General features: G+C 37.5%; 18 protein-coding genes, 1 long non-coding RNA gene, 1 other non-coding gene and 1 pseudogene across 25 annotated transcripts; 8 read left to right on the plus strand and 13 right to left on the minus strand.

The window, feature by feature from the left end:
- Positions 1–5917: 5917 nt before the first annotated feature.
- LOC126630785 (uncharacterized protein At5g39865-like) lies at positions 5918–6804 on the minus strand. The gene has a single exon (XM_050300999.1). It carries the CDS (start codon positions 6777–6779, stop codon positions 6078–6080), a length of 702 nt encoding a protein of 233 aa, XP_050156956.1. The 5' UTR covers positions 6780–6804; the 3' UTR covers positions 5918–6077.
- Positions 6805–8410: 1606 nt separating this feature from the next.
- On the plus strand, positions 8411–10504 carry LOC126633023 (protein VAPYRIN-like). The gene is made up of 2 exons (XM_050303572.1): positions 8411–9443; positions 9781–10504. The coding sequence occupies exons 1-2, from the start codon at positions 8505–8507 to the stop codon at positions 10162–10164; spliced, it is 1323 nt and encodes a 440-aa protein (XP_050159529.1). The 5' UTR covers positions 8411–8504; the 3' UTR covers positions 10165–10504.
- An 18-nt stretch (positions 10505–10522) lies between these two features.
- LOC126633011 (probable methyltransferase PMT23) lies at positions 10523–13607 on the minus strand. Its single transcript, XM_050303561.1, has 8 exons — positions 12964–13607; positions 12523–12672; positions 12169–12439; positions 11971–12081; positions 11628–11799; positions 11254–11490; positions 10959–11153; positions 10523–10831 (listed from the first exon to the last, which is right to left on the minus strand). Exons 1-8 carry the CDS (start codon positions 13429–13431, stop codon positions 10627–10629), a joined length of 1809 nt encoding a protein of 602 aa, XP_050159518.1. The 5' UTR covers positions 13432–13607; the 3' UTR covers positions 10523–10626.
- A 2543-nt stretch (positions 13608–16150) lies between these two features.
- LOC126625374 (eukaryotic translation initiation factor 2 subunit alpha homolog) lies at positions 16151–19109 on the minus strand. The gene is made up of 7 exons (XM_050294478.1): positions 18554–19109; positions 18169–18225; positions 18001–18087; positions 17761–17907; positions 17572–17676; positions 16734–16832; positions 16151–16498 (listed from the first exon to the last, which is right to left on the minus strand). The coding sequence occupies exons 1-7, from the start codon at positions 18935–18937 to the stop codon at positions 16346–16348; spliced, it is 1032 nt and encodes a 343-aa protein (XP_050150435.1). The 5' UTR covers positions 18938–19109; the 3' UTR covers positions 16151–16345.
- A 423-nt stretch (positions 19110–19532) lies between these two features.
- Positions 19533–19614, minus strand: TRNAS-CGA (transfer RNA serine (anticodon CGA)). The gene has a single exon. It is a non-coding gene; the product is annotated as a tRNA-Ser (tRNA).
- Positions 19615–21198: 1584 nt separating this feature from the next.
- LOC126586140 (uncharacterized) lies at positions 21199–25317 on the minus strand. 3 transcript variants are annotated; one of them, XM_050250952.1, is made up of 12 exons: positions 25072–25317; positions 24696–24783; positions 24055–24348; positions 23571–23729; positions 23254–23394; positions 23083–23139; positions 22724–22862; positions 22457–22561; positions 22130–22320; positions 21830–21871; positions 21666–21750; positions 21199–21430 (listed from the first exon to the last, which is right to left on the minus strand). In XM_050250952.1, exons 1-12 carry the CDS (start codon positions 25179–25181, stop codon positions 21414–21416), a joined length of 1428 nt encoding a protein of 475 aa, XP_050106909.1. In that variant the 5' UTR covers positions 25182–25317; the 3' UTR covers positions 21199–21413. The 3 variants fall into 3 exon arrangements, with proteins under 3 accessions (XP_050106909.1, XP_050107003.1, XP_050106828.1); XM_050251046.1 differs by having other exon boundaries at positions 21199–21493; XM_050250871.1 differs by having other exon boundaries at positions 21199–21750.
- A 697-nt stretch (positions 25318–26014) lies between these two features.
- On the plus strand, positions 26015–29125 carry LOC126586474 (40S ribosomal protein S4-like). Its single transcript, XM_050251355.1, has 5 exons — positions 26015–26158; positions 27304–27541; positions 27727–27824; positions 28071–28157; positions 28599–29125. The coding sequence occupies exons 2-5, from the start codon at positions 27485–27487 to the stop codon at positions 29077–29079; spliced, it is 723 nt and encodes a 240-aa protein (XP_050107312.1). The 5' UTR covers positions 26015–26158; positions 27304–27484; the 3' UTR covers positions 29080–29125.
- A 347-nt stretch (positions 29126–29472) lies between these two features.
- On the minus strand, positions 29473–32000 carry LOC126586311 (ferritin-3, chloroplastic-like). Its single transcript, XM_050251159.1, has 8 exons — positions 31532–32000; positions 31045–31128; positions 30904–30964; positions 30684–30771; positions 30287–30348; positions 30031–30096; positions 29863–29926; positions 29473–29728 (listed from the first exon to the last, which is right to left on the minus strand). Exons 1-8 carry the CDS (start codon positions 31885–31887, stop codon positions 29676–29678), a joined length of 834 nt encoding a protein of 277 aa, XP_050107116.1. The 5' UTR covers positions 31888–32000; the 3' UTR covers positions 29473–29675.
- Positions 32001–39669: 7669 nt separating this feature from the next.
- LOC126586394 (LOB domain-containing protein 12-like) lies at positions 39670–40867 on the plus strand. Its single transcript, XM_050251268.1, has 2 exons — positions 39670–39918; positions 40165–40867. The coding sequence occupies exons 1-2, from the start codon at positions 39763–39765 to the stop codon at positions 40513–40515; spliced, it is 507 nt and encodes a 168-aa protein (XP_050107225.1). The 5' UTR covers positions 39670–39762; the 3' UTR covers positions 40516–40867.
- A 10419-nt stretch (positions 40868–51286) lies between these two features.
- LOC126585984 (cytosolic endo-beta-N-acetylglucosaminidase 1-like) lies at positions 51287–56510 on the minus strand. Its single transcript, XM_050250661.1, has 11 exons — positions 55980–56510; positions 55551–55688; positions 55000–55109; positions 54778–54889; positions 54586–54693; positions 54252–54364; positions 53737–53818; positions 53528–53608; positions 52700–52755; positions 52396–52531; positions 51287–52239 (listed from the first exon to the last, which is right to left on the minus strand). The coding sequence occupies exons 1-11, from the start codon at positions 56493–56495 to the stop codon at positions 51493–51495; spliced, it is 2199 nt and encodes a 732-aa protein (XP_050106618.1). The 5' UTR covers positions 56496–56510; the 3' UTR covers positions 51287–51492.
- Positions 56511–57353: 843 nt separating this feature from the next.
- Positions 57354–60787, minus strand: LOC126586044 (DEAD-box ATP-dependent RNA helicase 18-like). Its single transcript, XM_050250779.1, has 11 exons — positions 60467–60787; positions 60116–60352; positions 59723–59980; positions 59541–59620; positions 59322–59427; positions 59105–59218; positions 58925–59023; positions 58736–58825; positions 58305–58411; positions 58089–58232; positions 57354–57973 (listed from the first exon to the last, which is right to left on the minus strand). Exons 1-11 carry the CDS (start codon positions 60734–60736, stop codon positions 57703–57705), a joined length of 1776 nt encoding a protein of 591 aa, XP_050106736.1. The 5' UTR covers positions 60737–60787; the 3' UTR covers positions 57354–57702.
- A 2234-nt stretch (positions 60788–63021) lies between these two features.
- Positions 63022–68221, plus strand: LOC126623644 (uncharacterized). The gene is made up of 11 exons (XM_050292608.1): positions 63022–63323; positions 63906–63948; positions 64136–64189; positions 64780–64843; positions 65409–65465; positions 65650–65756; positions 65853–65891; positions 66568–66656; positions 66774–66852; positions 67479–67526; positions 67676–68221. The coding sequence occupies exons 1-11, from the start codon at positions 63148–63150 to the stop codon at positions 67754–67756; spliced, it is 837 nt and encodes a 278-aa protein (XP_050148565.1). The 5' UTR covers positions 63022–63147; the 3' UTR covers positions 67757–68221.
- A 136-nt stretch (positions 68222–68357) lies between these two features.
- On the plus strand, positions 68358–73949 carry LOC126623631 (protein trichome birefringence-like 33). 2 transcript variants are annotated; one of them, XM_050292598.1, is made up of 6 exons: positions 68358–68625; positions 71110–71321; positions 72544–72721; positions 72820–73019; positions 73114–73272; positions 73405–73949. In XM_050292598.1, the coding sequence occupies exons 1-6, from the start codon at positions 68599–68601 to the stop codon at positions 73742–73744; spliced, it is 1116 nt and encodes a 371-aa protein (XP_050148555.1). In that variant the 5' UTR covers positions 68358–68598; the 3' UTR covers positions 73745–73949. The 2 variants fall into 2 exon arrangements, with proteins under 2 accessions (XP_050148555.1, XP_050148546.1); XM_050292589.1 differs by lacking the exon at positions 68358–68625 and adding an exon at positions 70640–71002.
- LOC126623653 (uncharacterized) lies at positions 69570–70115 on the minus strand. Its single transcript, XR_007623829.1, has 2 exons — positions 70030–70115; positions 69570–69623 (listed from the first exon to the last, which is right to left on the minus strand). It is a non-coding gene; the product is annotated as an uncharacterized LOC126623653 (long non-coding RNA).
- A 1284-nt stretch (positions 73950–75233) lies between the features above and the next one.
- On the plus strand, positions 75234–81959 carry LOC126614852 (protein trichome birefringence-like 33; annotated as a pseudogene).
- A 1852-nt stretch (positions 81960–83811) lies between these two features.
- On the minus strand, positions 83812–90324 carry LOC126624379 (protein ANTAGONIST OF LIKE HETEROCHROMATIN PROTEIN 1-like). 3 transcript variants are annotated; one of them, XM_050293465.1, is made up of 7 exons: positions 89985–90324; positions 89538–89643; positions 88908–88973; positions 87298–87346; positions 86096–86607; positions 85776–86001; positions 85114–85681 (listed from the first exon to the last, which is right to left on the minus strand). In XM_050293465.1, the coding sequence occupies exons 5-7, from the start codon at positions 86603–86605 to the stop codon at positions 85224–85226; spliced, it is 1194 nt and encodes a 397-aa protein (XP_050149422.1). In that variant the 5' UTR covers positions 86606–86607; positions 87298–87346; positions 88908–88973; positions 89538–89643; positions 89985–90324; the 3' UTR covers positions 85114–85223. The 3 variants fall into 3 exon arrangements, 2 of the variants coding, with proteins under 2 accessions (XP_050149489.1, XP_050149422.1); XR_007624129.1 differs by lacking the exons at positions 85114–85681; positions 85776–86001; positions 86096–86607 and adding exons at positions 83812–84568; positions 84666–84988; XM_050293532.1 differs by lacking the exons at positions 85114–85681; positions 85776–86001; positions 86096–86607 and adding exons at positions 83812–84568; positions 84666–85024.
- A 3509-nt stretch (positions 90325–93833) lies between these two features.
- Positions 93834–94777, minus strand: LOC126593761 (abscisic acid receptor PYL4-like). The gene has a single exon (XM_050259908.1). The coding sequence runs from the start codon at positions 94674–94676 to the stop codon at positions 94053–94055; it is 624 nt and encodes a 207-aa protein (XP_050115865.1). The 5' UTR covers positions 94677–94777; the 3' UTR covers positions 93834–94052.
- A 4816-nt stretch (positions 94778–99593) lies between these two features.
- On the minus strand, positions 99594–101951 carry LOC126631370 (dehydration-responsive element-binding protein 2A-like). The gene is made up of 2 exons (XM_050301519.1): positions 101731–101951; positions 99594–101301 (listed from the first exon to the last, which is right to left on the minus strand). The coding sequence occupies exon 2, from the start codon at positions 101278–101280 to the stop codon at positions 100084–100086; it is 1197 nt and encodes a 398-aa protein (XP_050157476.1). The 5' UTR covers positions 101281–101301; positions 101731–101951; the 3' UTR covers positions 99594–100083.
- Positions 101952–105698: 3747 nt separating this feature from the next.
- Positions 105699–109715, plus strand: LOC126585935 (cation/H(+) antiporter 15-like). Its single transcript, XM_050250561.1, has 3 exons — positions 105699–106271; positions 106746–107741; positions 107999–109715. The coding sequence occupies exons 1-3, from the start codon at positions 106044–106046 to the stop codon at positions 109202–109204; spliced, it is 2430 nt and encodes an 809-aa protein (XP_050106518.1). The 5' UTR covers positions 105699–106043; the 3' UTR covers positions 109205–109715.
- A 13043-nt stretch (positions 109716–122758) lies between these two features.
- Positions 122759–124877, plus strand: LOC126581956 (cation/H(+) antiporter 15-like). Its single transcript, XM_050245936.1, has one exon. The coding sequence runs from the start codon at positions 123402–123404 to the stop codon at positions 124575–124577; it is 1176 nt and encodes a 391-aa protein (XP_050101893.1). The 5' UTR covers positions 122759–123401; the 3' UTR covers positions 124578–124877.
- A 2436-nt stretch (positions 124878–127313) lies between these two features.
- Positions 127314–129986, minus strand: LOC126625274 (laccase-12-like). Its single transcript, XM_050294371.1, has 5 exons — positions 129772–129986; positions 129526–129677; positions 129006–129379; positions 127914–128879; positions 127314–127768 (listed from the first exon to the last, which is right to left on the minus strand). Exons 1-5 carry the CDS (start codon positions 129898–129900, stop codon positions 127638–127640), a joined length of 1752 nt encoding a protein of 583 aa, XP_050150328.1. The 5' UTR covers positions 129901–129986; the 3' UTR covers positions 127314–127637.
- Between the last annotated feature and the right edge of the window lie 9258 nt (positions 129987–139244).

Raw genomic sequence — 139244 nt, forward strand, 5'->3', positions numbered from 1 at the left:
AATGAATTATGTTGGAAGAGACCATTACTACAATTGAGTTAAAGTTTGAGGGATCATTGCTCCAATTGAGTTAAAATTAGAGACCATTGCTCTAATTGGGTTAAAATTAAGAGACCATTGCTACATTTTTTTCATTCGGTTTTTCATATTTGCTCTTTAACTCAGCTTCATATGCATGACACGTAACTCATTTTAACGAAAATTCTAACGAAGTTAAAGAAAATGACCATAGCTGTACATTTTGAGAAGTCAAAGAATTTTTAATGAAATAACCATTACTCTAATTGAATTAAAGTTGAGAAACCGTTGTTATAATTTCTTTTGGTGGGAAATTAAACTAGCAAATTTATTTTTTTGGGTAAACAATTAAATTAGCAATTAAGTGTGCGAATGGGTCCCAAGGGGTTGGCAGCAGTGTGTGATGGAGGACTGAGGGCTTGGAAATGGAAAGGTTGAGACTTGGGCGTAAAGCAACGCGCGCGATTGGATTTTAGTCAAACAGCCGGCAAAGACTTTTGGCATAGGAACATGGACAAACAAACAACAACACATCACCAATAATTAAATATATTAAATGAAATTAATAGAGACAATTTTCTTTCCGGTGTAATAGTGACATTGTGACAGTGTCATTTAGTAGTACTATTAATTTGAGAGAACTTCATGTCCTTATTTGAGAGAACTTCATGTCCTTTGGTTAGCTAATATTGACATGTTATCGACTATTGATATGTCGTTTTATATAAATATTAATACTATATGTGCTTTGATTATAGGAAATTTTAACGAAAAACTTCTGGTACTGTGCATTTTAACGAAAAATCACATTTTTATACTAAAAAATCAATTATGGTACTATTCACTTTACGTTTTATTTTGTCCTTATTGTTAAAACTCAAAATTTTCAAACCTTTTTTATTAATTTTCCTTTAATTATATGTGAAATATTCAAAATTAGAAATAGACATGATGTAAAGGAAACGTATTCCTTCTAATTTCACTATTTTGGCAGAATTAGAATGATAAGTTTCTTTAATAAGTAATACATTTTTTACTTTATGTTGTATATAATTTTTCATTTCTTCCTTCAAAAGTTCATCATATCTTAAATATGAGGCTTATTTTTAGCTACGCTCCATAGCACTCGATTTTGATCTCACTTTGCACTATGTAACTCAAAAGTCATAACTTTACTCCCTGTAACTCAAAATTTGTTCCATCTTGTCCCCTTAAACTCTAAAGTCGCCCTCTACAACATATGTGAGATCCATCACCGAATAACATTATGCCTCATGTGCCAATGAATTTGGTTTTAAGAACATTCACTATGCGTTAACATTCAATCATAAAATATTAAGTTTAAGAGAAGAAATTAAAAATTGTATTTTTTTTTAGTTGTGCTTGAGTTGCAGAGATGGAAAATAAAGGAAATAAGGCAATATTGAGCAAACTTCGAGTTTTATAGATTTAAATGACGACTTTTGAGTTTCAGGTGGTAAAATAAAATCAAAATCAAATTTTTGGGGATAAAGTGAAGTGAATTTTAAGTTTCATAAAATAAAATAGCAACTTTTAAATTATTGGAGCAAATAAAGATTATAAGCGTATTCCAGAAAACGTAACCAAGCATAATAAATTATTCATTGTATTTAAATGAGACCATATGATACTATGTAAATTAGTAATACGTTAATACCATGTGTCGATATACCCCACAACCACAAAGTTATTTTGTGACGGAGACAATGTCTTGGTGCCATCTTATTGACTTGGTAAAACACACTTATTTGGATAAGTCATTGAGTCGACAGCACACCTGCCAGGAAATTTACAAAACAATAATTATTTTTAATTAAAGTAAAAAATCCTCTTCACACTTGCCGAAATTAAAAATTAATAAAAAATTTATTGGTTTATAGCATGACGTGGACAATTCTTATAATAATTTTGCTTCAAATATGATCCATCCAATAGGATCCTCTCTGGATTCTTTTGGTGAGGATTCTATAAATTCTTAAATTATGTTCGTTCATCTGATATCGTGCGATCAATTTTTATCCAGTACTATTTGTGTTTAATTTTAAATAAAAATATTTAAAATGATTTCTGACCGTACGATGTACGATGAACGAACACGATTCACAGATTTCCAAAATCCTCACAAAGAGGATCTGGATTCATGATCCATAATTCTCAGTTATTATTCTAAGAATTCATTGTGTTTCAATTTCAAATTATCCTCCCGTCGTTAGAATAGTAATATTGTTCATAACAAGAAGATGAAATATCAAATGATCATGAATCAGCTTTATAATTTATAATTTGTTTTTAGCTAAAACGGGTTCAAAATTGACATAACTCTTATTAGTTCCTGACATAAAAAATCGATAGAAATGGTTCATAAGTTTGATATAACTCCTTACTTTGGTCCTTCCAATGTTAAATGGAAAGCAAGTGGAGGGGTTGACTGGATAAAAATACCCTCACTTTAAGGGATATTTTTAAGAAATGATCAAAATGATTGACAGTGAACAAAATTAGGGACCACCTCCCGTGAAAAATCTATGTTAAATGAAAAAGCAAGTGAAGGGGTTGATTGGATAAAAATACCCTCAATGTAAAGAAGATTTCTACAAAATGACAAAAATGTTTTGCAGTGGACAAAATGAGGAACCATTTCTATCCATTTTTTATCTCAAGTACTAAAGTAACAAGTTATGCGAAACTCAAAAAACAAAAATGGAAAACAAGAAAAAGAAAATGATGATCGTTCATCGTATATCGTGCTATTAAAAATCATTTCAAATTTTAAATTTTAAAATTAAATATAAATAGTACCTAACGAAAATTGATCGCACGATATATAATGAAAGATTACGATCGCGAAATCAATGAGATTCTCAGAAAAATGATCTGGCAAGGATTTTTTGCCAAAGAGAAACACATTTTATTTCTCTATTTTGGTTAATCGGCAGCAAGCAACCCTTGACTTTCAGATTTCTGTACAAATTTCTTAAAATATCCACGAAATTCCTTGTCCATATTCTACATTACTGTTGGCACGTGTATCTGTTTTGGTCCAGGCTTGGATTTTTAAGTGAATAAGCCGCAGAATATTTGACAGTTTATATGTTTTCTCTACAATATATTGAGGAGTGTGAATTGTTTATATTAAAAAAAAAGAAAAAGATTAGAAGAGTGGAAAGATTGGAATTCGATCCTTGTCGAATTCTCTTTGTGAGAATTCTGAAAATTTATAAATTGTGTATGTTTATCGTATATCGTGTAGTTATAAATTATTTTAAATTTTATTATTTAAAATTCAATACGAATAATGTCTAATAAAAACTGATCGTACAATAAATAATAAATTAACAAAATTCACGAATATTTAAATCCACACAAAGAGAATCTGGTGGGAAAGATTGAACCGGAAAGCATGGTGACGTATTTGATGTTGGCCCACCTCAGCTCTTGGAATTGATAGGTTACTCACTGTACCACTTTGCGTGCTCACTTGGTCACCTACGTCACAATCCACAACCAATTTTAAGATTTTGTAGCCACCTAGTTTATTAAGGACCTGGCTTCTTTCCCTTCCCCTTTTCATACATTTCTATTATTTTCTACTTGTGCGGTCACGGTTAAGTTACGTTAATATTTTATATTATTATTAATTTTTATCTTATTATCTTTATAAAAAAATCAATATAAAATGTTGACGTGTTTTAACCGTGACCACAAAAAATAGGAAGAGATGAGAGTGTCTGAGAAGTGGGATGGCAGAGAAGCTGGGTTCGTTTATGAATTGTTGCAATTTAATAATTAATATTTATGTTCAACAACCTTTTTCGATAAGTATTACGTTGGTGACAAATGAAAGGGAAAAATCGACTTTTGCAATTGTAAAGTAATTTCTTAAAACAACAAACGTGAGTAAAGTCAATTGATTTTTGAACTATGTCTCGTTTTTAAGCAACCTTTTTTCATAAGTATTACATGGCTAAAATTATTTATATTGAAATAATTCAGCCTCTTGCACGCAACTTCTTACTACAGTGGTAAAAATGTGTTGAATTTTTGTATAATGCGTAATTTCAAATTCGGTCAATAATTAATTTAATATATAATTTAACAAAATTTAACCTTTGATTAAAAAAAATAATAATAATTCGGCCTCTTCTCTTCCAGAATGTGCAGCCAAGCGGCTCACAAATCCTCGTGCTGCGAAGAATACAAATGGAGAAGGTTCTGGAGTATGTGGTTGTTGTCAAACTGAAATGGGTTTAGTCAATCCTCCAAAGCCTTGACTTAGCCCAAGCTGAGAAAGGATTAAAAAAATGGGCTAAGCCCACATACAATGAATTCATATCATTTAGTTTGGTCAATGGAAAAGGCCCTCTTGTTTCTAGAATTATTTTTTCGACAAACGCTAGGGTCGATGGGTTAGCTTTATGTCGGATCATGATTTGCTATGACAGGAGTAAGACAAATAGAAATAAGTATATCTCAGAAGTTCGGTTATGGACCCAACAACATTGATCGGATTGAGCTAATCAAACGGATCAGCGATGCTACCACACCCTGTTGTGTTCCGGAAAAGGTAGGCGAAGTCATCCAACTTCGTTGAGATCGACCATTCTTGTTCCGTAAGACACGAAAACCTGATTCGATTGAGGATCATATTAGTTTCCACTATTCTTAGAGATTCCTACAATCTAGAGATTGACGTGAGTTGCAAGTAATCACACTCTAACGAGAACACAATATCTACTCCTAGATATCCTATGGAATTCTCCTGTTTAATCCAAATTTTATATCTAAAAAGACTATCTCGACTAGTATAAATACACTTGTATAGGGTTCATGCTTGAATCTCATAAATTGCTTACTAACTTGATCGTCAGAGAGCTTTTGGCCACTACCCGCCCGGCACCAAGGTCAATCCGGATTGTTTGCTTTCTTTTCATGTGCCCTGAGTTGTGTGTCACATCCGCCCACAACTTTACGCAATTTTGATTCCAACAATTGATATAATTTGCATTTTTTTTCTTAGTTTAGAGTGAATAATTATTTGGTATAGCAATATTCAATTTCCACTATCTTCCAAGAAGTATGGAAATTAATTTTTGGAAAAAAACATTATCTGAATGTAAGGTCCCTCGTTCTAGTTTTCTTTTAATAGTAATACTTTTTTTTTTTTTTGGGAAACTAGATAAACAAACCAGGGCACAAAATCAGAAAGGTACAAAGAAAGCCAACAAGGCCAACACACAAACCACAAACACAAACAAGGCAACAAAAGGGGATAAAAGAAAGACACAAGAACCAAGTTCCAATGTCTCCCCTTCCACTACCACAACAAAAAAACATCAAGGGGGACAAGGTAATCCATCTATATTCAGGACATGAACCAAAGAAGTAGTAGTAGCGGAAGCCCAAAGACACATAACACTATTTTGATTTGCACAATCTCTAAATAGGAGTAAAATTTTCTTCTCTCTCTACGTCAATGATAAAAGTTGATAGGTTTTGGAGTGTGTTATTCATACATCATTTTTTACTTCTCACACACAGTATTAATTTGTGATTGTCGGATCGGATGAATTGAAGAAAATCAAATGATATAAATTAACAAGAGGTGAGAGAAGTAAAAAAGTGTGTGAATACCACATCCTTTTAGTTATACATGTGTCAAATTTTTAGTGAACCAGTACCACCACTCAATATTATCATCTGACTCTATCACCTCATGTATTTTTTTACACAATGTTTTATAATTTTGGTATAATAATTGACGATAAAAAGTAAGATGACAAAAAGTCACACTTTTTAAACCGTTTCCTTAGCATTCCTCAATTTTGATATTCCTCAAAACTAACAAAATTCCAACTTAATTAGCTAGATAAAATAAAAATTATAGTTCAATTAATCATCACATTCATATTCCCCCAAATCGAAGCAAATAAACAAACCCAGAAAAAAAAAATAAAAAAATAAAAAAGAAAAAAAGCAAACTGTGTTCTAATTTTTTCTTTTCTTTTCCGAGTTCAACTAATTAATCAAATGGGGTAAAACTAAAGGGTACACTCCCTGTGGAGCCGCCGCACCGGAGCACACGAGGGGCACTTAACCAAACCGTTGATGTTGCATACCGTACAAGGAGTAAATCCAATCTTCTCATGATAGACCTTATGGCTCCCATCACACGTCTGACAGAGAACAAATCTCAGCCCTCCACAGAAATCGCACGCTCTGGGGTCCACCACTGGCAGCCGTTGGATCAACCTCTTCAGTTGCCCGCTCTCGTGGAGCTGTTTGACCTCCTCGACCCCACCAATGAAGAGCCCGCCAATGAAAACCATCGGCAGAGTCAAAGTCTTGTTCCCCGTGATCGCCTGCAGCTCGTCCAGGAACTTCCCGTCCATAGACAGATCTCGCTCGTCGATCGGGACGCGAAATCCGCGGAGGATGGATCGGACGGTTTTACAGTCCTCGAATGTCCTGCGCACGACGCGGAGGCTGGTGTGGTAGATGACCACGCGCTGGTCGGCGTCTGGTGGATTCGCGTTTCGGTGGGCCCACAAGCGAAGGGCTGAGGTGGATATTTTGACCCGGTGCAAAATGGACGCGCTCCGCGGGCTTAGGACCTCGGATGCAGGTTCGGGTTCACAGAGGTTTTGGATGTCTTTGAAAGATGAGCAGGAAAAGCTCCTCTGTGACCGCGCTGGTTTGGTTGTGTGCACCCTGCTTGGTGATTTCAGCCATGGTGACCACATGGAGAGAGAGAGAGAGAGAGAGAGAGAGAGAAGAGTGTTCTAGTGACTAGTGAAACTTTGGTGGGTCTCCAATGGGGGTTATTTATGCAAATCACAATTGTAATTAGGGTGCCCTAATTAGGTATGTGAAGTAAGTATTGGCCCTAGATAAGAACAAAGGATATATTTTGGAATTTCAAAATAATTTTTCTTCAACAAAAATAAATAATTTCAAAGTAGTTTCTGGTCTGGTCAAATTGATATATGTTTACAACTCGGTGCAATGTGTCGGGTGTATCACATAATTGGTCATACAATGTAATACGAGTTGGTTAAAAAAGGGTAATGTAATACAAGTTGGTTAAAAAAGGGTAATGTTAAAGTTACTATATTTATTATTATTTAAACCTTGGATTTTGCTATTGAATATCCCTTAACGTAGAAAAAAGAAATACCACTAGTGTGAAAGATAAAAGAGACGGTAACTTCGTAATTTTAGCGGTGATTCACAAGGGGTGATTGAAAAACCATCACACATTTGGAGATGACATTTTCACATATGTTTGTTTCATTTTCCATCCTTGGCAATGTTTGAAAATAAGGTTCACTAACTTACCTATGTTTTTCCTTATACATTTCCTTATCTGGTATAAGTATGTGCATGTACCCAATAAAACGTTTTGAGCTTTAAATCCACTTGTAATTTTGAGTTATAACGAGTTTGTTTTTCATCTTCACATTGGCTAATTATTAATAATTTAAAGAATTTAATTTAGAACTAAATTCAATTGATGTTGCACATGATTATTTGGTCTAGCAACGTCTGTTTTTCATTTATATATTTGTTTTCGTTTGTTCATGAAAGTTTGTGAAATCACTATAAAAATTTGGTACCAATAGTTCACGGTCTATTAATATCTATCTTTACTAGTAAGTAACAGGTTTTAAATTCGAATCTCATGAATAAAAAATTTGATACAAATTTATTCTCTGCCCCTACCAATAGTGTGAATATATAATTTTATTTAAAAAATATATATCGGTTTAAAAAATGAGACAATTTTGTTAACCAATTAATTCATTTAGGAAAAAAGCTTGAGACGTACTATCAACACCAATCAATCACTTATACAACTTCCATGCGTCCGGTGCAATGTGGTTGAACTTTCACATAAACGGTATGAAATCCAAACAAAATAATTGCGAGTTTTAAAATTCATAATTATGCGTGATTTATATTATTAAAGAGTCACAAAGGTCCCGGTCCATTAAATCTGGATGCAATGAAGTATTTTTACTCACTCGCGCGTGAACATACTGACTCAAAATTTGATTTTATCTATCTTATCTTATGATATCTTCTCATTGAAAATGTTACGATGTCATCTCATTGAAAATGCTACTTCTTCTTTTCCTTTCACATACATTTAGATTAAATTAAATTTTTTTATTTAATTCATTCGATTTGATAGTCGAAAATTAAGATGAATGTGTAAGAAGTATAAATTGATGTGTAGATTGCATTACCTTTTTTTTTCTTCATGTTGTTATCAAATAGGACAGGTGTCAAATGCATAACCTTATTACAGGCTCGGCAGTGGGTTCTGGGCACAACAGATTCTAACTCATCAAACATTTGCGCGCATGAGAGGATAGGACAAAAGTCCCGTGAGTCCCATGACGTGGCTTTTTGGTTGTGGGACCCACAGAATCACGTGATTTCAGCGCTGGTACGCGCCAGCGCAAATGCCAATCTCCTCCTCCTCCCTCCTCCCTCCACCCATAAGCTCCTCCTCTTTCATTCGGATAATCCCACCTTCTCAATCCAGTCCCGTCCAATCCAGTCCAGTCTGTATTCCGATGGATAAAAAACTAGTACAAGTTTCGGAGCAAGAAATTTGTATCGACTTCGCACTCGACTCCAAATGCCGCGCTAACGTGCGCCTTACCTCCCTATGCGCCACCGCCGCCGTAGCCTTCAAGGTCCAAACCTCCTCCCCTCACAGGTTCCTCGTCAAACCGCCCACCGGCTTAATCCCGCCTCTCTCCCACGTCACCTTCCAGGTCATCCTCAAGCCCCAGATCCAGCTCCCGCCCGCCTACCCTCGCTCGCCGTCCGACAAATTCCTTATAAGAACCGCAGAGTTCACCACCGAGTTAACTCACTCCGACTCCATCAACCACTGGTTCTCCAGCTCTTCGTGTCCCCGCGGGTCCACTCACGATATCAAGCTCAAGGTCGCCTTTGTGGGCCCCTTGCTGTTGCGCCACGCCGTCACTTGCGGGGACTACGACGGCGTCAGGAATATAATCAAGCGGCAGAGGACGATTCTCGCCGAGTTGCCGCCGGCGGAAGCTGAGTCGATCCTCCGGATTGCGACCGAGTTGGATAACCCGGAGAACTTGATTAACTTGCTGCTCGAAGGGGGATTGAGGATTGACCCGATCAGCGATCAAGTGCATTACGGAGGAGATTCTAAATGTCCATCCAACGGACGCGATGAGCTAGACGTGGCAGAGGCGTGTGATCGACTGGATGATGTTCTGGGACTGAGGGAATCTGAGCCGTTGGATTCTAAAGACAGGGGAAATGGCAGGTGTGCCGAGGTGAGGAAATCTAGTGCGGACCCCACTACAACTATTGGCCACAGCCGTTCGCGCCATGATTTTGTTCATGACAAAGATGTAAGTTGTTTATTTTTTTCGTTTTAATGTATGTTTGCTAGGTCTTTCCTAGTGTTACGACTTACCACTACAATAACACGACACAAACATGCACAAAAATTAAGTGTTATGATCAAGCTTTATTGTGTCTAGTTTCTAAAACACCGGTATCGTTGGAAATATCGATATGCAAATTTGTAAAAATATAAATAGATATCTCGATATCGATATTGGTTTCTTAGAAATTTAACAGATACATCAAAAATATCGAAAAAGTCTATTGGTTTTAGCCAAAATTTAAAAGTTTTTCGGATATTATATAAGGTTAGATCTTTGATTATACTTTTTGGATATGTAGAAACTAGAAATGGGAGAACTAATGTTGATGGCAGCGAGAAGAGGTGATTTGAAGAATGTTGAATTGTTGTTACAAAATGGCGCGGATATAAACTGCTGTGACCAATATGGCTTGACAGCCCTGCATGCCGCGGCCATCAAAGGCCACAAGGACGTTGCTCGGGTGCTCATCCGATTTGGGTCGGACTTGGAATCCCAAGACGGTGAAGGGCACGCACCCTTGCACATGGCCGTGGTCGGCGGGAGCTTAGAGACAGTTCAAATCTTGGTTCATGGTGGGGCTAACGTCAATGCCAAGAGCAACGGCGGCGCCACCCCTCTATACATGGCTACTGCTATGGGGTACGATGATATAAGTGAGTTTCTTACCAGCAGAAAACATTAATTTGAACCACATTTACTGATCGCATTGAAGACCTAATACGAGGTGAGTACTCTACCATTCGGAGATAGATATCATAAAACTAGGAAACTTCACTCCTCTGTATTTTTCATTGGAGTGTTGATCCGTACTGTGAATTTGGAGCCAGGGATACTCCACCATCCATTGTCATGATGACATCATTCCTGTCGTTTTTCTTGTTCTGTTTGCAAGATTTCTTGGCTTCCAAGTACTTGGTTTAAGCTTGATTAGGTATAGATGTGCTAATCTGCATTTTATTTGTAATATCTCAAACAGAACAAAAATGAGAGAAGCTTTATCTATATGATCGCGTCGATGCTTATTTTGTGAGTCGAAAACAGAACAAAAATGTCGAAAACTTCCTATTTCTATCTTTCTGTTGGTTAATAACTTGGTATATATAATATAAGATTGTACAGGTGAAATTAAGATGAGCAACTCTGTTCATGATTTACTTGCAGCTCTTGATGGACGCCAGAAACCTTTCTTACCGAAAAGAAACTGATCCCGGTAGAGGGCTGTAGACCAGTGAAGCGACTGCAGAATTGGTCTCAGCTTGTCTATCACTTCCATTGTGTCCTGAACCACTAGATATCCACCGGGCCTTAATATGCGATCCATCTCCACCACGACATCTACAATGTCGCATCTGACAAAATCGAAGACTAATATCAACAAAATTGTCGACTGGTGTGCGAAACTAATACTGACATGCTTTCATTAGATGATCTATAGCAATCAAAAGGTCATAAGCGCAGTGAGAAAACATAATGTACCTGTCTGGAAGTTTTTCGAAGAGGAAACTGGAATGCAGCAGATCATATGTTCTAGGGTAGGTATTCAAAGACTCGCACCAGTCATGGTATATTCCAATCAACCCTCTGTCAAAAATAGCTGGAAGAGTATTTGGCAGATGAATGGGAACGATGTTCATTACCCAGAGTTGTTGATCTGTAAGTGCAGCAGCGAATCTGAAACTCACCACCAGAATCTCAATGGCTAAGCAGTTCGATGACAAAACAAAAATGAAATTATGGAAGTAGCAACAATTCATTTGCTAAATATGTTTACCCTCCAAAACCAGCATTCATATCCATTACATTCCGCACAGTCGACCAATTTATAGCAGCATTTTTCCGATAGGCATCTGAGACAAGCGCAGTCCAGTGAATGGTGTCCTTGTAGAACATTTCCTCCCCTTCCGGGTCACGTATTAGGCTTGGAGGTTTACTGGTAAGTCTGTTTGGCCACGGCAAGGGCCAGCTATAGCGAGGTAGCGGGGCAAGACATGCAGTGAGCGGCGCATACCTGTAACAAAAACACAGACAAAATTAAGACAGTCCAAAGGTACTCTCTGCTTAGACAAGTTTTGTGTTCGTCCAAAGCTTTACACAACCGCTACTGGTAGGTAGCAGCGCTACGAGAGAGGATAACCGGAAAATTACCATGCACCTACTTTCCTCTCTGCAGGACCACAAAGAGGTGGATAGTTTTCTTTACGTTTAAAATATCGGACAAAGGCAATAGGCTTCCGATATATTACAAGCCCGATTCCAGTTGAATCGACAGTCTTAGCAACGACGTCCCAGCACATTGATTTTGTCAGAGCCTCCATTGCTGGAAGAAACATGATCAATATCAAACTTAGATCAGCTCCACGTACATAGTACATTTTATTGCTGAAGTCTAAACTCTAAAGCTTCCATGAAATGCAGTCCAGTCCAGTAAAGAAAACAGAAGTTGACTATAGGGATGAGTGAAAGAGAGAAACAGAGTTGGATTACGAACATTTCCATACACTTGTATCTCTTTCATTGTCGCGATAGACTGGCGTAGCAGACCATACGAAAAACCCCCCAGGCCGAAGAACCCTGTTGAGCTCCAGTAGCGGTTTCCCTCCTGCACTAACCAAAAACCGTCAAAATAACCGTAGAGAACAGGACACAGAATAGTGCATAACACTTCCAAACTCGATAGACAAAGTACCATTTGCATCCCAGTGAACCCGGCACCTTGCACAGTGAATCAAATCAAATGCATTGTCCGGAAATGTCAGCCTTTGCGTTCCAATCACTGAGAGAGTAGCAGGAATTCCCCTTTCCAGAGCAAACTGTATCTGAGCTTCGTGTTCATCTTTCGGGGCAAATGACATGGTAATGACATCTTTATCCAGCAAATAGCCGCCAAAGCTAGCAACACCGCAGCCAACGTCCAAAACAACCCTGACGTGCCTCCCCCATTCAATGACCGGTAAAGTCTAGAACGAAAACAAAGAGAAGCCAATCAACATTTCCAAAAGGAATGTAAACCCGAAAGCTGCCAAGCCGGCCAGCGCTGTACCTTTTCGATGAAATCGGTGTAGTGATCAACTCCATCCTTAAACTGAGTACCGCCTCCGGGGAAAATGAGATAGTCATCGGACTTCTTCACCCAGTTTTGGTCCTTCTTGTACTCGACGAGCTTCGGGTGAGGAACGTTGTCATACCATATCTAGAAACAGAGAACATCACCAATACATTATTGAGTGAATGTAAACAGAATAAGCCAACAAGCACTTCACATTTCCACAAACACTTTCCCAGAAAGGAAAATCATGATTTTTTTGTCTCGGAAAATTAAAGTCAATCCAACAACGAACCGAATCACCCATCTTCTTCATTCAAATCAACAAACCCATTTGAGAAAATCCAACAACAAACCATCACCCACCTTCTTGAAACAAATCAACAAAACCCATATGAGAAAAACCAGAAACAAATCTTACCAAAGTACAAATCTCACCATGTCCCTGCTCTGAGGCCACGGAACCGGCACCTTGTACCCTTTGGGAAGCGGCTCCAGGCACCGCGGCGGCGGCTGGGGGCAATGGCGCTCGCGGTGCTCCATATGCCGCCGCGACTTCAACGCCTTGATCGCCTTGGAATTGTCCAAGCACGGAATGTAATCGACGGCCACCGGACCCGTACAGAGGTTCCAATTGGGAATCCCAGAAACAGGGAAAGTGGGTTCCTCCCAAATGAGTTCGTCCCCTTGGGGCGGCTCTCCGGCTGGGTTGGAGGGCGCGGGAGGTGAGATGGGTTGGGAGGAGGAGGGAGAGGTCTGGAGATCGGAGTACAAGAAGAGAGGGTAAGGGGCGTTGGTGGTGATGTTGGTGAAGAGGAGGACGGTGATGCAGGCGAGTGGGAGTAAGAGTGTGAAAACGAAAGGGAACTTTCGCTCTTTGAAAAAGCTGGGGACTGAGATTCCCATTGTTGTTGGTTGATAGCTCTGTGTGTAGAGAGAGAGAGGAGAGATAGGAGAGAGAGAGAGAGAGAGGGGGAGGTGTATTTATATGGAGTGGGGGAGAAGGAGGTGATCGGGGGATTTGGAGATGGAGAGAGTAGTACGCGGTATTTTTACGAGGATTTTCGAAATGTCGTTACGCGACGGAGACGCTCTCTGTCTCTCTGCAATTATTTTATTTATTTATATTTGGAACACCTCGTACGCAGAATTTAAATATAATAATCATTTTTGTTGTAGAATACTGGTGAGTGGTTTATATTTGGTAAACCCTGCACTTATTTGAAGATGCTTCTTTGAAAACAGTCATAAGTGCGTTGAAATTTCATCAAAAAAGTGCTTTTCAAGAAAGCACTTGAAAACATCTTTGCCAAATATTATTAATAACTTAGGGTTTGTTTGACAAGTGTTTTTAAACGACTTAAAACGCTTTTAGATAAAATATTTTTGAAACGAAAACTTAGTAAAAATACAAGTTAATTTTGAAAAAGCACTTGAAGAACTTCCAGCAAGAAGCATATAATTGGTGCCTTAGCAAGAAGCACATAAAATGTTTTTAGAACCCAAAAATATTTTCTCTAAAAATGTTTTTAACTAGCCCTTAATAGTTAGTGATAGTGCCACATTAGTTTGGATGTTAGTGCTTTGACACTTGTATATATGATGTCATGATTAGTTAGTTAATCAATCATAATAAGAAGTTGATTAATTAGTTTAAAACTAAGCATATTTATGAAAATATATTTAGTTACTAAATAGAGCCCACACACACCGTGGAAAATGGAGAGAGAACGTCGGGGTTTTTGTTTTTTTTTTCTTTCCTGAAAATGCTTATGCAATGACATGTGGGGTTAGGAAATAGCAAAAAAAAAAAAAATGGAACTTTAACGAAAAGCATTTGGTACTGTTCATTTTAACGAAAAATCACATTTTTACACTAAAAAGTCAATCCTGGTACTATTCACTTTACCCTTTATTTTGTCCTTATTATTAAAACTCAAAGTTTTCAAGCCATTTTCATTAGTTTTCCTAAATAAAAAAATCTTTTTGTGCAAAATTACCTTCATGAATAGAAGACAAATCGTCTTTTTACCTTTTTTTTATTGATAAAAAAAGATTCTATTAATACAGTGTTATAGATTTGAAAGCATTTAGCTATTAAAAAAAGATTCTATTAATAGTGTTATAGATTTGAAAACACTTTAAAACATCTTGTTTGTGGCGAAATTTCAATTCAGTCGATGTAGAATTGATTCTCACAAATATTATCCTACAATACCAATTCCAGTCGAAGTGTCAATTCTTTGCGTTTAAAATCTCTTATTTGAATTTTTTTTTTAATTTCCCAATCCATTGATTGTTAAGGAGGAGTTTCTCCTCAAAATACCTCGTATTTATTCACAGAATTTCGTACTTATGATTGAAACCACTCATATTATAAATCACTCTGTAAATATCATATCTGCAAAAAATTAATTAAACTAAGATGGTTTAGTCAACCAAATATAACAAATAGATAGACAGTTCATAATACTTTAACCAAATTCATCATTTTATTTTTATACAGTTCGATAACTAAATAATCTTGACTTTAATTCATTTTTTTGTACATGTAAACTTTGAATAATTATTTATAATTGATTTTTTTGTAAAGTTAAACTTTAAATAGTAATTTATAATATAAATAGTTCAAATCATAAACTCGAAATTCTGTAAATAAACCACAAGATATCTTAAAAAGGAGTCCTTCCTCGATTTTTGAGGAACCAAGTCTTTACATCGATTAAAAAAAGAGAATTGCAGGCAGTTATTTCTATTTTATTTATTTTTGAAGGCTAAAATCATGTACTCATGTGTGTAGCACTATTACAATTCAATAAACTAAAAGTTGCCCTCCCAAAAATTTACGTGATTAGCAATTATCGAATTCGAATCTTTACAGATCAAAAATAAATTTTAAAAAAAAATCATAGTTTTGGTGTTTATACCCACAAAAGTCAATGAAATTGTTTGTAAAACTTTCGGCGATTTGGTTTTGACGACAAATATTTCTTTTGATAGTTTGAAAAAATTGACGAGATACAAGGTCAATGAAATTGTTTGAAAAAAAAACTTTCGGCGATATGGAAATTGGATGACAATTTTTTTTTTCTCAAAACAAAGACTTAACTATTAAATATGATGACCACGGGCACATTATGAATGTGCATCGTCATCGGCTAGAAAATTTGTTTCTCTAAACACATGCCTCTAAGAGAGAGCGAATAGAATTTGTGAGCCATCTAATATCCTCAATAATATTCTTGAGTATCCATGGTATTAAACAACGGAAGAGACTCCTCTCCGGATTCACTTTGTGGGAGGATCCTCACATTTTAACCGTTCATCGTATATCGTATAGACAGTTTTCGTCAGATACTATTTCTATTTAATTTTAAATGAAAAAAATCAAATGATTTCTAACAGCACAATGCACGATGAATGACTAAGATGTGAGGATCAACGATCTTCAAAATGCAAAAAGTCATGTAATTTCTGATAGCACGATGTATTATTTGTTTGCTCACAGGTGATATATCAGAGGACCAACAATCTTCAAAATGCTCAAACGTACAAACAAGGTGAGCAAACAAATATAAGCAGGAGGGGCACAAAACTTTCTCCATTACTGCTTTAGACGCCGAACTAATAACGGTATCATGCATCCTCATTCCTCCACGAAAACTCGGCTCAGTTTGGTAAATTGCCGAAATATCTCGATGATACAATACTTCGAAATTGGTTTTATACAACTGTTAATAAAACAAGAGTGCAAAATAATCAAAAGGGAACTTGCATGATGGAAACGGTGTCAAGCCACTATATCTAATCCACATTTTTTTCAATCTAATATGGCAGGTCCTCCGTCGATGTTAACTTCTCCCATTCCGGTGTCTTCTTCCTCCTCACTACCCTCATCACCGCTAACCTCCTCATTCTCCTGGCGAAGCTTACTCATGTGCTCAGCAAGTAGTTTATCATCCCGTTCACTCACCTACACCAGTACACCATATTAGACCCAGAAATAAATAAGTTTCCACGGCAAGTCAATCGAGATTGCTATGGATAAGAAATAAAATGGTACGATTGTTCAGACAAAAAGCAAGTTCCGGAGGTTCTGAACTAAAATATTTCAAGAAGTCAAATTCCACTGGATATATAAAACAGACGGCAAAACCAAGATTAGTTGTAAAATAGACAAAACATGATGAATAGGGTGGACCACTCACCACTCTGGGTGCTTCCTTCACTGTTAGTTTCCCCTTGTGATGTTCAATTTCTTGTGTGCACGCTACAATTGCATTGGTTAGAACTGATATGCCTTGCTCCTGCCCAACCCAGAACAGAATTTATAAAACTTTTTAGCTAAGTAGCTAGTGACAACTCTACCATCATATTTCACAACTGTCTGCAGGAAGGTCAACAGAAACCATGTGCTACAGTTCCAGCTTCCAAAAGTATATAGTATCGTCAGAAGAGAAGTTGTAACTAATGCTGTATCGATGCAGGATGTGCATAAATTGATAATATAAATCCAGCAATATTTCAGAACCAAAACGCTACGAGGAAACTAAAATAAGTGCTAGAATGGCAAGGTCAAATTATACCATTGCCAAATTTAAAGTTCAAACTGAAGCTACACACTATTATGCATCGGTTGGCCACAAGAAAGATTAAATCGTGGATATATGACACAAATGCAGAAAACAAAAAATATGTAGGAATAGGCTGTGATCCATTAACAGCCATCAGATGATATCTTAACCAACTCAAATTCGAAGGTTCGAGGTACAAAATTTGAAGATCTACTTTTTTACAACAAGAGTGTTCAGGCTCAGAACTTTAATGTTCCTTTTTTGCCAGACAGGGTAACGAACATTTAAACCCTGAATCAAAACACTAGCTTATTCCCAACAGCATGACATACAATGTAGTCTATATAGACATAGCAGACATTATTGGCATGCCACTATACAGCTTCGTGTGGTAATCTAGATTTCTGCATGGTAATTGTTTAATTGTAAAAAGAATTGATCAAATCAAGACCAAATTAGAGTTTGAGCAGACCTTATCAAGAGTCTGTGTGGTAAGAACATAAAGTGGAGGAGCAACCAGTTTAATTTTCACAGGACAGTCATTATTGCCCACAGCTTCCGCTTTCCTCATGGCATCCTGCAGAATACAATGTCTAAAATCAAAATCCCGCCAAAAATAGAAAACACCATGAAAGAAAAATAAGGGGAGGTCACAGAGAACCTTAATGTGAAGAACACCATCAAATTGGAAGCATTTCATTTCAATATCAGCTCGGATCTTCAATGGTTGTGGAGTCATTCTTCTCCTAATATTCTTCACCAGAGATTCTTTAATTTCCTCTGACACAGCAGGAACCACCTTAGTGACCTACAAATTCAGATGCAAGGAAGCATGACACCTCTATATATGCGATATAAACTGGAGAATATGAGGCATAAACCTTAAGCAAAAAGGCATTACCTCTTGTCCATCAGGGCCAACCTCTTTGACCTCACGTGTGAGGGTGCTAAGAACTGAATCAGGATCAGTCACAACTATTTTGAAAGCCTGCAAAAAGTAATAATTTCATGTTTATTACCGAAAATCAACACCACAAACAGACATTGAAACAACGGAAAACATCCTCACCTCAAAAGCATGACCATACTTCCGATATAACGGCCAGCCAATATTGACATACAAGTCCTATAACAAGTAATGTAAAGTAGTAATAAGTTAATATCCTACGAAACACAATGAATAACAAACAATAAAAAGTAATCACTATAGTCAATCAATAACACATTTGATCATACGCCATCGATTTTGCTTAGCACCGAGAAAGTACATAAATTTAAAGGAACTGGATGCAGCTATCATTTACAAAATCCCAATTAACAATAACACAATATACATAGCTTTATAATTCTGCATAAAAAGTCTAACTTTCTTCCCCCGAACATACAATTCTCACAAAATTCTCAGAACCCAAAACATCACAAAACCCCAACAATCGAAATTGAAACAAAATTACCTCCAAATCAATCCCCAAAGTCTCACCCACGTGGCGCATGATGGAGTGGACGAGCTTGCTCTTGTTGTACCTCTCCTCGCAGGCCTGGATATCCTCCTCGGAAACCCTCCGCTTGCTCAAATCAATGTATCCCTTCTCCTTGTCGACCCTGAGGACCATGACGGGCTCGATGCGGCCGACCTTGATGAGGCTGCTGACACTGCGAATCCGGCGGCGGGAGAGCTCAGAGAAGAGAATCATGCCCTCGATGTTGTTGTACTCGAGGAGGGAGACGTAGGCGCCCATGTCGGCGATGTTCTTGACCTGGATCATCACCGCCATGTCCACCTCCGGGTACCGCGCTTCGTACATCCGGCACTCCAAGTTAGGCGCTTGGGAAGCCATGGTTGCTGCTGGTCGGTAGATTTATTCGCCTAGGGTTAGGGCTTAGAGAGAGAGAGAGAGAGAGAGAGAGTTTCTGGTTTGCTTGGCGCGCCGGAAAAAAGAGGGTTAGGGTTTTGACAGCACAGAGAGAGAGAGAGCTTAACTGTGATGGTATGACAGATGGTCTAGCAAACGTTCGTACCGGAAACGCTGTTTTCTGCATCTTTAGTTTATGGTGGGCCGGGTAAAGCCCACATAGATCAAGGCCCAAATATAGAAAGTAAAGAAACAAGAGAGTTTTAACGAAACATTTTCGGTATTGTTCATTTTTACTATTCCTGGTACTATTTACTTACACCTTTATTTGTTTTTTTTCATTAAAATTAAAAATTTTGAGGAATTTTCGTTAGTTTTCCTAAGAAAAAAAGTGTAAAAATGGAAAAGGATAGAAAGTAAAGAAAAAAGAGTTTTAACAAAACACTTCTGATACTGTTCATTTTTACCATTCCTAGTACTATTCACTTACACCTTTATTTGTTCTTTTTCATTAAAACTAAAGTTTTTGAGGATTTTTCGTTAGATTTCCTAAGGAAAAAATGTAAAAATAGAAAAGGAACGTCGACAGCAGGATTCGAACCTGCGCAGGCAAAGCCCAACAGATTTCGAGTCTGTCTCCTTAACCACTCGGACATATCGACCGTACGCTATTGATGCCCCGAAATAAAATTATATGAAGAATTACATTGTATCTCTCTTGCGTCTGCCATTCCAATTTTTTTTTTTTTTTAAGTTTATAACTTTAGAGACATTTTTCTTGACAATTTATGTATGGGATATTTAGCTTATTTCAATTGAAGTTGCATTTTCAAACTTTGGTCTCATTGCTTATTTAGTAATGTTTAGCATAAAAACTTAAATTGCACAAGATTTATATAACTCAAATGTGTTTGAAATATTTTTACATAAAGCACTCATACTCGTAAGCACTTTTTCTAAAAGCGTTGTTATTAGATGCACGTTGGAAATTTCATAAAAAATATTCAAATACTTCTTGGAAAATTGATAGTGTTTCTTGGAGAAGCACTTGCTAGGTGTTATCCAAAAAATTGTCTCTTAGTACTTCTAAAATTTGACACCCAAATGTGTTTTGTAGTGTCTTTAATTATTTATAAATGTTTTTAGCTATTCCAAAAGCAGTTGCCGCCTACTATCTCACCTCTCGTGCATTGTGTGTGTGTGTGTGTGTGTGTGTGTGTGTGTTTTTTTTTTTTAAAGGAGATAATTGGTGGTAAGTCACGATAATCCATCCCTTTCGAGTGCCAGGAAGACTCGCAAAGGCATTTCAGCTTCCCCCTGGCCATAGTCAAGCAAACTCACCAGCTTGGAGTTCAAACCCGGGAACTCTTTGTTTTTTTGTATTTTAGGAGCCGGAATTCACGTCCTTACTACTGGGCCACTTGCTGTTGCTATGTTATTTGCACTAGTTCTTTTTGCGCACGATAATGTGGTAAAACTACTTCAAGCTTCCACAATGTCCAACATTGCGGGAACCTTTTAACATAGAGCTTTTCGTTAAAGTTCCCTTAGTTCTACTTAACTACTAGAACAGTAGGCTTTTGCTATCAGCCGTTTTCACCGGAATTAGCCTCGTAGGGTGGTTGCTGTGACGATCTTTTTACTCACTTCATGTTGCGCACTGGTTCAAGAGCGACGAGAACTCGAACTCAGAGGCTTTGAAGGTAGGTGACATGAGCTTCGATCCTCGGTGCTTCACATTAGAAGCGTTTTTTGGGTTAAGCACTTCTGCTCTTGTTAACAGCAATATTCTTGCAGGTTGCCAAGGAAAGAAGTTGGTTCCTTCACCATTCCAATGGATGAAGACTCAAGTACCTTGTACGAAATGGACTTACCGCAAATGCGGGTTAGGTCAATTAGCGAAGACAATGTGCTCAAAATCTCCTTCTTCGTAGATTAGATTAGTTTTGAGTAGTGTCTTGTAAAATGAAAAATCAAAATGAACTTATAACTAGAAAAGACGGGCTGCCGGTATATACAACGGTCTCACCGTCACCGTGAGAGTGGTGCCTAAGCAGCCGGACATAAGAATTTCTTGAAAACCCAACGTTGCATCTCTTTTTTGCTCGAAAACATCATGTCAAATCCACCTGTCTTTGGCTCAAGTTCTCTAGAATTTTTCAAGCACTGTAAAATGAATGCTTTGCTAATTTTCAATCTTTGACCACAAAATAATTGAAATTTCTCATTTTAGTTGGCATCAAAAGTGCTTTAAGAACAATCACATTCAAGTGATTGAAAACCATTTCATAAGAACAAAACTGAGTACATAGTAAATACATCAGAACAAGACCGTGGATGCCATTCATCCCTACAAGAACACACTAGTTGCAGAAACACAGAAAAGGCTGTTTTGTTAGGAGCGAAACAGCGAGAGGACAACGATACAAAACTCAAAATGGTACCAGCAGCCTCAGATACTTCAAACTGTGAAAACTTCTGTACCAGAACAAAAGACGAGAAGTTTCTGTATTAGCTATCGTGTCAATCCTCAACAGAAGTCTGCTACAAGAAAGAGTTGGCTGTGAATGCAGGCCACCAAAGGCAGTCCCAGCAAGCAAATAGAAAGCACAATTATCCCTTCCTCATTTGAAAAGAAAAAACTACAATTCATCGAGGGTTTTATCACCGTTCCCCAGTGAGAACAACCAACGGAACAGTTGAGATAACTTACTGGCTGGCTTCGCCTCCTTTTCCTCCAATTTTGCATTGCACACTGAGTTATAGTCGTGCTTCAGATGAGGAGCAACTATTCTTTCCTGTAAAACCAGAAATGGTAAAATGAGAATGAGCTGAACGGCCATATCTATACGTGTGAGAGTAAGATAGAAACCGTACCTTGAAAACATCGAGTGGACAGAAATCAGAACCATCACAGCCCTATACACCAAGACAAAAAGTTATCGTGTGAGAATTCAATACAAGAAAACTCAGCAGTAACCATTATAACTGAAACAGCTGATCACTATCGGCCCTAAGAAATAATGGATAAAAATTATACCAATGACAACATATTATGAAATTTATACTAATTGCATTCCTCATGAACTTTTCAAGTACAAAAATAAAACCGAAGTTTGGAATCCAAAACTCTTCAAAATCATAAGAGTTCAAAATAAGTAAAGAACTGGAGCTTACTGGCATTGGAATGGGGTGTTCATTGTGCAGCACTTGCACAAAGTACTTGCTTGAAATGTTGGCTGGACAACTGTACAGAACCAGCATATTATTCCCGCCAAAAGGTGCCACAGTATTGCCCCTCCACTTTCTCTTCTGGGGAGGCTTTGGAGGGAGTTGCAAGGGTTGTTCCTTCTGTGTCCGTTCAAATTCTGAAATATATAAAAAAACAACGCCTACTATGAGAACAGCATATAGAAGATGCCATATACAGTTATTATTTCCACATACGAGCGTACACCCCGATCATCCAAGAAAAATTCAGAATTTGCGGAAGAAATCACTCACCAGTTCCATCAAGAAAAAGTCCAAGCAGGCATGAAAATGGAACTACAGTTTCTGCATGTGCGAACCTTAGCCTTGCCTTTTCATAACTCCCAGGAGCATGTTTTTCTAAAAAACGATAAGGGCAGCGAGAGAGTAAGAACTGAAATATCAGAAGTCGTATAAAACTGAACTTCCATAGTTTACAACTTATAACTACACTACTACCCAAGACGGGTTACAAAGGAGAAAAAGTCATAAATAATCCTTTTATCAAGTTCATATATGTACCTTCTTCAGCCGTAATAGCCTGCTCCATGGACAGCAATACATCTTCAAGCAAGGGAACTCCCATTCTATAGTTTAATGATTTACCATATCCCTTTAATATAAAGGCTTCCAAATCATCTGCCCACTCCAGCAAAGAAACCTAAGAACACAAAACTTTTTCATGTAAATAAACAATAAAAGAACATACATAATATTCGAATGTATGTTTCCTTGTATTAATAGACGTGTCTACAACCTAAAAAGGCCAATCTGATGAAACTTAGTTTCATATACTCCATCAGTCTCAAAATATGAGATTAGAACAAAAAATGCAATAAAAAATTTGGATAACATCTTTCACATAGAAAAATCATATATACCTCGGAAGGGGTGAACAGCGCACAAGCTTGACCAGTTATATTAAACAAGGACGCTTCCTGCCAAATAGAACAAACAAATAATGACCATAAAAATCAATTTCACTTGGAGAATAATTAACCCAGAGAGAAATATGACGTGTTTATGCATGGAAGCAGAAAGAAATAAATCACCTGTTTGCAAAGAAACCAAAGAGAAGTTGTATCCTTCTTTGTAAAATTCAACTTGTAGCGCCTCCTTAATGAAGAAGTAATTTCATCATAGATAGGTTCCTTGAGCTTGTCAACAGAAGGCTCCTGACTTTTCTTATATGCCTGAATACATACTAAGTCTTCGTCAACCAACAAATAAAGCAGAGACAGATGATGCAATAGAAACATGGTTATGGCAATCAGTCTAGTTCCCCCAGTCCCACCAACAATGTAAGTACTTAATTAGTTTGTGTGTGGCATGTTTAAAAATCAAAGAGAAGACCAATACTGCAGAATACCTTGTAGTTTTGGCAACAATCATGAAACCTCAACTTTATATCACTCGCACGACTTTCACTGGACACAGCAAAAGCTCGATGACGCCCAGGTCCAAGATTTCCTTTCCCACTAAACATTCCCATGCCAAATGCCACAGCACTGGCGGATGCCCGAGGGACCTACCACATCATAAGGAAAAAAAAACAGATGCATAAGCTGATAAGTTATTAATGAATTGAGGGGAAAATTTTTTCTATAGCTGCTATCCACAGCCAGAGAGATATGACAACTTTAACCAGCGTTAAGCCTCAACCGATGAAAATAAGTTACTCCAAACATTCCATTAACAAATTTCCAAATATAATAGATGACTATTATGCCATAATAAAGTTACCATCAACCTATAAAACAAGGCTGATCATGGAAATAACACATATAGCGAAAAAATGGTTTAATGCTATTGTATAATAAAAACTACTGGAAAAACCGTACAACAAAGCTTACCTGTGTTGCCTTTATTGTGTAAACATCTGGATGGTAATCCTGATCAAACAGATTTGGGAACCTTTCTCGTGTCCTGATTCCAAAATCATAGAGTTCATCCTCTCCTTGGACAATTAATTCTCCACCTGTCAGTTTTCCTTTCCAAGGAGATTTCCAACCCAAAAACCAACCAGGAAGTTTTTCCAAAGATAGGTTCTGTTCTTCTGCTTCTTTTAGTAGCACCTCCAGACGAGAGGCCAGGATATCCATATCTTTGATACGTTTTTTGGTAGGAGCACGGGTTCCATGCCTTGCCTGATAATATAAGTTTCATCAGGTTCCATAATTGTGGCACTCTCTAAAGTTTATCGATTAAAAGATTAAAAGCAGGAACAAAAATTGACCGCCTCAACCGTAACTTGTGGAAAGCTAGCAGGGTAATCTTAACAAAAGCGCAATGCAACAACAACGCATACATAAAAAAGCGCAATGCATTCGCAGCAAACTTGTTTTCCGTTCGAATCTTCGAATCTAAGTTACTTCTTACAGTAGAACCTAGTAATGCATATTTATCTAACGCTTATAAAGAACCGAAAAATCAAACAGTTGAAACAAAAATAGAAGCTTGGAATTGGGAATCGAAACACGAAAAAGAAATTTACCACAAGATTTAGGTGGATAGGAGTACACCCATCTGGTATCTTAGATGGTACAAATGAGTTGTCCGCAATGTCTTTAACGACACCGTATCTGCAGCAAAAACCCATTAGTTATTTCTCAGAATCGTTCACTATCATCCCTAAGGTTCTTCAAATTACTTGAAAAGATTAATTCTTTGAGTTAAATTAACTAAATAAATAACAAACAAAAAAAAACGCAATTTGATGATATTGAACAATTTAAGAACCAATAATCTAGTTCTAATTTGGCATCAACGACATATCAATTGAGCGTAAAATATGATTAAAACAAAGTAAATTAAAATGTATTTTTAATCAAATTAATGGAAAAGATTTGAATTTGTGAAAGAGGAGAAACCTGGACGCAGTAGAAAGATGTTGGCGAACATCGAAACCTTCTTCTCCGGCATTCGAATGGACGAACACCGATAACAATACCAGCAGAAGCGCCGCCATGGCTCTCCCCATCCTCCCTCTCTCTCTCTCTCTCTCTCTAACACACACACACACACTCTCTCTCTCTCTCTCTCTCACTCTGCGTTAAGAACTGGAAGAAGAAAGGAATAAACCGGAAAGCAAGTCGGCAAATAAATGGAAAAGAAGGAGATGACTCCTTTTTGGCACTTTTATTTGGTCGAAAGTTGCAGGTGGCGTAACTTATCCCATCAGTGAACGCCGCGTGGCAAAAGTTGAATACCGTGGTGGCCGCGGGCTAATGGCCCGCTCAAATCTCTTTCCCCAGATCCAATGATCCGGCTTCGGATTCTTGAAATTTAATCAACGGTTAAAATTATTATTTCTACTAATTAATAAAACAAAATTTGTCAACTAAAAGAGAATTAAAAGATAAATTAATCTTCTATTGCATAAAAGAGAGCAATAATATAATTTTACAGGTTCAATTTTACTTTTTTTATTGAAGCATCAATAATATTAAAATACCTCTAATATTTATAAAAAAAATAAAAAATAAGAAAACCAAAAACAAGAACCTTCCACTTGCCCCTCTCTCTCTCTCTCTCTCTCTCTCTCTCTTTCTTTCCTTTTCATTTTCTAAAAAAATGTATTCATACATACAAAGTGTGTAGGCAAATGCTAGTAACTTTTAAAAGATACCTCTGTTTTTTTTAATCGTTGAATTATATTTCAAGAGCCCGAATTATTTGATCCGGAACCTTGATGGAAGAGATTCGGAGATGATCTCTTTCAATGGGCCGCCGCAACCACGGACTCTTCCCCTGTGGGCCCCAACTATCCTAGCATCCAACATGGGCGGGCCTTGCGTTTTAGGCTTTTAGCCCATCAGTCAAAGCCCACCATGCTCAATTCTGTAATCTGTAGGGTTTTAGTGAGGGCGTCTCTCTCCCTCCCTCCCTCCCTGCAGAACTCCATAGCCGCGGAAGCTCAGATACTTCCTCAAAGTTCAAGCTCACAGTCCCAAAATGGTAATTACACTCCTCACCTTCTGTTCTTCGTTTTTTTTTACTTAATTTTTGCCTTGTAAATTTACTTTTCCTATTTCCAATCGCCATTGAATATTTTCTTTTACTATTATTTTTTGTAGTACGTAGATATTGATTTAAATTTTGGGTCTTTAATATTTTTCCTTATCACTGTAAATTTATTTTCATGGTTTTCATCATTGCCTAAAAATTGAAATATTATTAGTAAAAAACTTTTTTTTAATGATTTTTTGTTGTTGTTGAACTGAATAATTAAGTGTATTATTCTGGTCAATGTGGGGTATATATCCAGAACTTTATAGTGTTGTGCATATAGTTTTGATATGATTATTGTTGGAGCTGATGGAACGCTTGGCTCAAAACCACTGTTCTAAAAATAGGCGTTAGGCGACTGGTCATCGTCCCGATTAATGTCTAGGTATTTGAAAAATTAATAAAGGGCGTCTAGACTAGTTGAGGCGCCCGCCTAGACCGCCTAGACCGCCTAGCCCATCCAGACCCGCTTAGACACCTACCTAGGTTGTGACTCATTTTGATAGAAAATAGATAACTTTCAATTTGCATTTAATTTTTTTCAATAAATTGTAAGAGACTTGTTGAATACTTAAATAGGCACACACTATAAGCTTGTTCCCCATGTTTTCATTATGTTTCAATACTTTATAATACATATGTCATTCTATTTTGTAGTTTATGATGAAATTATATATATTTTAAGTATAAACAGACATTTATTTACACAAAAAATAATGGATTTACTTAAATCCGCCTAGTCTGCCTAGGCGTTAGGCCCTAACCCGCCGCTCAACTAGCGCCTAGTGTCTTTTAGAACCTTGCGCAAAACTGACACTGCGTTCTAAGATTCATATAGCCGACTCTATTTAGTGAGATAATTGCTTTGAAAATACGATTTGCCATTTTAGTTTGAGGATTAGAGGCATGATGATATGAGTAAAGAGAGCTTTCCATCTCTTTTCTCCACATTGCTTTGAAAGTTTGAATCCAAGTGTAAACACACTGTAAACGAACCCAGATGAACTGAAACAAGTTTTACGCTAGCTGACTTAAGTTCTCGATTTCAATTGGATCAATTTGGTGGTTGAGTTTTGTGCTCGCGACTTTTGCAGGCGAGAGGTTTGAAGAAGCATTTGAAGAGGCTCAATGCCCCGAAGCATTGGATGCTCGACAAACTTGGCAAGAGGTTTGAAAATGTGAAGCGGTAAAAATGAGCTTATTCTCGCAACACAGCAAAAACAGATTGAAATATGCTTACTTACCGGGGGGTCATTTCCATCTTGATGCAACGGCATGTTCTGGTTGACGGGAAGGTTAGGACCGACAAAATATATCCTTCCGGTTTCATGGGTATGTTCATCCTATCTTTTAGTTCAAGCAATTCTTAATTTTACTTTCCAGGCTTGTAAATATGGCTAGCTGCATGATGATTGTTTACACTTCCTTTTTCACGGCATCCATTTTTACCCATTAATAAGTTCTGTGAAAGGACAATAGATTTTGTTGTAGAACTTATGTTGCTCCTTGATTTGCAGATGTTATTTCAATCCCCTAAACGAATGAGAATTTCCGGCTCCTTTATGACACAAAGGGTCGGTTCCGTCTCCACTCAAATCAGGGATGAAGAGGCAAAGGTTATTGTTACTTTTCAAAGTACATGACTTAAATTCTTGTCCAAAAAAAATTTACATGACTTGAATAAGTTATAACTACTGCATTTGGATCATGTTTCATCATTCCATATGGATCTTTTCGATCTGCAAAATTCCATAACTTGGATAACACGAAGGGTTAATTCGGTCTTTGCTCAAACTGCATTTCATCTGGTTAACTGATGGGCATTTTCTCTATTCTGATGCCCTGAAAATCTTTCTCTGCGGTTCAAACTTTGCAAAGTACGGTCTGTGCAGTTTGGGCAGAAGAGCATCCCATACATTAACACCTACGACGGGCGAACCATCCGTTACCCTGACCCAAGGTTCTAAAAGTCGTTAGGCGCTAGTCGGACGGCGGGCTGGGGCGGATTTAAGTAAATCTATCATATTTCATGTAAATAAGTGTCTTCTTCTACTTGAAATATATATAATTTCATCATAAACTACAAAATAGAATGCATATATATCATGAAGTATTGGAACTTAATGAAAACATGTGAAATAAGGATATAATGTTTGTTCATTCAAGTATGCAACAAGTCTCTTACAATTTATTAGAAAAAAACAAAATGCAAAATGAAAGTTACATATTTTCTATCTAAGTGAGTTGCAACCTAGACGGGTGCCTAGGCGGGCTAGGCGGATGCCTAGGCGGGTGCCTAGGTGGTCTAGACGTGGGCTGGGGCCTAGGCATTAATCGGGGCGGTGGGTTGGGACCTAGGAGGCGCTAGGCGGGGATTTTTAGAACAGTGCCCTGACCCTCTCATCAAGGCCAACGACACTATCAAGCTCGACCTAGAGACCAACAATATCACCGACTGCATTAAGTTCGATGTTGGCAATGTGGTCATGGTTACCGGTGGAAGGAACAGGGGGCATGTCGGAGTCATCAAGAACAGGGAAAAACACAAGGGATGCTTTGAGACAATCCACGTCCAGGATGCCACCGGCCATGAATTTGCTACTCGATTGGGCAATGTGTTCACCATCGGCAAGGGGGGAAAGGCCGTGGGTGAGTCTTCCCAAGGGAAAGGGTATCAAGCTGACCATCATCGAAGAGGCGAAAAAGAGGCAAGCAGCTCAACAAGCAGCCACGGCCTGATGAACCATGCACTGCCTTCAAATTTTGATTTACTTGTCCGGCTATTGGTTTTGCTTTTGGACCTGGATCTAGTAGTTCTGGACTTCTTCAATGTTCATACGTTTCCTGTTTGTTTTGCTCACTACATGTGAACCTCAAATTTTTGTTATTTAAAGTTATTTGGAATTGGTCAAAGAATACTCTACTTGATACTTCATAACCAAGGCTAAGTTGCTGTTGGAATTTGTCAAAAAATTAGAGCCGGTTGAAAGTTCTTTTAAAACGATTGAAATGTTTTTAAAGAAAATGTTTTTAAGTTTTAAAAGTACTAGAAGTGCACCTTGTAAGATGCACCAGTAATGTGTTTCTTTTAAAAACCACTTTAAGCGTTTTTCTAAGATTTACTTGTATTTTTATTAAGAATTGTTTCAAAAACATTATCGACAAAAATGCTTTTAGTCATTTTAAAAACACTCGAAAAAGTGACATATTTGGAAAAAAAACAAACCTATTTTATCAGAAAATTATGTCAACTTCTAAAAACATTAGGAAAAAAAACAGTGACATATTTGGGTGCCGGTTGCATTAATAGAAAGGATAAGTAGTTCACAAGCTGCATTCAAACTAACTTGACTAACATTTGTCCCAATCTAATCAAAACCCCTATAAACAGCTACAATCAGCGTACCAGACAGCATACGACCACTTTCAAACTGGTTACCGAGAAAGAACAGGGACAAACTCATCATCACGCAGCAACAGCATCCCCGTTGAGCAGCGCCTGGTCGAAGTGCCAGACCCCTGTAACGCACAGCAAAACATAGCGTTAAGAAACAATGCAATCGGATCAAGGAAAGGTTCTTATCATAAGATAGAAAGATATTGGTGTGGGATCAAGTAAAGATGATTCCGAAATTGAATCATGTGGATCTTACCGTGTCCTTTTCCGACTCTCCTTAGTTGAGCAACATATTCAGAGATTTTCTTGATGGCTTCCACCTGCAAAGGTAAAAGTAGAACATCAAAATCATGCTACGAGTATTATCCCTGTAGAAGAACCTTTCCAACTCGGGAGATAAACAAAGGAGGACAGCAAAATTTACCTGCTCGGTCAAATACTCGCTTTCAACAAAATCTGTTAACTGCACATCTTTGTTCTTCTCAGCAACCTGTTAGTCGTAAAGCCAAAGGTAAAAACATGTCTTGTAAGTTAGAACATGGCATAAAAAGATTTACTAATTCATAACACGAATCAAATGACGTTACTGGTGAACGACGATCAAATTAACCATATATAATCAGCTATATCAAATCATCTTAAGCTAATACAACAGCAGAGAATAAGAACAGATGCCTTACACTGTGTAAAAGGAGCAGCTTTTCATTTGTCAGTTTCTCCAAAGATAATGCAAGCTCCATTGCTGCATCAAAAGAAAAGGGACAGAGTTAGAGCTCGATAATTAACAGTCCTATAACTAGTTCAATGACACGAAATCATCTGCATAAACCAGGTCCTCGGGCCTTGCCTTCTCTTGTTTCTCGTTATCAATAACCCCATACATCACATCAAATTTATTGTTAAGAAGGTGATCAATTTTCTTCAAAACTCAATCCCAATGTGCTACGACACAACTAAAGACTAAATATATTCATGTAAATGATTATATAATAGAATGGTGTCCAACAGGCCAAAACATAATTTGTTAAATTAAAAGTTCTGGCCACAGATACACAATTGAGGGCCAATAAAACTAACCATACAAAGCATCTCCTTTCTCTGGATGATCAAACTCAGACAAAGGCATCAGAATAGACTGCAATTTCACTCTTCCACCACGCTTATTCTGAGAAATGCCGACATCAAACAAAAAAACACGATAAGGAATTCAGTTTTACAGAGCGAAACTTAATTTATAGCCTATTGGAGTAACAAAAACACACAAAATTATATACTAGATAAGGGCCAAGACAAACACCTGGTATTCCATAAATTTCTCAGCATGATCCCTTTCTTCCTCACTCGATTCCTTGAAAAAACTGCAATATAACAAAACCATAAATATTGAAATCATTGAATTAAATGCTAAATTTAGTAGTATGGATTTCCAGGAAATTACTTGGCAAGACCCTTGAGAGCAACATTGTCCCGATCGAAATAGGCGTACAAGGCATGGTATACGTACGAGACGTTGTACTCCACACTGTTATTCCACCAAAGAAACAAATCAATCAATCGTTAAGCACAGCAGAGCGTAAACAAATACAACCAAATTTCGACAAAGAACAGTGGGATTCGCAATTGCAATACTTTTAGATATGACATTCGAGACCAAACATACATACACAAATCCAAGAACAATGATTTAGCAATACATCCATACACAAATCCAAGCACGTACAGCTAGAACAACTTCACATTAAACAATTAAAGACACAATATTTCATATGATGAAAGAATGCTTTTGAAAGTTGAAACACACAATCGGATAACTAATCAAGATTTAAACTTTAACACACAGAATTCATTACGATAATCAAATATTACGTAAATAACAATTCTTTCATAGATATATAACATGTGAAGGGAAAAGAAAGAAAACCCACTTGATCTGCTCGTTAATGGCGGCCTCACTTTCGTCAGTGTACTTCTGGCGGGCCAGAGAGAATTGGGGGAGAGTAGGAACGAGATCGAGCTCCTTCTTCACCTCCTCAAACGGCTCGAAAACCACACCGGTAAGCGGCCGGTTAGTCGCATTCTTCGACGCGCAGACGACGACCCCACTTTCATTTTTCGCCGGAGGGAACCGGAGAATCGAAGACAGAGATGTGGAGGAGTTCAGAGGCGAGAACGAGTACGAAATGGACAGCGGTGGCGACGACGGCCCAGAGGAAAACAGAGGACCAAAACTGTCCCCGCGAGCAAGCAAGTGAGAGGAGGCTGCAGAGGCTTTGAGAAGCATGACTCTAGAGAGAGAAACAGAAGCGTTGCTGGAGAGGAGAGAGAGGAAATCAGGGTCAAAGAAGCAGAGAAAAAACCAGAGGAAATGGAGGGTTTGAGTGAGTGTGCGGAGGTGAAGGAGAAGAAGTGGGCTATATGGGTGGCTAAGGATCGTATGAACCGTTGGATCAAACACACGTGGACGGTTGTTATTGATTTGATGGGACGGGCGCGTGGCGGGCTTGTGGCGTGGGTGGACGTGCTGTGGAATCCAAGGAAATACGGAATTTTGGGGCGTGTGTTGAACTTTTTGGGGTCTCTTTTTGTTTTTTGATTTTCGTATGAAGTAAACAGCCAACTTTTTTTTCTGAAACTTTTACTCAAATTTCAATTTTTTTTAAACTTTTTAATTGGAAAATTAAATATTTAAATTAATTTTTTTGGTCAATTTTTCCTTACTATTAGTTTTTCATTCATTTCGTCCAAATTTTTGTTAAATGAAAGTATGTATACAATATATGAGAGTAGTTTCATCATTTCATTCTTTAAAATAATTGAAAATTCTAGATTTCTAAAATAATGACATGTGCAAATCTGTGTGATTATATAGTTTTTGTGTTTGAAGGTTTAGTAAAGTGACACTATTGTTCTCAACGGAGTGTCACGTGATATGCACGTGATAAGAGTTAAAGTTAATTTAGATTAAATCTATGGAAAACTAATAGTAGAGGGGAAATCGACAAAAAAAAAAGTTCAAGTTCTTAATTTTTCAATTAAAAAATTTAAGAAAAAATCAAAAACTAAATGAAAGTTCCAGAGAGAAAATTGACAATTTACTTTTTTTTATATGTTGCCACAAAAAGTTAGAAAGTAGTTTCTTATTAAATTAGAAAGTAAATTTCGAATAGGACTCTTGACAGTGGTATATAAGATAACCATAAAGGAAATACAAAAGTTATCTTTTTCACTCCCATTGAGTAGATTTGAATTTTTAAATTTATCTTTCTCACTACCATTGAGTACATTTGAATTTAAAAAATTTATAGTCAAAAGAAGATTTGAGTATGTCAACTTTCTACATAAAGATATTCCAGAAAATTCTTGCAAGTGACGCCAGACTAGACGGTCATATGCATTGAGCATCCTTACAACATGTTTTGGAGTGGTTAAGAGCTCTTGTACATGATAGACAAGTGAAACCGCCCTCAAAAAAGAAAAAGTGGATTACGAGCTCTTGAGCACCCTTATAAATAGAAGAACAAATACAACTCATGAGCTCGACTCACCTAGTCTTCTTCTTGATAAAAAGGTTAGATTGATTGTTTGCTCAAGATTAGGGGTGCAAGTTGGATTTGAAATTTCAATCTGAACAGAAATTTTTTATTCCATGCCCGAACATTTCTGATTCAAAAAAATGAAGAAATATTTGGGTACCAAATAGATTGTAACTACCCAATTTGAAAAAATTTCAAAGTCTTGCAGAATGTAGGAGATTCAATTTAGGTTTCAAAAATTATGAGATAAAACCGATTTCAAAATTTTCGATAATCTAAAATTCCAAAAGTAAAATTACTATTTGATGCTGAAACTTTGTTGAATCGGCATTGAAACGCTTGTTCCGATCCAATCCAACTGAAAATCACCCCTAATCAAAGATATGGGATAGGAAGGGCCAAATGCGATCCACATGCCAAGATTCTGGTTGTGACGTTTGACAAGCATGTTTTTGTCTTGAAGGTTTTGGGGGGTCACATTTTTTCTTTGTCTAGAAAAGTTGGGCTATTCTTTTTCCATCTGAATTTCTGAAAGGGATATTAGAAGGGGATATTATTAGCCTATTAAACTTGTGTTAAGATACTAATACAAACATCCCCCTCTTCCAAAGCTTCCAAGAGGTTAGGTGACAATTTTTAAAGTTAATTATAAATTATTATACAATAATACAAAATATATTACATGTGATCTACTATTTTAGTATATAGAAGGTTGGGTTTCTATCGTGTTTTCTGAGTTTGAAAACATCGCTTTTTCTAAATTAATATATTAGTTTCAAGTTGAGCCTTATCATTGGGATGGCCCACTATTCTGAGTGGAAGCCAAGAAGCGTACTCATGTTACATTGGCCATTATCATCCATAATTGGGCCTTATCATAGGTCCAATTTTCTACACAATATTAAGGGCCTTAGTCTTACTTGGTCTTACCAGATAAGCACTCCAATTTGTCCAAAGGAAACTTGTTCTTGCAGTTGCAGAACAAATCCAATTTGCCTCATCTTCCCCTAATTAGGTATAGAATTGCCAATTAGGTTAGTTGAACTTCAGACTTTCTATTTACAAATAAGAAGCAATACTACTGGACTGTAATACAGAGAGGGGAGCAAAGAGAACCTTTCGATACAAGCAATGGCGTAGCCTCAACAGCATAACTAGGATGCCAAAGTGAACTAGGTTGGGAACTTGAGGTAGGCTTTTAAGATATAGGTTTGGGCCAAACTGGAACTCCTCCAACTCTCTATGGTATTCCGCCTCCAAGGGAACATCAATTATTTGACCTCAAGCGTGTAATTTTAACCGCTTTAACTACAAGTCTCTTTCGAATATGGGTTGTATGATTCCTATGCTAAGATGTTGCAGAGTGCAAGAGACATTATAAATCCTAAAGAGATATTTGATATTGTTTAGCATTGAGATTACCAATGTTGGGGTTTTGCAGAAAGTGGGAATCATGAACTGATAGAAAACCATGCATGACCACGATGCTCATTTAATGCTGGCATTGGAGGTCTCATGTTTTCCCCTGGGCCGATGTCTGTTTCTTCCCTTATAATTTGTTTGTTTATTTGTACTAATTCTTGGAGATTCGATCATACAAACCAAGAACCATGCATGGTTCTTACCAATTTATTAGAGCTTAGGTATCCGACCCCTCTGTTTTGTAAAAGGATAAGATGTAATTAGTTAAGCATATTGCGTTAAGTTACGAGTGTTTTTACTGAAAGGACTTGGATTGGATGACACGGGTACACTGTCTTAGTGACATCTCATGCCAATAATACAAATGTATGCATTTATCGACGAAAGCTAAAAATTTCTTGTAGTGGTGGTAATCCGAAAAACAACTAAGTAAACTTTATGAAAGTACGGTTTATCCCACTACAATAATGAGGATGATTTCAAAAGACGATGAATCACAATTTCAATGTTACAAAAACATTACATGAGAGGCGGGAGGAGTTTTTAGGTTGGAATGACAAAACCAAAGCATTTTTGGTTATATATATAATATTTGATAGGAAGTAAAGTAGTATGAATGTATGTTTGATATTAAATACATATATTTTATTTGAAGATAACGCGTATATATATAGTCTGCAGCTTAACAAATGAATTACTATTAACGAAAAACATCACCATATACCTGTATTATACAAATTGCTCGCCTCTTTGACAAGAGTGTAACTCTATAAGAGTCACCACAAGAGCCAAAACATTTGGCACAATGAGTGACACATCCCGGCCCTGGCCCCGACCACGCCCTCACAATTTTGTTTTTGGGAACTCACACGAGAACTTCCCAATAGATCACCCATCATGGATTGCTCTCGTGCGAACTCGTTTAACTTCGGAGTTCCGATGGAACTCGAAGCCAGTGAGCTCCCAAAAGGCCTCGTGCTAGGTAGATATGAGAATATACATATAAGGCTTAGAAGATCCACTCCCCTAGGCGACATGGGATGTAACAATCCACCTCCCTTAGGGGCTCAACGTCCTTGTCGGCACACATTCGGCCAGGGATTGGCTTTGATACCAAATTGACACATCCTGGCACGGGCCCCCACCACATCCTGGGCTCGACTCCACCGTAGCACGATATTGTCCGCTTTGGGCCTCGACCATGCCCTCACGGTTTTGTTTCTGGGAACTCACACAAGAACTTCACAATGGGTCACTCATAATGGGATTGCTCTCGTGCGAACTCGCTTAACTTCGGAGTTCTGATGGATCCCGAAGCCAGTGAGCTCCCAAAAGGTATTGTGTTAGGTAGAAATGAGAATATACATATAAGGCTTAGATGATTCACTCCCTTGGACAACGTGAGATGTAATAAAGAGACTAGCTAGACCAGATGGAAACAAAACATTGTAGCATACCAACATGCAACGGAAGGAGGGGGGTTTGATTTTGGAAACATGAAAAGAAGCATGGAATTGTGTGATGAGCTATTAATGCAAGAGACTTTGGGCTTCTTCAAATCATATAAACAAATATCAATACTAATTAAATAATCTATGCAACTTAACTTATGTCAGGGCCTCATTAATTCTTGATAAGCTTGGTTTTTTTTTTTTAAGTTTTTTTTTATTTCTCTCCATTAATTAAAAAACCTTTTTTAATTAAGTTTCTCGTGTACAAGTGCATCTTTCTTTCTTATGAAGGAAAGATCATCTTTAGGGTTTTGACGGTTGAGTGTGATAATTTCCTAGTATATATGCATCGGTTTATACTCGGAAATATTTGGATTTTTGAATAAAAAACTTTTATATCATTAGACTCGATTTTAACAATGCATCTAACCATCAATTGTTTTGATACATATCATACATTAGAGCATGAATGTTCAGAATAACGAGATTTTCGATATTGACAACGCATCTAACTATCAATTGTTTTTATACATGTCATACAGCAGAGCATGAATGTTCAGAATGACGAGAGTTTCCGTCATTAAGCACTTTTTTATCGAAGGATAAGAGAGAGTTTCCGTCTTTAAGCACTTTTTTATTGAAGGCCCCTTGTCCTAGAGTATGACTTTCTTTAAAAAACAAAATAGAAGAGGAGATTTTGTGCTCGTTGATTGTTAGATCATGTCTTCTATGAGTAAGCAGTTTCAAATACTATGATAGTGATTAGTGAATAGTGATGAGTCTAATGACTGATGAACTAATCACGGGTTCGTTCAACGTTCCACATTGCTTAATTTCGACAAATTATAAAACCAATGGTTCTGCATTGCCCAAGTATATCTAAGATTATATCAACTACACAATCTGTATATTATTATTTTTTGGAAATTTTAACAAAACACTCCCGGTACTGTTGACTTTTAACGAAAAACCACATTTATATTTTTCCCTGGTACTATTCACTATACTTTAAAAAAAAAATTCATTAAAAATGAAGTTTTTTTTGAACTTTTCGCTAGTTTTCCTTTATTTTTTTAATCTATATAAATATATGCTCACGAGATACGATGAATCTAAATACTACCTGCTTAAGTTGTTAATTGCTTTTTTTTTTCCTTTAATTCCCTTTCTTTTGTGCAACAATTAAAAAAAATAAAAAATTGAGATCCTCTTCGGATCTACAAGTCCAGAGCCAATGGATCAGAGATCCGAGCCGTTTAAGGAATAGAGAGAGATGTGGACCCTTAATTTGTGTCAGATGGGCTAATGAAATATGTTAATGGTATCCGTAGGTTTAAAATGAATAGCCCGGATCTCTGAGTCTGCCGATTTCGGACACAGAGATCAAAAGAGGACTTCAATTAAAAAAAAAAAGTAGGAATACCAGAGAGTTCTATATTATATGTTATTCAAAGGACTAATTGGAACAAGATATATCATAAGACAAGTTAATTCTAGTTGCACTATGTACTACACTCTGCTTCAAAAAATGGAACATGTTCCAAGTTTTGTTCGTGACTCACATCACATGCATGCATACAATGGATGCACACTAGAGACTCAAATATTGCACACCTAAACTCCTTTGTATCTTATATAAATTTGACTTTAAAAAAAAAACACGATGACATTTTTAGGGTGTTTACAAAACGCGTATTCCGCAATATATTTGCTATAATCATTCTAAATCTTTCTACAAGGAGCAAGTTGGCCATACGTGCAAGTCGATAAAAAATCAAATCAACATTACAACTTACGTACAATTTGGGGTAGCCATTTTTTTTCGGTGCGACAAGAAATACTAAAATTATTTTTGTTGAAAACAACTTACTAGAAGGGGAGTGAAATGTTGAAATATCTGAATAACTCTAAATACAAGTTATTAAAATTTAATCGAGTTAGAATGAGATGAAGAATTAATGATTTTAAAAAATTTGACATGAAAATCGTTTAAAATTTTAGTTCATATGATCATATGACAAATTAAAAAAAAATGTATAGGTTCATATAACATTTTAAAAAATTCTCTTATTTAATCGGTGATAAAGCAATACCCCACTGATGGCCGGTTACACCCAAGAGAAAGCGTGGAGGTGGGCCCCGTAATTAATGCACTCGAACAGAGACCCCGTCTTCGTGATATACAGCAGCTGCTCACTAGCTCTAGGTAATGCAAAAATATACAAGTTTTAAATTACTTATTAGAATATTAATTTGGGTGAAATTATATAAGTACAATTTTTTGGGACCGTTGGTTGATCTAACCAATGATTTGAGTCATAAAATATATTCAGTGAGAGAAAGCATTCACGTGAATGTTTGTGGGTCTAAGTTCTAACAAACATTCACAATTAGCCGTCATCTTGGCTCTCTAGTTTATTAGGGTTTAGTTAAGCAAAACTTACTATACCATATTACAAATTATTTACATGGACTAAAAATAATATTTACTCATATATTAAGTAGGGTAAAAATTAGTTATTAGCCTTCATACCAATTCTACAAGCCTAGCTATTGTAACTTCTTTGATATACAACAACGTTTGGAAATGCTTTTACAATTACTGAGAATGCTTTTGGTGAATTGTTTTTGAATTTAAAAGCACTTCAAGTGTTTTTTGGAAGAAACAATAGATATGTGCTTTTTGGAAGAAACACCATGCATGAAGCACTTCAAGTAGTCTTTTAGGATCCCTCTTGAATTTTTACTATGAATTTGTTTAAAAAATATTTTCACCAAATTTCAGTCATTTTAAAAATAGTTATAAATAAGCCATTAATATTGAACACATTATTCACAAAAATTGAACATAAAACTTGTCATTATTTCAGGTGAAAAAAGTACTATAAACCGGTAATACTAGTGACAACCTAGTTATTAAACCTTATAATCTCCTAATAATTAGCTCAAAAATGTTCATATAGAAGCAAGGAATGTAAACAGATCCTCAGCATAAAACAAATGTTGGAAAGAGTCAAAGAAGAATGTGGAAGCCATACAACTCTTTTCTTTGACATGAAGAACAAGCGGGGGGCGGCGGGCGGCGGCCAACTTCTAAAGAACAAGCGGGGGGCGGCGGCCTACTCCTAACCTTGGATTTTGAGAGCCAAATTATATTAGATGGGGCCATCCAAATACACACACACACTTGAAGTTAGCTAATTTATTTTTCAAAATTTCATTTATATGACTATTTTTAAGTTGGGGTGGTCGAACCCTAAAACCGACAAGCAAAAAATAATTGTAAAATCATAATTATATATTTTTATTATAAGTAATATTATACGCTAATTTATACTAAGAAGAGAAGAATTTGAACGAGGGAGATACAGAGCTTGAAGCCTTGAACCATTGCTAGCAAAGCAAAATGCATTTGTTTGGTTGATAGCATTCTAAAACGTTGTGGCACGGTTTGGACAAAAGAATGCTACACTAAGAAATCAATGATACCCACGTACTCACTTATGTGAGATATTTAGCTATTTAAACTAAATTAATTAACTTATTTTAATTCCAATTAATTAATTATTATCTTTTTCTAAGACAGTGTAGTTTGATCTATATTTCAGACTTAAAGCCCCACACGTTCTCTTCTATCATAAATAGAGACCACCGATCCATTTCATTTCCTCCAAGTTGTAGTTTTCAGTCACACTTTCTTCCTCTTCTTAATTTCCACTACTCTCCAAATCAAAGCATTACGCAATCAACATGGCCGGAACTTCTCCGTGCGCTTCCTGCAAGTTGCTGCGACGCCGATGCGCCAAAGACTGCATTTTTGCTCCTTTCTTTCCTTCAGATGACCCCCACAAGTTTGCCAATGTTCACAAGATCTTTGGTGCCAGCAATGTTAGCAAAATGTTGCAGGTCCTTATTTCTACATATTTTCTCTACTTTTTTTTTTTTTCTCGTTAACGTGTTAGGAGGGTTTCAACCCTCAAAACCTCTTCCAGCAAGAAGAAAAATATTACTAGACAAGCTAGGTTTATGAGGGGTATTGAGAAGAAAAATATCACTATAGATGAAAAATTAGCTGGCCCAAATGCTTTATTTAAAACAGACCATATCATTAAGCGTTGTCGTTTAATTGAATTATTCGTATGTATGTTGCAGGAGCTTCCGGTTCATCAGAGAGCAGATGCAGTGAGCAGTTTAGTGTATGAAGCAAATGCAAGAATGAGGGACCCAGTGTACGGATGCGTTGGGGCCATCTCTTACCTGCAAAACCAAGTCTCCGAGCTACAAATGCAGCTTGCTGTGGCTCAAGCTGAGATCCTTTGCATCAAAATGCAGCATGAGCCCATGGTCCCTCCACAACAGATAATGGACGGGCCAGATGATCAGAAATCGTATTTTCTCCACAACAACAATCTCGCTCAGTACCTCAGTTTTCCCCCTTCCAGCAATGTAATCCATGACTCTCTCAATAGGGAGAACATTTTCGGACACGACATGGTTTCTTAATAAAGTTTGTAATAACATGTATTAGGCTTTTAAATAACTAATTAGTGTGTTCTAAATTTTTCTTCGCTGAGTAGGTCTTCTAATAATGATTTCGCTGATCGTTTGAAATTGTTCCTTTAGAAATTTTCCTGAAAAAACTAATCGTAGATTCTTCTCTCCATCAGAACATTAGGGCCGTTAGACTTAGAGAGGATTGACCTATAGAACAAGGGTAAGATGGCCAGGGTCAACTCTATAGCATGTGATGAAGTGATAAATTAGGATTTTTTATCAGTAACTTACTGAACAAACAGCTTCTATGTATCTATAAAATAGCACATAGATGCACAAGGGTCGGTGGCCAATTTCAACAGTATGGAACATAAATTAGGGTTCTTGCATATTATTACTTTTTTTTTCACCGGAATTATCTTGCTGTGGTTCTTCAAGGACAAAAACTATAAAGTGTCAGCACATCGAACTTAATTTTGAGAGTCTGGACTCTGGAGCAATGGTTTTACCTAATAAGCCAAAGGTTGGAATTTCATGGACCTCGATCCTGTTGCAAGAAAGACAAAACCCAAATTTACTGCTCTTCTTTCCCAAAACCCTAAATTTCAAAAAAGTTTCTACATACGACACAGAATATAAGGAATTTATCTACTATATAATTGATAGTTCAGTCTCATATTTTCTCACATGGTCAGAGATGCCATTTGTGTTTGTTTTTAAGGTAATGAAAAGCACCACTTCAGATAAGTGCTTTTAGAACTAGAAGTGAGAAACTTCACTAAAATTTAACTCTTCAGTGTCTTAAAGTTAATGATAGGCTTGCAGCTGCTGCTTTGCTTCCATTTCCGATTTAATTAGTATCTAATTAAACTAGTAATTTCTAGCCTAATCTTCACAATTAGGAAAAGCAAAAAATTTGGCATGCCGCCACCTGTTGCAGATAATAACTTGTTCTTCTAGCTTGTTCACGTGGGGTGTAGTGTAAGGAAGCGGAGGTTCAGTGCATGAGAAGTATACAGTAGCAGAAATTAATATTAATTTGTTAGGACTAATATAATATGTTTTTCTAGATTCATCTCTCAAATCAATACATTACAAAAAATGATTAAGTGATTTTCGAACATTTCTTTCTTTTTGTATATATTTATAATTTTTTTAAAAGAAAAACTAATGAAAATGGTTTGAAAACTTTGAGTTTTAACAATACAAATAAAATAAATGGTAAAATAAATAGTAGTAGGATTGATTTTTTAATGTAAAACTGTGATTTTTCATTAAAGTAAACAATACTAACAGTTTTTCGTTAAAACTTCATTTTTTTAATTGTTTAATTAAATAAATACAAAAAAAAAATTAAATCAAAACAAACAAGGGTGCAAAAAAGAAAAGAGACAAAAGGCAACAGTTGAAGGCAAAAACAAAAGGCAACAGTTGAAGATTCCTCAGCTTTGTTTAATCTGGAAGCATTAACTTCCCAAGTCAAACTAAAAGGTTTTAATATATTTTTTATAGTTTCATCTTTCATGTCAAATCATTCGTTTTGCGTAGTTCTATGGTGGGTGTTTCTTGCTGTACTTAAGCCATCTCCAACCAACCGAAGGGTTCAGAGGACCAGATGATCGAAAATAGTACAAAAATTATCTCCAACTGAAGGTTAGATTAGAGAGCTCATAGAATCTAAGAGGGCTCCACAGAATCTAAAAGGGCCGGAGGGCTGGTCAGAAAACTGATTAATCCTATCGGTTATAACCGACATGAATTCTTAAAAAAAAATTTGAATCCAACGGCTAGCTGGCGCCAGTAACCGTTGGATTCAATTTTTGTTTTTATTTTTTTTTTAGGTTTTTTGGGCTTTTTTAAAATTAAAAAAAAATTCTCAAAAATCCTATAAATACCTAAACCATTCATTCACCATTCCTCACAAAATTTTCACCATTCCTACACCATTTCAATTCTCATATTTTCCTTCCTCTTTCAAAAATCTATCCTTCAATTTTTTCAATAATTTTCAAATGACCTCGTCTGCAATGAAGGGTAAGGCTTGGACCCGAAAAGAAGATGAAGCTCTTTGTAAGGCTTTTAGATGGGTGTCAGAAGATAGTGTGAGGAGGAATTGTCAAACAAATGACGGTGTTTGGATTCGTGTGTCCAAAAAATACTTAGAGTTCTATGAAGGCACCACTCCAGTGAACATTCAAAACCACGAGAGTTGTTCTTCAAGATGGAAGAAACATCTTCAACCAAGTTTGAACAAATGGCATCAAGCATTGTTAGTAGCCGCAAGTAGACATGAAAGAAACGCTAATTACTACGACGAAGTAAGTGTTTTCACAATTTATTTTAAATATTTAATTATATTACATTTAATTTCATAAATTAATTTCCTTTAATTTTTTTCTAGGTACGCCAAGTGGAGGAATTGTATATGGAGAGCAGCTTGAAACCCTTTCAGTTTCACAGCTGTTGAGAAATTTGTAAAGGGTGGGTGTTATTTGAAGATACAGAGAGCTCCTACGTCGGTGTTTGGAACTGCATCCTTAGCTGTAGATATGGATGAAGATGGATCTCCAACCATTCAACAAATAAGGGTAGAAAACCGTCTTCGGATGAAGGTTCCATACCTAGGACTATGGGATGAAACAAGGCGCCAATGTTGAAGGAAAAAGGCAAGGCAAATGATGATTACGCCGCTTACCATGAAGTGGCGGCCTCATTGCGATTATTGGCGGAGTAAAATGCCCTTGAGGCGGAAGAAAGGAAGTGTAGGCATGAAGAACGGGCCAAACAAATACAAGAGGAGATGGATGATAAGAATATGGAAAGGAACACTTCGAATTACACTCCAATGAGTAAGGCCTATTTTGATAGGAAAAAAAAAAAATTATGAGCCGACGGCAGTTGTTTACCTCTGACTATACTCCTACGATGGCGGATGATGAAGATGATGTTGATTATGGATATTAAATTTAAGTTGTTGTAGTTTTTAAATTTAAGTTAATGTTGTTTTCAAATTTAATTTGTAGTTTTTAAATTTAATTTGTCGTTTTTAAAATTTAGTTGTAGTTTTTAAATTTAAGTTTTTGTAGTTTTTAAATTTAATTTGTCGTTTTTAAATTTTAGTTGTAGTTTTTAAATATAAGTTGTAGTTTTTAAATTTAAGTTGTTGTTGTTTTTAAATTTAAGTTGTTGTAGTTTTTAAATTTAAATAATAAATTATGTTTGGCCCTATGACCCTCGGTTGAAGACGATTTTTTGTGACATGGCTAAAACGAGCCCTCTGGCCCTCGGTTGGAGACGGAGGCAAATATGACCCTGTACTATTTATTAAAATATTAATATCTTGGAGGACCAGAGGGCTAAAATGAACCCTCTGGCCAACCCTCGGTTGGAGATGGCCTTACGTCGTATGGTCTCACCAGTACCACCATAAAATTAACTGGTATTACAAACTTAATTTTGGGTATTAATTGGTTGCTTAATTGTGGGTTTAGTGGACATTTTCATCCTTATTATATGGTTTATTAATGTATATTTAATTTCCATTTGCTTCCATCTTTTGTAATATATATTCTGTTTGTCTTGGTTGAATTAAGGGATTAATCTTTTCCTAATTGGTAATTAGTTAATCTCTTAAAGGGTGATCAAAGAATGATTAGTTTTCCCTTCAAGATTAACACACTGCGAGACTAAAAGTAGCAGATTACTTGTAGATCAATATATAAAGAAAGATGGAAATCATAGTTTAAAAGAAAAACTAACAAAAAGTTTTCAAAAACTTTAGTTTTAATAAAAATGACAAAACAAAAGTGTAAATGAATAGTACTATAAGTGACTTTTCAAGATAAAAATGTTATTTTCGTTAAAAGTGAACAATACCGAAAATATTTTACTAAGATTCTCAAGTTTAAAATGGAAAGCATAGTTCAACACTAAAAGGTGAGGTTATATTAAGTACTAATGATTATCCTGCATAGTTACATAACTATCACATCATGCATGGCCCTTAGCGAATTCATAGTTCGTTTTCTTATTATTAAGAAGACAAAAAACTGTTTTGAAGAATAAAATCCTGAGAACCACCATTATTAAAGCAAGTTCATCTCTAAAAAAATGCGTCATATACAATTAATTTAATCCACTTAGTGAATAATGATAGACCCCAATAAACAGTAATAGGCTAAATACATTTCCACTCCTAACAAAATATAGCCTAGTCAATTTTATTAAAATTTTATTACTTTTTATTATAAAATAATAAAAATTTATTTTATTTTTAATTTCTGACTTTATAAAAAATATTATTAATTTTTGATATATTTATTTATTTATTTATTAAGTTTTTTGGCTGAAAAATCTGGACCATTGGTCTAGAAATTGAACGGTCCTCATTATGCTACATTAGTAGCCATTAATTTTAAATTTCATTTTTTTTACCATTGGAAATCTAACGGCCCAGAAAACTAGCCGTTGGAAATCCAACGGCCTAGAACGAGCCACGTGGCCTCACCATATGAACTGTAAGTGCGCCTGCACATGCGCATATGGGCCCTACTCCATTTTTTCTGTCGGGGACGCGCCCCCACTCGAGCGTGTATCACAAGCGCCTGACACAAAAAAAAATCCAGTGGACTTTGACGTAAGCCTGACGTCAGATGGCTGGGCTGTTGGATTTGTCGATTCTAGGCCAGTCTCTTGCCTGACTTGGGCTGGTTGCCAGCCTATTAGGCTGGGGTGAAGTGATTTGGCTGGGGGCTGACCTGTTTTGGGTGCTGGCTACTGGCTGCCGGGCAATCCACTCCCGGTGGACTTGCTCTTACTAGAGTTGGCTTAGGGAGAACAAAAGGTGCTAGGACCCAAATTTGAAGGACCTCTAAAAAATTTTGCAATCTAATGTATATATGTAATAAAGATCTGGCATTCGTGTCGTGTTTCTCGTGTTCGTGTCATACCCAATAGGTTATATATTGTGTCTATGTAGCAATTGGACATAAACGCTCAACTGTGGCACAATTGGTTCAACTTTCACATGTTTCAGACTTATACATTAATAATTATGAATTTTATTTATTGTGAACTCTCTTTAAAATACTATTCATGAGGGTTTGTATGGTTTTAAAAGTTCAAACAATAATGTACCCATCCTCAAAGCGTAGAGAGTGCGATTACGAGCGTTTACATATTTTTTTCACATTTTTCACACTTGTAAATTAATTATTATAATTTTTTTAATGTGTTGGTATTTTCAAATTATTTGATATTTTTATTTTTAATGTGTTTTATAATTTTTTTAATCTCACTCTTTGCCTATAGTAGACTACAAAAATAAATAAATAAAACTTTAATTTTTAAAATTTATATAGAATATGACACACCCCGACCCAGAGGATCAAGGCGTGCTGGCCGTCACGTGAGCGTGACGTAACCAAAAGTGCGACACGGAAGCAAGATATAACAGAATATGAAGGAATTCAAACCAATCTCTAGTAGAACCACCTACTAGAATAAAAGGATGAGTTATAAGGTAAACACATAAATTCAGAGCATAGGTTTAAGTGCAGTCAAGTAGGACCAAAATAAAAGTACAACACCCGCAAGTGAGTCCTACATGTAGAGCGTCTGTCAGAATGCCGGAAAAAGACCTCGAGAGTCACCAACCGCTAACTAGAACCTGGAGGGGCGCAAAACAAAGATGAGTGGGTCAGTAAAATCAAAGATTTTCCAAAACATTTCATTTAAAACATTTATAACCCCTCACCGTAAAACCTGTATACTTTCCCAGAAAAATAGTATATAAACATATATATACACATATCATCAAAACTCAGCTCATATCCATCAACATAACATCTCAGAAATAATATGCCACGACATGCCAAATATAATCAGAAATGCATCAATATCAATCAGGTGAAATAATAAATCAACCGAAGACCCTACAATGGTCCTGTACGGCTGATTCTAAAGCTCAACATCCCACTCAGCCGGAGTCACCACAGTGACCTATACGGCCCTGCCGGAGTCACCAACTGTGACCTGTACGGCACTACACTGCACATCACTCGAAACTACGTATAGTAGTCTGTACGATGAAAGGTGTATAAATACGCTCTAGTGCTTCTCTCATCAATCATCAGCGCGCATAACTAAGGTCACCCACTAGTCGGAATCACATCTAGTGATCTATACAACTAGCATGTCGGAACCCTCACATGGTCTGTACGACATCCACCTACTTGGATCCAAGACGAGCGTGCGGTGTGGTGAATAATAATATAAGCACTAACACCTAGGGTGCAGGTTATGAGCTTTCAATGCAATTCTCATAAAATAACTCATCTGAATAATATAAAAAACTCACATGTGCGTCCACTGCGTCAATTAACATATATATGCATCCATTATCAAACTAAATATCTCAACATTTGCATGCATGGCAATTTAAATCATAATTTTCATATAAACGCATTTTCTGGGAAAAACAGTTGTATATAGGTAATACGAAAACAAAACTGCCCACTCACTGATAAGTCGATGGGTCGTAACCCCCGTGACGTCCCTGGATGCGCTCGTCCTCGGGATAAGTGTCACCTATATGCGAAACAACTATAAAAGCGTTAATTTAAACACATAACCAACAATTCGAAATAACTTCTCATACGATGCTCAATTTGGCTATATGAATATACCACATCGACCTACTCGACGTCACGGACGTCGAGAAATTTTTAAATAAATTTTTGGAGGCCGCACGCGCCCCCACGCGCCAGGACAGGCACGGGGACACACGCCCCCACGCGCATCATCTTCCCCAGCCAGTCGCCGGACTGGTTTTTTTCTGGTGGCCGGATTCTGGCGAGTTTTAAAACTTCTTGTTCTCCTTCGTTTCTCAACCATTTTCTTCGTATTTTATACCAAAATGAAGCCCCAAACATGTAGAATCACGATACACTATTTTTAAGCTCCAAAAACAACTAAATCTCACCGGAAAAATCCAAGCAAAACCGGCCAAACTCAACCCTCGTGATCCCGACGTCCAAATCCTTTAAACGAAGCACTCCGAGCTTCCTTAGGACCTCACTAAGCTCACTATAAGCTTAGAATTCCCTGAAACACAACATTTCACGTGTGCATGAACAGTGACCAAAAATGGGGGGTTCGGGTTCACGTGAAATCGAAGGTTCCACGTCCTAAAACTAGCACCAATCAACTCAAAACATCACAAAGATGAAGATTCTTACCTTGTTTGCTTCGATCCACTGAGTTTTGGGGGATTTTGGGTGTGGCCGTACGTTTTGGGTGAGAGAGAGTGAGAGAGGGTCGTGAGGGAGGAGAGAGAGAGACACGGGAAAGAGGGGGAGGAAAAGGGAAATGTCCCGATGGTGTGTGTGTGGTCTCCAAACAAACCCAACATCAAACCCTAACCATACAAATTTACAAAACCATTAATTTTAATCCATCCCAATTTAAATATATTTTTCCAAAACTTATATAAAGTTAATCCAAATAACGTCACACACACACATACCTTAATACCCGCTAAGGGTAAATCTGTCATTTCACGTCCTTAATAAGAAAATCCCGGGACGAGCTGTGACAGAATAATAATACCATAATGATTAATAAACAATATAACATATCTACTATATCAATTGTATTTTATAGTAAGTTTTTTTTTAGTAGTTTAAAAAATTAAAATCATCAAAATAACTTTTTTCTAATCGTGTCGAAACAGGTTATCCGCGTGTCATTCTCGTATAAACCTGTTAAGGACCCGTTATTAATGAGTTCTTATCGTGTGACCCGATAACGATCTGATTAGTTATCGTGTGAACCCGAAGCCCGTTATTTTCGTGTCGTGTAAGAAATTGCCAGGTCTAATGTAATAATGTTATATGTTAAAAAAATATTTTTATTAGCACTATAAAATCTCATTGTGCATTCTTTATAAGTGTATTTTTTTTTCTAAATATAAAAGTTTAGAGTGTACAATAAGATACTCTGGAGTGTCAATAACAACACTGAAAAAAATGATTTTTTTTTCCAATTTTATTGTATAATAATGCTATATATTCAAGTGAAGCTTTAAAGTTAAAGTTTTTTTTAAGCTTCTTTTTCCTGTTTGGTTGTTTAATATTGAACTGGTTTTGTCACTTAGTACTACGGTTTAGTCGTATTCCTCATCACTTGTAAGTGAGAGGTCTTAAGTTCAATTATCACCCAATGTGAATTTGAACCACATCATTACTAGCCCATTGTGAGGCTAAGCCTACCCCTCCCTTTAGTGTAGATAATATTGTTTGTTGAAAAAAATATAGTGAACTAGTTTTGATTATTTAGTGAAGATTACGTTTGTAGCTCTTTTTACTTACTATATAATAACATTTCTAAACTAGTTAGTGAGTCCTAAAGTTTGTTTTGACTTAAGTTATTACTTTCTAACATTAATACATTGTCGTACTTTTTTTGAAAAACTATCTTAAAGAGTTAAATTTTGAACATGACTCCCGAAATCTTAGAGAAATGCCTGGTTATTACACTTAACATTAGCAGCTAATAGCTGATAGGAGATTATATTCACACACCCCAAATTACTTCTCTCACACCCTTTTAATTTTTCTAATATTTTGCTATCAAGTGTTAGTGGTATGTAGAAAATATGAAAAAATTAAAAAGGTATGAGAGAAGTAGTTTGACATGTGTGAGAAATAGTTTGACATGTGTGAATATACTCTCTCTCTCTCTCTCTCTCTCTCTCTATATCTCTATATATATATATATATATATATATATAAAGATTGGGGTCTGCAAGCTGTTCACAAGTTCTTGCATAAAGTAAAAATTCCCATCACTTCTGGAGAAGATGTATAATTTGCAATGGCCACTTGCACAGAGATTTCAGCATGAAAACTAGTAGAACTTTGGGGACCAACTTGATCTAGACTTCTAGTACATGAAACATCTAGTGGGGCTAGAGCTTAGTAGAGCCAAATGGCTTTGAAAACAAATAACTAAACACCATATTAATGAAAATTAATTAATTAATATTATGTTTGACAAAACAATGGTATCCCTAATCTGTCCCTCTTATCTTTCAACCTCGATGTTTGCCTCTTCAGTCTTCATGGAGATAACAATATATAGGTAGTGGGGGAGCCTTTCTATATTTCTTTTGACTCTTTGAGGGCTCGAGATTAATATATAATACTTCCAAAACACAGATTAATTGATTGAAAGCCTTATTTATAATCTCGTTATAAAGTTACAAACACTTGGATGCCAAAAATCCCGAAGTGATTAAGATATAGATGTTAAATGTTGATCACAATATGTTTAGTCAAATGATTATATTTTAATTTTGGAAACACAAACAACTCCCTCCTAAGAGCAACTCTAACCCTAAATTGTCCCACCTATTCAGTGATTAAATCCACCAATTCTTCCAAATTTACTCCAACCCATGCCAATTGCCCAACCTATAAGGTGGGCCCATCTCTCACGGACGAATAGTCAGGCGAGAATGGCTTGAGGTTGTTTAACGTTAGTCTGAAGTCACCCACATTATCAATTTTCTTTCTACAAGGTGCACACGCACGTGGGTGTGACTTGTGAGTCGTCTGACAAAATCCAGGCGGCACGCTGTAATAGTCTACAAATTTTGGCCATTGGATTTCCCAAATCCCACGGTCCTTTTTAATCTTGATTTTAAAAATTCAAAATATATATATATATGTAAAAGATATTGTTTTCCACGTGGTACAACTTGGACTCTTGGATTGAAAAAAAAAATCATCCAACAACCCATATTAGTTTTGTTATTAAAAAAATTCGAAAATTATAAACAAATACCAAAAAAAAAATTAAAAGAATATGAACGGTGGCGTGACCGGGACTGAATTGTAATTTCGGATAATAAAACGTGGTATGACATGATTAGCTAAAAGTCTTATTCGAAACTAAACATAATATTAATTTTTTTTAAATAAATTTTTAATGTTAATTGCCCAAACAATTTATTTACGGATGAAAATACACTCCGACAATTACTGTTCACTAAAATAATAATTGCCAATTGCCCAAAGAGCCAGATAATAATCGCCCTAAGACGTGGAGTTGCCCTAATGGTATTTGCAAACCCATCACTATAAAGAAAATTTCAATCATTATAAAGGCATCAGATGTTTTCCACTTTTGTGCAAACCCATCACTATAAAGAAAATTTCAATCATTATTAAAGGCATCAGATGTTTTCCACTTTTGTGCGACACATTTTTCCCACTCTTGCAGTCTTGCTTTCGAGATCGTTCTACATGGCATTAATTGAATACATGAAAATATGCAACTAAAACACTAAGATATATTTTAAACCTATCACGTATTGTTATGTATTTCAACTTAAATACTAAGATATATTCTAAATCTATCACATATTGTTATGTATTTTAATTTGCTAACGTGGGTGCACAAATATTTACATGTTCCCTACCCCAACTTTTCTTTAAAAAGTTATAGTTATTTTCTTTAAGTACATTTTATATTCAGACTCGGATTTGATACTACTGGAGGACACTAAACTGTTTGACAAGAAATGCAGATAACCCCATAGTCAAGTAGGTGGTTTTTACTTTCTAGGTTTATGTCTGTGGTTGGAACTAGGGTTTATAGATGTGAAGAAGATTGAGGAAGCTGAATTAGGGGAAACAAAGTAAGTATATCGGATTTAGGGTTTAAAATTCCTTTAAGTTTGTAACATAACTCGACTGCCAATTCCTCCGTCTCCATGTGAAAAATGTGTTTGCTTATACTTACAGAAAGATCTAATGATTCAGTAATGAGTATTAATTAGTGCAAATCATAATCTAATCAACAACACAGCACTTTAATTACCATATTTGATTAAAGCTAGCAAATGACAGCATCATCGTGTTATCATGCTGACAACATTATTCACCCTAGCTCACTCGATCACTAATTTTGACTAATTCAAACTTACAACTCGTTAGCCAAAGCTGCAGCCTCAAGTAGAAACACCGGCGAGTCTTCTAGTTTCTGGTTACTCCCGTCGGCACCACACACTTGAACGATAAACTTGATGTTAGAAGTGCCAGAAGTGACTGCGAGGTCATCGACGTAAAAAGCTTCCACTCGTGCCGCTCCAAGATACTCATGCACCCTTTCTAGCGCTGCTCCTTGATGGCCAAGTGATCCCTTTGCTAGCTTTTCAACATAAATATTATAATTTGTGTATGGATAATCGTTCCCGTCTTTCAACTTCCAAGTGATTTTAAGACTAACGCTCTTGGAACCCTCAGATCCTGTTGCCCATTTGATATATTCACCTTTGACAAGCCACGAATCAGAAGGCGGAAAATCTGATTTCTGCCCACAAGTCTTAATTGAAATATGACCAAGCACTGCATAGTACTCTGTTGAATTCTGAGTACCTTCCTCTGATATGGACTTCAGTCTCCTTTCGTCAAATTCAGGCTTCGACCTATAGCACAGAACATGTATTTCTGTTAGTCTGTATCCATTCATTCGGATGCTACTCTTCTGCACGACCCATCCAGGGGAAATTCCTGGCGTTTCAGGTTGACGTGTCATTATCACTTTATCAAATTTGCTTGAGAACTGGTTCAGGTTCCAGTTTACAAGAAGCACCGACTTTCTTTCGTTCACGGTAGAAGAAGAGAATACAAGATGCAAGCCTAGACGAGAATTATTCTCCGATTTCACCTGCATTAATTGGAATATGCATAGTTCAAAACTTGTCTGCGAGTGCACTATATGAAAAAAATAAAATAAATAGAAGATTCTAGGCACATGTACAGGTAGTCTAACGACGATTTGGACAACTTTAGTAACTTACAATGCACGGAAGAGATAGCTTACAGAATACGTAAAGTGGAGAGGTAAATCCCCCAAAAGAACATCTCCTTGAAAGAGCCTAGTCGAGAAATTATCAGAGTCTTCAAGGTTTCCTTTAAATGTGATGTTTCCTCCTCCACTATAAGATGCTTCCTTGAAACTATAATTCGCCAACATACGTTTGAATGAAGAAGAATATCAAACATATCCAAAAATGTTCTTAAGTTTTTGCAAAGCTTAGGCACTGATATTCGGAAACCCGGTATAAGATAATGTTTATGCATAAGGTCAAATGTTTAGGGTGTAGGGTTTAGGAACTAAAACTTACTCAACATGGACCTGGATGCCATCTGGGGTTGCATTGTCACTAAACTCAAGGAACGGCTGTGACATATCAATAGGAGTAAATTAGCATGCTTGACCATGTCAAAGATTTGACAACAATGCACTGCACCTGCCCGCTAATAGCAATACGCACAACACACGAAAGGAAAAAAAGCATATTAACATAATTTAAAACCAGTAATGTTTCGCAGATGGCGACTGCAGTAAAGCAACAATCCCTACTATACACCCTGGTGCAAGTTCGATCCCCACTGATCCCCTTTCCCCCTAACATTTAACAATTTAACCCATTAATGCTATCGTTTGTAAAAGAAAAGGGTAATGTTCATGCACAGGATTGAACATTCGAATTTGTTATTATAACATTCCATACCACCGACACTCAAGCTCAATGACGTTAGCTTTGTTTTTCTTCTTATTCCAATTTATTTTGTTGTCAAGAACTAAAACAAGGAAATAATTCAAACATTCCATCCACTAACAAGAAAGAACTGCCTTCGAACAGCTGGAACTTGGAAAAGATAATAAAATTTGATGATTATGGTTGGATTTTATTGTCATGGCGAACTATGAAAATGCTTGTTTGAACTTGGCAGCTTAAGATATTAACCAACAGAAAGAAAAAAAAATCTAGATATTGAACTTAGAAATAGGCTTTGAAACTCTAAAATAAATTGAAAAAGTTCAAACTGCAAATTTGATAGTAATCAATGAAAAGAGTAGGGAAATAAGAAGAAGATGGAAACCAAACTGCAATCTAACAGTATTTGACCAAGGAGCGTCTGATACCACAAGGCTATTTGGTCCATACCTGAAACCCTTGGGAAGAAATGTTACACCAAGAAGCATCGGATACTTGCCCTCCGTCGACAGAAACATGATATCCATAACCCTGAACAGTAATACAGAAAAATAGCGTTTAGGTAACGGGTATATACAGGATATATGAAGTTTATGAACTAGGTCATGCTTCCAACATCCATAAATGGCCCACTGCAGTATCAATACAGTCACGGCGACCTGATCAAAATTTGTATAGAATGGTAGCACTTTCGGATAATTTTGTACCACTCCCCATGATTTTTCCACAAGGGACCACCAACTGCAAAACAAATGAATTTATCAGGAGAAACTTCAGCAAATGTAACATTCATACTATTAAGAACACAACCAGGTCATATTCCGATCTAAATGTGGTTGATTACATAAAGTTCTTTTTTCCAACTAACCACGGAAGGCAGTTCCAAAAATGTTGGCATTCAAGACAATCAAATAGCGTTACATGTAAAAGAAGTGAAGACTACGGTATCATCATGCCAGCTTTTATCAGGAGATACTGCATCCTTTTACTAGCTTTTGTTAAAAGAAGTGAAAATATCATGCCAGCTTTTGTCTGTAAATTAATCTCTATGAACTTATGTAACTGGTACTGGAAATCCGAAATAATAACTAATTAAGTATTACGGACAAGTTCGTATACTAATCAATGGAACTACAAGTTTGTGAAACTTTGCAAATAGGGGCAAGTCAGTTACTGATTCTGAGCAATCTGAAAATTTGGTGGTTGATTAGTCTCATAGATCCATCCGGGAGCAAATATGGCCGTTGATACACCATCCTTCTTCAGCACATCTAGTGCAACACTTGTCTGAAATGCAGAGTTATTAAAAAAACAAAGTTAACTACAAAAAATAGACTCCCAGGAAAACCACCCGAATTCTCCATTACATGGAGTTGTAAAAACATTCATCATAAAGAGTTGCCATGTTGTTCATTTATAATGGCACTTAAAACACTCACTCGGCACAGTGAAACATAATCAACTCCCGGAAAGGTTCTCATAACTCACGATATTAGTGTCTCACTTACATTCCATTGTCCACCACCGAAAGTGCCCCTTCCAAAAACATCAATTCCCATGTAGACATCATACTTTCTGTCACCAGCAACAGCTGCGGAAAGCCTCGGATAGTTTTCCTGCATGCCACATAGGTTTAACTGTGTGAAAGAGTATTTAGAGAACAAAAACAAACTTCCATAAGGAAGAAGTGAAAACCATACCTTCCATGTATAGTTCACGAAAATTCCATCACATATATCGAAGAAAGGTTTATTCTTTTCATTCAGTTGATTTTGCCAGTTAAGTTTACCATCAGTTGTAACACTATCATACCTGCCGAATAGACAATAGTAAGTCAAATATAAACTTTAAACGGCACGCTATATCAAAAGGGGCAAAAAATTAAGTGACGGGAAACATCAGTAATATCTCCAAACACTCACCATATCACCAAAGAACCAGGCACAGAGGAATGCATTGTCTGGGTTAAATGGCTGACAAATGCTTTCAAATTAGGGATTTGGTCCGAGTTCAACTCAACCTCCATATTGATCTGCAAGTAGCAGTTATCATGACAACACAATAAAAAGAGTGCAATAGAATGAATTTCCGCCAAACAAAATAACGGAAGAAAGCATCAGTTTCAAAATTGAAACTTCCCTATTTCTCATGACATCCCCCTTTCCTTGAACTGTCGGAAACTTAAAAAGTCTTCAACTATGAATACTATGGCAGCTTGCTATTTAACTTCTTGAACCAGCAGAACTGGAGCATTCATCTTTTCAAGAAATACAACAAGTTCCCTCCGTGTCATGCAAGTGTGTTACCAAAAAATCGTAAGCCAGATCATATGGCTGATTAACAAAGCTAAAATCTAAAGAGAACTTTAACGGAAAGCTCCCGGTACTGTTCATTTTATCGAAAAACCACATTTTTACATGGAAAAAAAATACAGAAACTTGAAAAAAGCATGCGGTTAGGGTGAACTATATACCAGCCATCCGTCGAAGCCCAAAGCAACGGCAAGCTCTGCCAATAACTCGGCATACATTTCAGCAGACACTTTCGTCGACAGCAATTTGTTGCAAATAAGCTTCCCTTCATCCCATTCTGTGATGAAAGTCCCCAACACCTTATATTCCAATATAAAGAACCAACAAAGTTAGATTCCGAAATTCCTTTCAATCATTTGGAACTAAGAACGGCTCGAAAGAAAAACAAGTCATAATCCACACCCAAAACATAAACAAATCAAAAGTTCCCAGAAAAAAAAAACAAACAAAGGACAACACTTTGTGTGTTTCCAAACTGAAATTCTCAACCCGTCTTGAACTTACAAAAAGTCAACTCATCTCCACATTTATCACCTGAACACACAAATATGTTTCCTTAAGATCCCAAAATCCCGAAAGTTTCAGATTACCTTAACTCCATGTCTGTGAGCAGTATTAGTCCAACACGGAGGCGGAAGAGTGACAAGGCTATGGGAAAAGTAGATGAATATATCGATCAAATACCAATGCCATATCGCATACGCGTTCGGATTGGTCCCTCCCTGGATCCACTTATCATCGCCATAGCCGCCCGCCATGTCATGGCAGACAATCACTCTGGGCCTGTCGGGCAGCGACAGGGAAGGCGACGCGGATTGCAGAGGAACCGTGGATTTGTTAAAAGGGTAGTGAAAGGACTCGAAGTAGGACCTGGACTCGAGGTCTTCGAGAGTTTTGATCGGGTAGGAGATGGGAACGGCGGGTTGGGTCGGGTCGAACGGTGGAGGAGTCGGGCCGGATGATTGGTGGTCCGGGGCGGTGGCGGGCTGGGACATTTTGAAGAAGGGGAAGAAGACTTGGGCTTTGCCGCGGATCAGGCGGAGGAGACTGAGGAGAGAGATTATGGTCTGGCAACTAATATAGGGGCGAAGACGGGGAAGAAGCATGTGCGCAGAGAGAGAGAGAGACTGACCGACTGAGGTCGTTGCTGACGTTGCAGTGGTTCTGGTTTGTAATTGGTGGGAAATTGGGAATGTTTGAAAACAACAAAAGACGGACTTCAAGTTGAGGAGAGATTTTTCATTCTAACGGGACACACAACTGCTATTCCATGTGTTGTAATAGTAGTGAAAAATTTTAGAGCCTGTTTGGTATCCTATTTAATTTTTAAGTTATTAAATTTTTAGCACGCATATCATACTATTTGTATAATGACACGTGATATATCATCCAGTGTACTGGTCACATTGAAAAATTTCTTCTGTACCTGGTCAGGCAACGATCATAAATGCCAAGACTTTTTTGTTTGTCAACGTCAACAATACAAGAGGAAAACCTTGGTTACGCCCTACCAGGTCGGCTGACTACAACGTCATCTGTTTGACACCTCTTACACAAGTACCAAGACTTTTTGTATATAGTTCTTGTTTGATCTCACGCGGCTTCCACGTGATGTGATATTTGTTCTAGTCAGACATGCCATCAAAATTTTATTGCCGTACAGTGAGCTTGTGACTAGTAGTTAAACATAATTAACCTTGCGTTCGAGTTTTTTTATTTGAGTTCCCCTCTCAGCATCGAATGTAAAGATAAAAAACTTAGCATCCTGTTGGAACCAAATTCGCCACAGATCCCTAACTCTCAAGCAAAAAATTAAGTGACTTTGGAACATGGCTAGAAGATGAGGTGTCCACACACAGACTTGTTCTCTTCGACTGAGAGCCACAAGAAAGTAAGAAACTATTGATAGAAATGTTTACCACTCTTTGGATCGAGTGGTCATTACTGTTCAATGTGCCATGTAATTCAATACCAAACTGTAATCAAAGTCGCTTTGATTTTCTTCCGTCTGGTACAATTATCTGTTTCTGCAATCTCTATCGTACGAGCTTAACACGGTTACAAAGAGTGTAAATCAAATAAAACGAGTAAAAGGGACCCTATATCGAAAACTAGCAGGAGCAAACTTTCACCTCCAAAAGTGTCTCCCAACAAATTTTGCTGCATCTGTAAGTTTTGTCTTTTGAACAAGCTTGAGGATGCCCTGGGTGCTTTGCTTGATCCAAATATGATCCGCATCCGGCTTGAAGGGCTCTAGACTTCCAATCTTCCATATGTCTGGATGCTTGAAAACATATCTGTATATATATGCCTTCAAATCAAGTCTTCTGTTCCTGTTAACTTTGCAAATTCACTTTCGTCGATGGCCCCCTTTTTGAGCTTCTTTAGCAAGCGGTATTCTCTTGCCAACTCATCTTCATCTTCAGCTGTCTGGATAGCACGCCTCTGCTTACCCGTTTTCTTCCTCATTGCAGCATCTGAAGCATTTTGGATCTTTTTGGTTTTTTGAGGTTTCGGTTCTTGCTGTTTTGCTTCTTTCTTTGATTGTAGATTCCTCTTTCTTTGCTTCTCACGAGATTTATCCCTAAATAATAAACTTTTTCGTTTAGCAACGGTAGCTAGCTAGGAATGAAATTTTATACCCCACTACAACCACAGAACAGACTCATAACACGTCAGAAATTAAAGGGAGTTCTTACTTAAATTTGATCTCCTCCAAGTTGATGTCTTCAACAGGGATGAAACCCTCTGTGGAAAGCGAGTGGTGCTTTACCTCAGGCATTGCAGGGAGCTGCAGTAGTCCGAATCCCATGCCCAATTTCCCGACTTCAAGTTCTTTCCACCTGCATTAATTAAAAGCGTAAATTAGAGATTTTTTTTCTTCGCCCGAATTAATAGGAGGTCCTGTTAGACACCTGAAAATGTAAGAGCAGTGATGTTCTTTATATGCACGCATGTAAGAAACAAATGCTCTGAGCCCCTTTTCCATAACATCACGATCCTTTTTTGCGGCTGATCGGATCTGAAACAAGTTTAAAACGACGTCACTTCAACTACTAAAAGCTCTCATCAAAGCAACTAGATAGAACACCGTAAAACTAAGCTCGTATTTACAAGACAGCTGCATGGTGGATAAATTGATTCAATCAATAGCATTGAAATACATGGGCAATGAAGTCAATTTGTTTTACATAAAGTGCTGGCATCATTGGACACATTGTCAATCAATGTCCGCTCAGTAAAAAGAAGCCTGAATACGTTTACAACAGGTATAACGTGGAATAAATTAAGAAGATTACTTTTCCACAATAAGATTTGATAAAGTGCACCATAAAATGACGCCTACCTGAGGAACAACATCAGCAACATCATTAGAGCATTTCCTTTCCTGTAGAGGAACTCTTCTTATCCGTAGGAATTCTACATAAGCTTCCTCCTGCAACAGTGTGACCAAAATAAGCACCTTCAACACCATAAATGAAAGCAACACAGAATAAGAAAAGAAAAATGAGTCAAACAGATTCTATAACTAAACCTTTGGCAATAGAAAAACAATCGCACTTCCTTGTCTACCCATACGAGCTGTTCGGCCAACTCTATGCACAAACACATTTGGATCTTGAGGGGTATCATACTGAAATATCAACAAACAAATGGATTATACTATTTAGCTTTCAAAACTGGTGATGACCATCTACATGCTATTGTAAGCTACCTGCACTATACAGTCAACGCCTGGAATGTCGAGCCCTCGCGCAGCAACATCAGTACACAGAAGGACGCCACTTGAGAGAGATGTAAATGAGGCCAAAGCTTTGTCCCTTGCGGCCTAGAAAGCAGAAAATGTTGAAAAAGCAGAGAACAGTGAGTTCATGAAATACTAACTCAAAGATCGACTGAGTATACTGAATCACTGATCTATAATGTTTTACCTGCTTCATCTTCCCATGTAGAGCAATCAAAGGGAAACCCTTCAAAGGACCAAGCAATGGAAGAACAAGTCCCCAGTAGTCAACACAAGCACAAGTCATGAAGTATCTACAGAAGAAAACACAGAAAAATATGAAAATCACTTTACAATGCAAAACAACCTTCAACTCGATGCTAATTCGACCACATTCACTAAAACATACTAATCTCGTGTTACTTACACTATGGTCTTGTTAGACTTATTCTTAACAAGAAGATCCACAAGCTGTGACGGTTTTTTGTCTCCCTCACACTCCATATACTGTATGAGAGTGCACGGTCAAAGGCGAAAACAATTCAATAACAAAGAAGCTAGACATTATTGACAAATTAGTAATCGTTGATGTTATGTTATAGAGCATACCTCAAGGGCAAGGCCAGAAGGTGTTTTAGAAGAGGCTAATTTTTTCCTTAACGCCGAATCACTCGATTTTGTTTCAGCTCGTACTTCAACCCTCACAGGATTCCTCAGTCCTGCTCTGGCCAGCTCTTCAACTGCCTCAGTTTGGGTAGCTGAAAACAGACCAGTTCTACGAAGCTTCGGTAATCGAGACATAATATCATTTAACTGCTTCTGAAACCCCATATCCAACAGCCTATCGGCCTCATCTAAGATCAAAATCTGCAACAATTATTGACAAATGAGCCTCTATCAGCCTATACAATCGAATTCCACGAAACAAATTTCAATCAAATCCCAAAACATAAAATTTCAATTAAATCCCATCAAATGCAACTCCATTTACAAATGCATTACCTCAAGGTTCCGCAAATCCAAGCCATCAATGCGTTCCATGATGTCGAATAGTCTTCCCGGCGTGCCGATCAACAAGTTGGCTCCTTCCTCCTCGATTTGTTTCACGTCGGATTTCACTTGGCCTCCACCAACCAAAAGGACGCACTTGAAATTCGGCAGCGTCGAAATGAAGGGTTTCGCCACATTGTATATCTGCGAAGACAGCTCCCTAGTCGGAGATATAATCATTCCCATCACCTGCACAAACACAAAATTTTCTTTTTCTCTCCGTTTCTCTTCCATTTTCTCGGCAACCAAACAGTGTCTTGCAAGTAAAAAAGAAAGAAAAATAATTAGTGGTGTGTAGCAGACCTCTTGAGGTTTTGGAGTGGTTGAAACTCGCCGGAGTATCTCCACCATCGGGACCACAAAGGCTAGGGTTTTGCCTGAGCCAGTGGCGGCGTCCACCGCCACGTCCTTGAAGCTGCATAGTAAGGGGATTGTGGCGGCTTGAACGGGAGTGCAGAACTCGAACCCGCCTTGGGATAGGGCTTCGAGAACCGGTTCGGAGATCGGCGGCTTGAGGTCGGAGAAGCGGGTGTCACTCAAGGCGCTGTTGGGGTTGAAAGAGTCGGCGTCCATGGCTTTCTGTTTTTCTTCGCGGTTCGCACAGTTAGGCTTTCCAGCTTCCGCAGCGGCAGTATAAAGTTGGTCCTGTTTTCTGTTAACGACCTGTCGTTTGGGGTTTGTCACGCGCGGTTTAGTTGGTTCGGCCCAGGCTTTGGTTCAAACTAAATTGTCTATTTCTTATTTTATTTCAATACTAACTACATTTTGCACCTTTCAGATTTAAAGTAATTTTAAGATTGGGTCATGATGTTTTAATTTTTTCACATTGTCCCTTATAGTTGGTATATTTACATGTCTAATTATCTATTAAATTGATGAGTTTTCTAGGATATGTGATCCAAATGTGGCTTACATGTCAATTAGTTACGGTTTTCGTGCTCGCCATATCATCAATTTAATGAAGACCTAGATAATTCATTAAACCAATGGTGTAAATTGATACAATTTCAAATCTTGGAGAGTAAGGTGAGAAAATTAAACTTCATGACCCATTTTGAACATCACTCAAGTACATAGGGTGTTACCATTTCCGCCACCACCTTTGTCACACCATCACCATCATCACAAGTCCACAACCACCACCACCATCGTCGCTGCCATTGGGACCACAACCACAACTGTCATTACCACAACCATTGTTGACACCACACCATACCTTTATAATTGTTGATGTCATCTCCATCACCATTGATGGCCTCACCGCCATTACTATTACCACTGCCTCTCTATTATTGTCATCGCCACCACCTATGACTACAACCCCGATCCTTATACCATTGCCACTATCACCACCATCATCATTGCCAACACCGCTGCAATCTCCATCGCTAATGCTACCATCATTGCCACCTTTAAACCCCAACCATTATACCGTTGTTGTTGCCATCATCGCTACCAGTCCTCCCACCGTTGTTGTTGCCACCACCCTTACTATGTTCATTTGGTCAATATATACAATTATATCATATTTATAAACACTTTCACACTACATTTTATACCATAATGTTTTAAAAAATACAATTTATCAAATGTTCAACTACTTTATTTTACTTATAATTATTTTTAAAGACAGAAAAAATAGTTTTTTATTATTTTTATTTTTTTAAAGGACAATTCCAAACTATCTATAAGAGCAAGTCCACCCCAAAGGGGTAGGTCGGCTCACATCCCCCAATATGGCCCGACACTTACAAAAAGTGCTACAGCCCAGCCCAAGCCGTCCCATAATGTGTTGAGCCAAGGCCCTATGTGACGTCATGCTGACGCTAGCGTGATGTCACTGGCCATTTTATTGTTTTTTGCTCCAGGCACGCACGAGTGGCCGCGTGTTCCGAAAGAAAAAACGGACGAGGCCCGCATGTTTAGGCGCGATAGGGGTAAGGGTCCGGATTCCACATGGCTCATTCTGGACCGTTGGATTTCCAACGATAAAAAAAATTTGAAATTCAAATCCAACGCTTAGCCACGTGGTACGATATGGGCTGTTGGATTTGAATTCTTTTTCAAATCCAACGGTCTAGATTAATTATCTTAATAAAAATTTGTTTAAAAATTTAGAATTTTTTTTAAATATTATTTTTTCTATAAATACCTAACCATCATCTTCCACCTTACATCACATTTCAATATTTTCGACACTTTCAACCAAAATAGTACTTTCGGAAAATGACACGTGGCATAATAAGATTGGTTAAAAATCCTACCCAAAATTAAAATTATTTTATTTTATTTTATAAAAAATAAATAATATTTTAAATGAGCTGGATGCCAGCGCATTTTATAAGTGTGGAGATTATTTGTGCCAACGTATTTTTTAAGGATGGAGAAGCATTTGACTAATTTACTGTTCATGAGATATATAATTGTTCACTGAGTAGATTAAGGGGTGGTTTGGGAGTGAGGTGCTTAAAAAAAAAGCACCCATGAAAAAAGCTGTGAAGGTTTTAGGTGTTTGGTAAACTGAAAAAAATGGCTTATTTTGGAAGCTGCTGTGAGAATAAGCTAAAATCAAAGGAAAAAGCTGAAGCTGCTATTTGTAGCTTTGGAAAACTGGCTTTTTTTCAAAGCACACGGAGCTACAATGCTCTTTTAATGAAAAGACCCACTATCAGATTGCTTTTTTTTTCCAAAAGCACTTTTACAAAAAAGTTTACCAAACACTCTGCTGATTTATTTCACAGCCGCTTATTCTCACAGCACAGCCGCTTATTCTCACAACAACTTTTTTTCAAAGCACAGCAATACCAAACCAGCCCTAACTAGGTTGAGTGCAACGCATTTTTTAGGATAGACTAGCTATGCATATTCCAAACCGGACCGTGCGACCCGTGCGTATCGTGTCGTTTGGTTAAACGCAATGCCGTGTGTTTTCAGAACGAGATGATGAGATTTTAAGCGAATTGTTGTGAACTCCGTCGCCGACAATGGAAGTCCGACTCGGTTTTCTGAAATGGGTTGCAGTCATCTTAACGATTCTGGACCGAGTTAACTCGGTCTCCGGTAGCTGCCATTTCAGTTTCGTCGACGATAACAAGCTCTACAACTACACTCTGGACTCTCCCATCCCTTTCTTCCCTCATGGCGTCCAAAGCGAAGATGGGTACTCTCTCTCTCCTCTACTTGATATGGGGTTTTCTTATTTTCACGAATCGTTAATGGTAACTTGTAATTTCTAGTTATTCTCACTGTCAATGATTTTCTTTTCATGATATTAATCTCCAATTTGCTGCAATGGTGGAATATTTACCTCATCTGCATGTATTTTTCTGTGCATGTCTTGCAACTGTTTGATTGCTGTGGATGTTGTTATGAAATTTGTGATTTTTATGTTAGATGCACGAGGTTCTTGGAATTGTGCAAAATAATGTGCTTCTCTCCTGTTAAGCATTTCCGAAACTGGTTTTCATTAAGGCGGCTTAATGCGCTTTTGTTCGAAAGAAATTTGGTTGAGCCACTCTGATTTTGCCTAGTTTGATATTTGGAAGCATCTTAAACTGCAATAGTTATACGGTACATTATGGTTTAAGGGGTTGCAGAGATTTTTCGCACTCTTGAGCTTTGGACAGAGGTTGTATTCTGGCCGATACTCTTATGTATGGCGGCATTCGTGATGTTATTAGTTAATCATCAATTTGGTCAAGCAAAATTCATTTTTCCTTGCTGCTAAACTTCGTTACTACAGGTTCTACAAGGTGTCAGCAAATGAGACCGTGCTCTGGTTTCAGGTTCGCTCCATCAGGTCACACCTTTGTTTTTTAACTGATATTTTGTGCGACGATGATCATGATAAGATCACAATGCAGTTGTTTGTTATTTTCTTTAACCGATATCATGTTAACTTTTACAAGCCTAAGCCTTATTAATGTCGCTAGGTTCATTATTGAGTTTATTTTCTTTGACTGTCTGGAGCAGCTTTGCGATGGAATGATTTTCAATCACGACCCACCTAGATGTGTTGATTGCCGGGTAAATTTGTCAGCTCTATTGCTATTATTTTCTTTATGTTGATGATATAGAAGGCACTGAGACTGTTGCAATTTTGAAATGATTCGCACTTATTTACTTGGTACTTAGTTCCTCCCTATATTTTGATCCGTAAGGGAGCTGCTCCGGGGTTTGCTCTCATTTTCTCTATCTCTGCCTTTGAAGAAAAGAGAGGGTTAGAGAAAGATGGCAATTTGGAAATTGACAGCTAAAGCTGGCACTTACACTGCTAGCTAAACAACTTGAGAGTTATTTCTAAATTTAGAATCTAAAACTAGCAAAATGCTGCGGAAGTTAATAGAATATTGCAACAGCTTTCAAAGGTCCTAATTGTCATTTGCTTCCTTTTACTTTTAACCTTTATTTTGGATTCAATTACTGATAAATCTTTTTAACAATTGACTCGAGTATTACTGTTCACATATAATTCCAGGCTCTTGATCCAGGGTGTAATGGGCAGAGTAGCCTTTTGTTCAAAATTGGATAAGAAAGATAAAGATAGTAATATGTACTTCCTACCCAAATTTCTGTAGAATACCTTATTTATTTGACTATCATATTGAACATTGCAGTATTGTGGGGGTGCATCACGCTGTGGCATGGGTTGTAGTGTGCTTGTGGCAAACAACATAGAAGGTACATATGCTTTGCTTTTTCAGATGATTAATGACGTAGCCCTCCATGTACTTTACTGTATCTATTGCTTGTTGGTAAAGTCGAGAAAAGGAATTCACATTCAATTGCTTAGGTATGAGAGCGGTAGTCGGTGACTCAATCATGTTTGGGAATAAACAAATTAATTTCTTTCAGAAATAAGTTCCTTCTGTTGACTAGCTCTGCAGAAGTAGATCTTTAATTTGGACATGTTCTGGAGCAAATAATGCTTTAAGGATCATGATCTGATGAATGCTCTTGCAAGTTGTATTGTGATACACAGTAGCTATTCATAAATAGTGTAAAAAAATTGTGACAGCTAAACTTTTTCATGACATCGTATGCTCTGTGGCTTCAAACAAAATTCTCTTGATTTCTTGTATAATGTGCTTTGATACATTAGAAATTGGGAGCCTGTGATGCCCTCATTTTAATTTCAAACAAAGCAGGAGACTGTGAGGGCTTTCTCATCTAATTTGGATTGAAAATTGTTCTATTTTGGAAGACTCTGTTTAATCTTCTAAAATGAACCAAGCGGTAACTGCAGGTTACGATGTGTGCACTACCATTGGGCGTGCCTCAAGCATTGACATGAACATAATTGGTGAGATTTCTTTTCCATTTTTTTTCGAATCTCCCCCAGATATAAAATTGTATGATACCTTCAGGTTTTCATTACTATAGCTCGAATATGGCATTGCGCAAATATGTATGGACATGCATGCTTTCTGACCAAATTGATTTGGTTTGTGCATAAAATTTTGGAAATTTATGACTTGTTATGGCAGACAGGAAGAATCCTAACACTGGTGTCATTGTTAAGATGTCTAGTAGTGGCCTAAAGTTCAACTGTTCGCTGTCTGTGTCTGTGATTTGTGATCCCAATAGAGTTCAGGCAAGACCTTATACGAAATTATTTGCATAATTTGAAATGATCTAGAATTCTGCATGCTTGGTTAATGATCCAGTTTCTTATCTTTCTATTTTACAGGGGCCACATTCACTTGAGAAAACTGGGAAATGCGACTATGTGAGTTCTTTCAGTTTCAGAATATCTTTCATTCCTCCTTGCTTAGTGCTTAATCTTATATACTATATGATTATACTTTGATAAAGCTGTCCATGGGAGTAGCGATATTTTGTCCATATTCTGTGAACTGTGCAGTGTACACTATGGAGTATAGACCTTTGGCCCTCTGTCTTCAGCTTTTGTATTGCTAAGCTTCTTGCCTGATTTAATAAGTTCCTTTAGCTTGAATCTTCCCTCGGTAGATCTCCAGCCATATTTATTAATTAAACTAATCTGATTTGAATGGTAGACTTGTGTGGAACTGAAGATGTGCTCAACCTGTTTCATTTTCCTGCTTATCATTAGTGTGCTTTGGTGTTGCCTGAAGATGTGTCCTATTTTATTTTTCTTTCTCAGCTGGTGGCGCTTTATCTTTTAGGCTTTCTTTTTGTGTATATGGTTCAGGTGAAGGAAAGGGTGGTGGTATTGACTATTGAGAAATACAGATAAACTAGCTATGTTTGTCGTTGCTAATGAATGAAATCATAGATTTCAAAATAGGGATGCATGAAGCTTTGAAATGCATGGCACTGGCTCTCTGTTGACAGTTCATTTTGTGACATTGAAATGGATTTTCAGCGAGTGTATGAACAATGTACAAAATATGAGGTTCATAATCTTCTCATCCTTATGACAGGCTACAGTATTGACACATCCTTCTGGCTGTGCCAAGATTGAACACGTGCATGGGAGAGGGTGGGGCTGGCTTGGTACCTTAGGAATCATGTAAGAGTAAAATTTTTTCCTGAACGTTAATACCAATGGGATTTTCTATGTCTACTGTTGAAGTTTTTCTGAGTCATCTTAATTGATTGATAAGTTGATAACTTATCTGGATTTCAGAATCTTATGCCTTTTTGGAGCTTATCTGCTGGTTGGGGCAGGTTATCGATATATCAAACTTGGAGTTCGTGGAATACACGTATGTTCCTCAATTAGATCAGCTTCTTTTTGTTCAAAAAAAAAAAAAAGATCAGCTTCTTGCATACAAACCATTTAGTTATGCTTGAGTTTGTCCATTCATGTGTCTTGAATTTTTTTTATGCATAGCTCCATCTATTTGCTGTGTATCAATTTGAAATGGAATTCAAGTTTTCTTAAATTTATAGAGGAAAAACTAATATATGTCAAGAGTCAGGTAAAATGGTGGTCATGAATTAGGCATAGGAAACTTGGTGATAGATATCAAACAGTGGTTGGTCCATTGAAGGAAATGTTGAAGGGGAGAGAGAACCAAATTGCATGATCATTACGGCAAAAGGGAATTCAAATTTGTAAGAGTCATGAAATAGGGAATCCGCACGTTCCTTTTACCATTATTACTATAAATCCATATGCCATGTTGGGGACAAAACTATTCTTTATTTTTTTTATTTTTTATTTTGGCAGCATACCATTTCGAAATGTGACATGTTAGATCTCATTGCAATGGCGGAAAATATCTTAATTGTTACTAGTATTCTGGAATCTGGGCAAGGTTCCAAAGTGTTCCTTCAGTGTTTACGTGATGGGAATTTAACTATGATTTGGTGCTTCTCCTCTTTACAGATTATACCAAACTTGGACTTTTGGACCAGCTTACCTCAAAGTACACAGGTATTCTGCTTAGGTTTACTGATCTGTCTCTTTCCACCGTACTTCTAGTGACTTGGCACAGATATAAACAATTTTCAATTAGAATGCTTTTTTTTCTTCTTCTTAAGGTGTCAATATATTGTTAATAATACCACCCTTTGTCTTTCCAGAGTTTGTTTGCATTCTTAATGCACAAATTTAGGGGCTCTTCTCATGGTCTTCGAAGCACCTATTCTCCTGTCGACTTTTGAGCATAGAGATATTTGTTTTAGTTCAAGCTGGTGAATTGATTTTGTATCATCTGTGCTCTGCCATCAACATTCAGCAAACAACAGAATGGATCAGTATGCGGCAACAGCCTAGTCAAAACTAGCACTTAAGCTTGGCATGCACCATCATATAAAGGGTGCCTTCTCCGTCTCACGTATGCTTTTCATTTTATTTTCCGTCACGAGTCATATATTTAGTTGCAACGTAAAGGAACCCTCCTTACCAAGTACTAGTTTACGTGTTATTTTCCTTCTACATTGTGTCAGCTGCTGTTTAGGCAATTTTGAATGTATTGGTTTCCACACGAATTTTAATATTTCTCCACATAAATTAAAAATATGAATACGTTAGATGTTTAGTGTCATGCATTATCTTGCATGTTGGAATGTATGGTAGTGTGCTACTATATCTTTGATATGATTTATTGAAGGTTAATATCTTGCATATTTACAGAGGCTGAATTGACGGATTGATTTAGATGTTTGATGAGATGCAGTTACTGAACAGATATATTTTTATGGTAGAACTATGTTATGCATTGATGCTTACTCAACAAAAAGCTATTGGATTTTGGATTAGTAGTATGGTGATATGATAGGACAAAGGCTGTTTGGAGCGTTTCTCACCACAGAAACCCTCATGAATTGAAAATATCAAAGGCTTTACCTGATGTGCCATTATTTCCTTACTGATTCTGATGTGGCTGGCTAACAACATTGTCGAGGTTCTTTGAAAAGCACCAGAAAATGCAACAAGGGTGAAGGTTCTTAACCACAACTCTTTCATACATGAAGTCTGCCTCATTTTGATTTGGCCATTTGCAATGTGCTCTGTGTCTCTTCAGTCTCAGGTATGAATTTATTTGTCAACTTTTGTAATGAAATTTTATGTGTTTGGAAATTTTTTTGTACTTAGGAGGGATGAATCGTATTTTCTTGGTGAAGATTATCGAAATTTATGTACTGTGAACTCTTCCTTTGGTATCTTTCTTCATATTTTGGTGAGGAAGTGAAGGGGGTTCTGGGGGTCAACAGCGAGAAAATTAATTTTTAAAAGCATTTACCGTGTGAGCTTTACAGACATAGAGACAATCAAACTTTCTGTTTTGCGTCGATGCATGCATTTCTCACATTGTATTTTCTGAACTTTATTTATAGAACTTACACTAAAGTTGGATCTAAAACGTCCTTGCGTTGTCCCAATGTCATTAGAGGTCGTGGAACAATAGGAATACATTGACTTACCTGGGTCATAACCGGTGTCTGTGGGTTCTATTCCTTTCTTTGGCATCGGTTAAACCTCTTCTTCCTATGCCTATGGCTTCGGTTCCCCCTTGAGAGAGTCGACAAGGTTACAAGTTATTAGTTAGTCAATAATTGTAATTAATTAATTTTGGCCAAACTATGATTATTTGTTGTGATTAAATGTGAGGTGATCAGCTGAGCTGCTACTTCTTTGTTGTATTATTGAGTACAGAATTAAGAAAGCCAAAGCAGGTGAATGCTAACCACTTTGAGCCTGAAATATTACCCACTTTCCAATCACCCTCCACCTAAAACTAATATTTCATCTCTCTCTCTCTCTCTCTCTCTCTCTCTCTCTCTCTCTCTCAAAGTAGAGAATTTGATAGACACTATTACTTATAATCATGCACCTGTAGTAGTCTCACCCACTCCGCTCCACTTGTATTCTTGGAATTCAGTTTTTCTTTTGGGACCAGAAATGGTATTTGGTTTAATGATTTCCCCATACACAGAAATGCCTGAGATGCAATTTACTATTCATTGGCCTACCTTTGGATATCATATTGGCTTCAATAGTAAGGGAATCAAACCACCACGGCTAGACCTGTAAACGGGTCGGGTTTATTGGGTTTGGGTCGGGTTCAACCCGACCCGTTAAGTTAACGGGTCACCCGAACCCGACCCGTTAAGCTAACGGGTCACCCGTTTCACCCGTTAACACCCGTTAACAATTATTATTATTATTTTTTTTCATAAAGTTTATTTTTTGTTATTAAAACTTTACTAAAATTACTAAAATATCCTCAACTAACGGGTGCTAACGGGTGTTAACGGGTCCTAACGGGTTGACCCAAAGTGACCCGTTATTTAACGGGTTGTTAACGGGTTCACCCGTTAGCGACCCGACCCGTTAAGCATCCACCCAAATACAAATATTAACGGGTCGGGTCGGGTCGGGTTAACGGGTTGGGTCCAAAATGCCAGGCCTAACCACGGCGTTGCTAAGTGACTGGGGATGAATTTTAAACTCTATTTCACTTGGCACGTCTTGGGTTCAATTCCTAGCGCTGGTGAATTATCCAATGGTGATTAGGAGTAGGTTGAAATGCATTTGTGAGTCTTTCCAGCCTCTACAAGAGTGGATTGTCATTGCAAAACCAATAGTTGCTCTCCCTTTTAAAAATTCCTTCAATTTTAGATTTACTCCTCATTTGCTACTTAGCACTATGGTCTAGTAGTATTCCTTTTTACTTGTAAATGAGATGTCTTATGTTTAATTATTAGCAAAGACGAATTTGAATCACATTATTACTAGCTAATTATAAGGCTAAGCCCACCCCTCCTATGTAGAGAATATAATTTGTTCAAGAAAAAAAAAATACTCCTCCTTTTAAATCACTTAATTCATTTTTCTTTTTTTGTAACAACATGATTAAAATTAGTGCATTTTTGCTCATCACCGTAACCACCTCTTTATTTACTAGGTGTCATTTCATTTTCATCTAATTATAGTTAATTTTTTTTTCAAAATTAAAAGGGAGCATTTATTGTGAAATATAACTATGATTAAGTGGAAAAGAAAAACTATGATTAAGTGGAATGACGCATGGTAGGTAATAAGGTGTACGGAGTCGACGTTGGTGCTGAGACTGCCGATTTTTAATATAATATTCCCGACCCAAATGATTCTTATATATTTGTTCTTCTCACGGACGATGAATCTGTATGGAGACCTCCATCTCATAATTTCCAATCCAAACTAAATCACACATCCAAACACAATTATACGATTTCACGAGACTAATGAAGCCACCGCCGTACTCCTCCTCCGCCGCCGTCTTCCGCAAGGCTAGACTCTCTCCCTACCTCTTCACCCTCCTCTCCTTCGTCCTCTTCGTCTCCGTCCTCTACGGCGCGGACCTCACCTGCATTTTCGGCCACCGTCAACTCACCACCAGCTCCGACCCACTCGTTATCAAAACCGTTGAGTCAACCTACCTCATTCCACCGAGTCAATCAATTTCCTATTGCAAAAATTTGAATATTTTTCAATTTACTAAATTGGGTTTTGCGTTTTGGGGCTAGGGAAGAAGAGGGAGAAGCTGCCGTTCGCCGTCGGCAAGACCGACGAAGGGTGCGACGTGTTCAGCGGGAGGTGGGTTTTTGACGAGTCGACTCGGCCGCTTTACGAGGAATCGGAGTGCCCGTACATTCAGCCGCAGCTGACCTGCCAAGAACACGGGCGGCCCGACAAGGACTACCAGAAATGGCGGTGGCAGCCCCACGGCTGCGATCTTCCCAGGTCAGTTGCTCAGTCGCTATAAAAAAAAAACGCGTCAATTCCTCGTTTTAATCGGCGTTGTTTGGGAAAGTTGAGCCGATTTTTTGCTTTCCCTTTTGAGCTTTTACAAAAAGCATCGTACGACCGGAACTCTCCTAGTTCTGTATCCCTACTTACGTATCTCGTCACCGACAAACGAACCGGTTTTGTCCCTTTGTCCTTGTTTGACGAACCGGTTTTCCCGATCGAACCGGCTGGGTTGCTTCCAGCCGGCCGGGTCGACAGTCGTTTATACGCTGCTGTTGTGTTCCCGGAGAAATCGAGATCGCGTACATTCCTTCCATCTGTCGCCCGTTCGAGACAACTAAGGGACGGGGCCCACTGTTCCATAGAACAACGGGGATGAGGTGGGGCCCAAATTGTGTACGGGCTTAGGGAGCACCATAGTATGGGCTATTTAGAACGGCCCGGTAATTATCTAAAAGTGCTTTTAGGTATTAGAAGCATTTTCAAGAGAAGCACGTGACCATACTTTGATTTTTACTAAACATCTCAACGTGTTTATCATAAAATTACTTTTAACATAAGCGCTTATGAACATATGTACTTTTTAGAGATACAATCTCAAACAGGGATTAAGATCCTCTTTTGATCTCAGCCCACGGACCGAGCAATATGGACGTTGGAGAGAGAGAGAGATGTGTTGTTTGAGGTAGGCCAATGAGATGGGATAATGAAGACCAAAAAAATTTAGAGAACTTTAACGAAAAGCTTCCGGTACTGTTCATTTTAACGAAAAACCACATTTTTATACTAAAAAGTCAATTCTGGTACTATTCACTTTACCCTTTATTTTGTACTTATCATTAAAACTCAAAGTTTCCAAACCCTTTTCATTAGTTTTTCTAAAAATTTAAGGTCTGGATTGCTGCAGGCTTTAGAGTTTGAGATCCGGAGAGGATCTCAATCCCTCAAACAGCCCCTAGTTGTACCACAATTGTCCTAACAAATTATAGTATGTTTAATTTATTCATAAACAGCCAAGTTAAAATACATAATTTTACCTTCTAATAATATATACTTCTGCATATTTGTCACTGGTAGTTTTTATTTGGTGTTACAATGTCATTGGTATTAACATTAATTTGATAATCTTATAAAAATCATATATCCTTCGATGATGGATTTTTTCTAATTTACCAATAGAGTAACATGTATAACGTTCTTCTCACAAATTATGCAGCTTCAATGCCACATTGATGCTCGAGACGATACGAGGGAAGCGGATGATGTTCGTTGGAGATTCTCTGAACCGGGGTCAGTATGTTTCCATGATTTGTCTTCTCCACAAGCTCATCCCGGATGATGCCAAATCCATGGAGACCTTCGACTCAGACTCGCGAACTGTTTTCACAGCCAAGGTGACATTTCATTGACGTTTTCACTTTTTCTCATACTTCTCAAATGTACATTGACGTTTTACTGACTCATTTACTATTCTGTGTTCCATAATGTGCAGACATACAATGCCACAATCGAGTTCTATTGGGCGCCGTTTCTGCTTGAATCAAACTCGGATAATGCTATCGTCCATAGGATATCTGACAGGATTGTAAGGAAAGGGTCCATCAATAAGCACGGCAAACATTGGAAGGGCGTTGATTTATTGGTGTTCAATACTTATCTGTGGTGGATGACCGGCGTGGAATTTAAAATAATGTACTTTCTTGCCCCTATCAAATTATAAATTACTTAACTCTCTCTTCCTATATTGCTTAAAAAAATGTCTAATTGCTGAAATTTTAATTTTCAGACTAGGTTCCTTCAATGATGAGGTGAAAGATATTGTGAAGCTGCCAACGACAGAGGCTTATCGTATGGCGATGAAAACTATGTTAAGATGGGTGCGGAAGAACATGGACCCCAAGAAGACAAGGGTCTTTTTCACTAGCATGTCACCTTCTCATGGAAAGTGAGCACAATTCTCTCAACACTATTTATTCAAATCATAAATATAGCATTCAAAATTGTGATGACCCCGATGCGTAATTTGTGCTTGAAGTTTTCACAAGATTAAGGTGGACTGACATTTGATATTTGGCAGTGGTATAGAATGGGGAGGTGAACCAGGAGGTAACTGTTACAACCAGACTACTTTGATTGAGGATCCAAACTACTGGGGTTCAGATTCCCGGAAAAACATAATGGAGGTAATTGGAGATGTATTTAGTAAATCGAAGGTGCCCATTTCTTTTCTCAACATCACGCAACTCTCAAACTATCGCAAGGACGCCCACACATCAATCTACAAGAAGCAGTGGTCCCCTCTGACTCCCGAGCAAATAGCCAACCCTGTTAGCTATGCCGATTGCGTGCATTGGTGTTTGCCTGGCCTTCAAGATACTTGGAACGAGCTTCTGTTCGCCAAACTTTTCTATCCTTGATCATGGTCCAAAGTGGTGAGTTCTCATCCTCTGCCCTTTCAAGATGGTCATTGCATGGTGAGATCTAGCTGGTGGCAAGGAATAAGTGTAAATTAGTTATCCATGAAAAATTTGGCATGGAAGATAGATAGATTGAATCCTGCTTTGAAGTTGAAATGTGAAAAATGAAAATTTTGTTATGAAATTTGAGGTTTGTGAAGGAGAATACTTGAGTATAGTAATTAATTAAAAGTGTTGATGCACAAAACCGGAGGGTCTTGGAACAACGTAAATCCAACCGTGAATCTGCAAGAGAGTAAAGAACACAAGATGTATCGTGGTTCACCTCAATGTTTGGGCTACGTCCACACTGATATTGATTGTATTTCTCTCTAACTGTATGTATGGATTACAAGGGTGAGGGGGAGTTCCCCAGAGAAAGAGAGAGTTTGAGAGTAGGGATTGTGGTGAGGATGAGACCTCTGTTTAGAGGATGTGAGGCTTGAGGATTGTGAGGGTGAGGAGTTTCTTTTATAGAGTAATGACTCATCGCTTATTACATATTTGCCCTCTTCATTTATTACATAATTATATTTGAGTCTCTTAAGTATTTATACGAGGTCTAAATACGAAGGCTCTAAGTATAGTATAAACAAAAAGAAAGTAGAGAATTATCACATTGTTTTCAAGGGCACTCTGTTCGAGTCATGTTTCGTAGACGGCTTTGAAGCCAAATGACATTGTATTTTTTGCAAACCATCAGGTATCACTCACTGATCAACTTCTAAAAACATGTTGGTACTGTTGGCCACATATGCCTCGTACGTTGTCGTTTTTGATAGTCAAACTTGAGACCTTTCTCTAATATATAATCATAGCTTCTAATTTTACAAAGGAAAATAAGGGGATGATTGAGATTTAATTTTTCAAAAGCCACTAAGGGAAAAAGAAGTTATAGCACACAGAGGGGACGTTGGACGTTGAGGGGGAGTGAAAGGTGCAGTCGCATATGACCTCAAATTTGAAGGGGCCTCCAAAATTTTGCCATCTAATATTATGTAATAATGTTTTATATTTAGAAAATGAATCTTTTTAGCATTTTAAAATCTCATTGCATTCCTTATAAGAATAATTTTTTTTCCTTTTTAAATATAAAAAGGTAATGCTAGGAAGATTAAACTAAATGATGTATCACTAATAGGAAATGAACACATATATCAACGCTTAAATAATAATCCAATAATCAATTCATGTCTAATTTACAAAATTTTGTCTACAAATTTAGTCACTCTAGCATTACTCAATATAAAAATTTGGAGTACAATGAGATATTCTAATTGTCAATAATAACACCCAAAAAAACGATGGTTTTTTAATTTTATTATAGAACAATATCACGTATTCAAGTGAAATTATAAAGTTTTGAGTTTTGAAGTTTTTATCCATGTTTCGTTGTTTAAGATTGAACTGCTTTTGATTATTTAATGAAGGTTATGTTTGCAGCTTTTTTATTTATGATTAATGATATTTGTAAACTTGCAATCAGTGAGTGCTAAAGTTTGTTTTAATTTAAGTGATTGTTTTCAAACATCAATACATTGTTCTAGTTTTTTTAAAACTATCTTAAGGAGGGGTCATTTTATAAATTTCGCAAAATGTCCCCGAAATCTCAGAGACGGCCCTGATAGCACAAAGCAACCAATTGGTCTCTGGCCGGCAACAATCTTCTCAAGGGACGGCCAAAACATAGAAGAGAAGGTGTACATTCTGGCTTTGCACCCGCAGCACCTTCAGCCAGTGTTGGTGCCTGCGGCAGCGCCTTGTGAGTTTCAGTTGGAGCTAAGAGTCAAGATGCGGGCGGGTTCATCTGACGAGCCGAGTTGCTAGGGTTGAGACAATGAAGTCGATAACCAGCAAGTGCACAATTTTGTTAAGAGCTCATGAGTAGAACTTAAACCAGCTTGTAAGTGAAGCGTTGCCCAAGAACTCTTATAACACTTTCAGATTCTCCATCTTTCTGATGTTAGACAATTTAGTCCTAACAAATTTGAGGACACCGCAACCCATTATCATTGGAATATGACCACCATCTTCCTTGTCGTACAAGGCATCCACTTTAAATAATTGATTGCTACTGTACTTATCAACTTCCATTCTCTTCACTCACTTATGTACTTCTCGTGTTTTGTTAACTAAGTAATCAAAATTAGAGAACCATTCCAAAGCATTAAAGTGAGGGAGAAGGAACTCGAAGGATAAGGCTGCGAAAATTCCAACTAGTCTCCTATGGGACCAAAATGAGTGGATAACCGTAATTCACTACCAGTTGTCCTCTTTTTTATTAAAAAAAAAAAAGAGAAGGAACTCAAACAGACAAAGTGCGAGTGTACAAAATCAATGCTTTAGAATATGAGTTTTGGTTATACTTTTGGGTGTGGGATTCTCAATCTAGGTTTTTTAGAACAAAAATCTACTGCTTGGATCTTGTTCAAAAATCAAAAGGCAAGGAAATTAAGGAGTACATAAGGAAATTTTACCACACATCAAATACTGTAATATAATGTAGATTGCGTATCATCAAAAGTGGAAACTTATTAGGAAACATCCAATATTATTTCTATATAATCATTATCTTCTTTCTTCATCGACAACCTTAAACCCTTGACATGAAAAATCTTAATATATACAGATTCAAAAAAAGAAAGAAAGAAAAAAAGGTACAGCACCAGAAGCCCATGCATGCAAATAACGAAGCCACCAACTACTGTTGTGCGGAAGTGTCGCCTCTCTCACCACCTCTTCACAGTGTTCGCCTTGCTTCTCTTTTTGCCGTCTTTTTTTTCGGCGAGGATTTGACGTACATTTTTGACGTAGAGCTTCAACTCGGCCCCACTGCTGTCCGAATTATGGGGTTAGAGACGAAGAGGGAGGAGCTGCCGCCGTTCGCCATAGGTAAGAACGAGGAAGGGTGTGGCGTGTTCAGCGGGAGGTGGAATTTTGACGAGTCGACTCGGCCGCTTTACGAGGAATCGGAGTGCCCTTACATTCAGCCGCAGCTGACCTTCCAAGAACACGGGCGGCCCGACAAAGTACCAGAAATGGCGTTGGCAGACCCACGGCTGCGATCTTCCCAGGTCAGTGGCTCAGTCTCTAAAAAAAGTCGTTTTAATCGGCGTTATTTGGGAAAGTTGAGCCGATTTTTCGCTTTCCGTTTTGAGCTTTACAAAAGCATCGTACGACGGGAACTCTCCCAGTTCTCTCGATCCCTACTTACAATCTCGTCACCGAGAAACAAAACGGTTTGAAAGGCCGATTGCAATCTTATACAACATGTTTTTTTTTTTATCCTTCTTTACGATACAAGTACACAGTTCCTGTGTTCTCGATATATTTGCGTCCTAAATTGGGAGAAACAAGGACCTCGAACACTTAATTTTCGTCTCCTAGAACTGAAACAATGACGCATTTTCTTCATCCTTGATGAGCTTTTGTGGTGTAGTGTGGGGATATTAATGAAGGAGCAAGTAATTTGAGCCAAGCTGCACGACCAACATTACAATTTTGTATCGAAAGCTTGTATATACATCTGAGTTGAATGCGAGACATGCTATACTAGTCATTAACCCAATTTTACAATCGATTAAAATCCCAACATTCGAAAAGAACATTGCATTGGATGTAAAACGCGCTAATTCCTCGTTTTCTCCATTTTTTACTAGGAACTTAAGCGAAATCATTCCCACATTTTTTTTCTTCTGTTTATTCAATTAAAAAAAAAATAAATAAATAAAAGTTATAAAATTAAAAATAAGTGTGTAGAAATCAAATCTTATTAGTAGTTACAGAGTCTTATTTTCTTTGTAATATGTAGGCCAACTGCCCAATCCGTTGTGAGCCTATAGAGTTGTAGACCTTACAAAATTCCTCAAGGTGCCCACAAATATTTGGACCCTAATCATATACTTTTGTCACTTAAGAGCTAAAAAACCATAATTTATGTTTCTTGATGTTGGATTATTATTATTTTGTTAACTTGATGTTGGATTATTGATTGTAAAATGTACAATATCCTTGTGGCAACAAATTCCTGCAGCTTCAACGCCACTATGATGCTCGAGACACTACGAGGGAAGAGGATGATGTTCGTCGGAGATTCTCTAAACCGGGGTCAATTTGCTTCCATGATTTGCCTTCTCCACTCATTTATCCCCAGTTATGCTAAATCTATGGAATCCTTCGATTCAGACTCATGAACTGTTTTCACAGCCAAGCTGATCAAGTGTTTCATTATTTTGTTTCATACCAAATGAACAAAGTTGTTCCTGTTTTACTGAATTATTTGTTGAATAATGTAAAATATAACTTATGTTCGAGTGGTTTCACTTTTAATTGCATGTGTTAAAACCGCACACCAACTAGCTAACATGTAGCGAAATTGAGTGATATTAGCTCAGAGTGCCGGAGCCGCAAAACAAGCGCTTTCCACCCACGCAAGGACGTTGTTGGCAGGAACAATATCTGTGCTTGACTCATTAATAGTGGACCGTTGAGCATCTTCTGTGAAATCTTTGACATTATTATTTTCCAAGTTTTGTCAGGAATACAATGCCACAATTGAGTTCCATTGGGCACCATTTCTTCTTGAATCAAACTCAGATGATGCCGTGGTGCATAAGGTATCTGAAAAGATTGTTAGGAAAGGATGCATCAATAAGCATGGAAAACATTGGGAGGGTGTTGACATATTGGTGTTTAACACCTACCTCTGGTGGATGACTGCACTCTTCAAGTTTAAAATCTTGTACACACATCAATATCTCTCCTTAATTTTCACAAATTATGCATATTAATTATTGTTTATGTAGTTTACTTTTTCTTCCTTCATTGCTTAATTATATGTCTAATTGCTTAAGCTTTTAATTTGCAGATTATGGTCCATTGATGATGAGGTGAAAAATGTCGTGGAGATGCCAACCATGGAAGCATATCGTATGGCGATGAAAAGTTTGGAAAGATGGGTGCAGAAGAACATGGATCCCGAGAAGACGAGGGTCTTTTTCACTAGTATGTCACCTGTTCATGGAAAGTGAGTTCATTTCTATCACCATCAATTTACTAATGCATGCGGAATTCTTTTGCCTACAAATAGAATAGGAAATTATTCTGCATTTTTTTTCTTTCTGCACTCTTGTTAAAGTGACATTTGCATAAATTTTTTATACGACTACTAGCAAGGGCGAAGTTAGAAAGCTCAGCGGGAACACTACTAAGTAATGGGGAATGCAACACTATTCTCATTGCATCCAAACAATAGCTTGTACAATGCCAAATTATTTTTTCCAATGTTTTTTATGAGGCATTTTGTGCCGTACTTCGCCGACCCATACCATTATATGCTTAGTGTACATCACCGCTCTTTAGTGCTCTTTTAATTGTGTCTTTAGGTTAATATTATTGGAACTGGATCCTCTCCGGATCCCAATAATCTGAGCCCAAGGATCATTAGATCCGAGTTGTTGAAATTTGATCTAACGGCTACAATTATTATAACTTTTAGAAGGCCCTTGTTTGTAGTCGTTGGATCAAATTTCAACGACCCGGATCATTTGATCCTTATGCTCAGATTATTGGGATCCGGTTCCAATCTTATTATAGGTCAAACAAAGTGTAAAGCCATTATATGAAAAGCCGGGAGCTCAAATTGATGAGATGATTAGAAGCAAGGAGGGTTTATGGACCTTTTACTATTTAAAAAAAAAGTGACAAACTTTAAACTTTATTGAAAAGGTGTTGTTTCACTAAAAACATATATGTTTTTTCCTTGATGGTCTTGGATGAGAATTGTGATAGTTGCGCTGGAGAGATGTCGATGTTGTTTAGCTTTTGTTGAACTCACTTGTTTCCAAAAAATAATTGAAAAGAGATATTTTGAAGGTAGTTTTGACAAATTACTTAGACCAACTCCAATGATGGGCTAAAAGCCAAATTACCCCCCAAACCCAATCCAACCCAAGGGGAAATTTTGGGCTAAGTGCTAAATGCTAAATGCTAAACTAAGACCAGATTCCCCCCAAAATTTAGCCCAGAAATCAGAATTTAAAATTTTCAATATTTATCGGAATTTAAATTTTTTTAGATTAAAATGTTCATAAAATTTTTATTTTTTAATTTAATTTAACAAAAAAAAAAGCCTAAGTTTATTCTTTAATAATTCCGGCTAAAATTTTAGGCAAAAACGGTTGGAGCAGAAAAACTATTTATGGACTAAAAGCTAAATTTTCCAGGCTAAAAATTTTGACTTTTAACACAACCATTAGAGATGGTCTTAATGTAAGTGTATTTTTTAACTGAAAAATGAAGAGGTGGGCCTTCATCAAATTTGGCCCTAACTAGTAGCCCTGACCTTCATGGAACAACCCACTTTCTATCAATAAATAACTTGACACAACGATATCGCTTGTATAAAAAAAAATGTGAAGTGCTGATTTAGTTCATGAATTATCACCTCAGTGAAAATTAGGTCAATGAATTATTTTTTTGGGTAAAATAAGTCCATAAATTCATTAAAAATTTCTAATTTCATCCCTACTATTATATTCAAAGTTATTTTATCCAATTTTTCATCACTTAAGTCACTTGACACACTTTAGAGTGTAATATTATCATTTTCTCGTCTATAAGCCTTTAACATTTCATATAGGTTGAGAATTAACGTGTAATTTACCCTCAAAAGTAAACTTACACTTTTTTTTATATGAAAAACTACCAATTTATCCTCCAAAGTTAACTCCATATACTATTTCTTTATGAAAAACTACAAATCTACCCTCCAATATGTATCACATATAAGTAATGTGACTTAAATTGACAGAAAATTGAATATAGTATCTTCCAATATAATATAGGGATATAATTGACATATTTTTATAATTCAAGGATAGATTTTTCTGAAAAAAATAGTTTAAGGACCTAATTTTCAATTATGCAATAATTCAGGAACAAAATTAGCAGTTCACTTTAAAAAGATAATTTAGACACAACAATAATTAAATGCAAAATTTTCAGTTTTTCCTATAAAACATGTGCATTACTGTATTTGATTTTAGATACGAATTAAAAAGGGAAGAGTGGTTGTCAAGTTAAGTTGCTAAGATATATAAATTATCAGGCATGATGTTTCCTGTCACTTAATTCCTATCAAGATACCTGAGAATTTAAATAAGGGCCTGTTGGGATGTTGGGATTCCAAGGGCTGGTTTGGTATTGCTGTGCTTTAAAAAAAAGCTGCTGTGAGAATAAGCGGCTGTGCTGTGAGAATAAGCGGCTGTGAAATAAATCAGCAGAGTGTTTGGTAAACTTTTTTGTAAAAGTGCTTTTGGAAAAAAAAGCAGTCTGATAGTGGGTCTTTTCATTAAAGGAGCACTGTAGTTCTGTGTGCTTTGAAAAAAAGCCAGTTTTCCAAAGCTACAAATTGCAGCTTCAGCTTTTTCCTTTGATTTCAGCTTATTCTCACAGCAGCTTCCAAAATAAGCCATTTTTTTTAAGTTTACCAAACACCAAAAACACTCCCAGCTTTTTTTCATATGAGTTTTTTTTTAAAATCACCTCAACCCCAAACTGGGGCCAAATCTAGGGATCTAGATAACATTGTAAAGATATAATATACATGCCAAGACTAACAATAGAGAAAGAAAACAACTGAACTTCAAATGTTTCTTTGCATATAGTTGTCTCAAATGCATTCAATCCGATGCTTTCTAACTTCTGAAGCAAATTTAGTCTCGTTGTTAAAACCATATCATTTTCTTTTCAAATTCCCCCGTTCGAATGAAGTCTTAACAGTTTGCAAGAAACTTAACATAAATTAAATGACAGAAACATATTTGCGAGGAGCACAGACTGGGGAGGAGACCGAGGAGGCAGCTGCTACAATCAAACTACTTTGAGTGAAGATCCTAACTACAAGGGTTCAGATTCTACGGATGATATAATGCAGATCATAGGAGAGGTGTTCAATAAATCAAAGGTGCCCATTACCTTTCTCAACATCACCCAACTCTCAAGCTATCGGAAAGATGCACACACATCAATCTACAAGAAGCAGCGGAGCCGGCTGTCCCCAGAACAATTAGCAAACCCTATTAGATATGACTGTGTGCATTGGTGCTTGCCTGGCCTTCAAGATACTTGGAATGAGCTTCTATTTGCCAAACTTTTCTATCCTTTGACTTTGTGAAAAATGCTCATGCGGGTGATATTAGATTATACTTCCGAAAAATAAAGTAAACAATTAAATTGATCAGTTTAACATTTGAGATTATCTTTGACATTCTTTAATTTAACCAATTTCCCATAAAAATATATTTGTGAAGCATTACATATACATAAAGCTGATGACATAATACAAATCGTGCACTCTAATCACCAAAAGTAGTACTCATCAAAATAAAAGATTACAGAGTACTTTGGGACCCGAAATCTTTGCTTAGTGGAAAACACCACATAATTTAAGGGACAGTTTAAACATCACTTGCTTTGATAATGTTCTTGCATAATTAGTGGAAAAGTCTCCAAAAATTGAGGAAGGACAAGCAGAAAGCCATTCATTTATTTATGCACATAAAAATTCGATCTTGTAATTCAGATCATCACTAGCTATGTTATATGCTACTCGGATAAATTTTCTAAACCCTAAGACAAATTTCAGCATAGATATACAAACACACTTTCTTCTGTACCTTTAATAGTGTATATATGTGTATGTTCAATATATAGCTGTTGACTAAAATGGAAATTGAAGACCACCTACAAGCTAGAAAATTATAAAGTTTGTGGTCCGTCGTAAGCTGTTTTTATATTTATCGAAAAGGAACATTTGGATACGAGATCTCTAAACTTCTGAGTTGATATTGTTTACAATTTTTGGAGTGGTCTTACATTGATCATGGAAATTAAACTTGCTATATATATATATAGCGGTCTTTTGGACCTTTAGACAATGGTTGGTTGAAGGAAATTTCAACCAAAATATTAGAGTTTTGGTTGACCGAGTCAAATTAGTCATGGGACACGCACGTACATACGTGATGAGAATTTTTTTAATGTGATTGGAATACAAGTGGTATCTCACGTGTTTTTATATAAGTGGGAAAAATTTTAATATTTAAGTTATTAACTTTTTAACATGCATATCACACAATTTATATAGTGACACGTAGTATATATTATTTTGTATTCTGATTACCCTGAAAAATCTCTCGTAAGTGATGAGGTAATGGGTGGCTTTGATTTTGTAAACAAGATGGAACATTAAATTGCCTCCTTGCCAACTTGCTAATCAACTTGCAGCCAGCTAATGGAGATTATATATCTCTTCCAACACACAACGTATGTAGGGTAGAATTTATATAATAAAAGTGAGGCAAAACTTGCAACTTGCTTTTGTTTCCCAAACCAACTTGATCGTTGTTTAAGTCAAGTTGCAATCCAAATGCACCCAATATTGATTCCTCAACATCGCCAATTACCACTTTAGCACAACATGATACGATATTCAAAAGTCCATGCCTGTGCTTCTATGTAAAAATACAAGATTGAAGACTTTAAAACATAACACGTCAGATTTGAAATGAATTAGTAGTACGTTTTACTTAAAAATAAATAATGCCAACTAGACCCTCAGGGTGCGTTTGTTGCGCTGGACTGTCTCGGACTGGACTAGCTGCCGGGACTAAGCTGGACTGGCTTAGACTGGACTAAGCTGGACTAACTTAGTGAAGCGTTTGGTGCAGTCTCGGACTAAGAAGCAGGATAAGAAAAACAGTACTGTTCACCAGATTTGTGTTTGCTTAGACTAGGACTACAAATTTTTGCCATTGTGTAATAGAGTAATGCTACAAATCTCATGATATGGGTTAATTGGAGCATATTTTTGCCATGTATATTATGAATCTTAAAAAAAATTGACAATTGTTTTGTTTCTATTACCTGCTAATAGAATTGGGTTTAATTTGCAAATGTAGCTTGATTTAAACTCTATCACCCAACAGAAGAAAAATAATAGTGCCCAATACATGCAACTTTAACAAATACAAGTACATAAGATCTCCATAATTTAGAAAATCCTAGTTAACATTAGTTAACATTAGCCAAAATAGATCTCCATAATTTACAAAATGGCTAGTTAACATAAGCCAAAATACTAGTGCAAAGCTAAGTTATAAGTCATAACATAAGATTGTATGATTAATAAAATACATCCATGTTAACGTTATTAAAATACATCCATGTTAACATTAGCTAAAATCCTCATCCGCTTGCGTTGTCGCTTAAAAGCCTTTGGACGAACACTTTCTTGAGTTCCGGTTTGATTGCCCTGAACACTCCCACATTTTTTGGTTTATCCAAAATAAGAGACAATGCATCAATTTGATCCATAGGAGAGAGACCCATTGCTTCAAGTTCATTAGCTATGTCAGTATGATCTGCAGTACCTTGAACTAAAGCTTCAGTTACCATTTGCATCCTCTTCCCACTTTCAACATAAAAATCTTTCAGTCCACTGATAATTGCCTCGGTTCCATCATTTGAACTTCCCACAGCTCTTTTCCTCTTTCTTTGGCTATTTTCAGATGGGGTGCTTTGTTGGCTTTGTTGGTTCATTGAAGAAACAAAATTTTCACCTCCAATATCACTTTCACCAACATGATCATGACTTTGTTCCTCCATCATTTGAGCAGGGGTTTCGGCTACATTACCCGTAGCCCGATCTTTTCCAAATATATATGCAAATCTATCAAACAGTGGAAAAGGTTTGCTTCTCCATCCATCGGCTTCTTTATTTCTCTAAGATTATATCAACATAGCAAAACTAAAATTTAGCATGCGTAACAAATATAGCAGCAAGAATATAACTAATGCATAAATAAAATAGGATATGAACCTGCACATAAGTTTGCCATGCGTCATCACTGTCAACTTCAACGCACTTTTTGACATCATTCCATGCAAATCCACTTGTGTTTATCATGTCAACGACCATACTATATGTTTTTTTCCATTTCTTCAACTTGGATTCAATATGTGGATTTGCCTTTATATTTGAATGAGGACATAAAACATTGACAGCTTTTGCTATTTCAACCAAAGTACCTTGTTTGAAAGCACCGGTGTCACACCGTTGCTTCCGAGCAACAAAATCCTCAAGAACTCCTAGTAATACTTCTTCCTCAAATGCTTCCCATTTACGCCTTCTTCCTTTTGGCTCTTGAGTAGCATTCAAAAAATTTTCGTTATCCATACCTAAACAAAAAATATTTTAATGAAGGAAAATACCATACAAATAATCAATTTGCATAATATCCAATCAACTTACATAATATCCAATCAACTTGCATAACATCCAATTAATTTGCATACCATCCAATCATTGTGCTAATATCTAACAAATGCATGATAAAAAAGGAATACTAAAATAAAATGTTATCATTAACACATATAGCTAGTTCGGTTGCTGGTTCCTAATTGCTCTCCACTCATTATACATTTCCTGAGCCATATCATTCCTCATTGCAGTCCACTGGTCCGATGTTTGAACACTACCAACATATTCACCTTCTTCTGTATTTTGTCCATCTTCTATTATTGGCAAATTCTCCATTGGATCTACAGACATCTCTTGCCTAATAAGATTGTGTAGTAGGCAACAAGCGGTAATTATTCGACCTTGTGTCCTTATCGGATAGAAAGATGGACTCCTTAGTATCGACCACCTTCCTTTTAGCAGGCCAAAACAGCGTTCAATTACATTCCTTGCCTTAGAATGCTTCATGTTAAAATATTCTTCCTTATTAGAAGGTGTTCGTCCCTCCCATTCAGATAAATGATAAGGTATTCCTCTATAGGGTGCAAGGAATCCTTCACCATTTGTATAACCACCATCTACAAGGTAATAACAACCTAATGAAAAAAAAAGAAGACCTTATTAGTGTTTTGTAGTTGACAAACAGAACTAAACCTAACTTACAAAGTTGAGACTAAGTAATAGTCTTACCCGCTGGTACCTTAAAACCATTAGGCCTACTAATTGCATCATGTAGCACTCTAGAGTCTGATGCGGAACCCTCCCACCCCGGAAACACATATATGAACTGCATATCTCCTGAACACACACCTAACACATTAGTTGCGACTCGACCCTTTCTTGTTCGGTATCTTGGTTTGTCAATTTCAGGTACATGCACATCAATGTGTGTTCCATCCAATGCTCCCAAGCAATTCTTAAAAATAAAAAATAAAAAAGTTTTTGTTAATTTATACAAAGGGAATGAAGAGTTAAAGCTTAGGGAAAATGAAAAAAAATTCTCATCATACCTTAAAACATCGCCACCTAGGATCTGTAGAATCAATAGGCACAGGCTGGGGGACTTTTAGTAGGATACCTTGTAATCGCAAAATTCCTTGCAATACGCTATTGAAATACCTACTTATAGTCTCTCCCGACCTATAAAATCTACCGCCAACACTACGATTCTTAGTATGATGTGCTAATATTTGTAAAGTCATACACACCTGTTCCTCTACAGACACCAAACCATCAGTTTTTACCCTCCCATCTTGACGAAGTAAGTCGCATAATATGCCAAAAGTCCTTCTATCCATTCTCAATTCGTTGACACATTCAGTATCAGTATTCCCTATTATACCATTCAGATAACACAAACTAATCTCTCGTCTAATAAGTGAACGGTTAGTCAATGTGGGTCGTTCAACATGTCTCTGTTTGCCACGTAGCATCATCACCACAAGAATCGTACAAATACAAATTGTCTCCAAATAAGACATCTCTAACAATAAGATCAATAAAAGCTTCCTTCGATCCATATCTATCCAAACAAAACAAAAAACAAAAAACAAATTAACTAGATCATTAACCCGAGGCAACAAATATACAGATGGCGTTGAAAAAAAAAAGTTTTCATTAACCCGAGGCAACAAATATACTGGTGGCGTTGAAAAAAAAAAAAGTTTTCATTAACCCGAGGCAACAAATATACAGGTGGCGTTGAAAAAAAAAAAGTTTTCATTAACCCGAGGCAACAAATATACAGGTGGCGTTGAAAAAAAAAAAGTTTTCATTAACCCGAGGCAACAAATATACAGGTGGCGTTGAAAAAAAAAAGTTTTCATTAACCCGAGGCAACAAATATACAGGTGGCGTTGAAAAAAAAAAAAGTTTTCATTAACCCGAGGCAACAAATATACAGGTGGCGTTGAAAAAAAAAAAGTTTTCATTAACCCGAGGCAACAAATATACAGGTGGCGTTGAAAAAAAAAAAAGTGTTCATTAACCCGAGGCAACAAATATACAGGTGGCGTTGAAAAAAAAAAGTTTTCATTAACCCGAGGCAACAAATATACAGGTGGCGTTGAAAAAAAAAAGTTTTCATTAACCCGAGGCATCATATTCAAAATGTTCTACTCTTATACATCTATAAACATGTGTCTAAGAACACTAGTATGAGGATTGCTATCATTGCTAGGCATTGCATGTGAAAAGGGAAATTAAAGGACACCTGTAATGCAGTAGCCTTAGCCTTAGCCTTCCGTTTATGCTCCTCTTCTCTGCAACCAACAACCACAAAAAATTGCAATTCAGCATCAACCCCACACAATACAAAACATTCACATTGTAATATCATGGTTATAAATCAAGTACACACACACTGCATACATACATACACACACTGCATACATACATACACACACTGCATACAGTGCATACACACACTACATACACTACACACACACACTGCATACACTACACATACACCCTGCAAGTACACACACACTGCATACACCCTGCATACATACACACTGCAAACACACTACACACACACATTGCATACATACACACTGCAAACACTACACATATACACACACTACATACACTACACACACTACATACACTACACACACACACTGCATACATACACTGCATACACCCTGCACACACACACTGCAAACACACTACACACACACACTGCATACATACACACTGCAAACATACACTACACACACACCCTGCAAGTACACACACACTGCATACACCCTGCACACACACTGCAAACACACTACACACACACACTGCATACATACACACTGCAAACACTACACATATACACACACTACATACACTACACACACTACATACACTGCATACATACACACTGCATACACCCTGCACACACACACTGCAAACACATTACACACACACACTGCATACATACACACTGCAAACATACACTGCAAACACACTACACACACACACTGCATACATACACACTGCAAACATACACTACACACACACCCTGCAAGTACACACACTGCATACACCCTGCACACACACACTGCAAACACACTACACACACACACTGCATACATACACACTGCAAACACTACACATATACACACACTACATACACTACACACACACACTGCATACATACACACTGCATACACCCTGCACACACACACTGCAAACACATTACACACACACACTGCATACATACACACTGCAAACATACACTGCAAACACACTACACACACACACACTGCATACATACACACTGCAAACATACACTACACACACACCCTGCAAGTACACACACACTGCATACACCCTGCACACACACACTGCAAACACACTACACACACACACTGCATACATACACACTGCAAACACTACACATATACACACACTACATACACTACACACACACACTGCATACATACACACTGCATACACCCTGCACACACACACTGCAAACACACTACACACACACACTGCATACATACACACTGCAAACACAGTACATACATACACACACTACATACACTACACACACACACTACATACACTACACACACACACTGCATACATACACACTGGCAGTGTAACAACTTCTCAGGACCATGACAAAATAAAATGATATAACTACACTACACACACACACTGCATACATACACACTGCATACATACACTCTAGTCAATTTGTTTATGCATAACGCATAGCAAAATGATATAACTACACTTCATCACAAAAAATCAGATAAGCTTCGAACTGCATCAGCAAGCAGATTGATTGAAAACTAAAATCAAATTCATTGAAGGCCCGTGAATTACCTGTTCAAAGAGTCCTTTCGGCAAAAATGTAATGAAGTTGTACTTTGTAGTCGATATAGAATTCCCCTGGAACAATTGAACGCATAATAATTAAAACCGAATACAAACAAAATGAAGTAAGATTTAAAGTGGCAGATAACAGAACATAGATTACATATCCTACACGTTTATACTAATAAACTTGTTGATGGCACATGGTGGAGGTAAAACAAAATCCTGAAAACATCCACTGTGCTAGAAACATATTCTAGATTATGAGAAGGCCATATCCTAATATTCTGTTCTACGATCCAGATGAAAGAAAGGCAGGGCACTCAAGAACTAAAGAGAAATTATTCATTATTTAAGTTGGGTTAGTTCTAAACATTGAAAGGCAGCCAATATTTGAAGAACCTAATAACTTGTACCAATTTATATATACAAAATCGGGGTATATATAAAAATCACTCACAGAATCCAAAGAGTAGTAACATAATTCAATGTAATTCCTCTTGCAAAGACACCAACTTTTCGCAACAATGAGATTAAAAACCAAATCAACCAACTATCAAAATCCAATGAGTGGTAAACAAGCTATACATTATGCAAAATAGGCAATCAAACGGCCAAAAAACAGCCACAAAATCCAACCTTTTTGCACAGCTTAAGACGTTTCCGCCGCAATGCCTCTCCTTGCTTCTGCTCAGCTTCCCTTCTCCTCTTCTTCTTCCTCTTGTGAAACCCAGACACGAAATTGCTTCACAAAATCCAAACAAGCAAAGCATCAAAACCCGAAAAATCAAAAAACCCATTTCAGAAAACGCGAAAAGAAACAAAATTTCAGGGCTTAGATTTCATCACTGAGCAAATTTTGTGATGGCGGTTTTTACTACCTGAGGATTTGAAAGAAAAGTTGAAATATGAAAACCCCAAATTCTAATCTTAATTTGACCTAAAAATCAAAACCCTAATTTGTTCAAGTGCAGAGGTCTATCATTGAAAATTTCTCAAACCCAAAACAACAAAATCAAATGAAGCTCAGTAATACCACGATCTGCAAAACAAATTGACGAAATAAAGCGAAGATGCGAAGTTTACCAGACAAGTCGGAGCAGATGAGGGCGAGCAGATGCAGATGAGGGAAGGCGCAGAGATCAGAATGAGGAAGATGACGATGAGGGAGCAGGGCAAGGACGACGATGAGGGAAGACGCAGCGATGAGGACGAGCGACGTAGGTTCTTGGATGAGTGACTCTCTCGCGGCTTTCTCTCAGGGCTTACGAGTCCTCCCGAAACTGGGGTTCCTCGTTAAGAACGCGTAAGGAGGTGAATAATCCGAGCGAGTCCGACCTAAGGTCATTAAAACTAATCCTGCTACAAACCAAACAAGGGACTATAGTCTAGTCCAGTCCAGTCCTCCCTAGTCCTGTCAAACAAACGGCCCCTCAATCTATAGTAAGACATGTAAAGCAAGTATATTTTTTATTAAAAAAATGACATACATAATGAAATCATATTCGTTAAAAAAAAAAATGAAATCAAATATTTTTTTAATAATCAGTTCATATGTACCTTGAGTAATGTTAGGGTGATCAAATTTGTAGACTACATTTGAAAACTAAATGATGTGTTACCAATAAGAAATAAGTATGTTAATTAACACTTAAGTAAAATTCAATTATCAAATTCTATGTTATTTAGTTTACAAATTTAATTTTTCTAGTATTATCCGTGCACACCTTTAGGGATGTCAGGAGCATAGGATCAGAGGGCACATGCTTCCTCACCTTTTTTGTCTTTTAAAAAATCTCATATTGATTTTCTTAAATAGTTGCAAAATCAACTTTAGTTCTTGAGTGCCCCTCCCCATTTTTTTTCCCTTCTCACTCAATCATGTCTAAAAACCCTATTGCATTTAATATGAATGAGTATTAACTTATAAATACAACAAGTAAAGAAAGAAGGTTTTTTTTATTTTTTATTTTTATCAAGTTTAGGAAGTTAGCTTGATTTATTTTTTATTTTATTTTAAAATACTGTTTTTTTAAGGTGCTATCTTCTTAGTCCAATTTCTAAATTTTCCATTTCCTTTATATATATATATATAAAACTTTTCCATTGTTTTTTTTTTTTATCAATTTAATAAGTAATTGATGCATGTAAATTTTTTTTGGTAGGTAATGCATGTACATATGCACACCATATCTATTTATGGGGTCTGGAGTATGGCATACTTGGGTACTTAAAGTCGTTAGATCCATTACTTTGTCGAGGGATCTAAGTGACGAAGTATGTGTATGGTAGAACAATTACTATTTAAGTATTTTGATAAGAGAAATAACTATAATAAACATATTTTGATATTTCATAGTAGGAAATGATTCATGTTTATTATTTCGTCATTATATTATCATTGTGTTGTCGTTATGTTATTGTTGTGTCATCGATATATGATTAGTATGTCGTTGTTATTGAAAAATAATCATGTAGGCAAACCAAAATGTTGAAATATGTGTATTAAAGTTATTTTGATTTTTTATATGACCACTGGAAATTTTACTATATTACTATTTTTTGAAGTATTGCTTTCTCACATGTATAATATTGTTTGTTAAAAGAATTTCAGGATTGATTTCGTAATATGTACCATATATATAACATGCTAGTATCAATACAATAAAGAGTAGTGTTATACTTACTATTTAGTTGTACTATCACTTGTATCATTTTTCTAATAGAAGTGAATCCCGTCAACTTATATAGGTTCCATCTCTATTTGAGAAATATCACAAATAGTGGTACAACTAGATGGTAAAAATAACATTTTTGATAAAATAATTGATCCTTCGATTCTCCTCTTGCAAGGTCCTACGTACTCACTTTCTGGATTGCACTGTTTCTGCTTATCTATTATGTTCAGTAAGTAAAACTGTAACAAAAATCGTGTTCTTTATAACAATTGGCCATGGCCACCCCCATGCATCAATATTCTTATAGAAGCTACATTGTAATTCATTAACTTAACCTTGTTCTGCTTGTACTCACTGTACTATCTGTCTCTGCACATCGGTGCCAGTGCAATATTGTTGCGAATCTTCACACTTTACAGCAGTTATCTCATCGGCATTGCGGATATATATGAGAAGAAGGATTAGTCAATTTCTTAGCCAACTTTTAATTTTTTTATAATAGTGTACAGTATACTAGCGTACGGAAAGAAACGCAGCTGAATCTCATTAGCTGTATAGAGAGAGAGAGAGAGAGAGAGAGAGTTCATACACTCTTTCTTTTACCAAAAAATCCAAAAATAAATAAATAAATAAATAATCCTTCGGCTGTTTGAAGAGATTTTATTGAATAAACCTGTTTGATGTTTCAAGTGGATTCGAAATAGAGAGATCATATATTAGTTATACATATAATTCAGAAATATGCATACTATATTATTATTATCTGGGATCAATCTGCTATAGTTGTTTCCATTTTATCGGAATTAGCTGAAGAGAGAACATCATTGGAACTAGGGTTAGGTTAGTCCTCAAGTTCCACATTTACCCTATAACATACATTTATAAGACTTCATATATAATACAAAACATACATTTTAAAGACTTCATATATAATACAATATAGAGAAACAGTAAGAGTAAACATTGAAGAAACAAACAATGGACAAAGTCGTAGAAAAGTTCTAATTAATTTTGTTAATATAGTCTTTTAATATAAATAATATTGAGAGATAAGTGAATCTAAAAATTTAAAATCGATAAAAGCTTTTAAATACTTGAGTTACAAACACACATTACTGCTTCAAGGATATATATATGAAGCATTTAAGGGAAGAGATCTTCATTTTTTTTATAAAAATGGGGATTAGTTGTGGGGTCCACACCTCATCGAACTTTAACAATCAGAACCGTTTATTTTTCAAGTTGTACCTCATAGATCATCCTTGCAAAATATTAGCCAAATCGAAAATTTTTAAGACGTCTAATTGGGTTCAAAGAAATGAATGAATACTTTATTATATAAGAAACAATGAAATTTGATCTTGATAATTAAATAGGCAAATGGTTTCGGATTGAATTGAATTTTTGCAAGGATGATCTATGAATCGAGACTTACGAAATAAATAGTTCGGATAGTTAAAATTCGATGTGGAGTGGGCCCCACACTTAATTCTCATTTTTTTTCTTCAAAAAAAATAGGGATCCCTTTGCATAAAGGGTATATATATATAACTTATATTTTTTTTAGTACATTGATATTTTTACACTAATGGGAGGGGGAGTTCGGCTAAGTCACACAATGGGCAGCCTAATTTGGTATCGAATTCGTCATCCACAAGATTCGAACCTAAGACTTCTTACATCCAAGTGAAGAGGAATACCACCAAACTGTAGTACTGAGTGACATATATATAACTTACATAAGCAAACTATTTCTCATTTAAAGAAATGAAAAAACAAAACACAAAGGAAACAAGAGAAATTAGAAGGATGAATGCACCGTGAAATTGGACATAGTTTATGAAATTATAAGATGGTATTTCAAACATAGCAAGCGTTTAAGGGAAGGGATTTCTATTTTTTTTTTTTTTATAAAAATGGGGATTAGTTATGGGGTCCAAACCACATCAAACTTTAACAATCCGAACATTCTATTTTTTAAGTTGCACCACATAGATCATTCTTGCAAAATATTAGCCAAATCAGAAATATTTAAGACAACTAATTGGGTTCAAAAAAATTAACGAATACTTTGTTATATAAGAAACAATGAAATTTTATCTTGATAATTAAATAGGCAAATGATTTCAGATTGAATTGAATTTTTGCAAGGATGATCCATGAATCGAAACTTACAAAATAGATGGTTCAAATTGTTAAAGTTTAATATGGAGTGAGTCCCACACTTATATATCCTTATTTTTTGAAGAAAAAAAAATGAGAATCCCTTTGCATAAAGGGCCTATTCAAACATAATAATGTTATGTAGATCGATTGAACAATCTGAGGTCACATGGTAAAGGAAATTAAAGAGGTAATTTATAAAATGCTTAATATACACAATATCATACAACAACCCTTGACCATTTTTCAACCAGCTGCAGAGATCGAGCCTCAAAGAAAGGAAAAAAAAAGGAATCATGAAACGTGAAAAATTTCATGAGGGTTTCTTGGTGGTGGGCTTATTGGCCATACTCTCCGCGATCTGAGCCAACGACTGCAAGTTGCAACGCACAATTGTGTCCACAAACACGCACGTCTCCTCTTTCGTGTTCCCCGGCGGTACGTCCACCACGTACGACTCGACAACGATGGTCCCCACTCCGTTGGGTGAGTCATGCAGTGTGGTAACGGACCGGTAGTTCGTCAGCCGATGGTCCCCGCCCACCACGCTGAAGCTGATCACGTGCCGCTCGTCGTCCAGAATCTCAAGGCGCTCCGTGCTGGACCCCGCTGGTAGTCCCGACACCACGTGGACCTCCCGGAGAGTGCCCACGTCGCCGTTTCCGTCGATGACGTGGCAGCTCTTGAGGAAGTGCTTGTATGCTTGGGGGTTGTCGAAGCGCCGCACGACGGACCAGACAGTCGGGACGGGTGCCTCGATGGATTGCACGACGGAAGAGCAGCACTGGTTGGGAGCCATCACGAGGGAGTGGTGGCGTGTGAGGTCGAGTGCGGCGACGACTGCCTGGGATTGGAATTGTTTGTGGTGGATTGTGTTTGCGGGGTGGTGATAATTAGGAGGGTTGATTGGTCTTTGAAATTGGATTGGTGAAGGCATTTGCTTTTGGTGTTGTTTTTCTCTCTATGTATTTGTTGACAAGGGCTGGGTTCAAAGTTTAGAAATGATCATTATATATTATGGGCAGAGAGAGAGAGGTGGGGGGGGGGGGGGGAGGGGGGGCACAGAGAGAGAGAGAGAGGGGGTTTTAGTTGTTTAAGCTGGCGATGAGTTCCACTTGGATTATTTTTTGCTGTTTCCTCGGACAAAGAGAGAGATGAGTGAGATAAATTTTTATGAATGCTGCAAACAAGTTACGTTTTGTATTATTTTACATGTTATAATTGTTATGTCTTACTACTTTGATTGATAACATAATTTGTATGTTTTATTACTTCAATCGAAGATATAATTGATATGTTCTACTATTTTTACAGTAGACTAAAAAATAACATATTAACATGGTAATTTGGTTGAAATAATATTAACATGAGTTACACGACACGGTGATGTTATAAATGTATCGAAGAGAGAGAAATATGGATTGGGGTTGGAGGGAGTGATGATGTTGATCACAAACATTACGCCGGCCTCGCAAGTGGATACTCAACTTGCAACTATTTTCTTTGGACTTGGTTTATTTATTTATCCATTTTCTTTATTTCCAACTACAACTTTTGCCACTTGTTTTTATTTTTATGTAACTAATTTCTTGTTCTTTTTCTTTATTCTAAACATTTTTTTAATTGCTTGTTGATTCTGTTAAACTTTATTAGGTGATCCAATTACCCCACCCCCACACAATGGTCTCTTTAATTTAATTTTTATATATGTATACATACACAGGCTCTTTTAGGGAAGAAATCCTTATTTAAAAAAAAAATAGGGATACCCTCTTAACCATTAGATTTGGTTTTAATGAAATTGTGTGATTGAGATTAAATCATAGGCTACAGAATCTTTTCATACAAAAAAATAGAAACACCCTCTTAACCATTACATATATATAACTTTTCTATGTAAAGAAGGGTTTATTAACTCTTCTGAAACGAGTCCCTATCATCCATTAGAAAAGATGATTCAAGCGTATTGTATCGTGCATGCCAAATTTTATATGCTTCCATTTTTTTTTATCTTAGCTATTTCTTCATCCAATGCAATTTAGTCTTTTCAAACAATATTATTAGGAGTCAAACTTAGAAACTTAATTTCTTAAACAAGAAATAGGCCGGACGGTTTTACTAATACTACTAGTCTATAAGTTAAAGTCAAGCGTTGTGCAAACTTACAATACCATAATGCTAATTTTTTTATATTAAAAAGAACAAGAAAGTTCGACAGTAATTTGCTAAGAGAAGTTCTTTCATTTACAAGTACCAAAAAGGAGGAGAAATGGAGAAATAACTGGGTTTAATGATTTGATTTTACCTCTTCAACATCTTGTAAGTTTGAAGTCCCCACTCTCTCTTAGAGTACCTCGTTGCACCTTAATTCGGTTACAAAAGCGAATAAAATTTAACAAAATTGCAAATGTAGCTTGAAGATGGAACGCAACCTCTATGTTTTAGGATTTTTTTGTTATTTAATTCAAGATTTCTTTTTATTGTACATTTTTCCTTCTTAATTATTTTGTCAACCTTAATTTATGTCTCTTTTTATAGATACTACGCTGAACTCATACTTTCGAGTTATATTGTTAAGTGACACATCTACTTTGGTTTAGCAAACAATTTTTGGTTATGTTATAACTTGTAACTCATATGTCAATTAATCGGAGGAAGAAAATATGATTTCGATTATATTAATCAAAACCATTTTTTTTTCTCTAAAGTTGGGGATCAGCAAAACAATTAGGTGGATGAATAGAATTAGCAAAGGAATTGAATTCTAAAACGGTTTTCACCATTTTTTTAAGAAAAATGAGAAGCATTTTCCAACATAATTTTACTTGCAAGTATATAATCCTTATGTAACATTTCTTGTATTATCATAATCGTACTTGTGTGAAGATACTTTTCGAATTATCATCGCCATTATATTGGGTATATGACATGGTTCACCACCTTCACCATACTTATCTATCAGAACCTCCACCAATGAAGGTCCATTTTACTGAATTCAACTATCCACTACTACTCGACATCCGTATTGACCGGCAGCAAATTCATCATCTAAATCCACACAACATTATCCACCAAGAACTTTTAATTTGGTATCAGTACGTAGCATCTGCTGCTTCATCTAGCTACGTATGGAAATGTCCGGTTTACAACTGATAATATAAACTACTATTTTTTTTAGTTTAGTACTAGATTTATCCATGTTTGTAGCTAGATTCATCGTATTTCCTATCAAAAAGTCATAACCTAACTTGGATTGACATGAGAAGTTTTTTGTTAGAAGCTTTTTTATGAAATCACGACCTACTACCTTTTTTATTAAAATTCAAGTGCTCCATTGAGTAGTACTCGTATGTATTTTATGAATAATAATGAAGTGCATTTGTTAGAGAGTATAAATCTTACATTAGGGAAAGGAGGGATCAAGTATTTGCTTATAAGTAATTGGGCTAGTACTCCCCATATTGCAACCATATTGCAACCACCACGGGGTGGCTCAATGGTTGGAGATGAATCACAGGCCGGTATTTCACATGGTACGTCCTGGGTTTGATTCCTGGCTGGTGCTGGTGAATCGCATGATGGTGGTCAGAAGGTGGCTGAAATGTTTCTGTGAGTCTTTCCTGTCCCCCGAATGGTGGATAGCCGTGTCGAAACCACAAGCTGGTCCCTTTTTTAAGAAAAAAAAAAAAAAAAACTCCCCATATTGCCAAATTAGTTTTACGGTAGACCTCAATTTCTCAACCCTCTGCAAAAGAACACAAAAAATATATTCTTAGCATTCAAAATCGCATTTCGTTGTCTGTAAAAAGAGTTTCTTTTTGTTAGTTCTAGACATTCCAAAACTATTTATTTTCAAACATGTTCCTAATCTCTTTCTATAATTATTTGAGGTCTCACCAAACTATAAATTGCCTTTTTTTTTAGTAAATTACGTAATATTATTTTCTTATAAACTAGCAACCAAGATAAATTTATCTCAAATGGTTTAAAATCTGAAACTGCTGCACGCCCACAGAGAGGAACTATTTGGCCTATTATTTTGGTGGCTAGTTGAGTAAATAATCCAGTCCCAAATGCACCATCAACTCAACTAGGTTATATTTTATCACCTGCAGGCTGCTCAAACTTTAATTTCTGCCATCTTCTTCTCACCATCCGAGTAGTTGAGGCTTCTCCGTTTTAATTTACTTTACTACTTTTAGCGTGATTCCATGCTTCTGAACTTTCATTTTTGTCCGTTTTTTTTTTCTTCCTAATTTTCCACCCACTTCCAGCAACTTGATTGTATTCAAATTTTCAAACCCATTCCCCTTCGCATGGCAGATGGTACTATTCTTACAACTTGATTGTTTTTAGTTGTCTTTGAAGAATTCAATAAATAGGACGGGGCTTCAATTGGGGGAAAAATAATTGGCTCCTCGTACGTAAGGGCTCATTTCTCTTTACAAAATAATCACAGTTTGAGGTGTCTGCAAAAACGTTTTCTTTGGTTGATAAGTTGATGTATGATATTGCAATGTTTAAAAATAATGTATGAGATTTTAGTTCAACTCATAGTTGAAATAGTTTTATGTAATTTACCTATTTTTAATGCGTCCATCTTTTCCTCGATAGGATTTGTTGCTCTTATTTTTGGTTATTTTGATTATTCGGGCGTACCCTCCTATTGTTTGTTTTGGGTGTTATGTTCAATTAGTATTTCGTAAAACTTGTAAATAACTTAATGAGTGATGTTATACTTATCATCTATTTGTATTATTATTTGCATCATCTCTTTACACATCAACATATGTGGCTGGTACATGATGGTGTGGGCCCTATTACAAATAACGTTTTGTATGTGCTCGAATTAAAGATCTCTCAAACAATTCCAAAGGATTTTAACCAAAAACAGAAGTCAAGGCATCGTGTTTGTCTTTCTCCTGTTAGTTTCAAATTAATATCTGTGTTGAACACAAATCAAACTCAACTTCACACTTGTGTCGATCGATATTCCACAATGAAAAACTTCAGAACGGAAGCAAAAACAAGCGGTTTTCGCAAAAGCACTCTTGTTAGACCAACTGGAGTAAGTCCTAAATTTTCCCTTCTATTCCTCATGCCCCCCACCCAAATAAATAAATAAATAAATAAATTTCTCTCCAACCGTTGTTCTAAAATTGAGTTAAGTGTTAAAACATAAACAAAACTCAAATTCCTCCCAAGATTATCATGAGCCTAATGACTATTTTTTTTTCTATTGTGCGGCCACGTTTAAATGGGTCGTTGGTTCATCCAACGGTCCACATTCATTTTTTTGTTTTATATTTATATATTTATTAAATCCAACGACTGACATCTAATATGATCAAATCCAACGGTATAAAAAAAGATATAACGACCCAAATTTAAATTTCGCGGGTAAAATAATTAAAAAAAATATTTAACTCAAAAATCACCAAAATTTAATGATTTTTTAATATTTATCGAAATCTAAATATTTTTAGGTTAAAATGTTCATAAATTTTTTTTATTTTTTATTTTTTGAAAAAAAATGTTCATAAAATTAAATAAAGATAGTGTACATAATTAAAAAAAAAATTACTTAAAAGAAAAAATTAGCCTAAATTCTTTAATAATATCGTGCTAAAAAATTTAGGCTAGAATTGTTGAAGTAGAAAAGCTGTTTTTGGATTAAAACCTAAATTTTATGGGCTACAAATTTTAGGTTTTACTCTTAAGGGTTGGAGATGATCTTAGAAGTACCAAGATCATTATCAATTCTATCAAAAAAATAAAAATGTATCAATTCGAATGCTCTGAAAAGCTATGTTAAGCAGTTTAGCCTGAAAGCACTATTGTTACAGGCACAGCATCATTGAAAACTCAATCGTATAGCAGAAAGGGGAACTGACACCATCGATTCACAAGCTCAAATCCGTAGTGTATATAAACAGAAAACTGGACAAGAAGAAGAACAAACAGCCACAGAAGAGTCAAAAAGCACACAAAATCTGTATTTCCCATGACTGATGTTTCAACTATTTCAAGTTCCTTTTTCTTCCTCCTATCTACATACTACAATGAAAGAATTTTTAGTTAATATGTATATATATGTATAGCATTGCCAAGTTGTCCATCAACCCTTCAACATAGAATGGCACGGCAGGGCAAAAGGGGAAATCATGGCTTAATTCTCCAATCTAAAACCTGTACCATAGCTCAAAATCTCCAAAACAAAATCGAAATCAAGCACAAGGGCTGTTCATCAACACACCAAAATCTGTTTCTTTGCTTTCGGAATCCGGGAGCCGTTTACAGCGAAGTCATGGGAAAGACTAATAGACCCCCACCCAACTTGGCCTTCACATTTCCATCGAATAGTTGTAACCTCCATCTCCGGATTGTGTTATTCCTCCTGTGAATCCTTCCAAATCTAAGTCAGACAATCCCAGATTGAAGTACCCTTGATCATCTTGGCCGGTATGATTACTCCCCTCCTTTTCTTGCTTCTTGAAATCAAAACCGTATTCGAAGTTCAATGGGGCATGCTCCATGTGCTGCAGACTCCCGAGCAGCTTGGCGTCTGGAAACTGCAGCTGGTACGACAAATTTGATGGCCTCTCACTGCTGAGAGTCTCCATGCCCGACTGACCAACGTCAGCTCTCCAAACTTGCTCCGATCCTGAATTGCAAAGGGAAATATCATCTGATGGCATCAACAGTTCATTTACATCAAACATCTCATCCATATCAAACAACTCGTCGGTTGTGAAGTTCTCTGAATAATCCCCAATAAAACCTTCTCCGCCATTCCAATTATGATCCTCAACTCCTGCTTCCGGTTTGACGACAGGTTGTTGTTGATTATTACGAAGATAATCCATAGTGAAATCCTCAATGATTTCTGGCTTAACCATACCACTGGCTTGAGGGACCGCGGTAGACCACGGATACATCCTTGATTCGCCCTCACCATCCTCCTTTTTCACATTAAGAAAAAGCTTGGAATCCTCGTCTCCACAAATCTCAGAGCGACTTGAGGTTGAAGTGGAAGTAGAGCATCCTGGAGTTGCCACTGCAGAAGACCCTGATGGTGTTGCAACTGAAGAAGTCTCCAGTGAAGACGATGGATGATAATTGGCCGCATGCGGGAGGTTGAGGCGAGCACCAGTACCATACATGGCCTTCGCAGCCTCATCATACGCAAGGGCAGCATCAAGGGCAGTGGGAAAAGTACCCAACCAAAGCCTGCTTCCCCTGTCTGGCTCCCGAATCTCGGCGACCCACTTGCCCCAAGTCCTTTGCCTCACACCTCTGTAATTGCAACGTGCATTCTCAGGCCCTCCCTTGCCTTTCATACAGCCTTTCTTCGACCCCTTGGCGGGCACTTTACGCGTTTTCCCCTCGTTATTAACCGATTCCAGTTTCTTATTATACTCTTTCCACTTTTCTAGTGTCTCAGCAACAGAGTTCCCATCTCGCCTGCTCCGCGTCTTCCTCTTCCTTGAAGAATCCAAGGGCAGAGATGACATGTTAGCGCCTTGATCATAAGCTCCCATTGCTCCTCTATTATGCACAATCTGCAGTAAACACGAACCAAATTCCATTAAGAACTGGGTACAGAAATTCTCGAAAGAAAATTGCGGTTCCAATCACACAAGCACCTTTGGGTTTTATACACAGACAAGACCCAAATACACCAAATCAAAATTGAACCAGGACTCTCAGCTTTCTTGGGTCCCAAGTCCGCCGATAAAACATCAATTTACAAAACAGATACGCAATCGTGGTAGCCCGGGAAAAAGGAAAATCTCAAATCCAAAAACCCTAGTTTCATAAAACCCAATTACTCAAAACCCCAAATTTCAACCCAAAAAAAAAAAAAAAAAAGGAAACAAAATCCTCCTTCCCCAACAAGTTTAAGCTTAGAAACCCTAATCGAGAAACGAAACAGACAATTTCATCAAGCAAAAAGGAAACGAAATCAAAACTGCTCAAACTCAACCAACCTCAGAATCTCCCGAATCGACGAGTCCCACTCACAAACTTCCCGATCGGCACCGCAGTCTTCGACTTTGTCGAATCAATACGACAATTTCAGACGCGTTTTAGCGTTTTCACCTTCCGGTCGACTGTAATTTCTGCCTTTTTCTGCTGGTTTGGTTTTTTGCGCTTTGCTGCTCTTTAAGCTTCCAAGTTGATCGAATGCAGAAATCTTCGGAACTTGCTCGCTGTGACAGATATTTATAACCTTCCTCTAGATATTTCCGATATTTACTTTATGTGATGACGTGGCGATTTTCTAGTAGCGTCGTGGCGCTTCGGGCTGGATTCGGGAAATTTGCGATTGTGCCACAGAACAGCTAATGCGTGCTTGCTGTGGGCTTTTTCAGTTCTTATCTTATCGGATTTTTTTTTTAATTATTATTATTATTAATACGAGATAAGTTTGAAACTATTACAATATTTAGAAGATGATGAGACATTCGAACCCAGATGAATTGGTAGAAAGTCAATACTTTATATGGGACTCTCCTTTATTCTACAAAGCTGTGCTGCTTTACCAAGGGAAAAAAACATATGAATCACCATCAATTTATTTTTTGAAATTCTACGAATGGTAAGTTCTTCATCTTTTGCTCTCTCTTTATATCGCACTTTTGTATGAATGTCTATCTAGGATACTCAATTTACCATCTTGAAATTTTTTTATTTTCGACATTTCACACGTTAAATTGTTTTTGCATGATTAACGTCGAACACGGGGCATTGAGGTGCTAATTGCATCGTAATTCTTCTCAACCCCATGGGCTCAACCACGAACCATTTTTCACTACCAAGGGAAAACAGCATGTCTCCCTCGTTCGGACAGTATTATGTTATCCTGTCTTCCTCGTCGACTTCTTGCATGCGCACCACGTGTCGCACAATGTGTAGGGCAACGTGGCAATTTTAGTTCACTTGGACGCCTAACTTAATCATGTCATGAGTGACATGTTCAATTCCGTGTGGTCGAACACTGAAGGCGATTGGGTCGTGGTGTGCGGAAAGAGGATATTCTCCGTATTTACTTTGTGACGATCTTAGAGATCTTTATACTTTAACTCTTCTTCATTTTATACTGTGTGGTTAATTTTCGTCAGGTATTATTTATGTTTAATTTTAAATAAAAAAATCAAATGATTTGTGACCACACGATGCACGATGAATGACTAAGCTGTGAGGATCCCCAGAACCCCACAATTTGAATCCGAATGGGAACCAAAAGACAAGGATCCTGTCCGGATCCTCTTTATGGGGATCTGAAGATCAATCAATCATGTTCATTCATCGTACATCATGCGGTCAATTTTCGCTAGGTACTATTTATATTCAAATTTAAATTAAAAATTAAAAATAATTTCTAACCGCACAATATACGGTGAATGAACACAATTGATTAATCATCTGGATTCTTACAAAAAGTATCCTATTCCGGATCCAAATCCATGGTGTGCGCTGGAGTTTAACAAAGTGATGAGGTGGCAGCTTGCGTGTTTGCTGACGCAGCGGCTAGACAAAGTTTGAAGGAGGGGAAGCAAAAGAAAAATATTGCTACAACTTTCATGTTGATATGGTCATCGCACATGGTCAGTGGATTTCTGAAATTGTTTGGGTTGTACTAAAATTGTTTTATAATTAATTGCTAGCCGTGGTAGTAAAAGTTTAAATATTATATAAATAACGTAACGAAACTAAAATTTTAAATTAAATTTATAAATATGTTCATATTATGCAAGTAAACATGCTCCGTCCCTGGCCCGAGAAAAGATGTGGTGCTTGAGCTACCAATAAATATATTTTTCCCTTGTTCAAATTAAAAGATAAAATAAAGGTAGCCTAAAATAAAATGTATTAGTATGTGTTTGATTTGATTTTGGCTTTGGGCATCTATGTGTTTGGGCTTTTCAATGAACTGAGCCTATTAGGGCTTTCTATTTTGTTTTGATAATCCATTTTGGACTTTTCTATTGGAATAATTCAAAATTCTAAAAATAAAAGAATAAATAAAAGAAAATTACTATTTGCACTTCAAAATCTCATTTTACATTCTAAACTTTTGTAATTAGAAAGAAAAATTACACAAGATAAGATTTTGAAGTGCTAATACCAGTTCCTAAATAAAAACACTTCAAAACGAGGAATTAGGCCAATTAGGGGATTAGTCGATTCAAATGTTATTTCTTATTATTTGCTCTAAGTATTGTTATTCTTTTTTGTATACAAGCGATAGGTGGCGGTGGGGAACCAAACTTAGAAACCTTGAGTGCATATGTAAATAATGTTGTTAACTAGCTGAGCTACAATCACCTTACAAGTCGTTATTTACTTCTCTCCATTCCTTTGATCATTAATTTAGTTTGTTTCCTTCCTGTTATCTATAAATGTGTGTTTTTTTTCAATTGTTGAGAGTGAATCTCATATCGGAGAAAGGAGAGACTTTGCATGTGCTTATAAGTAATTGGGTTATACCCCACATTGCCAATTAGTTTTATGGTGAAACCTCAACTGTCTTCATGAAATCAGAGCTACTTGTCTACATGTGAAGCACAACGGCCACACGCGATTTACGTCATCCGATTTGTGTTGTCCACGTGTTAGGCTTAAAAATTCGCCACACATGAGGGGCATGTTGAGAGGAAATTCCATATCAGAAAAATGATGGACCTTGCATGTAATAAGTACGTAGTTTTTATTTATTTTATTTAGGCCAAATTTTTTGTGTGGTCCCTATGGTGACACGGCATTTTCAATGTGAGCCTTGTGGTGAAAAAACTTTTAATTAAACTCTTGTGGTGAGCCTTGTTAGCAATTGAGGTCCAAATCCTAACTTCCGTTAGTATTCCGTTAAATAAACTCACGTGACTATCACATGGAGGATCAAATTCATCATTTTAATTCAAATTACATCCTATTCCATGGACATGTAGTATGAGTTAGTGTTTAACGGAAATAAGATTTCACATAAAATAAGCTTGAATGCAAAAAGTGAAACAAAACCTGTAAAACCATGTCAATGGCTAGGAGAAGAGGTGAAAGTGAAGTCGCGTCTAATTTCTCAAGTATGATTTAATTTCGTTTGGAAATCATAATACTTCTAATAAACCATTGTTTTTTTCAATGCCAATGCGTCTTTGATCATGAGTTAGAGTCTTAGTCTGTCTTAAATTTTCATTCTTGTATCAATTTGTACCAGTCCGAATGCATATATGCCTTTCAATTTTGTCTTTAATTGGTAGTGTGGTTTGATGCATGCCGTAGTCAGCCAGTACACAATCTTTCAATTTTTTTTCTTAATCTTCTTTCAATTTTAGTTATTTAAGTTTCTTACGCTCTTGAAGTTCATAAGCGGAGGGCAGACGTGAAAATTAAATTTTCTGCAATACCTTTCACCCATTGTCTTTAATTATTTAATTATGCAATGCCTTTCCCCCGGTCTCTTTATTCTTTAAGTTATTCTTGTACATTATCTCTCTTTTTCACTTGTTTCAATTGGCTTTGTGCACTAGAATTAGATGCCAACTTTTTAACTCAAAAAAAACAAAACAAGTGTATGTCATAACCCACCCAAAAAGAACAAGTGTAGACCTAAGTCATATTAGATGTCCATGGAATAGGATGTAATTTGGATTGAAATGACATATTTGACCGATCCACGTGATAGTCACATGAGTTTATTTAATGAAAGACAAACGGAAGTTTGGATTTGGACCTCAATTGGTAACAAGGCTCACTACAAGGGTTTAATTAACAATTTTTTTTACCACAAGGGTCACATTGAAAGTGGCGTGTCACCACATGGACCACAAAAAAAAAAAGGCCTTTTATTTATAAAACAATCTTTTTTTTGCTGAAAAAAGCTCATAAATATTTTGAAAAAGTAATCGGTTAATGCAGATAAAATAGTTCACCGAATAACTTGCGGATGAAATTGACCAAACCTTTCTCATAAAATGATAACCGCACCTTCTGCAACGACTTTTACCGCGCGGCTGACCCAAAGGCCAAAAATCAACACATTCCAATTCCGATCAGCCCTAGATACTAAACGCCTACGGCGGTTGTGGTGGTGGTGGGCAGGCGTGGTTGTCACCTTGCTAGTGAATTTCACTTCCTACTCGTTTTCGGACGATTCATAGAGTTGTCGGCCGGGATCACGATCAACCCTATGAATCAATTAGTACGGTCGTTCGGCGCTTCGACTTGGCAACGTGATTGACTGAAGATTATAACACTATTTGCGATCAAGTTTTGGGAGGTTAATATTTACAAATTAACAAGAATGGCGACGAATGGAGTTGAAACCCCCCCACCGGGGAAGCCGGAAGCTCCAATCTTTTGCATGCAACAACAAGCCGTCACCTCCAAAGGTTTTTGGAGGAAAGACAATCCTTTAGACTATCCACTTCCTCTAACAATGGCTCAAATCGTCCTCGTCGTTGTCATCTCTCGAGCGCTTTATTATCTTCTGAGGCCTTTGGGACAAACCAAATTTGTCTGCAATCTCCTGGTATTTATATAAAAAAATACATCACATGCATGCTTATATTTTTCTGGGTTTTCGGTTTGTCTGCAATTCCATGTCAAGTATTCATAATATTTGTCACTATGAAATAAAGGTTTGTTTATGTTATGCCTGCAAATAATCTTGTTGTTTATATATTTTTTATTGTTCTAATAATTTTATGGACATGCGTTGTCAAAAATCAATCAGGGTTGAATCAACTTTGCAAATTAAGTTGGGTACGTTGTTAATTAGGGTTTTTTTCTTTTTTTTTTCTTTCCTTCTTTCCATTTCCCCGTAATTTCTAGAGGTTGTTACTGCTTTTTCATAATTTAGAGCGGGTCGTATAGCTCAAGTCAACCATATTTCTGTCCTGAAATTAATTGTCTGATAATATAACATTGGTATATCATAGTTTAATCAAGTTTGTTAGATTGAAGTCTCCATATATAATTTAACTTCAAGTTTTCGTTTTTGCAGGGTGGCATTATATTGGGGCCCTCAGCGCTAGGGAAAACAAAGGTAGTAAGGGAGAAGCTATTCAGAAGAAAAGATGCTCCTGTGTTTGAGGTAATAGCTCTAATGGGCGTAGTCTACTCCATGTTTATAATCGCGGTGAAATTTGACAAAAACATGGTGAGAAGGACTGCAAGGAATGCTTGGAAAATTGGTCTGCCTGGTTTTATTATTCCCTTAGTAATAACCCTATCTCTAGTTCACCCAATAGGCACCACCCTTCCCGGATTCAAAGGAGGAACATTCTTCCTCTATTTTAGTTTCTCTACTTTCTCCTTCACTTTCTTCCCGGTCATAGCTCAGGCCCTGAGTGAACTCAACCTCATGACTTCCGAGCTAGGTCAACTCGCCATGTCGTCTTCTTTGGTCACTGAAGCCATCCAGTGGTTGTCCACGGTTGCACATATTGTGTTCTCAAAAAGAAATCCGAGCCACGGAGTCATGGCTTTGGTTTCGTTGTTGGCCTTGACGATTTTCAATTTCTCATTTTTAAGACCGCTTGTACTACTAGTGGTTAAAAAAACGCCCGAAGGAAAAGACGTGAAGGAGGGTTATGTGGTTGCTATACTGGTTGGGGTTTTGGCCATGGCATTGGTCTCCGATGCCATAGGTGCAACTCCAATTACCGGCCCTATACTTTTTGGGCTAGTCATACCAGACGGACCACCTCTTGGTGCGACATTAATACAGAAGATGGAGTTTGTGGTCTCCGAATTTCTTCTTCCAGTGCTCTTTTTCCGTGTTGGATTCATGGTTGATGTGTTTTCGTTTAGCGATTGGGAAAGCTTTGGCAAGCTTCAGCTTGTTATTTGTTTGACGTATGGAGCAAAGATTGTTACCGTTACAGTTGCTGCATTGTTCTGCAAAGTTAGGTTTAAAAATAGCCTTTTGCTAGGATTGATATTGACCATCAAGGGTGTCGTAGATATTGTCCTTCTTACTCGATGGAGGTCTAGTATGGTAAGTAACAATATCACAATGAATTCTTTTTCTTTTCAATAATTCTATTTAGACGCACAAAACTGACATATTTAGTGACACACTCTCTTTAGAGGTGTCAACTATTGTATATAAGACCAATATGTTCAGACAGTGTGCTAGTAAATTTATGCATCTCTAACTTGTAAAATCAAAATTCAGTCTAACACTCGAATTTAATGAAAGAATAATAGATTTTGAGGATGACAATCTAACTTTTTTCTAAATATTACGTGCAGCTGCTAGATGAACAATCTTATACTCAAATCGCGCTCTCTATGCTCACGGTGACCTTGATCGCAACACCGGTGGTTCGATTCTTATACCAGCCACAAACACGACTTGGACCATCAACCAAAAACTTACGCATCAGAAATATCCAGTCAGCTCGAAACTACCAGGAGTTCAGTATTCTTTGTTGTGTCCACAATGAGGAAAGTGTCTGTAGCATCACCACCCTCCTAGAATCGTCTAATCCAACAGATGTGAGCCCCCTAATCACCTACGTTGTCCGCGCAGTCGAGCTCATTGGCCGAGCGGCACCCCTACTAGTCCCTTACAAGAAGAAGTATCAGGAGGAAGCAAATAAGAAATTAAAGCACTCAAATTCACCCACACATCAAATGATGCGAGCCTTTTGGAATTACTCGATGAACTCGAAAGGACCGGTTTCAATCCAAGCCTTCACTATGATCGCCCCTTACAAATCAATGCATGAGACCGTTTGCCGTCTAGCGGAGGACAATAACATACCTCTGATTCTCTTACCATTCCATGAAAACCACCAGTATATTGTTGGCGCCACTGTCACGACAGCGATACGCCAATTCAACATCCATGTACAAAATTATTCCCCCTCTACAGTTGGATTACTAGTCGAAAGAGGCTTGTCAACTCGGTTAAGCGTGTCCCACTTTTCCTACAATGTGGCAGTGTTTTTTATTGGCGGGCCAGATGATCGTGAAGTGTTGGCCTACGCTTGGCGCATGTCTGGCAACCCGGACGTGGGCATCACGGTGTTCAGGTTTGTACTGCAGAATAAAGTAATTGTAGCCAACAAGGATGAGGAGACAGAAGAGATACTCGACCAGGCATTGGTGGACGAGTTTAAGATAAGGAACATTGGGAATGATTGTGTGATCTGGCGAGATTTCGAGGTGGATGATAGTGTGCAGCTCATGGACGCCATTAGGAACTCGCAAGGGGATTATGATCTTGTGTTGGTTGGGAGGCGGCACACGGATATGTTATTGAGGGATGAAGAAATGACAGAATTTGTGCAGAATCCGGAACTGGGAGTGATAGGTGACATGCTTGCTTCCCCGGATTTTTGCGGGGGAATGGTGAATGTGTTAGTTTTGCAAGAAAGCAAGGAATTGAGCAACGGAGCTTTTCGTAGTGGCTCCATGAGAGGGTCGGAAAGTAAATTTAAGTTTCCTGGGTAACAATTTATTCCTCATGTCACAAAATTTGTGTTATACAGGTTTTAGAATATCGACAAAATTGTCGAAATATTAAAAAAATTAGAATCCATATGGAAACCAGAGATAATACTAAAATGCAGACTTCATCTTTTGTCAGCGAGATACCAGAAAATTAGTGAATATTGACGATGTTTACCTATTCATTGTGAAAATTTTGATGGAACAAACTGAAGATTCCAAAATTTTAAAATTTCTTTAAGAGATTTCTCCAAAATTTCAACTAGATTTAAACTGAATAAGATGAATGAGTTGATACCCACCCAAAATTAGAGCTTTACATCTTCAGATTAACACCTAATCTCTCCCCCTTTAAGTCTGCGGGATTTCTTTGTTGCTGGCCTCCATCTTCAAGTCGTGTATCTGTATTGCCGACTTGGAGTTTCAAATCTTTTAATATCTTTATTATTTATGTTAATATCATTTTATATTAATGGAGAATCAACTAATTACATTAGTTGGAGTGAATTTCTGTTGAGATTGTTCTCGTTTGAATTAATTTTGATAAGTATATTTTTGTGGTACAATGTTCTCATTCCTGCATATCACAGACAAAAATATCTTTTACATAGTTTTAACCACTAATGTTTGTTCAATACATGTGTTATGGCTTGATTAAGATTTGCTAAAGTTTTATCTTTGATTTCACGTTTTTTTAGCAAATTTTCATCATTTCCACTGAAACCAATTGATGTTAGTATATTCCTTGATATAAATTTGCATATCCACTCATCGATACCAATATTTTATACACACGTTATATATACCAAAATTTTGGCAATGCATTGCAGGAGGTAGGCAGAGGAGGAACGGCTCGCGGCTAGTTAAGTTTCTCCTTTCCCCTAGCTAGTTTACTTAATTCATTTTGCAAAAATTATTTCTAGGTAAGAATGTTGTAAACTATGTAAGGTATGTTGTGCTAGGATAGCACCAAACCAAATGGAACCAACTCAAGCTAACCCACAGGAAATTTATCAAATGAAATGCAAGAACAAAAATATAAAAGACACCAAGATTTTAACGAGGTTCCTCAATAGTCAGTGTAACTGGAGTACGTCCTCGAAGCATAGGAGCTCACCTAATAATCCACTATCAACTAATTGGGAGTTTACAAAGTGTTGGCAATCTCACAACCCAAATAACCCAATACACCCAATAGCTCTCACACACCACAAAAACAAATAGAGAAAGAAATATAATGAATAATTTCTTCTCTATACATGTAGCTCAAAGCTATTACAACAACAACTACTTTGATGGATGATTACTAACCAAATGAAGCAGCAGCTTCTTCTTCCTTTTGGGCTTTCTACAAGTCTCCCTACTCTCTGCAAAAAAATGAGCTCTCACTTCTCTCTTATTTTCCATCCGAAGAAAACCAATAATTATGGCTTTGAAAAAGCCACAAAACAAGGAAACATAATCATGATGCCTCATCATCATGATGTTCCCTCATCATTTTGTCTTTCATTCTTTTGTTTTGTTTAATAGCCGAAAGTGGATACCAAGTTGGCCACTAATTTGGCCACTATCCAACAATCTCCACCTTGGCCAAATTCCAAAATCACCATGATAAGCCAACCAACACAAAAACACTCCCAAACACTAGCAAGAGAACAACTCATGCCGAGCCAAATGCTCCAAAACTCCTACTGCTCATCACCTTCTTTATATAGGCAAAATGTGAGCCAAGTTCAAGCAATGAACAAACTTGGCTACACCAACAACCTTAGTCAACATATCAGCGGGGTTGTCTTTAGTTGGAATCTTCTGGAGAATGATTTCTCCTTCACCAACAACTTCACGAACAAAGTGATAACGCATATCTATGTGCTTGGTTCTCGCATGGTGAACCTGATACTTAGCCAAATAAATGGCACTCGTCACTATCACAATGCACCTCCACCTGCTTCTGATCAACCCCTAAATCTCTAATCAGCCTATGTATCCAAATGGCCTCCTTTATAGCTTCAGCAACTGCCATATATTCAGCCTCTGTAGTAGACAAGGCAACAGACGACTGCAAAATGGACCTCCAACAAACTGGCCCTTTAGCCATAGTAAACACATAGCCTGTAGTAGACTTCCTTCCATCCAGATCACCTGCATAATCTGAATCAACATAACCAACTGCAAAATGACCAATACCAGAGTCACTTATCTCAAAGCATAAACCAACATCTCGAGTACCATGGAGATACCTCAATATCCACTTAGCTACTTGCCAATGCTCTTTACCTGAATTATGCATATATCGACTCACCATGCCAACTGCATGATGAGCAATATTCGGTCTAGAACATACCATTGCATACATCAAACTACCAACCAAATTTGCATATGGCATACTTTTTATTTGCAGCTTCTCTTTATCAGTTTTAAGACATTGTAGAGAACTCAATTTAAAATGAGGAGCCAATGGGGTATTAACCGGTTTGGTTGAATCATGAACTCCAAACTTCCGAATCAACTTCTCAAGGTATTGTCTTTGATTCAAACTGACCAAACCCTTCGCTCTATCTCTAGTGATCTCCATGCCAATGATCTTCTTCGCTTCACCAAGATCCTTCATCTCAAACTCATTCTTCATTTGCTTCTTCAATTTTTCAATCTCTTCAACATTTTTTGAGGCAATCAACATATCATCAACATATATCAACAAATAAATGAAAGACCCATCTTGCAACTTCTTGAAGTACACATAATGATCATATTGACTTCTAGAATAATTTTGGCCTCTCATAAATTTATCAAACCTCAAATACCATTGCCTTGGAGATTGCTTCAAGCCATAAAGTGATTTCTTCAATTTGCAAAACAAATTCTCATTCCCTTTCACTATATACCCATCCGGTTGACACATATAAATCTCTTCATTCAAATCACCATGTAGGAAAGCTGTCTTCACATCAAGTTGCACAAGCTCAAGATCATACTGTGCAACAAGAGCTAACATAATGCGAATTGAGGAGTGCTTCACAACTGGAGAAAAGATTTCATTGTAGTCAATGCCCTTCTTTTGTGCATACCCTTTAGAAACTAATCTTGCTTTAAATCTCACATTGCTTTTCTCATCAGCATATTCCTTCTTGGCATACACCCATTTGCAACCGATAGCTTTCTTGCCCTTAGGCAATTTAGCTAACTCCCAAGTCTTGTTCTTCAAGAGAGAATTCATCTCATCACCTATGGCATTGCACCACCTCTCATTTTCTTCACTCTCAATAGCTTCCTCAAAATTGGATGGAATCTCATCAGTGATAATAGGAAGAGCAAAAGAAACATAATCACTATACCAAGCTGGCTTGGTAATTTGTCTATTTCCTCTGTTCTTGGTAATAGACTCTTGAGGTGAAACTTCATCTTCAACTTGAATAGAATCTTCAAGTTCAACTTCTTCAACATCATCATGGTCTCCAACTTCTTTACTTGTAATGGCTTCGACATCAGCGAAAATAGGATTTGAAGTACCAGAGGCAACTTTCTCAAGCTCTACCTGTTGGACATCTTTCACATTCTTCTCAGAGTCTTTGAATATACTTTCTTCATCAAATGTCACATCTCTACTGATTACAAGTTTCTTTGTCTCTGGGCACCACAACTTGTAACCTTTGACACCACTACTAAAACCAAGAAAGATAGCCTTTTTGGCTCTAAGATCAAGTTTATTTTCAGTTACATGAAAATAAGCAGGTGAACCAAAAATACGAATATGATCACAATCAAAAGAAGGTTTTCCAGTCCATACCTCCATTGGTGTCTTACCCTGAATAGCAGCTGAGGGTAACCGGTAGATGATGTGACTTGCATAAGTAACTGCCTCTGCCCAAAACGACTTGCTCAAACCCGACTGAGACAACATGCATCTAACCTTTTCAAGCAAGGTTCGATTCAATCTTTCTGCAACTCCATTTTATTGTGGAGTTCCCTTGACACTGAAATGTCTTACAATCACTTCTTCTTTGCAAACTTTCAAGAAGGGGTCGGATGTGTATTCACCACCATTATCCAATCTCAAAATCTTAATCTTTCTCCTAGTCTGGTTCTCAACCATTTTCTTCCAACCCAAGAAAATGTTTAATACCTCACTCTTGTGCTTCATAGTGTAGACCCAAGACCTTCTTGAATAATCATCAACAAAGGTCACGAACCAATGTCTACCACTCAAAGAGGGAGTCTTTGTAGGACCCCAAACATCCGAATGCACATAATCAAGAATGCCCTTCGTCTGATGTACAGGAGTACCAAACTTCACTCTAGTTTGCTTCCCCAAGACACAATGCTTGGAAAAATCAAGCTTACAAGTCATGGCACCTTTTAGATGACCTTGTTTCACAAGCCCTTGTAGAGCTTTCTCACCGGCATGACCTAATCTCATATGCCACAGTCTAGTAGTATCAGAATCGGATGTGGCCATATTTTCTGAGACTACAGATGCTTCACCTGTCATAGTGCTTCCTTGCAATAAATACAAATGGCCACATCGAGGAGCTTTCATCACAACAAGTGCACCATAAGTAACTTTCAATGTCTGTCCATCTGAATGAAACCTGAAGCCCTTGGATTCCAAAGTACCCAAAGAAATAAGATTTTTCTTCAAATTCGGTACATACCGAACACCTGTCAACTCTTTAACCATGCCATCATGCAACTTCAAACAACCTGTACCAATCCCTTTTGTTGTGCAAGGATTGTCATCTCCCATGAACATAACGCCACCATCAAACTCTTTCAAGCTTGAAAACCAATCCTTGTGAGGAGTCATATGATGAGTACAACCCGTATCCAACACCCACTTAGTAGCATAATCAAATGATGAGGAAGTGGTTAAAGCAAAATCAGAAAAATCTGTTTCAACCTCAGTAACATTAGCTTCAGAACTTTCTTTGCCTTTGGTCTTCAATCTAGAACAATCTTTCTTCCAATGGCCCTTATTACGACAAAAGGCACATTCATCCATTTCCAAATGTTTTCTACCTTTAGAGTTTCCTCTAGGTCGAGACTGTGATTTTTTCCTACTAGAAGATGATCTTCTCTCCGATGATCTACCTCTAACAAATAAAGCTTCAGAGGTACTATCATGATTTTTATCTCTATGCCTCATTTCATAATTCATTAAGGCATTTGACACATCTTCAAATTTCACAGTTTCTTTACCATGCATAATAGTGGTAACAAAATGCTCATAAGAGTCCGGTAAGGAATTCAACAATATTAAGGCCTTATCTTCATCCTTAATATCCTCATCTAAATTTAACAAGTCAGCAATCAACTTATTAAAAGCATCAATGTGTCTAATCATTTTTGTACCTTCTTTGTATTGGAAGCGGTAGAGCTTTTTCTTCAAGTGTAGCTGGTTCTCTGCACTCTTTGTCATATACTTGTCTTCCAATTTTTTCCACAATACACTTGCTAATGTCTCTCGCATCACAAAATACTTCTGAGTTTTTGCAAGGCACAACCGAATTGAAGAGCAAGCCCACAAATTTAATTTCTCCCATTCCGGCTTCGACATAGCTTCCGGCTTCTCTCCCAAAACGGCAAGTAGATCTTGTTGAGCCAACACATCTTTGACCTCACATTGCCACATCCCGAAGTTGTTTGTGCCATCAAACTTTTCCACTTCGAACTTTGCATTTTGCACCGTAGTTCTTGCAAACCCGGAGCTACTTCCAAAAGGAGTCTCATCTTGCCCATCTGACATCTTTGGCAACTAGACAGTACCCAAGAGCAACTAGTGCTCTGATACCAATTGTTGTGCTAGGATAGCACCAAACCAAATGGAACCAACTCAAGCTAACCCACATGAAATTTATCAAATGAAATGCAAGAACAAAAATATAAAAGACACCAAGATTTTAACGAGGTTCCTCAATAGTCAGTGTAACTGGAGTACGTCCTCGAAGCATAGGAGCTCACCTAATAATCCACTATCAACTAATTGGGAGTTTACAAAGTGTTGGCAATCTCACAACCCAAATAACCCAATAGCTCACACACACCACGGAAACAAATAGAGAAAGAAATATAATGAATAATTTCTTCTCTATACATATAGCTCAAAGCTATTACAACAATAACTACTTTGGTGGATGATTACTAACCAAATGAAGCAGCAGCTTCTTCTTCCTTTTGGGCTCTCTGCAACTCTCCCTGCTCTCTGCATAAAAATAAGCTCTCACTTCTCTCTTATTTTCCATCCGAAAACCAATAATTATGGCTTTGAAAAAGCCACAAAACAAGGAAACATAATCATGATGCCTCCTCATCATGATGTTCCCTCATCATTTTGTATTTCATTCTTTTGTTTTGTTTAATAGCCAAAAGTGGATGCCAAGTTGGCCACTAATTTGGCCACTATCCAACAAGGTAAACATTGTATACGTTGCCTTAGGGATTGATGTTTGTTGTAAAAAGTGATTTATTGGGTTTTACCTGTAGCTTGTACTGCAAGTCAGATAATTTAGATTTCACATGAACGAGAAATGCTTTTCATTGATGTTATCATGTTAATTGCAAAGATTTGAACAGATCTCCGGATCATGATCGATAACCGACTTCTGGCTAATATCTCCAAGTATAAATTAACTGAAATCAGTTGGAACAACTTACCAACTCTTTCTGTTGGAGTGTTTGGATTTAAGCCGAATTTTGAAACCTGATTTTGTTATCTTCCCTGGAAACTGAGGCTTTTTTTTTTTTTTTTTTTTTTTTTTTTTCTTTTCAACTGTAACAACTACCAACTCTTTCTGTTCCCATATTTGACTGATTATGTCAACGTCCGTCGGTTTTCGGAGATGGCCTTATTAATACCGAGTTTCATTTTCAATTTTTTTTGGATGATTCACAGGGTCGAGATCACGATCAAAGGTACAAACCTCAAATCAATATTTGAGATGATCGTGTAAAGGTGGGGATTGAGGATTTTCTGTATCAGGTCGGATCGAGGTACAAAATATGGATGCCTTAAGCAGTTACCTTCACTCCCGCCATGTGAAACATGGTGATGAAAGAGTTTGCATATCTCAGCAGGCAATTGCTTCCAGCGGCGCCATTTTGGGGGAAGATAATCCTCTAGATATATTATCCATATTCTCTGATGATGGCTCAAATCATCCTCATCGTCATCACCTCTCGGGTGCTTTATTATTTTCTTAGGCCGTCTGGACAAACCAAATTTGTCTGCAATCTACTGGTATGGCCATCAAGCTCCCATGCCACTAATAATCTATCATGTCTCAATTAGCGTAATCTAATTTGAAGTTTTTTTCCGGGGTGTAATTTTTCAATTTTTTATCCTTGTTACAAATTTAATTTGATCCACCATTTTTTCCCTCATTTTTTTCGGGGTGGTATTATATGGGGTCCCTCTCTTTTGGGGCACCATAAGGCATTTAAGGACAAACTAGTATTCAAAGGAAGAGAGTTTCCATTGGTTGACACAGTAGCTGAGCGGGGCGCAATAAATTCCACCTTCCTAATTACATTGAAAATTGACCTAGCCATGGTTAGGACACAAGAGAATGCCTGGAAGATTGGTCTAGCAGGCTTCCTTTTTCCAAGCGCTGTTACCTCAAGCCTCGTCTACCCGCTAGCCCGATCCATTCCAGGACTCACAGGAGGGATACTCTTTCTTTTCTTTACTACATTTTCTTTATCCTTCACTTATTTTCCTACCGTGGCTGAGGCCTTGGATGAACTCAACCTCATGACTTCCGAGTTAGGGCAACTCGCCTTGTCTTCCGCCATGCTCAACGATGTGATGCAATGGTTCTTCATGGCAATACGTTACATATACAGCCACGGAATCGAGGCCTTGGTTTCCTTTGTTGGCATTGCTGTCCTTCACTATCTATGTCATACGGCCGACTATACTTTCAATTATCAAGAAAATACCCAAAGGAAAAGAAGTGAGTGAAAGTTATGTGGTTGCAATACAACTTGGAGTTCTAGTCATGGCATTTATCACCGACGCCTTAGGCACAAAGCCTACTACGGGTGCTATAATTCTAGGGTTAGTCATACCAAATCGACCACCTCTTGGTACAGCATTGATAAAAAAGACAGAATTCATGGTCTCCGAATTTCTTCTCCCGGTGTTCTTCTTTTGTGCAGGCCTCAGTGTGAATGTGTATTCGATTCACGATTGGGAAAGTTTCAGCAAACTTCAAGTCTTGATTGTTGAATCCTATGTCACAAAATTTTTGGGAGTTACATTGGCTGCAATGTGCTGCAAAATTAAGTTCAAACATAGTCTGTTGCTCAGCATGATCATGAGCATCAAGGGTTTAATAGAACCTTCCATTTACAGTCGCTGGAGGGTCCTTAAGGTATCCTACTCTTTCTTATATCTTTTTCCTCCTTCTCTTTGATACCCCACCAACTTAAGGAGCGTAATAATTTTCTTGTAACGAGTACTAATTTACAGTATCTGCTACATTGCCGGTCATATTATAGACAATGTAACAAATACTACAATTGATACTCATGGACAACCTGTCCTTTTTAAGGGACCAATAGATGTTGTTGACGAAAAAACTTAGAGTACACAACTCTAACACAAGTGTTGGAGAGACTATTGACACATATTCCAGGACATCATAACAGTTTCTGTTATGCTTAGTGTAACTAATAGTTATCTTAATGTAATTAGTTATACTTGATTAGGTGCTAATTATGATTAGCAGATATATATATATACACAGTTGTAAAGCCTCATTAATTCAATGAAACAGAATATTTCATAAATCTCATATGGTATCAATCGCCTTTGCTTAACAGCCTCTTCGCGATCCTCTCCACCTCTTCGCGATTTTCATCGATCTTCGAGATCCTCTCCACCTCTTCGTGATCTCTGTGATTTTCTTCAGCTCTTGATCGATTCTTCCCCTTTTCGATCTTTCATCTCTGTTTCTCTGTCTCTCCGATGGCATCTTCGACGTCTTCTCCAGCGAATCCAGACATTCTTGCCCCAAATTCCTCTTCGATGAACCCTAACCCTAATTTCCCAATTTCATCTATTTCTTCAATCACAATCCAAAACATTAGTTGTATGGTTCCCACGAAGCTCAAACGAGACAATTATCTCGTCTGGAAGGCGCTCTTTGCTCCAATCTTTCGCCGTTACAAGCTCACTGGCATTCTTGACGGTACTGAAGTGTGTCCACCGCCGTTTCTTCTTGATAGTTCTGGCCACAGCACCGGTGCTCCGAATCCAGCCTTTGAAGCTTGGTATGAAAAGGATCAAAACATCCTCATTTGGTTAAATTCCACTTTATCTGAAGAAATCATCCCTTTTACTGTCGGTGTATCTTCATCTCGCGAACTGTGGATCAATCTTGAACAACGCTTTGGTGGTGTCTCCGCTGTGCACATTCACCAACTCCGCACTCGCCTTCACTCTGTTCAGAAAGGTGATCTTTCAATCTCTGCCTACATTCAACAAATCAAAGGAATTTCAGATGCTTTAATGGCGGCTGGAGCGCCAATTTCTGATCCTGATCTTATTGCTGTTACGCTCAATGGCCTCTCTGATGAGTACGAGTCCTTCATTGACTCTATAATGTTGCGAATTTCCTCCACCTCTCTTGATGAACTTCATGGCTTATTGATCAACAAAGAACTCTTTATGGATCGAAAGAAGAAGTCTGTTGTTCCTTCTGTTACAGAACCATTTCATGCCTACGCTGCTCAGTCTCAGCGTTCTCAGGCTCCGCTTCTTCCAACGCCTCAATTTAATGCCTTTCCTCAAGCATTTGTTGCTCCATACTCCAACTATAATTCTTCTAAGAATTATCGAGGCAGCCATCGTGGTCACACTCGTGGCAATAATCGTGGCAACAATCGCAGTTTTACCAATTATCGTGGGACTAATAATTTCCGAGGCAACTCCTACACTCCAAGTCGCTCTTCAGGAGGCTCCAATCGACAGTACTCTGGTGGCCGAGTTCCCTGTCAAATCTGTCACTCTCATGATCATGAAGCAATTGACTGCTTTGAACGCATGAATCATGCCTTTGCTGGAAAAATTCCACCTGCAAAATTGGCAGCAATGTGTGCTCACACCACTGCTAAATCTACCTCTCCTACCTGGATTTTGGATTCTGGAGCTACCTCGCATATCACGAATGATATCTCTGCTATTCATTCTCCTATGCCTTATCATGGTGACGACAAAGTCTATATTGGTGATGGTCAAGGTATGCCCATTCACCACACTGGTACTTCTGTTCTTAAAACTCCAACTGCCGCATTTAAGTTGAACAATGTTCTCCATGTTCCTCATATGAAGTTTAATCTCCTCTCTGCATATCAATTTTTAAAGGATAATTACTGTCAATTAATCCTTGATTCTGATGGTTCTACAATCAAGGACCGTTCTACGGGGAGGATGCTTTTTCAGGGGCCAGTTAGCTCTGGCTTTTATCCTGTGCAAGGTACTTCACCTGCTTCTGTTTGTGCTCCAGTTTCTACCTCATCCTATGCTAATATTAGTACTCCAGCTTCCTTGCAACTTTGGCATAAGCGGCTTGGACATCCCTCTTCTGCAATCTTCCGGAAGATCTTAAGTAGAAATAAGCTTGCTTACACTGGCAAACCATCTGTATCTTTCTTTTGTCAAGATTGTGCAATTGGTAAAAATCATAAGTTGCCATTTTCTGTAAGCACTAGCAGTACTACTCACAGTTTAGAACTTGTTCATTGTGATGTTTGGGGCCCTGCTCCTATCTCCTCTGTCAGTGGATATAAATTCTATGTACTGTTTGTTGATGAGTATACCAAATACAGTTGGCTATTTCCTTTGAAGTTCAAATCTGAGGTCTTCTCCATATTTGTGCATTTTAAATCTTATGTTGAGACCTTGACTGGAAACAAAATCAAGACTTTACGGTCTGATTCAGGGGGTGAGTTTACAAGTTCTCAGTTTCGTTCTTTTCTTCTCCAACATGGTATTTTGCATCAGTTCAGCTGTCCTCACACCCCAGAGCAAAATGGGTGTGTTGAGAGGAAACATCGGCATTTAACTGAGACCACTCGAACAATGCTTGCTGCTTCTAAAGTTCCTCACAAATTTTGGGTTGAAGCTTTCTCCACTGCAGTTTATCTAGTTAACAGATTGCCAATTTCTGGTTTGGATAAATCACCATGGGAGCTTCTTTTTCACAAACCACCAGATTACTCACGGTTAAAGGTTTTTGGATGCAGTTGTTATCCTTGGCTTAAACCTTATGTTTCTTCTAAGCTTGATGGCAAAAGTACACCATGTGCCTTTCTTGGCTATAGCCTGCAGCATAAGGGGTATATGTGTTTAGATATGCACACATCTCGGGTCTATATTTCCAGACATGTCTTGTTTAATGAGAGTCATTTTCCATTTCAGCACAAGCCTCTTCCATCATCTACCCAATCCTCCTTTTCTGTTCCAGATTCAACCTTTCTTTTACCCTTTCCCATTACTTCATCTAGTACTGCCCCTCCTGCACCTTCTCATATATCCTCTTCTTCACCACTTGCCTCTTCCTCAGTTTCTCCACCCACTGTACCTTCTCATATATCATCTTCTTTCCCTCTTGCCTCTCCTTCGATTTCTCCATCATTACCCCCTTCACCTCCCCACAATAATCACCCAATGATAACTAGATCCAAAGCTGGCATATTTAAACCAAAGGCTTTAACAGCAACCAAACATCCTGTTGACCTTGCTCAATTTGTTCCTACTACATATTCCCAAGCCTCTAAGCATGCTCCTTGGAAACAAGCTATGTTAGAGGAATTTCAAGCTCTCCAATCTACTGGTACATGGACTCTTGTTCCCTCTTCTCCCCATCAGAATTTAATTGGTTGTAAATGGGTTTTTAGAATAAAGAGGAATCCTGATGGCTCTGTGGACAGATACAAGGCTCGATTAGTGGCCAAAGGCTTCCATCAACAAGAAGGTGTGGATTTTACAGAAACATTTAGCCCTGTTGCAAAGCCAGTGACCATTCGGATCTTGCTCACACTGGCTGTTCAGTTTGACTGGTTCTTGAATCAATTGGACATTAGCAATGCTTTTCTTCATGGTTCCCTCAAAGAAGAAGTATTCATGCAGCAACCTCCAGGCTTTATTGACTCTTCTAAGTCTACGTATGTTTGCAAGTTAAACAAATCACTCTATGGGCTTAAGCAAGCTCCTAGAGCTTGGTATGACAAACTGTTTCATGCACTGTTATCCCTTGGCTTCTCTAACTCACAATCTGATTGTTCCCTCTTTGTTACATTCTCTCCTGCCTTGGTGATAATTTTGGTTTATGTGGATGATATATTGGTCACGGGTCCCAATCCTTCAGTCTGCAAGGATATTATCACTCAACTTGGTGCACTGTTTCCAGTTAAGGACTTAGGTCCTCTTCATTACTTCTTAGGCCTGGAAGTCCACAGATCTTCAGAGGGTATTTTTCTTTCTCAAGGGAAATATGCGCTTGATTTATTACTCAAAGCAAAGATGGAAGGCTGCAAACCGTGCTCAACACCACTTGGCAGTCAGAAATTAGATCATGTTGGCTCCCCTTTATCTGATCCTCATGAATACAGGTCTATTGTTGGTGCTCTTCAGTATTTGACCTGGACACGGCCCGACTTATCCTTTGCAGTTAATCAAGTCTGCCAATTCCTTCATTGTCCACGAGATCTGCATTATCAAGCTGTCAAAAGGATCCTCAGATTTCTTAAGGGTTCTGTGACTCAAGGATTATGGTTTCGAAAGAGTGCTCTACATCTCACTGCTTTCTCTGATGCTGACTGGGCTGGCTGTGTTTATGACCGGCGTTCAACCAGTGGCTACTGTGTGTATTTGGGCAGCAATCTTATCAGTTGGAGTGCAAAGAAGCAAAGCACAGTTGCTCGCTCTTCCACAGAAGCTGAATATCGTTCTCTAGCACATACTGCAGCAGACATTACATGGATTTGTAAGATTTTCAGAGACATTGGTTTTCCTTTATCCAAAGTTCCTGTTGTATGGTGTGACAATGTTTCTGCCATCTCTCTCTCATCGAATCCAGTTTTTCATGCTCGCACCAAACATGTTGAAATAGATTATCACTATATTCGGGAGTTGGTCCTATCCCATCTTCTTCATGTCAAGTATGTGCCTACTCAACATCAAATTGCCGATATTCATACAAAGGCTCTTTCTAAAGCTCGGTTCAGTGCTTTGCAGTCCAAGCTTTCCCTCGGATTACCTCCTGTCTGCTTGAGGGGGTGTATTGACACATATTCCAGGACATCATAACAGTTTCTGTTATGCTTAGTGTAACTAATAGTTATCTTAGTGTAATTAGTTATACTTGATTAGGTGCTAATTATGATTAGCAGATATATATATATACACAGTTGTAAAGCCTCATTAATTCAATGAAACAGAATATTTCATAAATCTCATATATTAGTTACACTAAGCATAACAGAAACTGTTATGATGTCCTGGAATATGTGTCAATAGAGACAACATAAGTAAACAAATTACTTGTATTATACACACAAAATATTACAACACTCACAAGGACACAACTTTAGAAGCAATGACACTCACTCACTTTCTAGAGACACACTCTAGATTACTCACACTCCTACAAGACTATTCTTGCTTCTCACTCTCACTTGGTTGCCTTCTTGATTGGTTGGTTACATACACACACCTATTTATTGGCATGTTTGCCGACTTCACTAGCACTTTCTAGTGCATGTTCATGCACACACTGCACCGACATATGGCTTTTCATAATAGCCACATTGTACAAGCTGCTAAAACTTTCTAGCACATGATTATACACACACACCCACCGACTTTCCCTTTACCCACCGACATGGGCATTACACAATGGCCACACAATTGTACAAATAGCTAGATCTTTCTAACTAGTGATCATGCACTGCCACCGACATGCTTTCCTAATTGGCCTTATGTTTTCCTAGTTTCTAGTACATTCTAATTACAAACAAACATACTTAATCATGGCTAGAAACGTCTAGCACATTTGCATACACCGACCACCTTTAGAATTGCTTGCTAGAATCTTCTAGAATCCAAACATCAATTGGGCTGGTGTTGATCTTCAACAGATGTAAACGCCATATTCACAATCCATTGTTTTGGGTTCCTAATTGATATTAATTGCAGCAAATGGATCAACAATCTTATACTCAAATCATCTTGTCTTCGCTGGGTCTGACCATGGCCATAGCACCATTTATACGATTCTCGTGCATACTTCATGTACACCTCAGACAATCAAGTAGCATACACGACTGCATTAAAAATATTCAATCATTACTGGCAAGCAACTCGGAAACATTTCAAATCCTTTGCTGTGTCCACAACGAAGAAAGTGTACGCAACATGATCACCCTCCTAGAGGCGTCAAACCCAACAGAAGCAAGCCCGATTTGTGCCTACATCTTCCATGCAGTCGAGCTCACTGGCAGCGCAGCACCACTACTAGTCCCTCACACGAAACAGAAGAAGAAATTTACACACACAAGTGTACCCACGAATGTTCATATAATGCGAGCCTTTGAGAATTACTCGAAAAATTCGAAAGGGCCGGTTGTAATTGAAGCCTTCACTATGACCGCCCCCTATATAAGCATGCATGAGACGATTTGCCATGAAGCCAATGACAAGAAAGTTCCTCTAATTATCATACCATTCCATGAAAACCACAAGGATGTGATTGCTCCCAACTGTCCGACTAAGGCAATACGCCAGTTCAACATTAACGTACAATCATATGCTCCATGTACAGTTGGGATACTAGTTGATAGAAGCCTGTCTTGTCGGCTGAGCTTGAATCACTTCTCTTACAATGTTGCGGTGTTTTTCATTGGCGGGCCTGATGATCGCGAGGCATTAGCTTACTCAGCACTCATGCCGGGTAATACCAAAGTTTCCATCTCGGTGTTCAGGTTTACTTTGGCGGAGACAGTAATAGAAGAAGAGCAGCTGAAAGAAACGAAGCTCGACCAGGCTTTGGTTGACGAGTTTAAGCTAAGCAACATTGGGAATGATCACTTGAATTGGCATGAAATGGAGGTGGCTGACGGCGTGCAGCTTATGGATGCCATTAGGCAGTCACATGGCGATTACGACCTTGTGATGGTGGGACGGAGACACTCGGAAATGTCACTAAGGAATGAAGAAATGGTAGATTTTATGGAGAACGCGGAGCTGGGAGTGATCGGCGACATGCTTGCTTCCTCAGATTTTTGTGGTGGAATGGTGAATGTGTTGGTGATGCAAGATAGTAGGGAATTCGAACTTCGAACCGCTTCTGATGAAAAATTTAACGAGGTATTATAAGTTGACATACATTGCAAAACCAGCTTGCGGGGGACAAACTAGATAGTCACTTGATAGAGTGGGTTTCGCAGGATATATTAGGATGCGAAGACCTCAAGTACTAGTTAGACCATAGGCTAGCTAGCTTAGGAGAATCAAATATCAGCCAGCTAGTAAATTTTCAATTTTAGTGTAATTTTGCAGACTTTGGATTTTGATGATGAATATTCCAAGCCATAAGTTTTGCGCTATGCCTTCTAAATTCAGGAAAAGAAAGTGTCATTAAATAAAATACTAAAAACTCCAGTTTTATTTTTATTATTGAAACTTTCATTTTCCTAAATTTTGGTACATACATATGTGTTTAATGATTGATGTGTACACAAAAAAAAAATTTAAAAATTAATAAAAATTAAAAAAAAATTTACTTTTAAAAAAAAAATTTAATGTCCACATGACGCCAGATTGGCACGGGGCACCCATTCATTGTCTTTGTCGGCACCACATCATCATTTAACGGCGATTCTGACGAAAAATTTAACAAATGAATGAAAGTATCGCAGAATTATGACATTACTCCAATTCCATTTTTATTATTGAAACTTTCATTTTCCTAAATTTATGTATAAAAGGAAATTACTTATGTTCGCATTTAATGATTGATGTATACACAAAAATGCATGCATAAGAAAATATGTATAAGAAGGTGTTTGAATTAATATTTAACATTGGGCTTTATGAAATAAGGCCCAAGGGTGTCACAGCAAAATGAGGACTTGCCTTAAGCCCAGCAAAGAGGCTTGAAGCAAATTGAAGCCTTTTCAGCCAAGGCATAGGCCATGTGCCTAAGGATGAAGTGACAGATGACAAAGATCAACTCACCATCAGCCAAAAAACACTTTCTAATGGCATTACAAGTAAATAGATGATGACTCGCTACCCTCTGAGAGCCCTCGGCCAAGAGTAAAACTAAAGCAGTCGGGCCAAATTGTCTATAAAAGGAGAAAGAGACACTAGAGACAAGGACACTCAAACAACCAATCAATCAACATACAAACACTGCTCTCAAGCCAATTCCACCTAGAAAGCTTAAACTTGTCCATATTCAGTCCTTTTTAGCTATATTCCCCTTAGAAAAGCCATCTTTTGTCTACTATAAAAGCTCTGCTACATTCCCTTAGTGTTGTAGTATCGATTCCCTCGTGTAAAACCTATTTACCATCCATCCTTTTTAGCATATAACATCTGTAAACCCAAAGAGAAGTGGCTGCAAGAAGTTCAACTTTGTCCGACAAGGTTAAATTTTGCCCAAGTCTCTTTATTTATACTTTAATTTAGTAGATATGTCGCTTAATGTACTTTTCAGTATGTATTCAAGTTGTTTCCACCTTTTTTCTACCTAAGAGCCCCATTTGCATTCGAATATGGTTAAGTTAATGGATCTACCGTCATTAAAGTGAACTATAATTGAGGAAATAGTAGTAAAGGGGCCTGAACTCCCTTTGTTTTGGGTGTACAAGATTATGAACTAAAAGTCCTTGTTTACGAGGCAAGAAAAAGAACTTAATGTAGACTTAACACATCTGTGACAATCCCTTGATAACAAGAAGTTTAAGTAACTTGGGGGGCAAATAATCAACTTAAATCACATTTGTTCAACATCTGTTATATTGAGATAGCAGTGGCACGCCAAGATCCTTGTTAGTTTTGATTGTGAACCTCAAGGCCTACACCTAAGGCCCCACAAAGGCACCTGTCAAAACTAACTACTAACATATCTTGCAGTACACTAAGCAAGAGCAAGCCAGCCAACACACCAAGTGCCAAACCCCTGGGGAGCTATGCGAGGGGAAATCCTTTAGGAATTGGATCATCTCCTGAGCAGGAGATCAGTATCTTCCTGACCCACTAACACGGGCCATTGAATTTTGATTCAACGGCTATAAACAGGGAGCTCCTCTAAAAGTTATAATAATTGTAACCGTTGGATCAAATTCAACGGTCCGTGCTAGTAGGTCAGGAGGATCCTGATCTCTTGCTTATGAGAGGATCCAATTCCAACCCTTTAGCCCGAACAGAAGGCTCATGACTTTGCGTACACGAAAATTACATATATACGTGTTCAATGAGAAGAGTATCCTCTTAATTCCGAGATTGTTTCTGTGCATTGGGCATAAGAAAAAATCCAGCCCATCAGTCTTTGGAGAAAATTTTTGCAATGGATCTTTTCTTCCTTTTGTTGTTAAAACTTTTTAGTGTCTACCATTATGCCTTTTTTTCGGCCTTTATCTAGTTTGGCAAGAATGTTGTGACCGTTAGGAAATTTAGAAATTGTTGCCTAATCAAGGGTTTGGAGTTTCTTGTAAAAAATGACCTTGTTTTTTACTTGCAGCTAGTATTTCTTCTTCCCTGTGGTTTTTTATTTATATAGTTGTAACCACATTTAACTATTTATCAATAAGTTGATTTAACTAATTATCAATAAGTTGTTTATTTATACGTGTGTTTCTTTAAAAACGACGCTTAATAAATTATATGAACACGTACTGAAATTTTTTTTAAGTGTGACAGTCATATTATTATGTATTGTTACTGATTCACATGTTATAACACACGTCAATTGGTAACCGTCATACTGAAAAACTTCTCCACAAACGATGAATAGTGGTTGAAATTGCCCTTGCTTGCAATATTTAGTTTGTTGGGTGTGATTTTTAAAGCTCTCACTTGAGCGTCCACATCAGTAAAACAGAGGAATAACAAGAAAAAGATGATTTCATTAAACCATAAGATTTCTTTAACACGTTGCTTAAAAATACAAAACAATCTATGAATCAATGAAAGCATGTCTATCTGTGACTAAATCAGATGGTGAGCTCAGTTTTTGAAATCCTAGCACCATATCCTCTATATCGGCTTTGATGTATAAAAAAAGAACAATAAAACAGAGCAAGAACTAGGCCCCCAAATGCAGGGGAACTCAAGACAACAATGAAAAATCATACAACTGAAATAAGGGAAAAATGAAAACCCGGTAACCGGGTTTTTACAAAAGTTGCTGTGGATACAATCTTAAGATTCTTAACACACAGGCAGATCCGCCGGTGGTGGCTCGATCGTTTGCAGTTCCCCAACTCCATTGTCCACCAAGAACACCATGGCCAAACCCCAGTTGATGTGAACATCCAAGTGACAATGCATTATCCATGCACCTGCATATATCAAACGTATTTGACAAAAAAAAAAACATATATCAAACTTATAAGTATAAACAAATCCTAGAAACGTTGCTATTGAGTTTGAATAGTTTAGAATAGAATATCGTCTTGTGAAAGAAAAATAATTTGAAATTGTTACCTGGATTGTCAGCGACGAATCGGATAACTGCCCATCCATTCGCAGGCACTGCCACTGTGTTCCTCATAGGTGGATCAACAAGGTTGAACTTTTTGGTATCGGTCTTGGCATTGAAATTTCCAAAACCTTCGGCAAGGATGTAAAAATCGTATCCGTGAAGATGGATAGGATGGTTTTCGGGTGTGACGATGCTTGTGTCCTGCAGCACAACCTGCACCCTTGATCCATACTTCAAGTTGTATCCTCTAGTGCCCGACAAAGGCTGCCATAGAGAACTGCTCACATTGCCCGTGTAGTCGAATTTCTTCGGAGGGTTTGCTGGAAAATCATTGGTGAAAACTCCAGGGATGTTTTGTTGGTAAGCCTGAAGGATTGACATGTTTTTTGGAAGCACGAAGGACACATTGTTCATGCTGGCAGTGAAGCGTGTCCCGTTTGGGCCTTGGCACCTTCTGGCTCTGAAATGTTTAGGGCAATTGTTGAGTCCAAGACCGATTGTGAAGAAGAGGTTTTCGTCGATTTCAGTTGGGACTTCAACTTTTCTTGGACTTCTGAAACTCTTGGTGAAAGCAGAAGCAGTGTTTGTGTCATTGAAAGCAGGGAGTTGTGGCATAATCGGTTTAGCTGTTGGACCGTTTTTGCAACTAGGGCTGCAAGGGGCAGACTTGTATTCAAGAATGGCGGTGGTGGTGGTGTTGTCGAATGCTGCATTTTGCGCGCTGAAATAAGCACTTGCCGCCAAGTAGTACCGGGCCGGTGGCTGGTCACCCGTGATTAAAACATCGGTGGTCTGCCCAGGGCCTAGCATGAGTACCGTGGTAGTGAAAGGTTTGGTATAGGAGGCATCAGCACTAACAACAGTGAGTTTGTGGTTGGCCACAGAGAAGAAAAGAGGTTGGTTGAGGCCAGCATTGATGACTCTAAGAAGGTTGGTCTCGCCGGAGTCTATAGGAACTATGACAGTGTCTGCAAAAATCACAATATAAATTTATCAATTCATAAGTGGTACATACGACTTACTTATTACATCAATTATTAGGGTCAGTTTAACTTAGTTGATTATTGCACGTAAAACTTTTATTGTGGAATTACCTTTGCTTGAGCAATTGTAAAGATCACCAGGTTGACCATTGATGGTGTATGCATCAGAAACATTTGGAGCTCCTCCTGTCCTAGTAGCCTGCCTTATAACATCGATAGGGTTAGCGTCCCACCATTCACCGAGAAGAAGGGTTGTTTCGCGTTTCGGTTTAGTGAAGGGGTAGGAGTCTCCTTGTTTAGGATGAATGATGAGTGCGCCGTAAACGGTGGCTCTAAGCCATGAGCTGTGAGCATGCCACCAGAGAGTACCTTCTTGCCCTTGAATTGTAAATCGGTAGGTATAGCTTCCTCCTGGCCTAATCGGGCACTGAGTCACAAATTCAGGCCCATCTGCCCATCCAGTTCTAATCTGCCTAATCCCATGCCTGAAATGAAGAAGATAAGGCATGTTGATTAATTTCTTCGGAGAAATGAAGAAGATAAAGATTCTCTTGCGAGCCTTTCTGACAACATAAGAAGCATGAGAGTAAAAACTCGTATTCATGTGCATGCACGCAGGCGTGTTAGTTACCAGTGAATAGTGACGTTGTATCGAGCTTTGTTTGTAACTTTGATGAAAAGAGTGTCACCATTGTTTGCTTCCAAGGTTGGTCCAGGGTACTGTCCATTTACTGTGATGGAGTTGTGGGTTTTGCACAGCCTCTTCACTTTAGTTGCTTGAATCTGTATTCCATTTAAATATTAAATATAGTGAGAAATGAGTACGTAAGAAGAAGAAACGTACGTGAAATACAAGAGATGTAAAAATTAAACTTACAACAAACTCATGCTGGTGAGTTTTGGGCTCTGCCGAACACATTGTCGATGAAGCCAATAGAAGGCAAAGGCCGAAAAGGCATAAGGAGAGTCGGATTTTGTTGCTGAAAATGGCGTTGAGTGCCTCCATCTCGATGGATTAGCTAGGCTATGAGCTCGCTGATGAACCCTTAACCTTTGAATGATCGAGAGAATGTGGTAGTTTGAGGTGATAAAGTGGGGGGATGCTTTTATAGTAAAACTTTGAGGAGAGAGGCTGGCAGATTAGGTTTTGATTCAAAAAAATGGTCAGAGCCTTGAGCAAACTTACTTCAACCCGGTAAGAGTTGTTGCACCCACTGGCCTATCTCTAATGCATTATGTCTCAATGCAGCTTGCTTCTCAAGTCTTCTTTCTGGGATTGAATAATTCAATAAGAGTAATCTTAGAGAGATTAAATTTGTAGATAAAGTTTTGAAAACTAAAGGATATGGAAGTTGATGATTGATTTATTATTTACACGTTGATAAACATGTTTATTCTTATTGGTGACATGTTATTTAGTTTACAAATTTAATTAGTCTTTCAAATTTGATCTCCCTAGCATTACCCATTAATATTGGTTTTTTTTTTCATATATGTTAATGCAACTAGAAAAAGCGTAAAGTTAATCCTACTTTTTTCCCCAAACGTAAGGACAATCGTAATGATGAAGAAGACCAAAATTAAATTAGAAACATACTTATAAGTCAAACCCATTGTTCTAATCAACCTTAAACCCTCAAGCAATCCTTTGATAAAACGACATTAGTATAGTGATTTTATGTGGCATCACGCAAATGGAGCTAGCACTCAGATTCAAGCACATAATGAATCATTATGCTGAACACATGATGAATCAAGATAATTAAATCGATATTTTTGGTCTCTCCTTTGGCTAGCTAAAATTATTTTCGTTTCTAAAAAGGTAAGGTTTATGTCTCCTTTCTATTTTCAAGCATTTTTAAAAAAAAATTTCTTTTAATATGAATGGTTAGGTTTATTTACTAAATAACATCGAGGTTTTCTGAAAAAAAAAAACGATGGAGGTTAGAAGAATCAAGAGGGAAAGAGTTTACCGACTAAAAATATTTGCATGAATTCGTCAAACCAGCTTTTTCCTTCCTAATGTGGTATGGGAAATCAATAAGCAATCTGCCTAAAGTCCATGCTTTAGAGAAAAGTGGAAAAGTAAATTAGCTTGAGAAAACTAAGTCGGAAATATGGTTGTTCTTTTCATTGTTTTCAAATATTAATTTTTCATAAAAATTACAGTTTACCCATGTTTCATTTGATGATGATGTTGTGATATAATAGGTTTTGTCATATTTTATCATTTCATAAATATATGAATTATTATGCTCACGTTTGTTAAAAGGGAGTTTTAACGAACCATAGATTCAATCGAAATCAAAACCTCAAGTAAGGTTACTTAATAAACTCATCATAAAATCAACATTCAGAAGTAATTAATTGAATTAATTATATTTTTCAATATCTATGATTACACTAACACCACAAAAAAAAAATGTTAAAGAAATTAAAAAGCCCACAAAGCCACAATGAGGTTGTACTAGGTCACGATCGATGATAAATTAGTTGGTTAGCTACAACAAGAAGAGATGATCGAGTGCAGGGAATTTGAGCTAGGGTTTATTAATTTATTATTAGTTAATTAATGTTAAAAGTGGACCACACAGGATCAAATCTCAAGTTTGCCGTTAATTTGATAGGAAAGATGAGTAGATTAAGTCATCTCTCTACAATTAGGTGGCATATGTTGCATGCGTTACAATACATCAAGATTTGATTGGGTCTAACAAAAATTCAGTTAGAGTGATGGATACTTAAACAGAAAATTTAATATATATTTACAAGAATTCTGTTTAAATTAGGTAGCCTATCACACAGCAGAACGCAGGGAAGGTATTATCCATGTAATTAATGTTTGTATTAGGTTTTGTAGCTATATACGAAGAGAATGAAAGGTCAAAGACCAGCTAGTGGCTTTGCCATGGCGTCCACGCTTCCAATGGCCGGAAAAACTCACAAAGGCATTTCAGTTTCCTCCTGGCCACCATTGCGTGATTCACCAACGCTAAAAATCGAACACAAGACATGCCATGTGAAACAAAATTTAGAGGAAGCTAGGAAGTGGCATCTTATATTATGTAATGTTAATTGATAATTAGGGTTTGTCTATTAGCCAAGATTGGAACCATAGCGCATCTCAAAATGAGAAGATATAGAGCAACGCCTAGTTTAGCTACAAAATTTTGATTTGTTTTGTTAACCTTAGTGCTTTTGTAGGCAAAAATGAAGACGTACGAAGATTATTTGTCCTATCATTGATTGTATCGAGACGTAAGAATATCTACCTTATCATTGATTGTATACATATTTGTGACTGTGAGTCCATCTCTCTTATTTACCAATCGATTGGTTGATATAGTATATGTATTAATACTTGTTAATAGAAAGAAAAAAAAACTATGGTATAGCTATTGGTTTGATCCCAAATTAGGAAGCCTTAATGTTGTTTTGTTGTATTGTATGGTTGGTTATGTTACTTTGTATTAATGTACATCATTTTCTCAAACCAAATAGAAGCCACGACATACATGATGGAGGCCTTATCGACCATAAAACTTACGTACTCTGCAATGTTAGACAAATGTTTATCCTACACTCATCATTATGTGACGTGCAATTGGTCAACTGATGAGTTTTACACCAAATCACATGAAATATAAGTGTTGTAGAAACCCTAATGAACTAGTCACTCTCTTACAGATAAGTTGTCCCTTTACCGGCATAAGTGTTCAAAGAAGTACAACAGTACATGCAAAGTTTAAGTGATAATTAGATTGACAAAGCCAAACAGACCAGCTGATTACCTAATTACAGGCAGACAGATGGTGACAATTCTGTTAGTCATTTTGAATGGAAGCATGTCAGTGATGTGTACACACCAGAAACTAGATCAGAGAGCGAAATAAAGAATGGGGGGAGGTGTTGGATTGGATAGGTGAACAAATAGCAATTAACATATAGTTGGTAGAGTTTGTTATTGACTTCTATTTTCAGAATCTTCAGTTGACATCGGAAGTGCAATCGGAAGTCGTTATGAAGGATGCAAATACTTACAATAAAAATTGATTCACAATTTAATTATACTAGCCTCTTGCACGCAAGCTCTTTTACATCTTTTTTTTTTTTTTAAATATTTAAGAAATAAAGGAAATAAAACTGCCTCTCCATGGAGCTTGTGACAATTTTTTCTTTTACATCTTATTCTCTACCTGCTTGTAATTTTTATTCTTTCTATTTTTTAAAAATATTTTTAAAAAGTAAAGAAATAAAGGAAAAATAACTACCTACTACGTAAGTAGTTTTGTTTTGTTAGTTTGTATTTTTTTTAAATTAAATTGTTTCATTTTAAAATCCTAATTAGGAGAGATAATTTTGGGGATTGTGAATAATTCATTATTTTTCCTTTACTTTATATATACTAGCATATGTGACACATCCCCGCCCGGGCAGGACCACTTCCTGAGCCCGACTCCACCGTAGCACGATATTGTCCGATTTGGGCCCCGACCACGTCCTCAAGGTTTTGTTTTTGGGAACTCACGCAAGAACTTCCCAGTGGGTCACCCATCATGGGATTGCTATCGCGCGAACTCGCTTAACTTCGGAGTTCCGATGGAACCCAAAGCCAGTGAGCTCCCAAAAGACCTCGTGCTAGGTAGAGATGAGAATATACATATAAGGCTTACAAGATCCACTCTCTTGGGCGATGTGGGATGTTACAATCCACCTCCCTTAGGAGCTCGATGTCCTCATTGGCACACTTCCGGCCAGGGATTGGCTCTGATACCAAATTGACACATCCCGCCCGGGCAGGACCACTTCCCGGGCTCGACTCCACCGTAGCACGATATTGTCCATTTTGTACCCTGACCACGCCCTCACGGTTTTATTTCTGGGAACTCACACGAGAACTTCCCATTAGGTCACCCATCATGGGATTGTTTTCGCGCGAACTCGCTTAACTTCGGAGTTCTGATGGAACCCGAAGCCAGTGAGCTCCCAAAAAGCCTCGTGCTAGGTAGAGATGAGAATATACATATAAGACTTACATGATCCACTCCCTTGGGCGATGTGGGATGTTACAATCTTCATTTATCACAAGAGCCTTAAGTATATCTTCAATCAGCCAAACCTCAATCTCTGGCAGCGGAAGTGGGTAGAGTTATTAAGTGATTATGAGTCATGACTGCACCATTGAGTATCACCCAGGTCGTGCTAATTCGGTGGCTAATGCTCTTAGTAGGAAGTCTCATGGCCAACTTAATGCTGTTTATGCTAGTCGCATTCCTCTTTTGACTGACCTAAGATCCACTGGAGTAGCTTTGAAAGAGGGTCGTCGGGGGGCCCTAATTGCCAGTTTTCAGGTCAGGCTGGTTCTGTTGGATCGTGTTCTCGAAGCCCAGAGAAATGATACAAAATCTCAGGAATTGATACAAGCAATGTCAGACGGGAAAAAGAAGGACCTCTGGATTAGAGATCCTGACGGCATGCTTATGCAAGGTGAACGGATGTATGTACCGAATGTTAAGGAACTGAAGAGAGACATATTAGACGAAGCGCATATTTCTGCTTATGCGATGCATCCAATGAGCACCAAGATGTACCATACCATCCGACACTTCTATTATTAGCCAGGTATGAAAAGAGAGATTGCAAAGTATGTTAGCCGTTGTGCAATTTGCCAGCAGGTTAAGGCAGAAAGGAAAAGGCTATTTGGATTGCTACAACCACTTCCGATACCTCAGTGGAAATGGGAAGATATTACAATGGATTTTGTGTACAAATTACCTCGTACGCGAAATGGTTACGATGGTATCTGGGTGGTAGTTGATCGGCTTACCAAGTCAGTGCACTTCATACTCGTTCGTGAAATTTTCTCGTTAAGTCAGTTGGCCGAACGGTTCGTCTCTGTGTGGTTAGGTACCACGGAGTTCCAGTTAATATCATTTCTGACGGAGACCCTCAATTTACTTCGAAGTTCTGGGTAGCTTTTCAGGAAGCTTTGGGATCGAGACTACTCTACAGCACCGCCTATCATCCTCAAACAAATGGGCAGTCAGAGAGAACTATCCAGACCTTGGAAGATATGTTGAGATCATCAGTTCTACAGTTTGGAGACGCTTGGCATAAACGCTTACCGTTGATAGAGTTCACATACAACAACTTCCATTCTAGTATTAGTATGGCACCGTTTGAAGCGTTGTATGGGAAACCGTGTTGTACTCCACTTTGTTGGTCCGAGGTCGGTGAGCGAGTTTTGGTGGGCCCTGAGATCGTAGATGAGACGACAAAAAATATTCAGGTGATAAAGGCTAACCTGAAAGTGGCCTAGGATCTGCAGAAGAGTCTCACGGACAGACATTCTACCGATAAAGTTTATGAGGTTGGTGATTGGGTATTCTTGAAATTATTGCCGTGGAAAGGTGTTGTGAGATTTGGAAAGAAAGGGAAGCTCAGCCCTAGGTACATCGGACTGTACTAGATCGTTGAACGAGTCGGTGAAGTTGCTTATCGACTTGCTTTGCCACCAGAGTTGTCAAGAGTGCACAATGTGCTTTATGTATCAATGTTACGAAGGTACGTTTCTGATCCGTCACACGTAATCCCTCCTCAACCACTGGAGATCAATCTAGATTTTACCTATGATGAGGTTCCAGTGACTATCCTTGATTGGAAATATCAGGTTCTTAGGAACAAGACCGTGCGGATGGTGAAGGTTTTGTGGAGGAACCACTCGGTGAAGGAAGCCACTTGGGAGACAGAATAGCGTATGCGAGATATGTATCCACGTCTATTTTATGGCTTTGATTTGTAGTCCATGTTGAAATTTCGGGGACGAAATTTTTATAAGGGGGGTAGATTGTGACGACCCGTCGCTAATTTTCATATGTAATTTCTCCATGAATATGTAATTTGACGGTTATACCCTTAGTGGCAAGTGACGTGGACACGTTTATTTCCCTTAAATTATTTATTTCCTCATATCACATTTAAATTGTGCACACTAGTACAAGTCGGCGTAGATCTTAAAGTGTAAAAATATCTACTTTGGATACATTTCGATTTCCTTTTATTGTAGGAAATCTGAAATCTTATCCTTTGAATTCTTTTTTTTATCCTACCCGTGCACCCCCCATCATTCACTCACCCATCACCCTTTCACCAATCCCATCTCTCCCTCATTTCTGTCATCCAATCAGAAAAAGGAAAAAAAAAGAACTCTCTCTCTATTCTCTCTTTCCCTCCCGTATACTCCCTCTTCTGCAACACCATGAACGAGCTTCAAAGCTCGTAGATTGAACTCACAAACTACACCATCATCCTCATCTCTACCCCTAAGAACTCAACCATACCCCTGGTTCACATGTTGATTGAGTTTTGGTCATCCAACTCGAAAGGTTCGACTGGATGAGTTCGATATATCAATTTTCAGGCCATTCACGGCTTAGGTAAGCCTCGAGAAACCCTTAGAACCTTCATTTCAATTCTATGGGTTGATATTGATCCTTGTTTGTGTTTTGAACGTTTGGTTTTACCCAAAAAACTCGAGAAGAAGAAGGTGCACATTTTTTTTCAATCAAGAACCATGACCATTTGGTCACTTTCAACCCATTTTTCCGGTTAACCTCGACCACAGCTGGACTCCTATTAGGTACAAACTTGTTCTCTACATTCCTAACTTCAAAATGACTTTTGAATCACTGAGTTTGATCAAGTAACGAGTTAGAAATCAACTCTAGAAGTTAGGAAGAAAATTCCAGTTTTCTGGAAATCTGCAACCATGGTCATTTGGCCACTTTCAGGCCAAATTTCTGAATAACACGACTGTATTCAAACTTTCTATGAATTAGGATTGATACATCACATTCCTAGCTTTAATTTGGCTTTTGTAGAAGTGTTTTTTGTTAAAAATCGAGCTCGTTATGAGCTCTGAAAGTTGGCTAAAAAATCTGCAAAACTGCAGAAAATCACGAGGAAGGCGAGTACGCCTGTACTCGCAGGCGCGTGGGGCGCATGTGGGCATTTTGTGAAACCCCTTTGGGCGGCGTGTGGTTGACACGTGTGTCTTCGTGTCGTAGAGTAGATCGATTTCACATATTTAAACCCTAGGTTTGAGCAAAACTATAGGGGTTTTATTTAGGTTTCCATTATGTGCTTTAATTAATGTTATTTTAGTTATTTCACATATAAGGAAAACTTATCCCGAGGATTTACGAGGCCAAGCTAGGCTCGGGGACTACGACCCAGCAATGTACTTGTGAGTGGGCATTTTGTTTTTATACCTATACATATTATAGTTTCCATAAATGCGTATTTACTTCATTTCTTACGCTTATATTGCCAAGTATCGTTATTATGTTATTAATTGTGATAAATGCTGCTATATGGTTGGGATATTACTGTCATGACATTCATATATATAATTGTACATGCTCATCTTGCTGCACTGGTGTTAGTACTCGCCTAGGGCCAGATCCATTCCTTCATGTGTATGTTCACATCGCACCGTTCGTTCGCTTTGGATCCAAGTTAGGTGCCAGTCATGTCGGGTAGATTGCATTAGGCAATCCGACTTGTATGTGATGTGCTTCTACACCAGTCTTCACGTGATCGTAATACTAGAGCGTATTGATTACATCCAGTCATGTTCGTGTCAGAAATTATCTGTTCGAACTTGTTAATGTCAGCTTAGATGGATGAGCACTTAGCTATACTTGATTATCACATGATTGATTACATCATTAGTTGGCATATTCCTGGTTATTATACTGCTATAATGTTATCGAATTATTGTTTATATACCCGAGTAGTATGTTTTAAGGAAACTATACTTGTTTTATGGCAAGGGGTTAGTATTTTCAAGGTTAAAGGTTTTTCTTATAAGCATTGTTTTGCGGACCCACACAACTTTGTTTTTTGCCCCTTCAGGACCTAGATAGTTGTACTCTTTGTGGCACTCAAGGAATCTCGGCAGTTCTGACATTTCCTTCTATTTTAGACGTACGAACTTATCACTGTTATGTAATAAGTGTGCTTTAGTTATTTTGACTACTCTTCTGTAGTCTCACTGTCTATTACGCTCTGAATAATTGTAGTGGGTTCACCCCACGATTTGCGCACTCTTTCATTGTTTAGTTCTAATTAGTTTTAATTTTATTCACTTTTTACATCACTTACCCTTATGGTTACGTCACCTCACGGTGATGGCCAGCATGCTTCAACCTTTCCAGGTCGGGGTGTGTCAATATGCCTAGACACTTTGTGTGTATGAACACTTTTTATTTTTGTTAAAAAAAAAAAAGGAGAGAGAACATGGGTGGGAGTGGGAGGTTTTTTACTTTTTTAATATTAAATATATCTTAACATCACCTGTAGATGAAGCTTTAATAAAAAAAAGTAAAATTTGGTGTGTGAAATTATATTATTACTCATCATTTTTTTGGCCTAATTGGATAGATGGTCCTCGTGGTGATGAGGTTATCGAAAGATAGCCCTTGTGGTAAAAAAATTAGGATTTAAACCCCCGAGGTGTAGTCCGTTAGCAAATTTAGTCCACAAGTAACATTTTCCGTTAGTTGTTCATTAAATGTGGGGTAAAAATGTACTTTTGACGTGTTCTTCTTCCTTGTCTCTCTACGTTTCCTCGTCTAGCTGGGTTGTGATTTTGTTGGAGGAGTAAGCGATGGTAAAGGAGGAAGATCTAGCTGCGCTTTTCTGCAATGGCTACTTTGCCACTGGATCATTGCGAATTTGGGTTTCTTAGGATTTTTTTTTTTTTTTTGTCAATAGGAATTCCATTAACAAACAGTAGGGAGGCAATGTGGAAAATGCAACCTTCGCAAATGCACTAGATACATTGTATGGTAACAATAAGTTGGTGTGGAATAGAAGTCACAAAGCTTATAAGAAATGGGGTTGGTCTGAGGACGATGTTCTCTCTGCTTTTAAGCAGTGCCCAACTTGTATGATTATGTCGGGGCAGAAGCTAATGTAAACGATGAATTTTTTTAATGAATAAGATAGGATGGTTGTCAGGAATGATTGCCAAGTACCCTGTGGTCATGAACTTGAGTTTGGAGAGGAGACTTATCCCGAGGTGTTCGGTTGTTAAAGTTTTGTTGTTGAAAGGTTTGATAAATGAGAACTTCAATTTGGGTTCGGTGGTGATACCTGTGAAGAAGCAGTTCTTGGAGACGTTTGTGAATAGATTCGCAATGATCCAGAGGCAAAGTAGCCACTGCAGAAAAGTGCAGCTGGATCTTCCTCCTTTATCATCGCTTACTCCCCCAACAAAATCAAAACCCAGCTAGACGAGGAAACGTAGAGAGACAAGGAAGAAGAACACGTCAAACGTACATTTTT

Source organism: Malus sylvestris, chromosome 1, assembly GCF_916048215.2.
Source record: "Malus sylvestris chromosome 1, drMalSylv7.2, whole genome shotgun sequence".
Classification (NCBI taxonomy): Eukaryota; Viridiplantae; Streptophyta; class Magnoliopsida; order Rosales; family Rosaceae; genus Malus; species Malus sylvestris.

What these genes read in the sequence shown, in the direction of transcription:
- LOC126630785 (XM_050300999.1), bottom strand. Translation starts at nt 6,779, where the DNA reads ATGTGGTCACCATGGCTGAAATCACCAAGCAGGGTGCACACAACCAAA.
- LOC126633023 (XM_050303572.1), top strand. Translation starts at nt 8,505, where the DNA reads ATGCCAATCTCCTCCTCCTCCCTCCTCCCTCCACCCATAAGCTCCTCC. An exon ending in ATTTTGTTCATGACAAAGAT is followed by an intron (nt 9,444 to 9,780) that starts GTAAGTTGTTTA and finishes TTGGATATGTAG; the next exon opens with AAACTAGAAATGGGAGAACT.
- LOC126633011 (XM_050303561.1), bottom strand. Translation starts at nt 13,431, where the DNA reads ATGGGAATCTCAGTCCCCAGCTTTTTCAAAGAGCGAAAGTTCCCTTTC. An exon ending in ACACCGATTTCATCGAAAAG is followed by an intron (nt 12,440 to 12,522) that starts GTACAGCGCTGG and finishes TTTTCGTTCTAG; the next exon opens with ACTTTACCGGTCATTGAATG. An exon ending in GGTTCACTGGGATGCAAATG is followed by an intron (nt 12,082 to 12,168) that starts GTACTTTGTCTA and finishes TGGTTAGTGCAG; the next exon opens with GAGGGAAACCGCTACTGGAG.
- LOC126625374 (XM_050294478.1), bottom strand. Translation starts at nt 18,937, where the DNA reads ATGGCTTCCCAAGCGCCTAACTTGGAGTGCCGGATGTACGAAGCGCGG. An exon ending in CTTTGGGGATTGATTTGGAG is followed by an intron (nt 18,226 to 18,553) that starts GTAATTTTGTTT and finishes TACTTGTTATAG; the next exon opens with GACTTGTATGTCAATATTGG. An exon ending in TGAAGGAAGCACCCAGAGTG is followed by an intron (nt 16,499 to 16,733) that starts GTGAGTGGTCCA and finishes GTACTGGTGTAG; the next exon opens with GTGAGTGAACGGGATGATAA.
- LOC126586140 (XM_050250871.1), bottom strand. Translation starts at nt 25,181, where the DNA reads ATGGGGAGAGCCATGGCGGCGCTTCTGCTGGTATTGTTATCGGTGTTC. An exon ending in CATCTTTCTACTGCGTCCAG is followed by an intron (nt 24,784 to 25,071) that starts GTTTCTCCTCTT and finishes TTTTTGCTGCAG; the next exon opens with ATACGGTGTCGTTAAAGACA. An exon ending in ACACAATAAAGGCAACACAG is followed by an intron (nt 23,730 to 24,054) that starts GTAAGCTTTGTT and finishes ATGATGTGGTAG; the next exon opens with GTCCCTCGGGCATCCGCCAG.
- LOC126586474 (XM_050251355.1), top strand. Translation starts at nt 27,485, where the DNA reads ATGTTCTGGTTGACGGGAAGGTTAGGACCGACAAAATATATCCTTCCG. An exon ending in ATATCCTTCCGGTTTCATGG is followed by an intron (nt 27,542 to 27,726) that starts GTATGTTCATCC and finishes CTTGATTTGCAG; the next exon opens with ATGTTATTTCAATCCCCTAA. An exon ending in GACGGGCGAACCATCCGTTA is followed by an intron (nt 28,158 to 28,598) that starts CCCTGACCCAAG and finishes TTTAGAACAGTG; the next exon opens with CCCTGACCCTCTCATCAAGG.
- LOC126586311 (XM_050251159.1), bottom strand. Translation starts at nt 31,887, where the DNA reads ATGCTTCTCAAAGCCTCTGCAGCCTCCTCTCACTTGCTTGCTCGCGGG. An exon ending in GAAAGGAGATGCTTTGTATG is followed by an intron (nt 30,349 to 30,683) that starts GTTAGTTTTATT and finishes CTTTTGATGCAG; the next exon opens with CAATGGAGCTTGCATTATCT. An exon ending in GCGAGTATTTGACCGAGCAG is followed by an intron (nt 29,927 to 30,030) that starts GTAAATTTTGCT and finishes TTACCTTTGCAG; the next exon opens with GTGGAAGCCATCAAGAAAAT.
- LOC126586394 (XM_050251268.1), top strand. Translation starts at nt 39,763, where the DNA reads ATGGCCGGAACTTCTCCGTGCGCTTCCTGCAAGTTGCTGCGACGCCGA. An exon ending in ATGTTAGCAAAATGTTGCAG is followed by an intron (nt 39,919 to 40,164) that starts GTCCTTATTTCT and finishes TGTATGTTGCAG; the next exon opens with GAGCTTCCGGTTCATCAGAG.
- LOC126585984 (XM_050250661.1), bottom strand. Translation starts at nt 56,495, where the DNA reads ATGCTTCTTCCCCGTCTTCGCCCCTATATTAGTTGCCAGACCATAATC. An exon ending in TCTATACAAATTTTGATCAG is followed by an intron (nt 53,609 to 53,736) that starts GTCGCCGTGACT and finishes ATTACTGTTCAG; the next exon opens with GGTTATGGATATCATGTTTC. An exon ending in TTTCTTCCCAAGGGTTTCAG is followed by an intron (nt 52,756 to 53,527) that starts GTATGGACCAAA and finishes GATATGTCACAG; the next exon opens with CCGTTCCTTGAGTTTAGTGA.
- LOC126586044 (XM_050250779.1), bottom strand. Translation starts at nt 60,736, where the DNA reads ATGGACGCCGACTCTTTCAACCCCAACAGCGCCTTGAGTGACACCCGC. An exon ending in CTTCTGGCCTTGCCCTTGAG is followed by an intron (nt 59,621 to 59,722) that starts GTATGCTCTATA and finishes ACTCTCATACAG; the next exon opens with TATATGGAGTGTGAGGGAGA. An exon ending in GCGTTGACTGTATAGTGCAG is followed by an intron (nt 59,024 to 59,104) that starts GTAGCTTACAAT and finishes TTGATATTTCAG; the next exon opens with TATGATACCCCTCAAGATCC.
- LOC126623644 (XM_050292608.1), top strand. Translation starts at nt 63,148, where the DNA reads ATGGAAGTCCGACTCGGTTTTCTGAAATGGGTTGCAGTCATCTTAACG. An exon ending in TGTGGCAAACAACATAGAAG is followed by an intron (nt 64,844 to 65,408) that starts GTACATATGCTT and finishes CGGTAACTGCAG; the next exon opens with GTTACGATGTGTGCACTACC. An exon ending in TTGGAGTTCGTGGAATACAC is followed by an intron (nt 66,853 to 67,478) that starts GTATGTTCCTCA and finishes TCCTCTTTACAG; the next exon opens with ATTATACCAAACTTGGACTT.
- LOC126623631 (XM_050292589.1), top strand. Translation starts at nt 70,823, where the DNA reads ATGAAGCCACCGCCGTACTCCTCCTCCGCCGCCGTCTTCCGCAAGGCT. An exon ending in CACGGCTGCGATCTTCCCAG is followed by an intron (nt 71,322 to 72,543) that starts GTCAGTTGCTCA and finishes CAAATTATGCAG; the next exon opens with CTTCAATGCCACATTGATGC. An exon ending in ATGTCACCTTCTCATGGAAA is followed by an intron (nt 73,273 to 73,404) that starts GTGAGCACAATT and finishes GATATTTGGCAG; the next exon opens with TGGTATAGAATGGGGAGGTG.
- LOC126624379 (XM_050293465.1), bottom strand. Translation starts at nt 86,605, where the DNA reads ATGGATCGAAGGAAGCTTTTATTGATCTTATTGTTAGAGATGTCTTAT. An exon ending in CTAGGTGGCGATGTTTTAAG is followed by an intron (nt 86,002 to 86,095) that starts GTATGATGAGAA and finishes TTTATTTTTAAG; the next exon opens with AATTGCTTGGGAGCATTGGA. An exon ending in TGGTTTTAAGGTACCAGCGG is followed by an intron (nt 85,682 to 85,775) that starts GTAAGACTATTA and finishes TTTTTTCATTAG; the next exon opens with GTTGTTATTACCTTGTAGAT.
- LOC126593761 (XM_050259908.1), bottom strand. Translation starts at nt 94,676, where the DNA reads ATGCCTTCACCAATCCAATTTCAAAGACCAATCAACCCTCCTAATTAT.
- LOC126631370 (XM_050301519.1), bottom strand. Translation starts at nt 101,280, where the DNA reads ATGGGAGCTTATGATCAAGGCGCTAACATGTCATCTCTGCCCTTGGAT.
- LOC126585935 (XM_050250561.1), top strand. Translation starts at nt 106,044, where the DNA reads ATGGCGACGAATGGAGTTGAAACCCCCCCACCGGGGAAGCCGGAAGCT. An exon ending in AATTTGTCTGCAATCTCCTG is followed by an intron (nt 106,272 to 106,745) that starts GTATTTATATAA and finishes TCGTTTTTGCAG; the next exon opens with GGTGGCATTATATTGGGGCC. An exon ending in CTCGATGGAGGTCTAGTATG is followed by an intron (nt 107,742 to 107,998) that starts GTAAGTAACAAT and finishes TATTACGTGCAG; the next exon opens with CTGCTAGATGAACAATCTTA.
- LOC126581956 (XM_050245936.1), top strand. Translation starts at nt 123,402, where the DNA reads ATGGATCAACAATCTTATACTCAAATCATCTTGTCTTCGCTGGGTCTG.
- LOC126625274 (XM_050294371.1), bottom strand. Translation starts at nt 129,900, where the DNA reads ATGGAGGCACTCAACGCCATTTTCAGCAACAAAATCCGACTCTCCTTA. An exon ending in TTACAATTGCTCAAGCAAAG is followed by an intron (nt 128,880 to 129,005) that starts GTAATTCCACAA and finishes TGATTTTTGCAG; the next exon opens with ACACTGTCATAGTTCCTATA. An exon ending in ATTCGTCGCTGACAATCCAG is followed by an intron (nt 127,769 to 127,913) that starts GTAACAATTTCA and finishes TGATATATGCAG; the next exon opens with GTGCATGGATAATGCATTGT.